The sequence below is a fragment of the Dasypus novemcinctus genome (genome assembly GCF_030445035.2).
Source record: "Dasypus novemcinctus isolate mDasNov1 chromosome 8 unlocalized genomic scaffold, mDasNov1.1.hap2 SUPER_8_unloc_2, whole genome shotgun sequence".
Classification (NCBI taxonomy): Eukaryota; Metazoa; Chordata; class Mammalia; order Cingulata; family Dasypodidae; genus Dasypus; species Dasypus novemcinctus.
The window spans coordinates 1,840,315-1,968,414 of NW_026688124.1; the positions used below are offsets into that span (position 1 = coordinate 1,840,315).

The window sequence follows — 128,100 nt, forward strand, 5'->3', positions numbered from 1 at the left end:
CCATACTGCCCCATTATCAACACAGTACATCTTTTGCATGGATACAAGAATATTTTATTATTACTACTAACCACAGTCCACAGGTCCCTCCAGCTCTATTTTTCCCATGCTTCTCCACATTCCCAACACCCTGCAGTAGTGATATACATTTGTTCTAGCTAACAAAGGACACTCTTGCATCTGTACCATCAACCACAATTCTCACCCACCTCTTGGTTTACTGTGCTATTCAGTTTCTAGATTATTCTCTAGCATTCTGTCAAATGGCATTTACATAACCAGGCTACCATTTTCAGTCACATCCCCATTTATTAACTAGCTGTTACTCACTGTGTGTTACCATCCACTCCATACATTTCCACACTTTTAACAGTAAAGCTAATTAAAACTTCTACGTGCATTGAACATCAGTAGTCCACTCATTCCTTCTCTTATCTCCTTTAAGAATCCACCACCAGGAAGTGGACTTGGCTCAGTGGTTAGGGCGTCCATCAACCACATGGGAGGTCTGCGGTTCAAACCTTGGGCCTCCTTGACCCATATGGAGCTGGCCCACGCGCAGTGCTGATGTGCGCAAGGAGTGCCGTGCCACGCAGGGGTGTCCCCGCGTAGGGGAGCCCCACGCGCAAAAGAGTGTGCCCTGTAGGGAGAGCCGCCCAGTGCGAAAGAAAGTGCAGCCTGCCCAGGAATGGCGCTGCACACACAGAGAGCTGACACAAGATTATGCTACAAAAAGAAACACAGATTCTGGTGCCGCTGACAACAACAGAAGTGGACAAAGAAGAACACGCAGCAAAATAGACACAGGGAATAAACAACTGGGGTGGAGGGGAGGGGAAAGAGAGAGAAATAAATAAATAAATTTTTTTTTTTAAAAAAAAGAATCTACCACTACCACCAGGTCTCAAAGATATTTTCCAATAATTTCTTCTAGAAGTTTTATGGTTCTTGTTTTTAGTTTTTTGATCCGTTTTGAGTTAATTTTTGGATAATGTGTGAGATAAGGGTCCTTTTTCCTTCTTTCAGCTATGGATGTCCAATTCTTTTTTTTTTTTTTTTAATATTTATTTATTATTATTATTATTTTTTAATTACATTAAAAAAATATATATGAGGTCCCATTCAACCCCACCGCCCCTGCCCCCCACTCCCCCCACAGCAACACTCTCTCCCATCATCGTGATACATCCATTGCACCTGGTAAGTTCATCTCTGAGCATCACTGCACCCCATAGTCAATGGTCCACATCATAGCCCAGACTCTCTCACGTTCCATCCAGTGGGCCCTGGGGGGATCTACAGTGTCCCGTAATTGTCCGTGAAGCACTATCCAGGACAACTCCACGTCCTGAAAACGCCTCCACATCTCATCTCTTCCTCCCGTTCCCCACACCCAGCAGCCCCCATGGCTACCGTTCCCACACCCATTCCACATTTTCTCTGTGGATGTCCAATTCTTTCAGCACCATTTGTTGAATGTATTGTCCTGCTTGAACTGTGTAGTTTGCCAGGCTAGTTAAAAATCACTTGATCATACCTGTGAAGGTCTGTTTCTGAACCATAAATTTGGTTGCATTGGTCTATTGTTTCTGTCTTTAGGCCAGTACCATGTTGTTTTTACCACTGTAGGTAGGTGTTATGATTTAAAGTCTGGGGATGAGGGTTCACTTTTCCTTTTTATGATGTTTCTGACTATTCAGGACTTCTTACCCTTCCAATAAATTTAATGATCATGTTTTCAAGTTTTTCTTTAATGCTTGTGAAGTTTTTATCAGGATTGCATTAAATCTGTATATCAATTTGAGTAGAATTGACATCTTAATGATATTTAGTCTTCCAATCCATGAGCATGGAATGTTCTTCCAGTTATTTAGGGCTTTTTAAATTTAACATTGAGTTGCAGTTTTCTGAATACAAGTGCTTTACATCATTGGTTAAGTTTATTCCTGGCTATTTGAGTTTTATCATATTTTATTTTCACCACTCTTTTGACACTTTTAGTTTTATTGATACACTCTTCATTTCTAGACTTTCTTTCAGGCCCCTCTCTCCTGCCTTTTCTTTTCAGGCTCTAGCATATCCTTTAGTATTTCCTGAAAATCTGGTCTCTTGCTTAGAAATTCTCTCAGTTTCTGTTTATCTGAGAATATCCTAATTTTGCCCTCATTTTTGAAAAACAGTCTTGCTGGATATACAATTCTTGGCTGGAAGTTTTTCTCTTGTAGTATCTTAATACATCAGACCACTGTCTTCTTTGCTCCATGGTCTCCAGTGAGAAATCAGCACTTAATCTTATTAGGTGTCCCTTATATGTTATGCATTGCTCTCAGAATTCTCTGTTTTGGCCTTTGACATTCTGATGAGTATGTGTCTTGGAGTTGGTCTATTTGGATTTTTTTTGGATGGGAGTATGTTGGCTTCTTGGACAGGGATATCTATGTCCTTCAATAGGGCTGAGAAATTTTCTACCATTATTTCTTCAAATATTCCTTCTGCCTCTTTTCCCTTTCTTCTCCTTCTGGGACACCCATGACATGTACGTTTGCATGTCTTTGCTGTCATTTAGTTCCCTGAGACCTTGTTCAATTTTTTCCATTCTTTTCTTCCTCTGTTATTTTGTATGTTCACTTTCAGAGGCCATTTCTCCAAGCTCACCAATCCTTTCTTCTGCCTCCTCAAATCTGCTATTATAGATTCCAGTGTTTTTTAAATTTCATTGATTGCACCTTTCATTCCCATAAGATCTGCTATTTTTCTATGTATGCTTTCAAATTCTTCTTTGTGCTCATCCAATGTCTTCTTAATATCCTTAATCTCTTTAGCCATCTCACTGAATTTCTTAAGGAGATTTGTTTGAGCGTGTATAATTAGTTGTCTCAACTCCTTTATGTCATCTGGAGGCTTACCTTGTTCCTTTAACTGGGCCATAGCTTCCTGATTCTTGGTATGGATTGTAATTTTTTGTTGGTGTCTTGGCATCTGGCTCCTAGAGCATTTATTCTGGGTGCAGTTTCTCTTTAGTTTAGGGCTTCCTATCCTTTCTCCCTTGGTGTTTGTGCAGTAGGAGCCAAGCATGTAGTTGGTGCTGTAAGCTGTGGAGGCTCAAGCTGCCCTCATTGAACCAAGGACCAATGAAGCTTCTTCCAACTTTCTCCTTTGCCAGTGGTAGGGACAGAGTCACAGCTATGTGAAATAACCCACGTGCAGGCCTAGACTGCAGTTGCCCAGAGAGACTGATGAAGCCTCACACCCCTTTCTCCCCTGCCTGGGGCAGGGATGGAACAGCAGGTGTGCGCAGCAATCAATGCAGTGTGGGTGTAAGATGACTGCAGTTGCCCCAGTACTCTTCTGATTTTCAGTCTATGCCAGCCAAAGTTCCCTGCAGTTACCTGTATAGGCTGGTGCAGAGCTCCTCAGCCTCCTCCCCGCCAGAGGCGGGACTGAAGCCTGGGTGGGCTGCAGGCTGATCTGTGTGAAAGAAACTGGTTCCTGCCCAAAGTGAGAGTTTCAGTCAGCCGGGCTTCCCCTCAGGCTGGGGGCAGAGTCAGGATGGTGGGAATCTGAGTGAAATACATGTTCACTCACCTCTATGCACTATCATCTTACTTTCAGTATTGACATCCAAGATTCCTTAGATGTTAATCTCCCATATAAACAGCTTTTCAAAACTAAGTGAAAGGCATGTTTCACTCACTTCTGTGCACCAATCTTGATTAAGTAATACTGTTGACATGATAGATTCTCTCAGAAAGCTGTGAATTACCAACGTGAATTTTTTTCAGAAACTGTGAAACTCATGTTTCACTAGCTTATATACACTTATTTCGACATATAACAGTGTTGACAGGCAAGTTTCTGTTAGGGAGCTGTGAATCCTCCATGTACCTTACTTTGGAAAATGTTATTAAATGTGTTTTTATTTTCCTCAGCCAACCTTTAATTTCCAAAAAGAGGCATGGATGCAGAGCATAGGAGATATGGTGGGATCTCAGTCTCTGCTCCAGAAGTGAGGGCAAGATGAGGACAAACCAGACATTTCCAATTGGCCACAATAGTCTTGGAAGACAGGGAAAAACAGGGATTTGGACATTCATTTTTGGACCTGTTTCTCTAACTCCTTGGCACTTAGTTTTACTTGTTAACAGCTTGAGAGCTGTGAATCACCTATATGTCTTTGTGTCAGAACTGAATGAAATGTATGTTTTTTTTCAGTTCGATGCACTTATCTTGATATATTAACATGGTTGAAATGAAAGTTTCTGTTAGAGAGCTCTGGATCATCCATGTGACTTAGTTTGAGAGACTGAATGGAATACATGTTCCATTTACCTCTATGCCCTTATCTTGACTTACTAACAGTATCAATATGCAAGTTTCTGTTAGAAAGCTGTGAGTCATCTATATGACTTATTTTCAGAAAATTCCAAATTGCATGGTTCACTAACATCTATGCACTTATTTGGACTTGGTAACACTGTAGTTTCATGCAACTTTCTCTTAAAAAGCTGTGAATCATGTAGCTAACTTCATTTCAGAAACTGAGTGAAACACATTTTATTTACTTCTAGGCAATTATCATACTTACTAAGATTATTGTGTGGGGATGGGTATATGGGAATCCCCTATATTTTCCATGTTATTTTTCTGTGACCTAAAGCATCTTTGAAGATAAAGCAAAAACAATAAGCTACTAGGGGAACATATGGAAGGAACTGTCACTGTACATAAAAGATAACAGATCATGATGAAAGACAATGAAATTTTTTAAATTTTTGTATTTTATTTGTTAATTAATATCATTTTATTTTCTTATCTTTCTTTGACTTTGTTTTTGGGGAGGTTTTGTATTGCAGAAAGGTCACAACTGTGGCAGGAGAGGATCACTGGTGTGGGTGTCAGTGATGGGGAATATGTGCAGAGGGTGCACCTGGGGCATGCCTCTATGGCATGTGAATATGTTCAGGTGGTCACGGGGTGTTGTCTCAGTGTGTGGGGCCCACACAATAACCAAAAGAATATTGAATTCCCATCCTGGGAAGTCCTGCTACATTCTCTAATAGAGCAGCAAGAATCCCCCAGGTATATGGTCAGTGCCTAGCAAAGGAGGGCAGGCCATTACACAGGCTCTTGATCTTGATATTTGTACTTAAGAACCTTGTTCTTGTGGAATTGAAACTTAGCTTAGTGTATTAATTTGCCAAAAGGGGTGCTGATGCAAAGTACCAGAAAACAGTTGACTCTTATAAAGGGTATTTATTTGGGGTAAAAGCTTACAGTTACAAGGTCCTAAAGAGTTCAATTCGAGATACCATAAGAGGTACTTTCTCCCAAGTCAGTTGCCATGTGTTGAAGTAAGATGGTGAGCCTGGTCTCTCCTTCTTCTTTTTAAGTTCCATGGACCCACTTCTTCCAATCTCAGCTGTAGGCTAGCATAGGGCTCATCTCTCAGGGCTTCTCAGCTGCTCTGTTCTCTTCACATGGTCAGATGTAAACCATCAAGTGAATGGCTCATCTCTCCCCAGGGCTCCAGGATAAAAACTGACAAAATTCCCTCTTCTTCTTCTAGATCTTCTTCTCTGAACTTATTTTTTGAGTCTTCTTATTCAGTGTTTATATAGCCCACAAAGTGGGTGGGAACTCAATCCTGAGCCACACCCTACTGGGGCTGAATCACAGGCCCTAACTTGATTTAATTAAGTAAACTAAAAAATCTTTGAATTTAATTCAATCAAAGGATATCACATCCAGAGGAACAGACCAGTTTACAAACATAATTTCATTTTTTTGAATTCATAAATAATATCGAACTGCTATACCTAGTATTGTATATTGCCTAAGAGCCTCCTCCTGCAAGCCTCCTTGTTGCTCAAATGTGGCCTTACTGGGAAACGGACTTTGGCCCAGTGGTTAGGGCGTCCGTCTACCATATGGGAGGTCCGCGGTTCAAACCCCGGGCCTCCTTGACCCGTGTGGAGCTGGCCATGCGCAGTGCTGATGCGCGCAAGGAGTGCCTTGCCACGCGAGGGTGTCCCCAGCGTGGGGGAGCCCCACGCGCAAGGAGTGCGCCCATGGGGAAAGCCGCCCAGCGTGAAAAGAAAGAGCAGCCTGCCCAGGAATGGTGCCGCCCACACTTCCCGTGCCGCTGATGACAACAGAAGCGGACAAAGAAACAAGACGCAGCAAATAGACACCAAGAACAGACAACCGGGGGGAGGGGGGGGGAATTAAATAAATAAATAAATCTTTTTTTAAAAAAAATGTGGCCTTACTTTAAGCCAAACTCAGCATGTAAACCCACTATCTACCCATCAGCATGGGACACAACTCCCAGGGGTGAGCCTCCCTGGCACCAAGGGGGGTTATTACCAAGTGCCAACTAGTGATGCATTTGGAAAAGGACCTCAATCAAAAACGGGAAATATTAAATACAAATGAGTTTTACATCATAGGTTCTACACAGCTTTCTAACAGTAACTTGAATGTAAATAGTAATAATAGTTATTTCCATTTTCTTGGCCTTTCCATCAAATACCATCCAATGGGCTTAAACAATGAGATTTTTTAAAGGTATGACAGTTTCAAAAATGAGTGAAACTTGTTTCACCCAATTCTGTGCATTTATCTTTACTTATTAACACTGTTGTCATACAATTTTCTCTTAGAGAGCTGTGAATCACTGATGTGATTTAGTTTCAGATATTAAGTGAAATTCATGTATCACTTGCTTCTATGCACATGTCAATAAAATGGTTGACATAAAAATTTCCCTTAAAAAGTTGTGAACAACTTTTGTGACTTTGTTTCTGAAACTGAGATAAACTCAAACTCAATTACACTAATTTACTTATCTTCTCTTACTCTGTCAGCATGCAAATTTCTTGAAGAGTTCTGAATCACCTATGTGACTTAGTGGAGAAACTGAGTGAAATGCATGTTTTATTCACTTCCATGCACTTATCTTGATTTATTAATACTGTGGACATGAACTTTCTAGGCAGCTGTGAATTACCTATGTGACATCATTCAGAAATTGAGTGAAACACGTTTCACTTGCTTAAGTGCTAACATTGTTTCAAGTTCTTACAGAGTTGTGAATCACATATGTGTCTCAGTTTTGGAACTGGAATGAAACATGTCACATTCACTTCTTTGCCCTTATTTTGACTTAGTACCATGACTGACATTCAAGTTTCTCATAGAGAGCTGTAAAATCACCTGTGTGACTTAATTTTAGAAACTAGGAAAACACAAGTTCCACTTGCCTATGTGTCCTTAACTTACTAACACTGTTGACATGAAAGTTTTTCTAGGAAGCTGTTAACCACTTAAGTGACTTAATTTTGGAAGTTGAGTGCAACACGTTTTTCACTTACTTCTAAGTCACTTATCTTGATTTACTAAGACTATTAACATTCAAATTTCTTTCAAAGGGCTGTGAATCTCCTATATGTCTTTGTTTCTGAAACTGAATGAAGCACGTTTCACTCACTTCTATGCCTTTCTCTGGACTTACTAAAACTGCTGACACACAGGTTTCACTAGTGGATACACAGTGAATCAACTGTGGGACTTAGTTTTAGAAACTCAGTGAAACACATATTTCACTTGTTTATATGCAATGATCTCAATTGACTAACAGTAGTGACAGTATGTTTCTGCTACATTGCTATGAATCACAAGTGTGTCTTAATTTCAAAAAATGTGTTTAACATATGCTTTTCTAACCCCTATGCACTAATTTTCATTTACACTATTGACATGCAAGTTTCTCATAGAGAGCTGTAACTCACTTATGCAACTTAGTATCAGAAATTCAGTGAAATTTGTTTCACTTGCTTCTCTACCATTATACTGACTTACTAACACTGTTGGCATGAAGTTTCTGAATCACCTATGTGTCTGAGTTTGAGAAACTGAGTGAAAGGCATGTGTATTACTCAGGGTTCTCTAGGAAAACAGAACCAACAGGAGATATCTGTAAATAGTATAAGATTTTATAAAATTGTCTCTTATGACCCAGGGAAATGCATAAGTCCAAATTCTGTAGGGAAGGCTGGAAACATGGGGATTCAATGAAGTCCTTGATGAGTTCCCAAGGAGATGCTGTCTGTCTGAAGTAGAGATTGAAATTCTTTCTGAATGCTGAAATCACTTCTACTTTTAAGACCTTCAACTAATTGGATGAGATGTCACTAATTGCTGATGGTAATCTCCTCAGATGATCGTAGATGTAACCAGTTGTCTATGCAATGAACTCACTGATGATTAAAGTCCATGAAATGTCCTTGTATTACAATTAACCTAATGCTTCCTTGACCAAACAATGGGGAACCAGTACCCGGCCAACCTGATACATTAGCTTAACCATCACAGCATGTTTCACTCTTTTCTATGCACTTATCTTGACTTACTAACAATGATGACATGCAATTTTCTGATAGAAGGCTTCAAAACATCTATTAACTTACTATCAGAAACTGAGAGAAACCCGTATTTTACTCACTTCTGCAGTATCTTGACTTACTAACCATGTTGATCTGCAAGTTTTTCTTAGACAGCTGTGATTGACCTATGTGAGTTAGTTTCAGAAACCCAATGAAACACATATTGCAATTACTTCTATTCCCTTATTTTAACTTTCTAACTCTACTGACATGCAAGTTAATGTTAGATAAAACTTATTCATCTATGTGACTTGGTTTTTGTGAGAGAAACCATGTTTTACTCACTTCTATGGACTTATCTTCACTAACTTGAAATCCAGGTTTCCCATTATCAATCTCTGAATCACTTATGTAACAGTTTTGTGAACTGTATGAAACACGTTTCACTCACTTCTATGTTCTTTTCTTCCTTTGCTAAACAGTGTGTATATGAAACTTACTTTTAGAAAGCTGTGAATCACCAATTATCTTAGTTTCATAATCTGAGTGAAACATAGGGTTCACTCATATTTTCACTTATCTTAGCCTACAATACAGCAGTTACATCAAACTTTTCTTAGAAACCTGTTACCTAAATTTCAGAAGGGAATGAAATTCATGTTTCATACGCTTCTATAAATTCTATGAATTTGTACTGACTTGGTAACACTGTTGATACGCAAGTTTCTCTTAGAGATCTGTGAATCATCTGTGTGACAGATTCAGAAACTGTGTGAAAGACTGGGCGGGCCAGAAGATGATGTCCTTAGAGCTAATCCATTCCTGTGGGTGTGAACCTACTGGAGGTGGGGACTTTTGATTAATTACTTCAGTTAAAGGCCTTGGACTAGATTACTTCAGTCATGCATGACCCAGGTGGGTCCTTTAGAAATGGGATGGATATGGAGAGACAGCAAAAGAGACAAGCCTGCAAGACAGAAAGGAGCCACAGAAGCTGAGAGAGAAAGCCACAGAGCCAAGCAGCTGAAATCAATGGAAGCTGGGAGAAAGGAAGCTGGAAGCTGAGAGCAGTGGAGCCCAGAGGAGAAGCAGAGCCCTGCAGACTCCGCCATGTGCCTGACTGCCCACAGCTGCAGCTGTGGGAGAAGCATCTCCTGACGATGCCTGGACTTGGACACTTTCTCAGCCTCAGAACTGCACTTCAGAAGCACTTCAGAAGTTAATCATTTCTGGTATATTGCCTTGGCAGCCTTTAGCAAACTAAAACAAAAATAAACACATTTTTTCACTCACTTCTATGCTCTTAATTTAGCAACATTGTTGATATGCATGTTTCTCTTTGAGAGATGTGAAGCACCAATTTGACTGCAGTTCAGAAACTGAATGAAACAGGTTTCACTCACGTCTAGGCATTTTTTTAGGAGGTACCAGAGATTGAACTCAGGACCTTGTGCATGGGAAGCAGGTGCTCAACCACTGAGCTACATCTGCTCCCCATCTATGTATTTATTTTGGTTTGTAACACTATTGACATACAAATTTCTTAGAGAGCTTTGGATCGCCTATATTCCATTTTTTAGAAAATGTGTTAAATATGTGTTTCATTCACACGAAGCACTTAACTTTATTTTCTGGTCATATTTTACATGAAATTTTCTCTTAGAAATGTGTGGATCACATGTTTTGGTTTTATCAGCTGAGTGAAACTCAGATTTCACTCACTTCTGCAATTATATTGGCCTGCAAACTGCTGCTTAGGTCAAACTTTCTTGGAGTACTGTGGAACACTTAGCCCTTCCGAGAAACTGAGTGAAATACCTATTTCAGTCACTTCAATGCAGTTATCCTGGCTCATTAAAGAGTCTTTACCTGAAACTTTCTCAGAGAGCTCTGTGGATACCTGTTTTAATTTGCTGAAGGCAGCTGGGAGCAATACACTAGAAATGGGTTGGCTTTTTTTTTTTTTTTTAAGTACTGGGGCCAGGGATTGAAGCCCAGACCTCATAAATGGAAATCCCACCCTTAACCACTGAGCCACATTGGCTCTCCTGAGTTGATTTTTCATTTGTTTGCTTGTTGTTTGTTTTTAAGGAGGCACCGGGACCGAACCGAAGACCTCCCATGTGGGAAGCAGGTGCTCACTACTTGAGCCACATCTGCTCCCCAGGTTAACTTTTACAGTGGGCTTACATTGAAAGCTTACATTCTGAGCCTGTGGAAATGTCCAAATCAAGGCACTGTCAGAGATGCTGTCTCACCAAAGGTCAGCCGCTGGCGGTCCTCGACGCTGTCCACGTGGCGCGGCACATGGAGGCATCTGCCTCACTTCCAGCTCTCCCTGCCTCAGCTTCTGCCTGCTCTGCCTGTGGCTTCCTCTCTCCTGGGTTCCTCTCTGAGCTCCTCGTTCCTTCTCTCCATCTCTGTGGCTTTTTCTCCGTGTCTCTGCGGCTTTCATTCCTCTACTTATAAAGGACTCCAGCAAGAGGACCAAGCCCCACCCTGGTCCCACAGTCCCATCAAAGGGTCGCACGCCCAGAGCAATGCATTCACTGCAAGAACATGATCTTTCCTAGGATCAAAAAAAAAGCTTCAAGCTGTCACAATCTACCCTCTGGATCCTAAAAATAGATGTTCCTTCCCTATGTAAAATACATTCATTCCTCCACAGGATTTCAAAAAGCCTTGAGTCATTTCAGTAACAATGCTAAGTACAAAATCTCATCAAAATCAGTTATAGGCTGAGTGTGGTGAGTCCAATAAATCAGATTGTAGGTGCTGGAGTCTGTTGAGGCTCAGGACCTGGCTATCACATTGTCAGACCAGAGATTCAAATCCCCTAAATATATCTTAAACCCCAACACTAACTGCACCTCCAGCACATTAGCATGAAAGTCTTATGAAGGGAGATCCCATCTGAGTCCAGATTCACCACACCATGGAGCCTAGAGTGATTACAACTGAAAGTGGGAGGATTGCATCCAGCATCCATGTGGAATCTGAGCCTCCTCTTGACATAGAGGTGCAATGGACACAACCAATCCAATGTCCACATAGAAGAGGTGGCATTGGATTGGGAAAAGTGGACATGGTGGCTGATGGGTATGGGGAAAGGCAGGAAGAGATGAGAGGTGGAGGCGTCTTTGGGACATGGAGCTGCCCTGGATGGTGCTTCAGGGGCAATCATCGGACATTGTAAATCCTCACAGGGCCCACTGGATGGAATGGGGGAGAGTATGGGCCATGATGTGGACCATTGACCATGAGGTTCAGAGGTGCCCAAAGATGTACTTACCAAATGCAATGTATGTGTCATGATGATGGGAACGAGTGTTGCTGGGGGGGGAGAAGTGGGTGGGGGGGTGGGGTTGAATGGGACCTCATATATATATTTTTAATGTAATATTATTACAAAGTCAATAAAAAAAAAGATTTAAAAAAATCAGTTATAGGCATGCAGTCTGTCTTGAGGCAAAAATTCCCCTCTGGCTGTAGACTGTAAAATTTAGAAAACAAGTTGTCTGCTTCCAACATGCAAAGGAGGGACCATGACAAAATAAATGTTTCCATTAACATAGGGAGCAATTAGAAGAAAAAGAGGGGCCACAGTTCCCAAATGCATCCTAAAACCTACAGGGCATACTCCAATAGATTTGAAAGTCTGAGAGCCATCTACGGAATGATGGTTTCTTCTCCCCAGGGCCCCATGGACGGGAGCCCCACCCCTACCAAAGGCTTGCCCAGTGGCCATCACCTTGGCACCACCCTCATCAAGCATCTGGGTGCTGGCCAACCTCTACGTTGGCCTCCAAGAACACTGGAGTAATGGCCACACTCGACCTGAACTCTGGGGCACAGGCTCCACCCCTTCATAACAGTGGGGTGGTAACCAAACTCTACCCAACATCCAGGGAATATGCCCCACCCTCTCAAAAGCCTGGGGTAGCAGCACTCTCCTTGAACAATGGGCAGAAGGCCCATCCTCTTCAAATGCCATGGCAAACGCACCCTTTCCGCACACATGGATGAAGTAGTTTTTTCCTTCCATCTCCCTTTTCTGCCCCTTTTAGTTTAGGCTGGTAGTGGTTCCAGTCATACAGATCTCACAAAAATTTGGTTTAGCATGCAGGAAACAGGGGTCCAAGCTGTCAGAGAGTAAGATTTTTCCACTGACTTGAACTGAGAAGATTGTCTGGTTCCATGTTCAGGTAAATCTTCAGGGGAAGTTCTGTTCTCTAGGTACTCATTTTTGGAAAGCTTGAAATTTCCAAAATCATCAATTTCTGGTTTTTTCACCCCAGGATTTCAGTTCTCAGCTTTTTCTTCTCCACTTGCATTTTGCTATAAGCTGCAAAGAGAAGCCAGGTCACACTTTGTAAATTTAGTTTGGAAATCTCCTCAGCTAAATATCTAAGCTCATCACTTTCAAAAATTTCCTTCCATGTAATATCAGGAGTCAGTTTTGCCAAGTTCTCTGCCACTTTAAAGCAAGGATTGCCTTACTTCCAACACGCACATTCATCATTTCTAAGGCCCCATCCAAAGTATATTTAGCATCCATATTTTTACCAACAGTCTCTTCAAAACAGTCAAGGTCTTTTCTATCAAGCATCACACAATTCTTCCAGGTTCTACCCCTTACCTACTTAAAAGACCATTCAAAAAATGTTGTTATTTGTGTAACAGCAGCACCTCATTCTCAGAACCAATTTCTTTTTTAGTTTGCTAAAGGCTCCTGGGAGCGATACACCAGAAATGGGTTGGCTTTTATAATGGGAATTTCTTAGGTTAAAAGCTTACATTCTGAGGCTGTGAACATGTCCAAATCAAACCATCATCATAAATGCTGTCTCATGAAAGGTTGGCTGCTGGTGATCTTGGACTCCTTACACATGACAAGGCACACAGAGGCATCCGCTTCACTTGTGGGTCTTGTTGCTTCAGTTTCTGGCTGCTCCATCCATGGTTCCTCTCTGAGCTCCTGGGCTCCTTCTCCCTGTCTCTGCGGCTTTTTCTCTCTGTCTGCTACTTTCATTCCTCTGTTTATAAAGGACTCCAGCAAGAGACCAAGACCCAGCCTGAGTCCTGCAATCCCACCAAATATGAAAGATGTGCATAAGTGTAACCTCTGGAACGACCTCCTGACTCACTCTGCTTTCTTTCAGCCATAAAAACTCTTCCTCTGCATGGACTTTATACAAATGCTTCCTGTAATGGATTATGGATATGTTTAGGTTATTGTCTATTCATTCTCAGGGTGGGTTAAGGCTTTTCCTTGCTTGGGAGCTACAATCTTAATTGTTTGGTTTTCATTTCCAACCTGAGGAATTCTTACTTATCTCTCTAGTGACGTCATACTCATTTTACTTGTACAGTTATTAAAGAAATTTGTGGAGTTTTGCCTTTTACTCAAAACTACTCTGTCCATATCATCCACAGTCATCAAGAAAAATAGAACCTTGGGAATTCTGAAGCAAATATTAACAAAGCTCTCAAAAACCCTAGAACTCTCATAGCTTAAGGTATTGCCATTAGCTTTAATCTTTATAAGATCAACCCCCTCTGGAACACAGAGGTTATCTCCTTATAAATGGATTATAGGCCACTCATACATTGGGAAATTTTACCCCCAATCTCAGATTCTGCCCTATCACAATTATATATGGTTAATTACTGCAAGGAATTTATTATACCTGCAGGTTTATCAACAGATATGAACTCCATTCCCAAAAATCCCACTAAAACAGTCTCTACATGATCTACCACCCAAAGATTTAGACTGCTGAAAAAGAAACCGGAGGGGAATGGATGTGGCTCAAGCAGTTGGGTGCCCGCCTCCCACATGGGAGGTTCCAGGTTCAGTTCCCAGTGCCTCCTCAAAAAAACAAAAACAAACAACAAGCAAACCAAATGAAAAAATCAACTTAGGGAAGCTGATGTGGTTTGGTGATTGAGTGCCAGCTTTCCACATACAGGGTCCCAGGTTCAAAAAAAAAAAAAGAAACCAGAGAGCTCTTGAGCCTGGATATGAAGGACCTAATCAGTACTGTTAACAACTAGCACAGCAGTAAAAACTCCAATGTATTAATCCTTAGATTCATGTTTCCCAATTCAAAAGACATACATCATTTCCTCCGGACCAGTGCATAGCCATTCCATCTGGAAACCTTAACATGAAGACTTTTAGGAATCCTCGAGAAGCTGCTGACTTCAGAGGTGGATAGCTTCCATCCAAGAAGTCAGGACAAGATTAATTTTCAACACCCTTTTCTGTCAAGTATTCCATTTTGCCCACAATTCCACTTTGATACCCTTTAAATCACTCATATTATCTCCCTTATCTTCATCCTATTATTTCTGAACCCCCAGGGCCATCTTCCACCACTTAAAAACAATCTCCAGCCCTTAGCTACTGCTGAATCTAAAGGATCACTGGACCAATAACTGTTTCTTTAAATACTTCAAAGAGAATTTCCCTTTTACATACTCTTTCTGGTACTTAGGTTTCCCTCACATCATGAGTTCAAACCTTTAGTCTTATAAAAATTGGGCCTTGACCTCATCCAACAAAATGCTTCAAAACAAAAACATTACAGTCCTCGTCACTTAGGAGTAGCCTGGGGCTTTCCTGATTAGGATGGTTTCTTAGTTTGTCCACCAGTATGAAAAATGCCAAACAAGGAATTGGATTAACTAATGGGAATTTATAGGCTCATGGTGTTGAGACGAGGTAGCCGAGATCAATACGTTGGCAAGGCTGCTTTCCCCTGGAGCCCATGGTGTTGTGGTCCTGGCTGCCAGCTATCCTTGGGGCTTCTCACTTGTATCCGCCTCCCATCACAGGCTGAGGGCCTCTTCTTTCATCAGTTCTTCTGGCTTCTGCAGACTTACTTCCAGCTTCTTTCAGGGTGGCCTTCTCCAACTTCCGATTTCAGGTTTCTTCTCTTTATATTCTCCAGTAATATGGATTAAGGCTGAACCTCATTCAGCTAGGCCACACCTTGACTAAAATAACATTTTCAAAGGTCCTGTTTACAAGGGTTCACATCCTCAGGAATGCAGATTAAGATTCTGTTTAAATAGTGGTATATAATTCAACCTAAGTAGACTCAAGGAATTTGTCCATCTGAAGGGAAGCAAAATTAGCTACACCTATTGTCATGAATGACATTTACACTCCCAATACTATATTGGTGCCTCATTAGGATACTACTTACATGGACATCAGGCTTATACCTGTCTACCCCACTCTTAATTTATCCTACACACTTAGAGTATTCATTAGAGATTTCCAAGTATTTATAAATACTATCTCTCCAGCCCACCATGTTTCTTTGAGAAGGACACTCAGAAGCCTTGAAAATGAGGGAAACAGAGGTGATTGATGTTTCAGTTTCCCAGCTACTAAAACAAATACCATACAATGGCTGGGCTTAACAATAGCAATTTATCGGCTTACCATTTCAGAAGCTAGATGCTTTGTTTCCTCTTGGGATCAGTATCTTCTGGCTCGTCAGCAATGTGGGGGCAGTCCTTGGCTTTTCTGTCATCTGGCACATGGAGATGTCTTCTGCTTTCTGCTCGGGGTTCCCTTGAATTCTGGCTTCTGGTTGTTCCTTATTACTTCTCTCTCTTTCTAGCTTTGACTCTGTTTGTAATGGACTATGTTAATGTAGATTAAGATCAAAACTGATCACTTCTGAGTCTTTTGGCTAAAATCAAGTGTAAAACCCAACCTGGTTAAATTGTGTCATCCTCAACTAAAGTAACATCTTGAAGAGATCTATGGGTCCACACCCACCAGAATGTAGGCCAAGATCCAAGAACAGGCCCAAACTGGGGTAAGCAAGACGATTCACCACAATTCACCATAATTCAGGAGAACTTTCAGTTTGGATAACCAATTCCCTCTTCATACATTCTCTGTGAACTGCAGTTTCCTCCATGGGAAAATCCAACTAGAAAAGGTAGTTTAAAATTTGTCTCTGACCCTGGCAGGACATCAACAATACTTCTGCTCTGAAAGCCTAAGCAGCCTAAATTCTTTAACTACAGTCATCATAGACAATCCCATGTCCTTTGATTTGCTCTTGGCCAGTCAAGGGGAACTTTGTCAAACCCATATAAATACTACAGGACAAAGAGGAAGGTCTTTGAGAAAACTAAAAGAAAAAGTCCCCTGATTCTCTAAAATATACCCAACTATACTATGGGGCCTAGATTCCAGACCTGTTATAAGGACTAGTCATCATTTTGTTTCCGATAATTGTCTCTGTTACAGTTCTTCAAAGTATCCTGGCCAGTTTTAAATGCTACTGCATAGCCATTAGCACATCAAATGGCCTACTACTCACCTACAAAAGAAGAATTAACCTTGGTTCAAAGTCAGTTGTGTTTTATTGATACTTCTCTGACCTGAATCAACAAAATCTTGGCAATGATAAAAATCTGTATATCCGGAATTAATGTGCCACAGCCCAACTTCTTTTCTTGGCCAAAAGGAAGGGCAGAGAAAGAGATTAAGCAGGCTCTGATATCCAAAACTGCTCTGATGTTTGCAGAGAGACCTGAATGTTATTTCCAGCCAGCGTGAGGCTCACAGCCAGGCCTTATTCTTCTCCAGTTGGATATAAACCATCTCATGGAACATCAGCCTCATACAAGGTGACTCTGAGAACAAGGATAAAATGAAATGAAAAGAGGATGCCTCATAATTTTGTCTAAGAACAGACAAAAACAAGGTGACCTTCAAAACACCCAGTCAGGAAACGGACTTGGCCCAGTGGTTAGGGTATCCGGTCTACCACATGGGAGGTCCTCGGTTCAAACCCCCGGCCTCCTTGACGCGTCTGGAGCTGGCCCATGCGCAGTGCTGATGCGCGCAAGGAGTGCCCTGCCACGCAGGGGTGTTCCCCGCGTGGGGGAGCCCCACGCGCAAGGAGTGCGCCCTGTAAGGAGAGCCGCCCAGTGTGAAAGAAAGAATGGCGCCGCCCACACTTCCCGTGCCGCTGACAACAACAGAAGCGGACAAAGAAATAAGAGCAGCAAATAGACACAGAGAACAGACAACGGGGGTGGGGTGGGGGGGGAGGGTTAAATAAACACCCAGTCATTGAATCCCTCTGCTCTCTGACAGCATCCAATCTGAACAAGCCTCTCTCCTTCTTAGACTCTATCCCCAAACCATCCAATCAAAGCCCAAGTCTTATAACAGGCTCTTTCTACTGCTTCTTACAGTCACCCTGTGGCTCCCTATGGTGTGTGCTCTCCTTCCTGCAATGACTAATAAACCCATGAAACCCATTATTTTATTTATCTTCCTGGTGGTGTTCAGCTGATGGGCCCTGAAAGGATTCTCACTGAAGTGATCCCTGGGCACCAAGTGTGGCCATCCTTTAAGGCCCTGCACATGGCAGGGAGCTCCTGACCTTTTTATACATATGTCTAAAAGGAAATACTGGGGAGAAATAGGATCATGAGATAAAGGCTGTAGATTTTATAATTAGTAATCTCAGATTTAATGAGGACCTGCCATCAATAAACCCCATCACTGAGCTCTCCCAAACCCCTCACTAATCCTAAAACACCTCCTAAAACACCTACTGAACACACAGTCCCCATTAGAGCCACCACAAAATTCTCACCAATCACTGCAGTGAGTTCACATCCCAGGCCTGCAAAATCCACGTAACTCACCACACCTGTGCCCCATCATGGGTCCAAACATTCCCTCACTGCTAACCTCCACAGCACCCTATGCTGACTGCCCAGACTCACCCCACAGCCAGCCCTCTCATTCCCATGACTGACCACTCAGGCTGCCCGTCTTCACACCCAGACCCCATAAGCAGCATCCACAGTCCCGTACCCTCAGACCCAAGCCCCCACCACTGTTCCCACAGCACCACACCGTCAACCCACCGCCGTAGCTGACAGCAGAGGACTCCCCAGCAGCCACCGCTGAGCTCACCCAGCCCTCCAGGCCGCCCCAGCCGCCCTTAGCTCAGCCCACACAAATGCTGGCTCCTGACTGCTGACCCATAGACCCTGGTCCCGGCCTAACGTGAGAAAGTGAGGCTTTGCCTCCTAGACTTAGTGCTGACCCGTTAGACCAGGGATTGTTAACCAGGGGTCCATGGGCTTGAACTGAAAATTCAAAAGCACATTATTCTTGTGTTGGTGTGGGTGTGACATATTTATTAGATAATACACAGCATAGTGTGGACTTAGTAAGGGGTCCGTGGTTTTTCACCTGATTGGCAGGAGGGTCCATGGAACAAAAAAGGTTAAGAACCCCTGCTTTAGACCCTCATCTGTGACACCAAAATCAGCCATGAATGATAGCCCACTCCTCGCCCCGTAGACCCCACCATCCCTGCTCCTACAGACCTCCATCTGCCTCCCCAGAGCCCTACCAGGACTCCAACTCCTCAACCCCTGGCCCCAAGGGGTTTAAATGCAGACCCCCATCCTCAAACCCATTCTCCATCCCCACAGATTCTTGACAGAAGAGTCAGGCAAAGGCTCAGTGCCTGTTCAAGGAGTGGAATCCAGGAGAGGGGCGGGGACAGTGGTCTGTCTAATGGTGGAGCTCCCAGGAGGCCCCAAGGCGTCACCTGCCTCTTGGGAGTCCAGAGTTCAGACAAGGGAACCGGGGAGGTACAGATCTCCCCACCTTCCCTCCGTGCTCACCCCGTTTTCCCTTTGCCTGCGCTGCCTGGAAGCTTGGTCTGTATTCCTAGTACAAACATCTCTCAGGGGTTGCATTTATTTATTTTTGGCTATTTCAACTATTTTTTCCCTTTATTAGAAAAGCTGTGGGTTTACAGCACAATCTTGCATAAAATACAGGATTCTGCTACACCACCCTACCGCCACCTCCTGGCATTAGCTGTTGTTTTTATTACTCGGTTTTGATGGCTCTGGATATGGGTGGAAGCCTTTCTGACACTCAGCTTTTCTGGCAGAGGTGGGTCATGTAATGTGCAGCACACAGGGATGTGGCAGGGGGCTGCTCACGTGGCAGCCGAGGGGTGTTTGTCTTGCCCTCCGGGTCACCCGAGTGCTTCCCACAGCCTAACTGGACAGTGATGAGGGGAGCAGCTCCACCGGCCTCCCTGCCCGCAGGGCCTGCTCGGAGCCCTGGACCCTTGGCCACAGCCCTGGTGGGGGCCCTGCTCTCGTTCCCGCCGTGCAGATGAGGAATGCCAGACCCCCACACCGACGCCCGCCCCGGCCCCGTCCCTGCAGGTGCATGCCTTGGCAATGATAGAAATCACAAAAATCTCTGCATGGCTGCTCCCCGCCTGAGAGTCGCCTGCCCAAGGAGGCCCGCCCCAGCTCACGCCTCTGGTACTTGTCCTCTAGACTCCGGGTACTCGTCGTTTGCTACTCGAGGACTCCGCTGGGTCCTCCCACCGCCCTCAGCCTTTGCGCCTTCCACTCCCTCCCGCACGTCCCGGGTCTCTGTCCACACAAAAGCCCCCTGCCCCGCAGGCGACTCCGATTCAGTCTCGTCGTCTTCCAGACCGGCGCTTTCTCCCAGATCTACATCGCAGAGCCCCTCGTGCCGGAATCTGGTTCCGAAACTACCCTTTCTTGCTTTTCTGCTCGTGCTGGGAGAGGGTCTCGGAGCTTCGCGGAGGGGCAGCCGCCGCCGTACGGAGGGGATGCCTCCTCAACATGGCAGCCTGCACAGCCAGCGACCGGCGGGAGCGGCCATGTTGCCCCGAGCCCCGGGCGCCCGAGGACGCCATGTCTGCGGCGGGCCGCGGCGGCCTCGGGACCCCACTGCGCGTGCGCAGCCCGGCCGGGCGGAGGCCGTGGTGCTGAGGTGATGGAGAGGAAGGGGTCCTGGGGTGCCGCGGTGATTGCGTAGGTCGCCGCGAGCTCAGAAATCTGCCGTGCGGGAAGGTGCGTGGGACACCAGGGAAGGTGGGATTCGTGGGGTCGGTAAGGTCGGCGCTGTGCGCTGAGCGTGAGTCGGTGGTCGGGCGACCCCGGTCGGCCTGGTCCGGCCGGCTCGCACCCTGAGCGCCGCGGGTGCGGGTGCGGGGCGGAACGGGGGGCTGGCCCCTCTGCGGGGCGTCTGGCCTCCCCGCGAGGCGGGCGCGGGGGCGTGCGGGCCCAGCCCCCGGGGTCGGCGCGCGTGCTCCCCGCGTGCCGGCTGCGCCGGGGGCGGGCCCTCAGGGAGGAGACCACGGGCCCTCCTGAGGTCAGGTCCGAGGAGTCTGTGGCTGTGTGAACGGGACTCGGCGGCGTCTGAGGATGCAGGACCCGTGGGCTCACTGGCGAGGGCCGCGGGGCGGGAATGGACCGCAGGCGGGCGGGTGGGGGAGGCGCGCGTCAGGCGAGCTAGTGAAGAGACGCCCGGTACCAGGGAAGACGCAGTGCTTGCTGCTTAGTGTTTGTCTCTTACTCCTTCTAAGTCAACCCCAATTTCCTTGATAAACACTGTCCCGTAATTTTTTTAGAAAGTTATTTTTAATTTACATCCAATAAAATAAACTCTTTATGGTGTCGACATTTATGCGTTGTGTGAAACTATCAACGCATTCAGAGGGCGCATGAATTTTTAAGCCCTGGCTCCGCATTTACTATCTTTGTGACCGTCAGCAAGGTACTTCGGCTCTGTGTCTCAACTGAGAAAATTAAATGATTTCATACATGGCCATGGCATAGAGTAATTGCTCACCAAACTCGAGTTATTATTTTTCTCTTGTTTTTTCCCCTGTGGATGGCAATTGTAGTGACACTGTCATAATTATCAAATACTTGTGTAGGCTGCCTCTGCATCCTTCTTACTTTGGCTAGGTCACTTTCCTCAGGACAGACCTTTGGCCTCCTTAAGGGGCAGCTTCCGGACCTGGGGCAGCAACTGCCCCCGAACCCAGACGGGCGTCCGTGGCCACCCGCTCACGACCACCCGCACACCTCACAGACAACGCACAGCTGAGCCCGTGTGACAAGCTGAGCAGCCCCGCAGCCTTTGGAACCGCACTCCTTTCACACGCGTTTGCTTTAACCACCCTTGACCGTTACCAGCCTCCAGCCCTGGACCACAATTTAGGCCCAAGCCCGCGGGTCCATCTTTTCCTACCTGTGTAATGCCCGCCCCTGGCTGAGCCCCTTGAGTGAGCCTGCCCTGCTTCCCCTCGGCCCCTCCCGGTGCCCCGCTCACCCTGGAATCTAAGTAACAAACTGTCTTTTCTTATGCATTGTGCCCTCAGATTCCCATTTGTTGTACCTGATTTCAACCAGATGCAAATTTAAAATTAAACTTAACGATTTCAAAACAAGATATTCAGTTTTTACAGAATTGTAATGTCTAATTTTATGTGAGTTAATTTACGAGAATTTGAAATAGCATGAATAAATACTGTGCAGTGTTTCATTTTACACACAAAGCTGAAGTAGCATCAATCCCATTATTTCACATGTGGCTAGCTGAATACATTATGAACTGTGTCCACCCAGGAGACTGTGGGTCAGCTTCACTTAAGCCAAGAAACAGGAATATCTGCCTTCCTTACATTCCTTCATTCACAGACTATTATAACCTTACTTGTACCAAGAACCAGTGACATGGTGATAATCTGCCTTCCTTACATTCCTTCATTCACAACATATTTATTATGCCCTTACTTGTACTGAGAACCAGGGATGGGGTAATGGTATTCCAATTATGGTGGAGATGACGGGCAACAAGTATGCATACAAAGAGAAGAAGAAGGTGATTTCAGGGAGTAAGTGCAATGAAGAAAATGGTGTAATGAGGTAGATTGTGTCTGTGGGAAGCCACTGGAGGGTTTTAAAGTGGGGGAGTAAGAGGATCTGTTCTGCTTAAAATGAAGAAAATAAAAACAAAACCCTAGGTGCTGGGGGTGGGGGTGGTAGTGGTGGTGGAGGGGGTCCCTGGGGCCTTTTTATGGGCCATGTGTAAAGTAATCTTTATTAAAGAATACCATGAGGGACACCGTAGGGGAAGCATGCAGGTGGAGCTGTGCTGGCAAGCCCTGCTGGAGGCAGGGACTGGAGTGTACACAACATTCCTAGGCAGTTTTATTACCCCACCTGTTTCTTCTGGTACTAAGTCAATATCAGTGGATTCAGGACCGCAGTGGCCTTGGGCCAGGTCATTGCTTCTTTTACAGGGGCCAAGAGCAGATGTTTGAAAGGTAAAGTCTCACGTTTCATTTACCCCCAATTTATCAGCCCCAGGGGTCATGTGTCTGCACTCACAGGTGGTGCAGGGGCAAGGTGGGCAGGCCCATCTGGGGTGGGACTGGGCTCTGTCCTCATCGGAAGAGGCCACATTCGGCTGCACGGGGCCTTGGATTGTCCACGAGTGCCGGTTCCATGGGAAGTTAGCCCGATCACCTGTGACCTGTTCAGTCCTTCAGCCAGGCTCCTAGCACATCAGCCCCCAGTGGCGAATGGCCCCTGAGGGTGCACCCTCTGCCAGCTGATATGCTGAGGGCCTCGCCAGCTCTCACAAGTCGTCTTCTCCTCCTGGCTGCAGGTCCATGTCTCCTGCATCTTCTGGCCCCTCTCAGATCCCACCTGCCTGACGTCCAGGGTTGGAGAGTGCTTTTTCTGCACAGGGACCTGCAGCCTGCCCACCTCAGCCCTTGCAGAGCCCCTGGGTCAGGCCGCAGCCTCCTTTGTTGACCCCCATTGGAGTCCCAGGGACTCAGCCTGGATGCCAGCTGCTTCCCTCATCTGCAGGGTCCCCCACGCCTACAAGAGACCGTCAGCTTGGGTAAGGACCAGGGTCTCTTCCCGGGAAGAGAGGCCAGGACCGCGGGGCCAGAAAGTCCACCATTGCGCGTGATTGCAGAGGATGACCCAGGCCCTGGTGAGTTCAGCTTGGTGTCTGCACAGTCATCACAAAGGATTTGGGGTAGTTTATGTGATTCAGTGCAATGGAAAGATAAAAAACAGTAGTCATTGTGATCTGTGAGTGAGTGGTTCAGAAAAGTAGTGTTTAGAGATCATCTATTCAGAGGGAAAGTCTCCCAGGAAATTAAGGGAAAATATTTGATGAGCCTTGATTTTGAAAAACCATTAGAAAATAATGAAATAAAGTTCATGTTTGTAAATAAAAATTAGATTGCAATTGCAACTTTATATTAATTTTAGAAAGGACAGAAAATGATGAAGCTTGGTTGGCCTTAAACTTTTTGTTATGAAAAATTTCTAACATATGCAGAAGAAGAGAAAATATTAACAGGAACCTCCATATCTTCATCATTCAGCTTCAAATACCATCATCTTGTGTGAATGTTCTTTTTTGGGTGCAGTTTTCCCTGGCAAAATTGCAGTTGCACATTCAGTGGTTTACACATAGATTTGGGTAGGAAGCAAGTGGATTTTAGAGTAGATGCTGCAAGTAGAATTAAGATGTGATGTGGGGGCATTTTCAGGACTTGGAGCTGTCCTAAATGATATTGCAGGGACAGATTCTGGACATTATATATCTTGCCGGAACCCACTAAATGGACTGGGGGAGAGTGTATACTACCAAATAAACTGTAATTCATGTGGTGCAGCAGTGCTCCAAAATGTAGTCATCAAATGCAATGAATGTGCCACAATGATGAAAGAGGTTGTTGATGTGGGAGGAGTGGGGTGAGGGGGTGTGGGGGGATATATGGGGACCTCTTATATTTTTTTAATATAACATTAAAAAAAAATAAAGAGATCATTAAAAAAAATAATTCAATAGACAAGAAGCAAAGAGGGTCCCTGCCCTCAAGAGCTTCTGATCTGGTGGTGAAGACAGAAATGTGGCAGGCAATCATCATACAGAGTGACAAATAAAATCACATCAATGTGACTAGCAAAAAAAAAAAATTACTGTGCTGAAGTGTGTTCATGATTGTAATTTTCCTTCAACAATATATGAGAAACCAATTGTGTTCAAAAGTATTTGTGTTCATATGCTTTTACATACTTGGATTACTACTTTCAAGGTGCATAAGCAACTGAGTAATAGCTTCTGATGACAGGAACCAGAGAAGAGGGCATAGACATGGGACAATCAGCTTACTCTCTTTGTTATCATTTTCCTTCCCCCCTCCCTCCTTCTCTCCCTCCCTCCTTTCCTCCCTTCTTCCTTAAAAAAGCACATTTTTATAATTCATTATTAACTATGGTTGATGAATTAATTTAGGGTTAACTTTGTATTACAGTTTCATGGGTTAAAATTTATTTTTGTTATATTACTGTATATATGACCTAATATTTCCCCTTTTATCCACATTCAGATATATATTTCAGTGCTTTGAATTATATCCCCATTATTGTGCTACCATCACCACCATCCATTACCAAAATATTCCAAATAGGGACCCCAGTACATTTTAAGTCTTTAACTTCCCATTTCTTATCCCCACCCTACCCCCTGGTAACCTATATTCTAGATTCTGACTCAATGAGGCTTCTTATTCTAATTCTTTCATATCAGTGAGATCATAAAATATTTGTCCTTTTGACCAACATGATATAGTCAAGACTCATCCATGTTATCACATGTATCAGGACTTCCTTTCTATGGCTAGGTAATATTCATTATATGTATATACCACATTTTAATTGATTTTATTAATATGTGAAACCACCCTTACATACACACCCTACATACCTGGTGTGTAATTCTTTTAATGTGCTGTTGGGTTTGATTTGCAAGTATTTTGTGGAGGATTTTTGCATTTATAAGAAAAATTGGACTGTAATTTTCTTTAATTGTAGTATCTATCTGGCTCTGGTATTGGGGTGCTGTTGGCAACGTAGAATGAGTAATGTCGTGTTGCCCTCTCTTTAATTTTTTGGAACTGTTTGAGCAGGATTGGTATTAATGCTTCTTGGAATGTTTGATAAAATTCCCCTGTGAGGCCATCTGGTCCTGGCCTTTTCTTTGTTGTGAGTTTTTGATGACTGATTCATTCTCTTCACTTGTAATTGCTCTGTTAAGGTCTTATGTTTCTTTCCAGAGTAGTCAGTGTACGTTGTTTGTATGTTTCTAGGATGTTGTCTGTTTCATCTAGGTTGTCTAGTTTGTTGGTATACAGTTGTGCATAGTGTCCTCTTACCATCCCTTTTATTTCCGTAGTAATGTTCCCCCTCTCATTTCTGATTTTATTTATTTGCAACTTCTTTTTATTTCTTTGTCAGCTTAGTGTTAAGGGTTTTTCAATTTTATTGATCTTCTCAAGGAACCAGTTATTGGTTTTGTTAGTTCTCTCTAATGTTTTCTAATTCTTAATTTCATTCATCTGTGCTAATCTTTGTTATAACTTTCCTTCTGCTTGCTTTGAGGTTAGTTTGCTGTTCTTTTTTCTAGTTATTACAGGGTACAGTTAGTTCTTTGATATTAGCTCTTTTTCCTGTATCTAGAGCTATAAATTTCCCTTTCAGCCCTGCCTTTGCAGATCTCATATATATATTGTGTCCTCATTTTTATTTATCTCAAGATATTTACTGATTTCTTTGAGGCACTGACTGTTTAAGTGTGTGTTATTTAACTTACATATATTTGTGAATTTTCCATTTCTCCATCTGTTACTGACTTCCAGCTTCATTCCATTATAGTCAGAAAAAAAATGGTTTACATAATTTCAATCATTTTGTATTTATTTGGACTTTTTTTTGGTGACCCAACATTTTGGTCTCTCCTGAAGAATGATCCATGTGAACTTGAGAAGAATATGTATCTTTGTATTTTGGGGTGAAATGTACTGTACTGTACATGTCTGTCTGGTCTAGTTCATAGTTCATTTATCATGTTATTCAAGTTCTCTGTTTCCTCATTGCTCTCCTGTCTAGATGTTCTATCTATCGATGCAAGTGGTATATTGAAGTCTCCATGTATTATTGTAGAGGTGTCCAGATCTCTCTTCAGTTTTGCCAATGTTTGCATTATGTATTTTGTGACACCAGGGCTAGGTGCATAAATACATTAAGCATCAGTACCCCCTTCTGAGCCCTCCTCTTATCTCCTAATAACCTACACTCTAGGCTTTAACTCTATGCATTTATTCTTCATATTTAGTCCATGTTAGTGAGACCATGCACTATTTGTCCTTTTGTGTCTGGTGTATTTCACTTAGCATACTGTCTTCCAGGTTTATCCATGTTATTATATGTGTCCCAATTTCATTTCTTCTTTTTGCAGTATGGTATTATTGCATACCACATTTTGTTTATCCACTTATTAGTTGATGGACACTTGGGTTGTTTCCATCTTTTGGCAATTGTCAATAATGCTGCATCGTTGTGCAAATGTCTGTTCATGTCACAGTTTTCAGTTCTTCTGGATATATTCTAGTAGAAAACTGCTGGATCATATGTCAGTTCTGTATTTAGCAGTTCTATATTTAGTTTCCTAAGGAACCACCAAACTGTCTTCCACAGAGGCTGCATCATTTTACATTCCCACCAACAATGAAGGAGTGTTCCTCTTTCTCCACATCCTCTCTAGCACTTATTGTTTTCTGTGTTTTTAGTAATTACCATTCTGTGTGGTGTGAGATAGTATCTCATTATAATTTTGATTTGCATTTCCCTAATAGCTAGTGATATTGAACATTTTTTCATGTGCTTTTTGGCCATTGGTATTTCCTCTTTGGAGAAATGTCTAAGTATTTTGCCTATTTTTTAATTGGTTTGCTTATTCTTCTTTGTTGAGTTGTGTGATTTCTTTACATAGAATGGAAATCAAACCCTTATTGGGTATGTGATTTCCAAATATTTTCTCCCATTGCGTGGCCTGCTTTTCACCTTCATGACGAAGTCCTTTGAATGACAAAACTGTTTAAGTTTGAGGAGGTCCAGTTTATCCATGTTTTCTTTGGTTGCTAGTGCTTTTGTTGTAAGTTTTAAGACTCTACCACCTACCACCAGGTCTTGAAGATCTTTTCCTACATTTTCTTCTAGGAGCTTTATGGTTCTAGCTTTCATATTTAGGTTCTTGATCCATTTTGAGTTAATTTTTGATTAAGGTGTGAGACAGGGGTCCTCTTTGTTTCTTTTAGATATGGATGTCCAGTTTTCCCAGCACCATTTGTTAAACAGACTGTTCTGGACCAGCTAGATGGGTTTGACAGGCTTGTCAAAAATTACTTGACCATACATGTGAGGGTCTGTTTTTGAACCACCAATTTGGTTCCATTGGTCTGTGTATCAGCTTTTTTGCCAGTACCATGCTGTTTTTACCACTGTAGCTAGGTAGTAGATTTTTTTCCCTTTAAAGGTAAAAGGTAGATTATTCAAATGTCACAGAAAAAATATATAGGGATTCCCACATGCCTCGCTTCCCACCCTTCCCACATTTTCCCACATTAACAACATCCTTCATTAGTAAGGTACATTCATGGCAATTGGTGACACGTTTTGTAGCAATGCCACTAAGCATGGATTAAAGTTTACATTGTAGTTACCACTTTCAAGGTGCATAAGAAACTGAGTAATAGCTTCTGACGACAGGAACCAGAGAAGAGGGCACAGACATGGGAGAATCAGCTTACTCTCTCCCACCCAATTCTTTAGGTTATGGCAAGATTTATAATTGCCTGTATCTGTTGTTGCAATGTTTTTCAGGACAATTCCCAAGTTCCGGAAATGCCCCCCTGTTGCACATGTTTTTCCCTCTCCCTGCCCTCAGAACCTCCAGTGGCCACTGCTTCATATCAATGATATAATTTCTTCCATTGCTAGAATTCCAGTAAGTCTACCTCAGTCCGTAGTTCATTCCCCAGTCCTGAGGATTCTGGGATGGTGATGTCCACACCATCTTTAATTGAGAGGGAGCTGTGATCCCATAGGGCTGATGGATGGGACTCTGTTGCTTGCAGTTTTAGACTTTCTTGGTTCCTTGATGTGATAGTTGTCCATCATTGCCTCCATGGTAGTTGTCCTGGGTGAGACCAATAAACTGGAGAATAGGTGTTGCAATTCTGTTGAGATTCAGGGCCCACCTGGCACGTGGACAACCCAAAGATTTATACACATCTGCCAACTCTAGTACTAATCATCGGTTCAGATAAAAGGACAGTAGAGTCATATGTATGGAAAACACAACTGAGTTCAACTCTGTCACTTTGGGGAGCATAAATTCCAAAGTAGGGCCCACTGGCAAGGCAGCAAACTCCTGAGCTGTCAGCCCTGCTTGTAGTGTCCAGATATCTCCAAAGCCCTCAGGAGCCCCACTGTTTGGGGTAGTATCTACTTTGACATTTAATGAGATCCTGCTGACAAGAGTATAAGCATAACCTCTGGAATGATCTCCCAACTCACTTTGAAGTCTTTTAGCCATATAAACTCATTTATCTTTACTTTTTCCCTGTTTTGGTCTAGGTCTTTTTCCAGTTGGATTGCTAGTTTTTTTAGAGAAAGCCCACATTTGAACAAAAAGGAGGGTCCCAGGAGGTTACTCTTAGGCTCCCTATAATATTAGGCTAAGTTTCAATTTCAAGAGTAAGGGTTCCTACATACAGTCATCAATATCAAGGGCCCATCAGTGAACCATCCTCCTTCACTAGTCATTGCCCCTGTACGTGGGGGATTCTTACTGATCCATCAGAGAATGTGGCAGAGCTCCCCAGGATAGGAATTTGGTATTCCTTTGGTTATTGTATGAATCTCTACTCCTTGTGAGAACATTTGAACACATCTATATGCCTTATCTTTATGCCCAGGTGACCTACCTCTCATGAATCCCCCTTCACTGACACCCCACACCCGTGATCCTCCCCTGCCACGGTTGTAACCCCTCTGCGATCCAAAACTTCTTCAAAACTGAAGCCAATAAAATAGCCAAATACAATTAAGAAAAGAAGTAGTAACGATAGTGTTAAAAATAAGAGGAAAATATAAAAGTTAAAAAAAATTTTTAAAAAATTTGGGATAATAAAAAAATAATGAAAATAATAAATTTGAGACATTTTGCCTTTCATCATTGTAAGATCTGCTGTCCTATATGTACAGTGACATTTTCTTCTGTTTATTCTCCCAGTGTCTTACTTTTTTTCATTTCATTCTCAAAGAAGTTTTAAGTTACAGAAAAGTCATGTACTGAATACCGGGGACTCTCATATACCCAACATCCTCCCTCTTTTCCCCCTTCCCCTATTAATAACTTTATATGTGGATAGTATATTTGTTACAACTGATGTACAAATATTGAAACATTGCTACCAACCATAGTAAATGGTTTACATTTTGGGCCACGCATTTTATAAACTTTGATGCGATTCAACATGGCCTGTATCCATCAGAGCAAGACCATGTAGAGCACTTCCATCTCCCACAAAATGCCCCCTGTTCTATTCTCTTCCGTTCTCCCCCTCCACTCAGTACCCACAGCAACCACCAGGCTTCACTCCTTGAAGGACAAGATTCATAGTTACTTTCAACAACGAGGGCTTGACACACTGGTCTGTCCTCCCCTATTTGACACTGCCCATGATCTCAAGAGACTCCTGCCCCTCTATTTGGGAACAGAGTGGGCCACCCCAGGATGGGAGTCCACCACCTTAATGCTCACTATGTGGTTCTCCACCTACTGATATAATAGACTATGGCAAGATGAACACTCCCTGCCCTAGGTGCTCCCTGTCCTGAATGCCCTCCACATCCAATAGCCCAAACCAGCAATCCTCGTTTGCCATATTGCCAAAAGAGCATTCCCAACATTGTAGTTTCAACCATGTACCTGTCAATCCCCAGTGTTCACCTGCTCCCTCCCCAACCCTCCTCCCAGGTCCATGGCCAGTTCAACCCACCCTTCCCACCCCACCCCCCGATAAACCTGCACCACCCATCTGGATAGTATCATTATACCACTGTGATGCCCCTCCATTGTACAACTACACACTTCTACCTTGCCTTACAAACGTCTCCCTTTCTATTTCCTGATTTAAAGTCCAGAAGTGAGAGTCCTCCAACCTGGCATTTCCTTTGTAAGATGTATCTGGCTATTCGGGGCCACTTACCCTTCCAAATAAATTTGATAATTTTGTTTTTCATTTGTTTTAGAAATGCTGGTGGAATTTGCATTGAATCTGTATATCAATTTGGGTAGAATTGACATCTTAACAATATGTAGTCTGCTAGTCCATGAGCACGTAATATTCTTCCATTTATTTAAGTCTTTTAAAATTTAGAAATGCTTTGTATTTCCTATATTTTCCTGTTTGCCTTACATCTTTATTTAAATTTATTCCTAGATATTTTATTCTTTTAGTTGCTATTATAAATTGATTTTTTTCCTTTATTTCCTCCTCAGATTCCTCATTACTGGTATATGGAAACACTTTTGATTTTTTTGTGTTGTTCTTATGCCCTGAGACTTTGCTGAATTTGTTTATTAACTCTAGTAGCTTTGTTGTCATTTTAGGGGGACTTTCTATATATAGGATCATGTCATCTGCACGTTGCGAAAATTTTACCTCTTTCTTTCCAATTGGTTGTCTTTTATTTTTGTTTCCTGCCTCACTGCTCTGGCTAGTACTTCAAGTACAATGTTGATTCACAGTGATGATGGGGGTCATTGCTATCTTGTTCCAGATTTTAGAGGGAAAACCTTCAGTCTTTCACTATTGTGTTTGATATTAGCAGTAGATTTTTCATATCTGTCCTTTATCATATTGAGAAAGTTTCCTTTTTGTTATATTTTTTTGTCTCTTAGCTTTTTTTTTTTTTAATTCTTGTTTTTTAGGAGGCATCAGAAACTGAATCTGGGACCTCCCATGTGGAAAGCAGGCACTCAACTGCTTGAACAACATCGGCTCCCTTAAATTTATTTTAGTACCAAATGTACTATTTATTTAGTACCATATTTACCCTTTTAACCACATTCAAATATGTACTTTAGTGCTGTTAATTATGATCACAATATTGTGCCACCATCCACTACCAAAACTTTAAAACCCAAATAGAAACTCTGTATAATTCAACCATTAACTCCTCATTCTTTATCTACACCCTGTCCACTGCTAACTTGTATTCTAGATTCTGATTCTATCAGTTGGCTTATTCTAATCATTTCATATAAATGAGATCGTACAATATTTGTCCTTTTCTGTCTGACTCATTTCACTCAACCTGAGGTCTTCAGAGTTCATCCATGTTGTCACTTTTATCAGAACTTCCTTCCTTTTAGTGGCTGAATAATATTTCATCGTATGTATATACCACAATCTTATAATCCACTCATCTCTTGGTGTACACTTGGATTGCTTCCACCTCCTGGCAATTATGAGTAGAGCTGGGGTAGCTATACTAATATTAGGTAAAATAGAGCTCAAGACAAAAGATGTTTATAGAGACAAAGATACTATATATTACAAGAGGGGCAATCCAGCAAGGAGAACAATCATAAATATCTAGGCACCTAATGGCATTTTACAAAATCCAGCATCCCTTCTTCAAAAAAACTCTTAGAAAAATATAACACAGCAGTGTGCAAATATCTGTTTGAGCCTCTGTTATCAATTCTAGGGGGTGCATATCTCGAAGTGGGCTTGTTGAGTCATATGGTAATTCTATACTTAACTGAGGAACTGCCAGACTTTTCCACAGCAAACTTTTGCATTCCCACCAGCAATGGATGAATGTTCTTGTTTCTCCACATCCTCACCAACAGTTGTAATTGTCCATCATTTTAACAGTAGCCATTCCAGTGCATGTGAAATAGTATCTACTTGTGGTTTTGGTTTGCATTTCCCTAATACTAATGATGTGAGCATCTTTTCAGGTACTTGTTAGCCTTTCTTTTAAGAAGTGTCTATTCAAGTCTTTTGCCCATTTTGAAATTGGGTTGTTTGTCTTTTTGTTGTTGAGTTGAAGATATATATAATATCTATATATTCTATATATTCTCAATATTAAACCCTTATCAGATTCCTACTTTCCAAATGTTTTCTCCTATTATTAGATATGTGGTTTCTGAATATCTACTCCTCTTGTGTAGGTTGTCATTTTACTTTCAAAATAAAGTCCTTTGAAGCCCAGAGGATGAAGTCCCACTTCTCTACTCTTGGTTTTTTTCGCTTATGCTTTGGGTATAAAGTTTAGGAAACCATTGCCTATCACCAGGACCTGAAGATGCTTCCCTAATTTTTTTTTTTCCTAGGAGTGTGATAGTTCTGGCTTTTATATTTAGGTCTTTGATCCATTTTGAGTCTATTTTTATACGTTGTTTCAGGTAGGGGTCCTCCTTTTTTTGCAAATCGTGATCCAATTTTCCTGTCACCATTTGTTGAAGCAACTGTTCTTTCCCAATATCCCAATTTCCCTTGACAAAAATCAGTTGGCCATAAATGTGAGGGTTGGTTTCTGAGCTGACAATTTTGTTTGCTAGTATTTTGTTGAGGATTTTTGCATCTATAATCATAAAAGATATGGGTCTACAGTTTTCTTCTCTTGTGTTATTTTTTTCCGGAGTTGGTATGAGGGTGATTTTAAACACATGGAACGAGATAGGGAGTGCTTCCTCTTCAATTTGGGGGAGAATTTGACCATAATTAGAATAATCATTCAAGTTCTATGTTTCCTTATTGATTTTCTGAGTAGATGTTCTATCCATTATTGCTGTTACAGTCTCCTACCATGAATGTAGAACCATGTATTTCTCCCTTCAAATCTGTAAATATTTGCTTCATATGTTTTAGGGCTCTGCTGTTGTTACCCTAAGGACAGCTGTTTCCAATAGACAGGCCCTTCCCATCTGGCACCACAAAGAACAATTGCATCTCTTAGTGAGAATGTGATTTATTGTAAGAGCACAAGCAAGAAACTGGGAGAATCTTCCAAAACTAGTTAAAAGTGAAAATGGGAGCTAGGGGTTTTATAGGGATAAAGAAAACAAAAGTGGTAGTTGAGAAGAAAAACAAGTAAAAAAACACAGAACAAGTGATGCTAGGGGTCTTGTGAGGAGGGTATGTACAATTTCTCAGTCTTCTATTGTCTCAAACACAACCAACTTGTCCTTGATTTCAGCAGCTAATAAACCACAGTTCAGCTATAGTGTACAGTTGCAGGGCCTTCATGGCTCCTTTCTCAGACAACTGTGCAAGGATATCAAGCTTTTTCTCTCTGAGAAAAGTTACAGATTTACACCATTCTGTCTGGTTTTGCTTGGAGATCTTATCTTATTCCTGTAAGCAAAATTGAGAAGGTCTGGTTAATATCCCTCGGGGAACTAAGTGCAAAGAGTAAAAACTTCTAAAATTAGATTAATAGATCTGCCATAACCTACAGAATTGAGTGGGAGAGAGTGTCAACTACAAATGTAAACTATAGTCCATGCTTAGTGGCAATGCTCTAAATATGTTCATCAATTGCAAGAAATGTACCACACTAATGAAAGAAGTTGTTAATGTGGGGAACGGTGGGCAGTGTGGGGAGTGGGGCATATGGGAATCCCTTATATTTTTTTGTGTAACCTTTTGTATAATCCAAGTATCTTTTTAAAAAAGTAAACTAAAAAAAACAAAAAAATAAAATTAGATTAACAGAAAACTGGCTCAATTAGTTTTAGAATTTTCAAAGTGCTGACTAAGTGAAGAAAAAGTGCAATAAGCACATTTTCCAGGTATCAGCTTCCCCCTTGTGTTTATACTCTTCTTATTCTTAGAAGAAATGTTTTATAAGTTTTTCTCATATAAGGAGAATGGGAGAAGGTCTCACCTTCTGTAGTTACATCCTGCTGATTAGGGGTGAAGGAAGTTCTCATATCATTTTGGAGGATGCTCTAGACATAAACCCACAAAGACAATATAGGCAGCAGCAAGACCAGCATATGGCAAAGCAAAATGAAGGCAGTACTCAGAAGGGCCACTCTGCATTTCATAGGTAGGTTCATTAACCACTCAGAAAATGAGTCACTTCTGCCAAGATTTTTAACATGTTCAGTATCACTTTGCATGTGATTCAGTGTGGAGGAAATGGTATCCTATTCCTTAGGTCTGTAGGTACAGCACTTTATATCAATTAACACACATGTTCCCCTTCAGCTGCAATTACTATTTTCAAAGCATTCTGTTTTGGAGGACAGTGTTTCTCATCTGGGCCACTTTCTTATTTAACAAAGTTATCCTTGCTTAGCCTATTAAGTAAACTGAGTAAGGACTTTTGCCAGGGCAGTAATCTGCATTAGAGTGTCCATGTTTCCCCTCTGGGGAAAAAAAATAGATGGAGACCATTCCCACCCTTAAAAGGCTCTTTTGGCTCTGACTGAGTTCTTGGCTTTTTTATGTCAACCTAAATGATCCTCCAAAGCTTTAATATTACTTGGGGTCTCAGGTAAATTTTTAAGTATCTGTCCAGGTAGAAAGAGATGCTCAATAGTGCATCTCTCTACCCAATTATAGGGCAAGTATGGCCAGAAGTTAGACCCACAGAGCCAACCAGTCCATCAGGAGGTAAATAAGGTGACAGCTGAGCCATCATAGTCCTTCAGTGGGACCACAGCTGGCCATTCATCTTTCCATGGAAAAATTATTCTTCACCCTTAGAATGGGGTAGCTCACCTCCCGGGCTTAGCTGAGTAGAGACAGCTCGCTGTTCTACACAGAGAGGGGCATTTCCATGTAAATTCCACTCTCTGCTACTAACCAACCTTGCCCATCCCGGGTTGAAGAATACATTTGGGGAGACCTGAAAATAATCTTCTAGTTTAGAGACCCTATGCTTTTCTTTGTGGTCATGTAATTGAACTTGTTCTACTCTAACTCCAGTACAGGAGGTCTCAATGCACAGGTATGGGTTCTGTGCATGTGTGGGTTAGGAAAGTTGCAGACCCTGGAATAGCAGGAAGGCGCCGGTGATGGCACGGTAGGACAGGCCGTCACTCTCCAGGCTGACCAGTTTCCTATAGCCAGGGGCAGAATAGCCCAGGGCAAGTCAGTGCTTCCAGCCACAAATAGCTGGAAACCCAGCAGCCATATTCCTGGTGGATGGCAGCTACTGCTGCAGTCCATCTTAAAAAGATATTACCTTGCGCAGATTGTGATAGGAGGAAAAGGAAAAGAACGCTAATTCCAAGTATTATAATGATTTGGGCAACCTACAAAAAAGCAGCTTTAGGTCAGCATTGGGAGTGTGTGAGTAGGAGGTGTCTTTTCCCACTTTTTCTTCCGGGAAGCTGGCTTAACTCGTGAGTAGTAAATTGACAGCTTGGTGCCTTGTAATTTTAGAGAAGAGTGGGTATTTATTAATACAATGTAAGTTCCTTCCCACTTAGGGGTGAACTGGTCATAGGGTGCTTATTCTTCCAAGTTTTTAATAAACCAGATCTCCTGGTTTATACTGGTATGAAGTCAGGTTTGTAGGGAAAGTTGATTCCTTGCAAATTCAGAAATCATTTTTATAGTTTTTCCTAGGGAGATGACTCCATCTTTCTGAACTTTATCATACACACTTTGCATAGACATGTTCCCGATTATATTTTTGAGGAAAGGTTTTGCCACCAAATCAGCTTTCATATTCCCTTTTGCTAAATAGCTGTCAGACCATTGGTGCCTGGGGCAGTTCATTACTGCAACTTTTATGGGTAGCAGTGCAGCTTCTAGTGGGGGCTCATATACTCTCTTCACGATTTGTGGTCAAATGCCCTCTTTCCTTCCAAACTGCGCCATGGTCATGTACTACAGAGAAAGCCTAGTGAGAGTCCATGTAAACATTTCCTTCCTAACCTTGTCCGATGACCAAGGCTCGGGTCAGGGGGTTTGGCCTCTAGCACCTCTCTTAAGGTCACTACGCTGTACTCAGCTCATTTGGTCATGATCCATAAAACCGTTCCTGTCCACGAACATCACCAAGTCAGGTTCTTTTATGTTCTCCATGTCTGGACAACTGGAAAACACCTCCTCAATTACCTGAACGCAGTCATGTAAAGCAGGTCCACTGGATTCTGGTAATAGCATAGTTAGGTTTAGAACTGTAGAACTTAAGAGTGGCACGTTTGGATTATCCAACAATATAGCCTGATATTTTCCTAGCCTACTGGCAGTCAGCCAGGAGCCCCTCTTCTGCTCAAGTAGGGAGAGCTTGCTATATGGTGTGTGCATATACCCTATGCAGCTTCCTGTAGAACATGGCAAGTAGCAGCCTCAGCCTGAAGGCAGTGTGGCCAACCCTGTATTACCGAGTCCAGTTTCTTTGAGAACTAAGCTATGGGTCATGAGCACAGTCCCCAAGTTTGCATGAAAACACAGAGCCCTAATCCTTGCATTTCATGTACTAACAGGTCAAAAGGTTTACATGTATCAGGCAGTCCCAAAGCTGAAGCACTGTTCAGCTTTTCCTTAATCTAGTGAAAGGCCTGATTGTTCTCCAGTCCACTCTAGAGCTTCTCTGTCTCAGCCCTGCAATTAATTATACCAGGGTTTGGCAGTGAGTCCAAAGTTAGGGATCCAGATGTGGCAGAAGCCTCCCATTCCCCAAAAATACTGTAATTGCCTCTTTGTTTTAGGGACAGAAATAATCACCAGGGCTTGATTTCGATCAGGCTGGAAGACCCTCTGGCCCTGGGAGTGCAAATACATGGGATTTAGTAATTTTAGCCTTCTTCTGAGATACCTTGTATCCCCTGGAGTTTAGAAAATTCAAAGTTCTAATGGCATTTGCACCTGAATCTTGTAATTTCACTGGCTGTTAGTATGTCACCTACATATTGGAGTAAGATGTAAATCATCTTTGGCTAAGACTTCCCCAGAAAGAGTCAGGGAATTCTTAAGCCTTTTGAGTATAAAACAGTCCATGTAAATTGTTAGTTTTCCTGTCTGGGTCTTCCCATTCAAAGACAAATATTTCCTGTAACTCAAAAGCTAAGGCTTTGAGGGAGCAGATGTGGCTCAAGAGATTGAGCATCTGTTTCCCACATGGGAGGTCTTGGGTTCAATCCCCTGTGCCTCCTAAAAACAACAGCAAATAACCAGCAAACAAATGAAACAGCGAACTCAGGGGAGCCGATGTGGCTCAGTGGTTGAGTGCTGGCTTCCCGCATACAAGGTTCTGGGTTCAGTCCCTGGCCCTGTTAACACACACACACACACACACCCCATAGCTAGGCAAACAACACACACACACACACACACCCCATAGGTAGGCAAACAACACACACACACACACACACACACACACACACACACCATAGGTAGGCAAACAAAGGCATCTTTCAAGTTCAGTACAGAGAACCACTTAAAATTTCCAGTTAAAGTTTAAGGATTAGGCATAACTGGGTAAACCTCTTTTATAGTCTTGTTTATAGCTCTCAAGTCCTGTTCAAACTTGTATTCATTACTAGTGCCTGGTTTTAGGATGGTAAGTGTAGGTGTATCATATAGAAACCAAAAAGAGTGAATAAGACCAGCTCCTTTTAATGTTTGATCGCTAGTTTAAAGCCTCTCCCAGCATGCAATGATAAAGGATATTGACATACCTGGGGTGGATTTGCTCCTGTTTTGAGCTCAGTCTTTAGCAGGGAGGCCATTTCAGGCTTCCCTGGGATGGCAGACAACCATACCTCAGAGGTGATTTGTTCCAAAATGTGGGCTGGTACAGGATCCTTTTCAGGTGTAAGACATTCTTGCTATTCTATCAGGGTTGGGGGAAGATGAAGCTGGCATCGTGAGTGAAGCTGGATGAAATCCCTGTATGGCTAATAAGATGCTGATTCTGGAAGAAATAAACTTAATTACAATTTTGAGAATATATGGTCCCACTAAAAGGATACTGGACCACAAAAGTAGAAAAGGCCAGGTGCCTGCCAAGACTGCATCTCCCCGACATTGGAGGGTTCCATTTTGCAGGTTTTGAATATTGTTTAGGACTATTTTGGAGTGATTTACATAGAGATGGCATTCTTCCTTAAGGAAAAGACATGTTCCTCCCTGTGCTGCAGTCATGTTTAGTGCCCTGTAATTTTGCAGTGCCACAGCAGCAAGAGCGTCCGTTAGCTGTCTTAGAGCTTCTAAGGCACTGCTAGTTTCTGTTATGCTGTTAGTTAGCTCGAGGGAGTGACTGTGATGGACATCGGGGTTTGATATAAATTGCCAATCCAAGTTTTCCATGGTGGTGGTCATGTCTAAGACAGCTAAGAGGGGGATGAGAAGAGGCAATGTACTTTTAGTTATTGTATAGGGAGAAACTACAGGAAATGAAAACAGACATGTTTCTTAAGGGCTGTCTGGCTTGTCCTCCCCCTAGCAATGGGCTAGAGTTGGAGGGACCGGCTGGCTTTGACACAGACACTACTTAGCTTTGTCTCTTGAAGAGGTATTTCAGGGCATCCAATGACTGGCACTCATGCATCCTGTCGTATGTCCTGGTGAGCTGGCACTCAGGATAAGTGCACCCAGCTGGGAATTCCTTTAACTTTAACACGTGGGAGTGATTAGAACCACAGAGTATGGTCCCTTCCATTTTGGCTCTAGTTGAGAGTGAGGCTTGTTTTCTTGCCAGGTTTTGATGAGAACCTGATTTCTACATCTTGGGTGAGGAAAGCTTACTCACAGACCATCTTGAAGGGGTCTAAGCTGAAGTGGGTCCCAGCCACCTCGTTTGCTGTTTCCCTTCTAGTGGGAAAATGCTTAGCCCTGGTAGGATAGCATGTGGGTCTGCCAGTTCTCCCCAGCGTATGAGTGGGACAGGTTCTGGAATAACGGCCAGGAGGGAGACCTGGGCTAAGCATGTTCATTAACTACTTAGAAAATGAAGTTTAGTGGGAACTTTAACATGTTCAATATCCCTCTGCATGTGATCTAGAATAGAAAAGGTATCACCGTAATCATCAGGCATATATCTAGAATAGGAGATGTAGGTACAGTACTTTATACTAATGAATGTACTAATCAATGCATAGTTCCTCTCTGAGCTGCAATTAAGTAGATCTAAGCCCCAGGTTTGCAATACCATACATGTTAACCCTCCATGGGAGCAGGCCTAATGCCAGCTGTGTTTAAGTTCTACTTATATCGCTCTGGTAATCACTGCTCCACTTGGCATGCTCTTCACACACCAGCATGCTACAGCACTGTTGATCCTAGAGAGAGACTAGGAAGATAAGGCTCCAGTGTTTCACTGGCCTGGTGCATAGCACCATTCAGCACAGTGTCAGTCTAGAGGCAATACACACTGTACATCTGGCCATTTTGAGCCATCGCTGACTGCTGCAAGAGTCTGAAACTGCAACATACTCTCCATCCACTTCAGGAGCACAACCAGAGATGTAGTAGATACCTCTATGATTTAGGGGTCAGTGACCAACCTAGCCAATAACTCAAATGGAGAGGCAACCTGCGATGTACTAACACAGAGGAGAGTTTGACAATGCTGAAGTCTCTTGATTTTTATAACACTTTCTAAACACTTTCAATGCAATGTATACCATATTACATGAACTTAACTATTTTAGTACTTTGCTTTTCTACACCTTTACCATGATGATGTTAATTAACGGGTATTTTACTTTAGCAGTATAGGAAAAACTACTTTCTCAATTATTTTATGAAAACTGAAGATTCCAAATGGAATTAAGATTATCTTTCCTTACCACCACTTGAATATGCAGATTGAATATGGCTTCTGACAGGTTTACCTGCTATGAAGTTATTTTTTGCCATTAATATCAATTCAGGATTTTAATAAATGGCTTCCTAGAATCAGCCAGTCAAATGCTTCAGTTTAGAAGATGCTTTTACAAACTCTATATAATTAACCATAACCACATAGACTGGTTACTTTACCTTACATTACAATTAGCAACCAATGGAATTTACTTTATCCTTTTAAAAGAGGACAGATCTACATTTCTTTAACTTAATTACATTAGACATGAACTTGACTTTCATCACCTTAAACAGTTAATATATATAATGCTAATTAATATACTTGGTATTTTATAAACCTAGGGACATAATACCCAAGCTAAATAAAAGTGAAACTAAAAAGCATACTGACTGCTAGGTTCTGTAATATACTTGTTTCATTTGTTTCAAAAGATCCTTCCACAGCTTTCAAGGATTTTTTTTTTACTTATTGAAATTTGGTAATAGGATTATTAACCACCCTTATTTTAAGGCTTTTTAAAAGGTTTAAACTGAGGAATTTAAAGAGGAAAAGCTATAATTTTTAATTCCTCACCCTAGAAGATAGTTTCAATCTGTCACACCTCGTCCCACCCCATTGTCACATCTCATCCCACCCCACGGCTCTTGCAAAGAGAAGGTTTTGGGGGTTGGGCAAGTTAAAGAGCTTAGGAAAAACTTTTTCATTTCCCAGTAGTTTCTCTATCCAGATTTCTATATGACCTTTCCATCTTGCTCAGCCTAATTTGGGCTCCTGGAATACTTATTCACATGTATAATTGCATATTTGATTTTACTATTTGAATAGAGCTCTTTTTAAGAATTTTTGTTTGTTAATTTGATATTACCATCCTGATGTATGAAGATATATACTCTGCAAACAGGCAGACACACATAGAGAGTTTGACACAGAAACATAGAACTCACTGTTATAATTTTCATTTACTTACCAAATAAGTTTAACTGTAAAATAACACTTAAAAGATCTCTTTGAAAGCTATTTCTAATTACTTTAATTTGCATTATGACTATGCACAAGAGTTTTGTTCTTTAATTGTTGGCTTATATCCAAAAAGTCCCCAGTGCTTTAAAATACAATTTTCCTTTGCTTCAGAACTTTGCTTATTTCCCATTTTGACTCTGGCAGACCCTGGATGAGCAAAACTAATTCTGTGTATATTCACTGAGGCTATCAAAGCCACGAGGAAACTGGAATCTCTCACGAATCACTGCTTTTAGGAACCCGGGCAGTCAGAGCAGGAGGCCTCCCTCACTTCCCAGTCCTCGAGATAACAGGACTCTGGTGGCTGCTGGACTGGAAGAGTGGACATTCAACCCCGAGGGTCGAGAATTCCATCAGGTGGCAATTTAGTCCACACTTGGAGCCACAAGAGGAAGCAGGGTTATTGGCACCAGTGGAAAGACAGGAGACAGGGGTGTGTCAAGTTTGCTTTTCCCTGAGCTAAAGTAGGCAGAAGGTGTCATGAAATAACCATAAGCAAACCCAAGGGGTGAGGCTAGACCTGAAGTAACCATAAACAAAGGCACACTCAGTCTGTAATTATCACAATAGCTAAAGTCTAAAGGCTAAGTGAAGCTAATTACAAAATAACATTGATCAAAGGTAATTTAGTTTAAAATTACACTTAAAATAGTAGATTTAGGCTAAATCTACCCAGTTATAATTTAAGTTATTATCCTTCTGCTGTTTTCTAATATAAAGGTATCTATGTAAGTATCTTTACTCTTAGTTACAGTTTCTATTAAGTGTTTAAGGCAAATTGGGTACTTTTATTAACTAAGCCACAAGAATTTTATTACTAACAACTTGGCTAAGTTTTTTTGTTTTCTAGAAGTTGGACCAATTCCACTTATGATTTATATGTCAAGTCCAATTGCAAGACAGTATTGACACTTAAAGACTCATTTTTAGGTTACCTTTCACCATTATCCAATTTGTAACAGGCAAACCCTAAATTTGATTTCCTAGGCAAAGGAGACTGACATTTAAACACAGATTTAAAGTTAAACACAAAGTTAAGCACAGATTAGAACAGAAGAGAGAACTTTATACCCTTAGCATTTTCTAGGAACTTTTTAATCTTCATTGATGGCATATGAGGTTTCTTATTTTCATGGAGGGGTTTAGTAACCAGCCTGGATCTTGATCCCCATTTATACCCCTTATAAGCACAACTGAGTTTAAAACTGAGAAGGCCGTTTAAGGAAGGGAGTTAATGGAAGTTTGAGATGCATCTCCTCTTCTCTTTAAGGAGACGTGACCATGTGGTTTCTGGCCCTCAGATCTATCTCTCCTCTCCTTTTTGTTACACTGGTTTAAATGGAACTCAGGACTCCACACAGAGGCTGCTCTCAGCTATACTGTGGCCATGTAGACCAGCTGCAGGCAAATTTTCCCGATTCCTGAGAAGAGGTTTTCTATGGGTAGTCTGCTGGGAGGCTAGAGACCATGCCCATTATTCTAGGAAGAATGAAGAAGCACTTGTTAGTCCACTGACCCAGCATCCCAGACTCCAAGCCTGACTAAAACATTTCACCACTCCCAATTATTTGGAGCTGAGGCTCTGGTTCCAGTGTCCTGAGCATTTAAACTAGAGCCCTGCCAGCAGGCATCCACATAGCTGACTTAGGTAGGAGACTTTAGGAGCAGTTACCCAAACCGGAGTGCCCAGGCTAAGTCTCAGGGGGCATTTGGCCGCTCTCTGAACCGAAGTGCACAAGGTCCTTAAGTCTCGGGGGATGTTCAGTTACTGCTCTGGTTTCTGGCATCCCTAGCAAACCTGTTACCCAAATTGAAGCACCTGAGCTAAGTCTCAGTCTCAGCTAAGTCTCACAGGACATTTGGTGCTGTGGTTCCCCCACCCTGGGAATCACAGAGCCCCTGTTGCCGGGCATTGCTGGGGCATCCTGGACTTGGGAGATGCCCAGAGTAGATTCTGGACTGAAGCTACCAAGCCATCCATTGCTTCTTTTCCTGGAAAAGGGTCTGAAAAATCCCTTCTTCTTCCACCTATTCCTACAAAGGTCTTAAAAAGCAGTCCTACTTTATGCCTCTACAGCCTGGGAGTTTCCCAGTTAAACCAGCCATCAAGGGCCACTCAGAGATTAGAGATCAAATGTGCCAGCTAACAGGCCTTGGGGCCCTAGGGCACCCTGAAGCAATAACCTCCTGCACTCTGGGCTTAATCAGAACTTCACTAGCCAAATGCATTTTCAGTTTTTAAGAACTTCCAGAAAAAATGGGTGAGGGGGTTTCCGGCAAGATGGTGGCAGCGTGAGCTTGCCTGGTAGTGTCTCTGCAGGGGGCGGCTGGGCAGCGTTGAAGGCTCTTTGGGACCGCGCTGTTTCGGGGATTTTTGCTGGTTGGAAGGTGTCTGGACGTCAATTCGGTGGGAAGGTAACAGAGAGGATACGTCTATAATATATAAACGGAGGTCCCAGCTGGGCGCGGGAAGTTCCCTCCTTGGGTGGGCGGAGCCGCGGTAGCGGGCGCTCCGGCAGCTCCGGAGCCGCAGCGGCCAGGGTTTTTGGTTTTTTTTTCCTTATTCTAGAGGCTTTGTGGTGCTGAAAAATTCGCGGATACTGGGCTGGCTGGTGAGGGATCGTTGGGACAAGACTCCTTTGCAGATTGATTTGCGGAGACAGACGGTGTTTCCCTGTGAAGCGGGGGACGTTTTAGCCTCCGGACAGGGGGGCTTCCGCCTGGAGCCCCATCCCCACAGGTTCGGCTGCCGATCTGCAACGGAATTGGATTTTGGACAATAAGGGGACACAATTGGGAGACTGTTGTAGGGTGCAGTGAGGGAGGAGGACACGTCTGGAAGCAGATTGGGGAATATTTTGCGAAGTTTGGGATTTAGGATCTTAGAGTCTGTTTTTGGCGTTTCCAGCTGAAGCCCACCCCACCCGGCGGGGCTTGGGATCTGGGTCATTGAACTGGCCGTGGTGTAGAGGCGCCCTCAAGTGGCCGTTGCGTGTGAGCACAGGGAGGGAGCTGTCCAAAGGCTGATACCCTGAGGAGTTAGGTGAATTTCAGAGATCAGACATTCAATATAGAATTCGCCGATCTGGCTTCCCCCACGGGGCTGGCACCCAGCTACGGGGATCCCTGAGGGATGTGTTGCACTGCGGGGCTCCTAAGCTTTCTGTGGACCAGATTTGAGGTTGCCAGGTCTGGGTCCCCTGGACTCTGGCGGTCCACACCCCAGACTCACACCTCTTGAGTCTTCAGTGTCTCAGACTTTCCACCCCCGAATCCATCACGCCCTGGGGTCTACCTGGGGTCCTTGAGTGCTCTGGACCTTAACGTTGGCGTTTTATCTTTATTGGTTCATATTGTTTTGTTTTTATTTTCACTTTATCTTATTTTCTACTCTTTTTGACACCCTGATTGCTAATATTGCATTATCCTCTAGTCTTTTCTCCTAGCGTGCCCCCCAAAGTCCTTTTTTTTTTTTATATATATATACAGTTATTTAGGGGTTTCTTTGCTTGTTGTTTTAGATAGTGTTGTAATTGTGACACGTGTATACCTGAATCTCTCTTCGCCCTATCTGTTCCCCACCGTGTGCCTATCCTCTTTTTCTTTCTTTCTTTCTTCTTGTCTTTCTTTTTTTTCTTTATTATAATTAGTGGTTTTTTTTTTTCCGGTTTTCTCTTTCCCTCTTGTCCCTCATTTTCCACTTATTTTATTTTAATTCAAGTACACAATAGGTGCTACAGGGAACACCTCATATTTACTGGGTTTTCCCATCCTCCACTACCTCATTTCTGTGTGAACTGATTTAGGCTACCTACACTATCCCCCTTCCCCTGCATCTTCATATCCACTATCATCTACTGTCTCTCCTATATTCCACCCCCCACCTCCCATTCTTTGACCCACAAACTGTCTAACTCTTAATTTCTAATACCTTTGTCCTGTTTTCTGTCTGTTATCCACTCTTGAAACTATTACCTTTCTTTTCTTTTTCCCTCTCTCATGAAAACAATAGCTTTGTAGTTCATACCATATTCTGCCTATATTCAGTCATCTACTTCATAAAAGGTACTCTACCTACAGCTATAACTCTATACAATCTACATGAATCTAACCTCCATCCTCCCAGATCTCATATTCTTGCTTTGTTAACATACATTACTAATACTACTTTACACTTTTCCCTTGCTGACACAATTGCCTTTCCCCAACACTAATACTTTCTTCTAAAGTGAACTTAACCAACAACAAGTAACTTGAATAAGAAGAAAAAAGTGACAAAGAGAAGATATAACACCTATGCAAAAATAACAACTAATTAACCTCCAAAAGTAGACAAAGAAGCTAAGGAACTGATTAAATTCGACAAAATAAAGAGATGACCAGAAAGCAACAAAAATCTACAAACCAAACCAATAATCAGGAAAACATGACTGAATCCAATCAACAAACCAATAATCACGAAGGGGAGCAAAACTTGGCACAAGCAATGAAAGAACTCAGAACATTTATCACCGACAAATTTGATGCAGTAATGAAAGAGGTTAACAACATGAAGACATCACTTGGAGGGGAAATTGCAGACATACGCAAAAACATAACACATATGATGGGAATGAACACCACAGTTCAAGAAATCAAAAATACACTTGCAGCAAATATCAGCAGGCTAGAAGAGACAGAGCAGAGAATTAGTGATGTGGAAGACAGTACATCAGAAATCAAACAGATAGTAGAAGGGGTCAATAAGAAGATAGAAAAAATCCAATTAGGATTTAGGGACCTGAATGACAATGCAAAACGCTCAAACATACGTATTATAGGCATTCCAGAAGGTGAAGAGAAGGGAAAGGGGTCAGAAGGAGTGTTGCAGGAAATAATGGCTGAAAACTTCCCAAATCTACTGAAAGAGACAGATGTCCATATCCAAGAAGCACAGCGCACTCCACAAGTCATAAACCCCAACAGGCCCACCCCAAGACATATACTTATCAAATTATCCAAGGCTCAAGACAAAGAGAAAATCCTAAAAGCAGCAAGAGAAAAGAAAACCATCACATACAAGGGAAGCTCAATTAGATTAAGTGCTGATTTCTCTTCTGAAACCATGGAGGCAAGAAGACAGTGGTATGATATAGTCAAGGTACTAAAGGAAAAGAACTTCCAACCAAGAATACTCTATCCAGCTAAACTAGCATTCAAACATGATGGAGAGTTCAAAATATTCACAGACAAACAGAAACTGAAAGAGTATACCAACAAGAAACCTCCCCTTCAAGAAATTCTAAAGGGAGTTCTGCAGGAAGAAAGGAAAAAACAGGAAAGGCAAAGTTGGAGGAGAGTATAAGACCAACAACAACAACAAAAAAGACAAAAAAATATATACAAACAAAATATGACAAACACAAATCCAATCAAAATATGGCTAACACAAATAATTCCTTGATAGTAATAACACTGAATGTCAACGGATTAAACTCACCTATCAAAAGATTCAGACTGGGACATTGGATAAGGAAATATGACCCATCCATATGCTGTCTACAAGAGACACATCTTAGACCCAGAGACGCATGGAGACTGAAAGTGAATGGCTGGAAAACAATCATACAAGCTAACAATAACCAAAAAAAGGCAGGAGTAGCTATATTAATATCAGACAAAATAGACTTTAAATGTGAAACAATTGTGAGAGACAAAGAAGGATACTACATTTTAGTGAAAGGGAAAATCTGTCAAGAAGATCGAACAATCATAAATATCTATGCCCCTAACAAGGGTGCCTCTAAATACGTCAGGCAAACGCTGGAAAAACTAAGTGAAAGTATAGATACATCTACAATTATAGTGGGGGATTTCAATACACCACTATCAAATCTGGACAGAACATCTCAAAAGAGAATCACCAAAGAAACAAAACATCTGAATAGTATATTAGAGGAGCTCGATCTAATAGACATATATAGATCGCTACACCCAAACACAGCAGGATATACATTTTTCTCAAGCGCACATGGATCATTCTCCAAGATAGATCATATGCTAGGCCACAAAGAAAGGCTGAACGAATTCAGAAAGATTGAAATCATACAAAACATTATCTCTGACCACAGTGGAGTCAAGCTGGAGATTTGCAAGGGACAGAAGCCCAGATTTCACACCACAATTTGGAAATTAAACAGCACACTCTTAGAAAAACACTGGGTCACAAACCGATATATGCACACCAATGTTCATAGCAGCATTGTTCACTATTGCCAAAAGTTGGAATCAACCCAAATGCCCATCAACAGATGAGTGGATCAATAAAATGTGGTATATACACACAATGGAATACTACTCGGCTGTAAGAACAAACACACTACAAACACATGTGATAACATGGATGAATCTTGAGAACCTTATGTTGAGTGAAGCAACCCAGACATTGAAGGACAAATACTACATGACCTCAATGATATGAAATAACCAAGCTGCCCTAGATAGCAAGAGACTGAACGATAGGCTTACAGGAAATCGGAGGGTGGAGGAAGGATATGAGCCGATGTCTGCAGGGGTGCAATTTAAGACGAGAGGGTGGTAAGTATGAACACAAAGAAGAGATAAAATGGGGGCAAGGGGTTACCTTTTGTTGGGGCTTTACGGGTTTGAGGGTGGCTGGGGAGGGACGGTTGGGTAACGGTGCCCAAAAGTGGGGGGAGGGAGGGGTAGCATACGAACACAGGAGAGGGACAGGAGGTGGTGGAGAGTAAAATGCCGAGAAAATCATAACAAAATATAATAAAGAGGGTTACCTGTTTAGAATGCTCGGAGGGGAGGGTCTGAAGCAGGACGGGCTCCTGGGGAATGTCTAAATGCTCATTCTGCCAGAGTGGGTGACACCATGGGGTAGAATCCCAAGTAGTGAGAGTGGGGGTGGACCCACATCCTGGGGAGGACTGATGCCACCAAATAGAGGGAACTCTATCCCTCGAGAGAAAGGGTGGCCCCCAGGGCATTGGGGCAGTTGAGCAGGTTAGGCCCTGAACACTATTCCATCTATCTCTGGAAGTGGCTCCTCAGGAAACGGAGGTTGGCTGTCACTGTGGGCACCAAGGTGGAAGGGAAAATGGACGCTAAATGTGTGGAACCAAAGTAAATGGGGGGCAAGAGAGGAGTTTCTTGAGAGTACACAAGGATGGATATAAAACATGTAATATTACACCATAACATATAGGAGATGATAGACTGATAATGTAAACTATAATGTAAAACATAGGATAACTAAAAATGTAAAGAACTGTGTATCCTAAAGTATGCACCATAATGTAAGCACAGATATTACCTTGTTAGAAAGCTAATGTCTCAGACTCTGTACATCACTTTAAGTAAATATGATGTGAATAGGGTGTAAGAGTATCGCTGTGGAAGGGAAAAGGTTTTGTAATGGATGTATGGGAGTGCTGTATATTGTATATATGCATTGCTGTGGTCTAGGACTCCTATGAAGAAATGCTGAATAATTAGGGGGGGGGAAAAAAAAAAAGGATAGGATGTGGAAATTTTTTCAAGTCAACATTCTTTATCTAAGTTCTTTATTTAACTTTATCCAAGTTCTTTATCTATCCTTTAAACCCATCGCTATATGCCATTCCCTAGTAAGGGACCATGACATTATATTGGGCCTCAAATTTCGGGGAGTTCTGGATCACAGAGTGTTTCAACAATGGCAAAGGAGGAATACTGGTATGGGATACCAATGACAGGTGATATATGGCTGACAGGGAGCTATACAGAACATATGTCCAGGGTGCATGGTAATGATTGGATATACTCATGGTGGCAACAATTGGAAACCACAGCAGGGGGGGTACTGTGTTCCTGGCCAGTGGTGCTCTGTCGTGGTCCCTAGGGGAGCAGCGACAGTCTCCCAGGTACAGCGGCGGGGACCGGGAGGGAGTGAGGGTTCAACGGTGAGCCCCTGATGCTAATGACTATGCTTGTGAGCTGATAAACCTAAAATAAGAACAAGGCCTAGAGCAACATTGTGCCTGGGAATTTCCTCCTGTCAGCCTTCATGTTACTCAAATGTGGCCAGTCTCGAAGCCAAACTCAGCATGTAAATGCAATGCCTTCCCTCCAGCGTGGGACATGACACCCGGGGATGAGCCTCCCTGGCAACGAGGGACCACTATCAAATACCAACTGATGATGCAACTGGAAAAGGACCTTATACGGAAGGTTCAATGCGGATCAGCAGAATATCCATGTCTACATAAAATACCATGACTTTAAAATGCTGTTTGACCTAAAGTAAGGGGGAAATGGAAAGGAGAAATGAGTTTATATGGCTACGAGTTTCTAAAAAAGAGTCTGGAGGCTGGCAGAAGGATTGCCCTCATGCACAACTGAGCAGAGTCAGAGAGACAGATAAAGCAGATACAACCCCCAGATAATGGTTCCTTTGAAGGCTAAAGAGACCCATGAGAGTTATGGTCATGGCCGATGGGGTTAACTATCAGGGCAGATGGCCCCTCTTTGGAAATGGTGTGTATGTGTGATGAATCTGGACTCAGATGGGATCTCCCTTCATAAGTCTTTCATGCTAATGTGCCGGAGGTGCAGTTAACGTTGGGGTTTAAGATATATTTAGGGGATTTGAATCTCTGGACCGACAATGTGATAGCCAGGTCCTGAGCCTCAACAGACTCCAGCACCTACAATCTGATTTATTGGACTTACCACACTCAGCTAAGATTGAGTTGAAGAAGGACAATCACCACACCGTGGAGCCTAGAGTGATTACAACTGAAAATGGGAGGACTGCATCCAGCATCCATGTGGAATCTGAGCCTCCTCTTGACATAGAGGTGCAATGGACACAACCAATCCAATGTCCACATAGAAGAGGTGGCATGGAATTGGGAAAAGTGGACATGGTGGACGATGGGTATGGGGAAGGGCAGGAGGAGATGAGAGATGGAGGCGTCTTTGGGACATGGAGCTGCCCTGGATGGTGTCTCAGAGGTAATCACCGGACATTGTAAATCCTCATAGGGCCCACTGGATGGAATGGAGGAGAGTGGGGGCCATGATGTGGACCATTGTCTATGAGGTGCAGAGGTGCCCAAAGATGTACTTACCAAATCCAATGGATGTGTCATGATGATGGAAACGAGTGTTGTTGGGGGGGGAGAGGTGGGGTGAGGGGGTGGGGATGAATGGGACCTCACATATATATTTTTAATGTAACATTATTACAAAGTCAATAAAAAAAAAATAATTTAAAAAAAAAAAAAAAAAAAAAAAAGAACTTCCAAAGCATTTTACAAACCCAGAATGAGTAATTTAGTAGTAGGAAGTGGGAAGATTAAATGTGGAGTCAAGGTTAATTAGCCTCTGGTCTGTGACTCCCTCACCCCAGGAAAAGGAACGCGGGCTGCCCCATGGCATCCACCTCGGCCCTGCCCACTCCTGCCACCCCCTTCCCGTGCTATCCCAGACCAGGGAGCCAGGTGCAGTTGGCAGGAAGGCAGGCCAGCAAAGGTGTAGACTGTGGACCCACGGGTGGACACAAGGCCCCGGCTCCCTGCTGAGGCCAGCAGCTGCTAAAAGTCTTGAAAAAGAGGCTTCACTCTACCTGGAGCTTGGCCGGGGATTCCCTGTCTAAGCAGGGTCCTGCTCTGAGACCCTGCCCTGCACCTATGCCCCCCTTCCTCCTGGGATTATGTCCTGTGGGGTCCCTTAGGGAAACCTGTTTAAAATGGATAACCAAAAGAGGGCATTAAACAGGCTACGGGGAAGCAGACATGGCTCAACTGATAGAACATCTGCCTACCATATGGAGGGTCCAGGGGTCAATCCCCAGGGCCTCCTGACCCATGTGGTGAGCTGACTCATGTGCAGTGCTGCCGTGCGCAAGGAGTGCTGTGCCATGCAGTGGTGCCCCATGCGCAAGGAGAGCTGCCCCACATGAAAAAAGTGCAGCCTGCCCAGGAGTGGCACTGCACACATGAAGAGCTGACACAGCAAGATGACGCAACAACAACAACAAAAGAGACACAGTTTCCCAGTGCTGCCTGATAATGCAAATGGACACAGAAGAGCACACAGCAAATGAACACAGAGAACAGACAATGGGAGGGGGAAGAGAAATAAAATAAATCTTAAATAAATAAATAAGTAAAGAGGCCATAATTCATAGTTTGACTCACAAATATCTCTCCTGGCTGGCTCACCAGAATAAGTTGCCAGATTTCCTCTAGGTTCTTGGCTAAGCTAAAAAAAATGAATTTTAAGTGCAAGCCAGTTTAGTTAGGCCAGTAATTTATTAAGGAACTGATATAAGATAAATGGGAGAAAATAACAGATTGTGGGTCCCAGGTAGAGAGGAAAGGGGCTGAAAAAGAGAATAAAAAGGGCTGATTATTTATAGACCACAAGTCCCCATGACAGATTACAGATCCCCAGGTTTACTTGCGTGCTGATCTAGGCCGCGGGAGAAAAGGCAAGAACAGGGTCAATTTGAATTTTGCGCTTGCATTTTAGACCATTAATTATTCTGCCCCTTTGGATTCGGGAGGAATGGTAGTAGTTTGCTCTTTTGATTGATTACCCTGCCCCTCAGTCCCCCAGGAGTGCCCAATGATAGGCCCCTCGAGAATGCCCAGGGCTTCTCCTTGATTCTGGAGGAAATCCTGTTCTTCCAGCAGCCATCCTGAGGGTTCACCTGGCCATGTGGACTTTTTGCCAGAGTCCAGGTGCATCTGTTGATTCCCTAATATACTAGCCTGCCTCACAACATGGGAGACGGGAATGGCAGAGGAAAGTGTTGCCAATGTCCTCGGGCCTCCCTAGTCAGAATCAGGCCATCATTGCTATTTTGCTTTTCTCCTTTTTCATTTTTACCAATTTGGGGCATTTTCCCCCCAGTATCCTTTTTCCTTACACTAAGCGCACTCTACACTCTTCTTTAGTAGGCCTACCACCTCCCTTCTTTTTTTTTTTTAGGAGTTTCTGGGGATTGAACCCAGGACCTTGTCTGTGGGAAACAGAGGATCAATCACTGAGCTCAACCACTTGAACTACTTCCGCTCCCCCACCTCACTTCTCACTCTCTCCTCTTAGTTTGTTTCCATTCAGAGTGGCAGCTAACAATGCATTCTGCTGCTCCAGCTTTGCTTCTGGCCTTGTTCCCAGTTACTGTATACTTTGAAGGCAACACTTATTAGCATTACCACAGTCATCAAAAGCCCACCTTCTATTTTCTACAATTTACAACAGATGTCTGGAGTACTTTGGCTAATGAAGCTTGTATTAATAATCCTAGAATTCTCAGGCTTCTCTCGATCTACATCAGTGTATCTATGGTATGCCTCAGAAGTGCTTTCCCAAAAGGCTGTAGGATTCTCATTTAATTCCTGATGTACTCCTTGCATTTTATTCAGAGATTTTTTGCTTTGGGGCCCCATTCTTTAAACCAGCCAAAATGCATACTTTATAATGATTCAAGCTGGTGCACTCCACAGACTCATTTGAGTCCCAGTAGGGATTTACTTCAGGAATGGCATCTCCTGGGACAGCAAAAACAGGATTCTGAGGGGCCCCAAGTGCTCACTTTATTTAACCTAATCCAAAACCATCTGTCTTTCCTCTGTGGTCAGTAAAATATTCAATAATGCCTGAATATCTGCCCAGTTAGTATGTGTGTGGTAAAGATGGATACAAACAACCTTCTCATTTCTTTAGGATCTTCTCTATAGCCAGGGTTGCTATTTTTCCAATTTATTAAATCAGAAGTTGAGAATGGGGCATGTACCAGCATGAATCCTCAAGACTGTTCTTGATCATCAGTTCCTAAAGGGACTTGGTGCACTGGGAATTGCCCTACCCCAGAAGCGGCTGCTCCCTGACTAAACCATACACCACTGCAGGTGCTGGGTGGAGAAGCCATTCCTCCAGCTCTGACCTCTCCTGGATCATGAGGAGGTGCTGGAGGGGCATTAGGAGCCACCACCAAACGTGCAGGAAGTGGCAGAGAGGGGAACAATATCACGCAAGGCAGGGGTTCTTAACCTTTTTTATTCCATGGACCTCTTTGCCAGTCAGGTGAAAACCATGGACCTCTTACTAAGTCCACACTATACTGTGTATTATTTAATAAATATATCACACCCACACCAACATGTCCCCACAAATGCAATGTTTTTTTGAATTTCAAGCTCACAGACCCCTGGTCAAGAGCCCTTGATCTAAGGGGTCCCCCTCCTCAGCTGCTGGAGGCTCTCAAGGCACTTTCTTTTGAATTTTTTAAACTAATAATCTATATTTTTCCAAGGTTTCCAGGTCATTAAACAATTATAAGAAAATTTGAACATAAGGCACTTCATCCCATTTGTGGTTTTTCTTACAGAACAAATCTAAGTGCAAAATAGTATTAAAATTTACACTCCCATTCTTAGGCCACTCTTCACCATTATCCAATTTATACTGTGGCCAGCTAGTATTACTAAAAAAAAATCAATTTCTTTTTTTAGGGTGTCCCCTCCAATTTTTGACCAGTTGTCCAAACCACAACCTAAAGGAGACACAGCTGGCACATTCTGAGAGTTTCTGATGTCTAGGCAACACCAGCAGAAATCACAAAGACAGAACATCAAGAACAGGAGCTCCTCAAGCCAGCAGGTTCACCAACCTCAAAGCAAAAATGCGATTTCAAAATCAACAGGTGAACCTCAAATCTGAGATCTCAGATAATGGGACTCGACCCACCAGGTCTGTATTCACAAGCTCAGATCAACTCAAAATGCAACAGTTCTCTTTTTCATGAGCAGACTGACAAAGCCAATCCAACAGCTCAACATGAGACTGACAAAAATTCAAGTCTTCTTGGAAGAGCAAACTGACAGAGTTAAACTAAGCACAGAATAGACATCATGAAGAAAGAAATTCATAAATATTCCTAGCACAGGGAAAAACTCAGCTTCAGAGTCACTGTAGCAGTTTGATATGGTTATGAATTCTAAAAATAGGTTTTGGATTATGTTTGAAATCTGGTCTGTACCTGGGCATGATTAAGTTATGATTAGGGCTTTGATTGGGCCACGTCATTAGGGCATTGAAAGGGGTGGGGACTCACAGATAAAAGGCATCGCAAAGGTTAGAGTTAAGGGTTTTTGATGTTGGAGTTTTGATGTTAGAGTTTGATGCTGAAGCCTTAGGCTGGAGCCCTGGGAAGTAAGCTCACAGAGGAAACAGAAGCAAGCCCCAGGAAGAAAGGAACCTTGAACCAAGAAAGTAACAAGACCCTGGAAGGGAGGATCCCAGGAAGCCTGAACCCTCACAGCCTTTGGCAGCCATCTTTCTCCAACATGTGAAAATAGACATTAGTGAGGGAAGTAACTTATGCATTATTACCTGGTATTTGTAAGCTCCTACCCCAAATAAATACCCTTTATAAACCCAACCAATTTCTGGTATTTTGCATCAGCACCCCTTTGGCTGACTAATATAGTCACCTTCACACAAAGTGCCCAGTGTCCATCCATGGCAGAAACCTCTCCAGGAACCTCCAGCCTCAACCTCCAGGGAAATCCCTGGGCAGCTGCTAGGCATGGAGCTGAGGAATCCAGGGAAGCCCCACTGTCGACAAGACACAGATTGTGGCCACTTCAGGGGGCTGCATCCCAGAACAGCAAGATTCCTGGCTGGCACCCCAAATTGTTACTGCAAGGATGGCTATTTCTAAAAGACATGTCCTTCCGATCCAGCACCACAAAGAACAAATGTGCCTCTTAGCAAGTGCATGAGCAAGGAACTAAGGGAGTCTCCCCTAAACCAGTTCAAAGTGAAAATTGGAGCTAGGGTTTAATAGGGGGAAAAACGATGAAAAGGGGTTGTTGAGAAGAAAAACAATAAAAAACAAAACAAGTGATACCAGGGGTCTTGTGAGGAGGGTACGTGTAATTTCTCAGTCATGTGTCCTTGATTTCATCCAACTTGTCCTTGATTTCAGTGGCTAATAAACCACAGTACAGATATAGTTGTGCAGGTGCAGGGCCTTCATGGCTCCTTTCTCAGACAACTGCTCAAGTGTATCAAGCTTTTTGTCTCTGAGAAAAGTTATGGATTTATACCATTCTGTCTGGTTTTGCTTTGAGACATTATCTTATTCCTGTAAGCAAAATTGAGAAGGTTTGGTTAATATATCCTTCAGGAAACTAAGTGCAAAGAGTAAACTTCTAAAATTAGATTTATAGAAACCCAGTTCAATTAGTTTTAGAGTTTTCAAATCTGCTTATTAAGAGAAGAAACTGCAATAAGCATTTTCCAGCTATCACTGTTCGATGCATATATATTTATAATTGTTAAATCTAACTGTTAAATTATCCCCTTTACCAGTATATAAGGACCATCTTTTTTTTGGTAACTGTTTTTTGACTAAAAATCTGTTGAAACCAGTATTACTGTAGCTTTTGTTCATCCGAATATCTTAAACCCCATTTTTGAAAGACAGTCTCACTGGATATAATGTTCTGGCTGATGGTCATTTTCTTTCAGCACTTTGAGTGTTTCAACCTACTGCCTTCTTGCATTTCTAATGAGAAATTAGCACTCAATCTAATCCTGACTCCCTTGTACCTAATGGGTTTTTTTTCTCTTGCAGCTTTCAGAAATCTCTCTTTGTCCTTTGCATTCCATAATGTGGATGTGGTGTGCTTTTCTTCATGTTTATCCTGTTTTGTGTTCTCTGAGCTTCTTGGATGTGCATACTCAGTTTTTTTGCTAATCTTGGAAGTCTCTGTCATTATTTCTTTAACTATTCCTTCTGCCCCTTTCTTACTTTTCCTTTTGGGGCTCCCATAATGCAAATATTGGTGTGGTTGATGGTGTCCAGAGGTGTTTTAGGCTATTTAGTTTTTAATATTTCTTTGTTCTTTCTGCTCCTCAGCCAGACTCATTTCAAGTGTCCTGTCTTTAAGTTCACTGATTTTTAATTCTGCTGGCTCCAATCTGTTCTTATATCCTCCTGAACATTTTTCATTTCAGTTATTGCAGTCCTTAACTCAAGTACTTCTCTTTGTTTCCTTTTTAAAATGTCTACTCTTTACTTATGCTCTTATATTGCTCATTCATTGTTTTCCCAATATTGCTTAGTTCTTTCTCTGTACTTCTTCTCCTTGAGAACTTTTAAGATCGCTTTTTAAAAGGCTTTGCTTGGTATGTTCAGATTTTTTGTTGTTGGTTTCTGTATTTTTATCCTTTTCCTTTGGTTGTGCCATCGTTTCTTGTTTCTTTGTTTTTATTTCATTTTTTTCCACTGTACATTTTAATATTTTAAAACATCACATTTGGAATTCATGCTCTGGGATATGTTTCTTGATTTTGTAACGAGCTGGTCATAAGAGAGAGATTTTCCTGAGCTTCAATCTTGTCATCAGGAAGGTTTGCCTAAGTGAATCCATGTGTAGTGTTTTCCCTTTTTAGGCCTCTGTTTGGTCCTGGGCTTTGGCATGTTAGTTGTTTTGGAGTTCCCCTGTTTACAGGATTTTGGTTGTCTTCTCTTTCCCAGGAGACAGACCTCTCTCTCCTGGGTGTCTTTATCCCAGATTGTCCCTTTATATTAGTTTTTTCTCATATTCTTTGGCTGTTTTTTTGCCTGGAAAGCAAATTCTGGGAAGAGGGTCATTCCAGAGAGGACTTTCCCAAATCAGTAGTTCCAAACCAGTTCAGTGCCAGAGACCCACTCATGGGACACAGATCAGCTTCAAATGGGTAGGGGTCAGGAAGGGTGCCAAATGCTTCTGCAGTCCCACAAATCTGAGCTTTTCTGGCCTGCCTAGAAAATGCAGCCATTCATCCACCTGTTCCCCATGGCCCTGAGGAAACACTGTGCCTTTAAATCTCACTGCCTCTGCCCCTGTCCAGGGAGTGTTGAGAGAATGGCTGCCACTACTTTTTACTGGCACAGGGTTGAAACAGTGGTTTCCACTGCCTGTGTCCAGAGCAGGTTGAAATAGCTGCCCTCAGAGCTGGACCATCAGCTATTTGAAACTGCTTATCAAAAGCCATGATCAGTGACAGGCTGTGCCCACCTCTGTTCTTTAGGAAGAAGACTTACCTGTCTCTTTCTGTCACCATCAAGCTAACCAGAGACTGAACCCCAAGGTGCCTGCTGCCAGATGGTGTCAGGTGCCACCACCCAGAGAGAGTAATTTACCGTTCTTCACTGTTGTTTATCAGCCTCATCCTCCCGCACCTATCTGAATGCTTTACAGTGTTCTTCTGGCTTCTAGAGCTTCAAAATAGTTTCTTTAGATAGTTTCCTGACTTTTTAATTGTTTTTCTTGAAGGACCATGTCCTGAGCTCCCCACTCCTCTAACTTGACCAGATTTATCTGCCATCATTTTTAAAACTGTGGATGGATATATGCACACACACATATACATACATATACATATACATGTATACATACATATATACAACTTTAAAATATTTCTTCCTATTCCTTCCTCTCATTTTTCTTCCCTCCTGTCCTTCCATCTTTCTTTCATTTCTATTTATGCTTGTTTTTTAGTATTTTGACCAAGATATATTCTTTTTTGGTATATATTTTACCTGGTAGTTTGAGCTTCATAAACATCAAACTTATTTTTAAAAAGGTTACTTCTTGCATTTTGAACACAGTAACTTGGCTCTACTTTCTTAGGAGGATAGAGTGTGTGGACAAAAAAAGAACTTCAAAGAATATTAAATTTCACATTGCAGTTGTACTATTTATGACTGGTCATATAATCTTTAAATTATATTTCTATTTAATATGTTTATAAGATGATTTCTAGAAAGCTGAGTCACTTGATTAAGGGATACATAAGATTTACATTTTTAAAAATCAATTTTATTGAAATGTATTCATAAGTCATACAGTCCATCTAAAGTTTACAATCAATGGCTTTTGGTATGATGATAGTTTTGCATTCATGCATTCATCACTGCAATGAATATAAGAGCATTTTTATTACTCCAAAAAGAAAACCTACCCCTTAAATGTCACTTCTCAATCCCTCTGTCCTTCCTCTGCCATACTTAACTGCTAATTAGTTTGCATCTCTATAAATTTATTTGTGTTTCCATTTTGTATAGATGGAGTCAAACAATATGTAGCACTTTGTATCTGGTTTCTTTCACTTGGCCTAATTCCTTTTTCTTAGCTTACCATTGATGAAAGAATAATAATATATTACTATTCCCTACAGTCCATAGATTGCTTTAGTTGTATTTTTGCCCTTATTTCACTCTATTATTAACATCTTATACCATTGATGTAAATTTGTTCTGTTTTAAAGAAAAACATACTTATATATGCACTATCACAACCATACTCATTGTCCACAAGAGGGTTCACAGTGCTGTACAGTCCCATGTTTCATCTTTTATCTTTCCTTCTAGTGATATACATGACCACTGTCATACCCATACATTAGTGCTGCTAATTACAATCACTATAATGTGCTTTCATCACCTCTATCCATTTCCAAACATTTACAGTCTTTTTACAAACTCTGCACAAATTAAGCATCAGCTTTCCATTCTCTATCTTCTGCTAACCTTTATTCTGTCTCTTAACTCCATGAGTCTACTCATTTTATTTACTTCGTATTAGTGAAATCATACAATATTTGACCTTTTGTGTCTGGTTTGCTTCACTCAACATAATGTCCTCAATGTTCATCCATGTTGTCATATTCCTCATGACTTCATTTCTTCTTACAGCTGAATATTCCATTATATTTATATGCAGTAATTTGTTTTTCCTTTCATTGGTTGATGGACACCTGGGTTGTTTCCATCTTTTGGCAGTTGTGACTAACACCTCTGTGGACATTGGTGTGCAGATGTCTGTTTGTCACTGCTCTCAGTTCTTCTGGGTATATACCTAGTAATTGTATTGCCAAAGAACATGGTGGATCTATGTTTAACTTCCTTGAGAACTGCCAAACAGTCTTCCATAGTGCTGTACCATTTTACATTCCTACCTACAGTGAATAAGTGTTCCTTTTTCTTCATATCCTCTCCTACACCTGTGGTTTTCTGGGTTTTTGTTTTGTTTTGTTTTTTTAAATAGTGGCCTTTATAGTAGGTATAAAATCTGTCATCGTAGTTTTTATTTGCATTTCCCTAATAACTAATAATGTTGAACATCTTTTCATGTTTTTGTTTTGTTTTTTTTATTTTCCATTTGTATTTCCTGTTTGGAAAAATGTTTATTCGTCTTTTACCCATTCTTTCATTTGGTTTGTTGAATTTTTATCTTTGAGTTGTAGGATCTTTTTATATACCATGGCTATTAAACTCTTATTTGATATGTGATTTCCAAATATTTTCTCACATTGAGTAGGCTTCCTTTTTTTAATTAGAGAAGTTGTGAGTTTACAAACCAATCATGTATAACATACAGGATTCCCATGTATCACCCTGCTGCCAATATGTTACATTGTTGTGACATATTTGTTACAAATGGGGAAAGAACATACTGGTTATCGATAGTCCAAAGCTTATATTTGGTGTATTTCTCCCACAAACCATCCTATTATTAATACCATGTGTTAGTATTTTATATTTACTATAGTTTCTTAAGAGAACATTCTCATGTTTGTATTGTTAACCACAGTCTATCACCCACCATGGGGTTCACTGTATCATACAGTCTATCTTGTACAATCCATCCAAAGTGTACTCTTTGCGGCTCTCAGTTTCCTCAGCGTTGTTCTTTCACCACTTGATTCCATTTTAGAATGTTTTCATTATTCCAAAAGGAAGAGTCCCGTACATCCTTTTATCCCTCATTTTTTATTTAACATTGATATAGTACATTTTTTTGCCTTCGTTGCAAAAATATTACAATATTATTGTTCACAATAGTCTATAAGTTACATTAGTTGTATTTTTCCAAGGTATCACCATATTCTTAACACCATTTAATAGAGGAACATTCTTGTATGTACTATTAAAAACAATCCTTCCCATTGCCAAAATGACTTTTATTTTTATTTTTTTCAAAATGACACTTATACAGTCCCTAGATTATCCTCTAGCTTTCTTTCAATTGACATTAACCTCCATAGACTACCCCTTTCAGTCACAATCACCTTTATAAATCAGCAGTGCTACTTATACTCATTGTAATGTGTTACTATCAATTCTGTCCATTTCCACACATTTGCAATCATCCTTCTTAAACATTCTACATACAGTTAGTATCACCTGTCCCTTTTCAATCCATGTTCTGTCTCCTAGTAATCTGTACTCTATAGTTTAACTCCTTGGGTTTATGTATTTAGTTCACATCAGTGAGCCCATACAAAATTTTTCCTTTTTTGTCTGGCTCATTTCATTCAACAACGTTTTAAAGGTTCATCTATGTGTCATATGCATTACAAGTTCATTTCTTCTTAGAGCAGATAGTATTCCATTGTATGAATATATCACATTTTGTTTTTCCATTCCTCAGTCGATGGACACTTTTACCAATTGTGAATAATACCACTATGAATATAAGTGTGCAAATGTTGTTTGCATCCTTGTTATCAGTTCTTCTATATTCCTAGTAATTGCCAAGTTATATGTCAGTTATATTTTTAGCTTTCTGGGGAACTGCCAAACTGTCTTCTACAGAGGCTGTACCATTTTAAACTACCACCAAAAGTGAAAGAGTGTTCCTGTTTTTCTGCATCCTCACCAGCACTTGTTTTCTGGATGTTTTTTAATAATGGTCACTCTGTAAGGCATAAAATGATATATCATTGTAATTTTGTTCTGCATTTTCCTAAAAGCTAGTGATATTGAGCATCTTTTCATGTGCATTTTGGCCATTTATATTTCCTCTTTTGAAAAATGTTCAAGTCTTTTGCTCATTTTTCAGTTGGGTTGCTTGTCTTTTTTTTTTAAGAGTTATTTTTTATTTATTTCTCTCCCCTTCCCTGCGCCGCACCCCCCAGTTGTCTGCTCTCTCTGTCCATTCACTGTGTGTTCTTCTGTGTCTGCTTGTATTCTTGTCAGTGGCAACCAGAATCTGTGTCTCATTTTGTTGTGTCATCTTGCTGCATTAGCTCTCCGTGTGTGTGGCACCATTCCTGGGCAGGCTGCACTTTTTTCATGCTTGGTGGCTCTCCTTATGGGGCGCATTCCTTGTGCGTGGGAGTCCCCTATGCGGGGGACACCCCTGCATGGCACGGCACTCCTTGACCGTATCAGCCCTGCACATGGGCCAGCTCATCACACAGTTAGGAGGCCCTGGGTTTGAACCTTGGACCTCCCATGTGGTAGGCAGATGCCCTATCCATTGGGCCAAATCTGCTTCCCCTTGCTTGTTTTTTTGTCATTGAATTGTGTGATCTCTTTATATAACATGGAAATCAAACCCTTATTGAATATGTGGTTTCCGAAAATTTTCTCCCATTGAGTACACTGCCTTTTCACTTTTCTTGGCAATGTCATTTGAAGCACAAGTGATTAATTTTGAGGAAGTCCCATTTATCTATTTTTTCCCCATTACTTGTGCTTTGGGTGTAAGGTTTAAGAATTTGCCATCTAACATGAGATCTTGAAAATGTTTCCCTACAATTTCTTCTAGGAATTTTATGTTTCTAGCTTTCATATTTAGGTTCTTGATTCATTTTGAGTTCTTTGTATAAGGTGTGAGGCAGGGGTCATCTTTCTGTCTTTGATACGGATATCCAGTTCTCCTAGCACTATTTGTTGAATAGACTGTTCTGACCCAGCTGGGTGGGTGTGACACAGAACTTGTGAAAATCACTTGACCATAGATGTGAGGACCTATTTCTAAACTTTCAAATTGATTCCATTCTGTCTACCTTTATGCTAGTACCCTGCTCTTTTTACCACTGTAGCTAAGTATTATGCTTTAAAGTCAAGAAGTAAGTGTCCCGAGCATAGGGAAAAGCTCTGTGAAATGACAGTACCCTGCTTCACTGAGAATCAATGTGTCAGACCAAGGAAAGGCTCAGACAAGCCCAGCTTGGTGAGTAATGAGCACTCATTTAGGGGGCTTACCTGGTGTTCTCACCCTTGGCGGTGGGAGTAGAGACAGCATTTTCCAAGCTCAATTGTCCGTGCTTGCCACAGAAGGATAAGGGTCTTTTATAATGTATGTCTTATGCAGATGGATAAGGCCTTTGAGGGGGTAGCAGGACTTTTACTAATGAGCTCTTCTTAAAACCTCTTTCTGTTCTGGGATAAGCTAGTTATTTCACCTTAGGACTGATATATATTCTCTTCTTTAACTTAATTTCATTAAACACAAATTTAAAATTTTCATCCTTTTAAAAATCTAATAAATATAAGACTATTTTATTAGTATCTTCATAAACCTAGGGAGATTTCACCCAAGTGTAATAAAATTTAAACTATCATGTTTTATGAAAAAATGTTTTTCTCTTCCTCCATTGGATGCTATATGGAATAATATTCCATAATCTAAAATTGTGAACAACCTCAAAAGTATACTGACTGTCAGGCTCTGGAGACTATAATTGCTTAATTGGATTTGATTATAATTTAGAAAAACCTTTCCATAGCTTTCAAGGGCTTTTTCTTTTCTTTTTTTTTTTTTTCCCAAGGGCTTTTTCTTTAAGTACTGAAATTTGTAGATTGGATTATTAATTATTCTCATCCCAAGGGAATTACACGACAAACTGCAAAACAGGTGTGACATTCCCTCTGTCCCTGTCATTCTTAATTTTTGGGCCCAGTAGACAGAGTTCTAAGCTAAAATCACTTTCTGATCTTACCACCTAGCCCTTCCCCCATAGCTCCCTCAACTGGGTTTAATGAGAGCCTTGAATTCAGTCAAGGTTAGGAGGAGGCCCCGGCAGACAGCAATCAAGGAGCCTGCGAAAATCTTTTTTCTTCTTCCAGTAGTTTCTCTATTTAGATTTTTATATGACCTTTTCATCCTGCTTGACTTTTCTACTTTGGGGTTCCAGGAGTACTCATTTACCTATATTTGTATATAATCACATTTAATTTTTTAGAAATTTAAATAGTACTCTCAAGAATTTTCATTGTTAATTTGATATTACCATTCAGAGGTATGAAAATATACATTGAACAGACACACAAATAGAGAGTTAAACACATAAACAATAATATAAAACTCACAAATTTGACCCATAATTCTCACTCTTTTGGTATGGTTTGTTTTTGGGTTTTCCATCATTCCATGCCTCCAGCGTTACCTGCAATATTCAACTTTGTTCTTGGAAACACTTTTATATAAAAAATTGGAGAAAAAAGTTACATGGGCATCATTTGTTTAACAGGTCTTTTAGCAAGGGCTCTACATTCAGGAGGCTTTAAATATTTTGGTTTTAATTCAGTAGTAAGGCTCCCCTCTCCCTGGGCCCTTTCATTCTGGTTTCTTTCGGTTACCACCAGCTGTACTTTGGGGCTTTCTAATTTAAGAATGTCTTCCATCCCTTAAGGGGTGGGCAAAGGGGTCTTTGTTCTAACCTTGCTCTAATTGACCTTAGTCAATTAGGCCTAATAGACCTTTGCTTTTTGTGAAGCACAGGTTTTTCTCAACTTGGTCTTTTCCTCAGTTCCTGTGCTACTTCTCTTGTTCCCTGTAAATTGCCATTCCAGTTGGAGCAATTAAGCCTTTCATCTTCTTTGGGACTCCTCTATAGAGTGGAGTATATCTTCCCAGTTATATATAATGATATGGGGAATGGGATAAGGATGCACACAAAGTCTTTATTCCTAGAGACATTTCCTAGAGTAGAAATTTTGCTGGCTCAGCTGCTGATTTTAGAGAGCTGTCCTAGCCAAACTGAGATACAGGATTTTTCTCTCCAGAACCATACCCCAGCCATTTTCCTACTTCAGTCTGTGGATTTGTCTTTCTCACACAGTCTGCTGTAGCTAATAGTACCACCCATAGCAGCAGCGCTGTTGATGAAGCCAGCTAGAAAGATAGGAAATCAATAGACGGATCTGGAACCTGGCAGAAAGTCCACGTGGACATCAAGAACCCCAAGATGGCTGCTGGAAGACTCCCACCCCCAAGATTCTGCCATTCAGAACAAGATTTTCTCCAGAAGCCAGGAGAAGCCCCGGATATTCCCCTAGGACTTTATAATTGGGCCCTCCTGGGGGATTGATGGGAGGGGTAATCAATCAAAATAGCAAACAGCTGGAACTCCTCCCCTGCCATTAGCAAAGTGGTGGAATAATTAATGGTTTAAAAGGCAGGCACAAAGATGTCTTCCTGTCTTGCCTTCGCCCTGTCCGGCTGCTGGTCCTGCCCTATTCTTGCCCTGTTTCCTGCCTTCTGTGCCCTGCTTTCACCGTGTCCCCCTGCATGGATCAACATGCAAGTAAACCTGGGCATTTATAATCTATAATGGGAAATTGTCTGTAAATCAGCCTGTTTTATCACTTTTCAGCCCCTTCTTCACCTGGGACCCATGATCTTTTATTTTCTCCCATTTCTCTTCCCTCCCTGCTTTAATAAATAACTGGTCTAACTCACCTGATGTGCTCTTGAAATTCATTTCTGCAGTATAGTCAAGAACCTCGATAAAATCCGGTTACATTACTATCTTTGTTAAACTTAATCTTTTGTTCTCAGTATACACACTCTATTCCTTCTGGCATTTGGGGGCCATCCCCATACTCAGAGGTCTGCAACAATCAAGCAGTCAGATAACCTATCTCCACACAGAGGTAGAAGGCCGTCCTGCAGATTCCCCACCTGGGCTCCTGTTTTGGCCTAGTGTACTCTGCTGACAGTGTCAGTTGTCCTGAGTATGGCAGGCTGCTGGGTAAAACGGCAGTTTCCTGCTGAGCTGTTAGGGATCTGTCAGATCAAGGAAAGACTAGGAAAAGTTCAGCTTGGCAAGTAATGAACGTTTATTAAGAGGATTTACTTGGAATCTTCATCCGCAGCAGCGGGAGAAGACACAGCATTTTCTGAGCTCAATTGTCCTGCTCACTGCTACATGAGAGGGCGCTTCTATAATGCATGCTTGCATGCAGGCGGGGAAGGCACCGGAGGGAGAGCAGGACTTCTAAAGAGCGCAGTGTAACAAGATTTACCGATCATTCACGAGTTAGCAAATGGTCATTTCCCGAGGTTTGCCTTTTAACAATTTAGAAATGGAATGTTGCTGCAACTGGAGAGGAAAAGAACTAGAAGGGTGGGGGAAGAAAATGCAAAGTCACATACGCCACAGTCCTCCAACTTGTTCTTTTTTTAAGGTATTTTTGGCTATTTGGGGCCCTTTACCGTTACAGATAAGTGTAATAATTTTTTCCATTCCTGCAAAAATGGTGTAGGGATATTTGTCGGAGCTGTGATGAATCTTTAAATAAGTTTGAGTGGAATTAGCATCTTAATGATAGTCTTCCAATCCATGAACACAGTTTGTTCTTCCATTTATTTAGGTTTCCTTTGGTTTCTTTTAGCAACGTTTTGTTATTTTCTAAATACAGGTTCTTTATGTCCTTGGTTAAGTTTATTCCTAAATGTTTATTTTAGTTGATACTTTAAATGAAATTTTTTCCTTCTCAGGTTTCATGTTAATAGTGTATAGGAACACTACTGATTTTTGCATATTAATCTTGTATCTTACCATTTTTCTGACCTCATTTATTAGCTCTAATAGTTTTGTTGTGGATTTTTCAGGATTTTCCAGGTAAAGGATCATGCTATCAGCAAATAGTAAATGCTTTACTTCTTCTGCTGTAGCTAGAATTTCTAGCACAATATTGAATAACAGTGGAGTTAGTAGACATTCTTTTCTTGTTCTTGATTTCAGCAGGAAAGCTTTCAGTCTTTCACCATTAAGTACAATGTTAGCTTTGTGTTTTTCATAGATACACTTTATCATGGTGAGAAAGTTTTGTTCTATTCCTATCATTCAGAGTGTTTTGTCATGAAAAGATGCTGTATTTTATCAAATGTCTTTACTACATCAATTCAGATGATCATGTGAGTTTTCTTCAGTTTATTAATGTGGTGTATTACACTGATGGATTTTCTAGTATTGAACCACCCTTGCATACCTGGGATAAAACCCACTTGATTGTAATGTGTAATTCTTTTAATGTGCTTTTGGATTTTGGTTAGCAAGTATATTGATTATTTTTGTATTTACATTTTTAGAGAAGTTGGTCTTTTTTTTTCTTAATTTGGCTTTGGTATTAGTGTGATGTTGACTTCATAGAATGTTCTGTAGCATTCTTTTCTCATCAGTTTTTAAGAAGAGTTTGAGCAAGATTGGTGATTGCTAGAACACACCTGTGTAGCTGTGTGGTCCTGGACTTTTCATATTTGGGTGGTTTTTTATGACTGTTTCAATTTCTTTACTTATTTGCTTGTTGAATTCTTCTGTTTCTTCTAGGATCAGTGTAGGTTGTTCGTGTATATAGCAGTTTGGAATTATTGATGAATTCCAAAAAGAAATACTGGATTATGTTTGTAAACTGGTCTTTTCCTCTGGGCATATTAGATTATATTGGATTCAGAGGTTAATCAAGTAAATCTCTTGTGCCAGTAGGGCATTGAGTCCATGTCCCTTGGTGGGTGAGGACTCACAGATAAAAGCCATGGCAAAGGACGGGGTTGGAGTATTTTTGATGTTGCAAAGTTTGATGTGGAGTTGATGCTGGAGTCTTAAGCTGCAGCCCCAGGAAGTAAGCACACAGAGGAGCATGGTTGTGAGAAGAGAAGCAAACCTTGGGATGAGAGGAACCCTGGGCCTGGAGAGAAGCAAACCCTGGGAAGAGAGGAACCCTGAGCCTGGAGAGAAGCAAGACTCAGGAAGAGAAGAACTCAGGAAGCCTGAACCCTGGCAGATGTCAGCCGCCATCTTGCTCCAACACGTGGAAATAGACTTTGGTGGGGAACTTATGCTTTATGGCCTGGTATCTTTAAGCTCCTACCCCAAATAAATGCCCTTTATAAAAGCCAACAGACTTCTGGTATTTTGCATCAGCACCCCTTTGGCTGACTAATACAGTGTTTTTCTAGGAATTTGTTCATTTCATCTATATTGTCTAGCTTATTGGCCTACAGTTATTCATAGTGTCCTCTTGAGATCTCTTTTATTTCTGCGGGGCCAGTGGTAATGTCCCTTCTCTCATTTTTTACTTTATTTACATCTTCTCTCCTTTTATCTTTGTTAGTCAAGCTAAGAGTTTATTATTTTGTTGGTCTTCTCGAAGACCCAACTTTCAGTTTTGTTGACTTTATGGTTTGTTTTTTTTTTGTTCTAAATTTCATTTATTTCTGCTCTAATTGTTATTTCTTTCCTTCTGCTTGCTTTAGGATTAGTTGCTGTTCCTTCTCTGGTTTCTCTAGGTGTGTATTTAGGTCTTTGATTTTAGCTCTTTCTTCTTTTTAATGTAAGCACTAAGGGCTATAAACTTCCCTCTCATCATTGCCTTCACTGTGTTCTGTAGATTTTGGTATTTTGTGTTCTCGTTTTCATTCATATTGAAATATTTAGTTATTTCTTTTGTAATTTTTCTTTGACCCACTAAGAATGTGTTGTTTAATCTCCATATATATTTTTTATCCCCCCCCCGCTTTGTGGCTTTTTGTATGCTGTCTGCTCTTTGTGTCCATTTGCTGTGCATTCTTCTGTGTCTGTATTTATTTATTTTTATTTCCCCTCCCCCCTTGCGCTTGCTTGCTGTCTGCTCTCCGTGTCCATTTGCTGCGCGCTGTTCTGTGTTTTTGCTTGTCTCCTTTTTGTTGTTGTGTCACTGTGCTGAGTCAGCTCTCCACAGTGCTTGTGGGCCAGGAGGCACTCCTTGGTGCTAGCGGGCTGGGCAGCACTCCACAGTGCTTGTGGGCCGGGCAGCTATCCGCAGCATGCGGGCGAGCCTGCCTTCACAAGGAGGCCCCAGGATGCGAACCCAGGGCCTCCCATATGGTAGATGGGAGCCCAACAGATTGAGCCACAGCCGCTTCCCTAATCTCCATATATTTTTAAATTTTCTCTTTTTCTACATTTTATTGATTTCCAGTTTGATTTCATTATGATCAGGAAAGTACTTTGAATAATCTCAATCTTTTTTTAAAAAAGCTTTTAAAAATTGAAGTTTATCATTTGTACATGAACATCCATAAACAATAAGTGCATAGTATAAATTGTGAACTTAAAAAACAAGCATACATATCATCATACAGGACTCCCATAAATTACCCCACCACTAACACCTTGCATTGCTGTGAAATAATTGTTAGAAACTATGAAAGAGCATCGTCAAAACACTACTATTAGCTATAGCCAATATCTTACATTTGGTTTATTTTTTCCCCAACCCACCCAGTTAATGACACCCTGTATTATTATTGTATACTTGTTATAGTTTATGAGAGAATGTTCTCATATTCGGTTAACCATAGTCCATCTTCCTCCACAGGACTCATTGTGTTATACAGTCCCATGCTTTATACAGTCCATTCAAAGTGTACACTCAGAGGCTCTCATATTCATCACAGAGTTGTGCTGTCATCACCTCAGTTAATTTTAGAATGCTCTCATTACTCAAAAAAGGAAAAATCCCTTACCTCTTTATACCCCTCCTATATAGTTCCTTAGAATTGATATAAAATTATCTTTGCCATTGTCACAAAAGTATTATTATTGTTAACTCTAATCCATAAGTTGCATTAAGTTTAGTTTTCCCATGCATTACCATATACTTAACACTTAGTAGAGGAGAGCATGTTTATACTATTAACCAGTCTTCATCTACTACCAATATCCTTATGTTATATAGTCCATACATTATGCTGTAGTTTCTTATCATTTGAAATATATCCATAGACTACCCCTTTCAGCCACAATCACATTTATAAATCAGCAGTGTTAGTTATACTTAATATAATACATTACCATCAGATCTATTCATTTCCACACATTTAAAATAAAGCTTATTAAAAATTCTATATATAGCTCCCATTTTCAACCCACATTCAATTTCCTCATAACCTCTACTCTAGAGTTTACTGCCATGAGTTTACGCATTGTTTTAGTTTATATTAGTGAGACCATACAATATTTGTCCTTTTATTGTCTGACTTATTTCATAATGTCATCAAGAATCATCCATGTTGTCATATGCATCCCAAATTTCATTTCTTTTTACGGCTGAATAGTAGGATTGTATGTATATACCAAATTTTGTTTATCCACACATTGGTTGATGGACACTTGTGTTTTTTCCATATTTTAGCAATTGGGAATAATGCTACTATGAACATTGGTGTGCAAATGTCATTTCACGTCCTTGCTTTCAGTTCCTCTGAATATATTCCTAGTAGTGGGATTGCTGGATCATGGGGAAGTTCTATATTTTGCTTCCTGAGGAACTGCCAAACTGTCTTCCACAGATGCTGGGCCATTTTACAATCCCACCAAGAGTGAAGCCATGTTCCTATTTCTTCACATTCTACCCAGCACTTATAGTTTTCTGTTTTTGTAATAACGGCCATTCTCTGAGGTGTGAAATGATTTTATATGATCTAATTTATATAACATGGATATCAAATTCTTATCAGATATGTGGTTTCCAAATGTTTTTTCCCATTGAGTAGGCTGCCTTTTAACTTTCTTGGCAAAGTCCTTGGAAGCCCAAGTGTTCAGGTTTGAGGAGGTTCAGTTTATCTATTTTATCTTCCATTGCTTGTGCTTTGGGTGTAAAATTTAACAAACCACTGACTACCACAAGATCCTAAAGATGGTTCCCTACTTCTTTTCTAGGCATTTTATGGTTTTAGCTTTTATATTAAGGTCTTTGACCCATTTTGAATTAATTTTTGTATAAGGTGTGTGATATATGTCCTTCTTCTTTCTTTTGGAAATGGATATCCAGTTCTCTCAGCACCATTTGTTGAACAGACTATTCTGGCCCAGCTGGGTGGGGATGACAGTCTTGTCAAAAATCACTTTGCAGGGGAGTGGATGTGGCTTAAGCAGTTGGGTGCCTGCCTCCCACATTGGAGGTCCTGGGTTTGGTTCCTGATTCCTCCTAAAGAAGACGAACAGATGCTGCTACAAGCAGATGCCACAATCACAGGCTCTGCAACCAGCAGATGCTGCAGACACTGCAACCAGTAGTCACCACAACAAGCAGTCGCCACAACTGCTGCAACCAGCAGACGCTGCAGTGAGCAGACACTGCAGCCACAGCAGCCAGCAGTCACCACAACCAGCAGATGCTACAACCAGCAGGGAGCGGAAGTGTCTCCAGCAGTTGGGCACTTGCCTTCTAGGTGGGAGATCTGGGGGTTCAGATTTGAGTGTCTCCTAAAGAAGATGAGCAGACGACAAGCAGATAGACAAGGGAGACTTCTTGGGGGAAGGAAGGAATAAGAATAAAAATTTAAAAAATTTTTTAAAAATCACTTTGCCATAAATTTGAGGATCTATTTCTGAACGCTCACATCTCTCTTTATGCCAGTACCATGCCCTTTTTAGCACTGTAGCTTTAAAGTCAGGAAGAGTACTCCAACTTTGTTCTTTTTTTTAAGGTATTTTTGTCTATTTTGGACCCCTTACCCTTCCAAATAAATTTGATAATTGGCCTTTCTAATTCTGTAAAAAACAAAACAAAACAAAATATGCTGTTGGAAGTTTTATTGGGGTTACATTGAATCTATAGATAAGTTTGGGTAGAATTGACAGCTTATGATATTTACTCTTCCAGTCGAGCATGGCGTGTCATTCCATGAATTTAGGTCTTATTTAGTTTCTTTTAGTAATGGTTTTAGTTTTCCAAATGCAAGTCCTTTATGTCCTTGGTTAAGTTTATTCTTAAATATTTTATTCTTTCAGCCTCTAATGTAAATGAGATTTTTTTCCTGACTTCCTGCTCAGATTGCTCATTAGTAGTATATAGAAATGCTACTGATTTTTATATATTTGTCATGTATCTTGCCATTTTGCTGAAATTGTCTTATTTCTAGTAGCTTTGTTCTTGATTTTTGGAATTTTCTAGATATAGGATCATGTCATCATCAAATAAAGTCTTACATCTTCCATTACAATTTGGATGCATTTTATTTTCTTTCTTGCCTAATTGTCCTAGCTAGAACTTCTAGTACAATATTGAAAAACAGTGGTGATAGTGGGCATCTATGTATTGTTTCTGATCAGGGGGAATGCTTTCAGTTTTTCTCCATTGGGTATGATGTTAGCTGTGGGTTTTTCATATATGTACTTTATCTTGTTAAGAAAGTTTCCTTCTATTTCTATCTTTTGAAGAATTTTCAACAAAAAAGGATACGGGATTGTGTCAAATGCCTTTCCTGTATCAATTGACAGGATCATGTGATTTTTCTTCCTCAGTTTAGTAACATGATGTATAGATTTTCTTGTGTTGAACAACCCTTGCACACCTGGATGCTGCTGGATTCAATTAGGAAGTATTTTGATGACGATTTTTACATCTTTATTGACTAAAGAAATTGGTCTTTAATTTTCGTTTTTCATGCCATCTTTATCAGATTTGGTATTAAGATGATGCTGGCTTCATAGACTGGTTTGGTAGCATTCCCTTCTATTCCATTTTTTGGAAGAGTTTAAGAAAGATTAGTATTAATTATTCTTTGAATGATTGGTAGAATTCTCCTGTGAAGCCATGTGGGCCTGGGCTTTTCATCTTTGGGAGGTTCTTATGACTCTTTCAATCTCCTTATTTGTGATTGGTTTGTTGAGATCTTCTATTATTTCTATGGGCAGTGTAGGTTGTACATGTGTTTCTAAGAAGATGACCATTTTGCCTACATTGTCTAGTTTGTTGGTGTACAGTTGTTCATAGTACCCTCTTATGATCTTTTTTATTTCTGTGGGCTCAGTAGTAATGTCCCTCCCTCATTTCTGATTTTACTTATTTACATCTTCTCTCTTTCTTTGTTGGTCTAGCTAATGTTTTGTCAATTTTGTTGATTTTTTTCAAAGAACCAGGTTCGGGTTTTTAAAATTTTCTCTTTTTTTTTGTTTTAAATTTCATTTATTTCTGCTCTAATTTTTCTTTCTTTCTTTCTGCTTATGCTGGGTTTAGTTTCCTTTTCTCTTTCTAGTTTCTGCAGGTTTTCAAATAGGCCTTTGATTTTAGGTCTTTCTTCTTTTCTAATATTTTAGGGCTATAAATTTCCCCCTCAGCACTGCCTTTGCTGCATCCCATAGGTTTTTATATATTGTGTTCTTGTTTTCATTTGTCTCAAGATATTTACTGGTTTCTCTTGTGATTTCTTCTTTGACCCACTAATTGTTTGAGTGTGTTGTGTAACCCCCATATACTTCCTTTCTCCACCTATCACTGATTACTAGCTTCATTCCATCTATTCAATATCTCTTTCCCCCTGCCCTTAGGGCCCACAGTGACAGTCAATCTTCAATGCTTGAAGGGCCATGTTCAGAGATACTTGCAACAGTGTTGAGGGCTTGACATGCTTAATTGCCCTAATGCATTGGGAGCCACCATTTCTCTCAAGACATACAATTCCCTCTATTTGAGAACATCAGTCCTCCCCAGGATATGGGAATACCTTCACTCTCATTATATGGGTCTCTGTCCAATGATATAACTCACTATGGCAAAATGAGCACTCACACACTCCCTAGAAAACTGTCCTGTGTCAGATTATCCCTTTTAAGTGTCTTAAACCGGTAACCTTCCTTATTATATTTTTGAAAAAGTTTTCTTAGCATTATACTCTCAACCAAATATCCGACAATCTCTTATGTTCATACGTCTCCCCACCCTCCCCCCAATTTCTTGGGCATTATTAGCCATCCTCCCATCCCTAGCCCCCCTCAAGCCCACAAAGCCCCAAAGGTAACCCTATGCCCCTGTTTTATCCCCTCCTTGTACAAATACTTACCTCCAGCTTATCATAGATTTCACCCATGTAGGTGTCAGCTTACATCCCTCCTCTACCCCCCAATTTCTTTGAAGCTCATCATCCAGTCTCTAGCTCTCTGAGGCAGCTTGGTTTACTTATTTCATATCATTGAGGTCATGTAGTATTTGCCCTTTAATGCCTGGGTTGCTTCACTCAACATAAGGTTCTCAAGATTCATCCATGTTATCACATGTGTTTGTAGTGTATTCGTTCTTAAACTTAAGGAGTATTCCATTGTATGTATATACCACATTTTATTTATCCATTCATCTGTTGATGGGCATTTGGGTTGATTCCAACTTTTGGCAATAGTGAACAATGCTGCTATGAACATTGGTGTGCATATATCGGTTTGTGTCCTTGTTTTCAGTTCTACTGGGTGTATACCCAGCAGTGGATTTGTTGGGTCATATGGCAAATCTATAGCTAGTTTTTTGAGAAACCACCAAACTGTTCTCCAGAATGGATAGATCCTTCTGCATTCCCATCAGCAGTGGATGAGTGTTCCCATTCCTCCACATCCTCTGAAGCACTCATAGTCTTCTGTTATTCTCATAGCTGCCAATCTTATGAGAGTAAGATGGTATCTCATTGTAGTTTTGATTTGCATTTCCCTAATAGCTAGAGATTTGGAGCATTTTTTTCATGTGCTTTTTGGCCATTTCTTTTTTGGAGAAGTGTCTGTTTAAATCTTTTTCCCATTTTTTAAATGGGTTGTTTGTCTTTTTATTTTCAAGATATAGGAGTTCTTTGTATATGCAGGTTATAAGTCTCCTATCCAATATATGGTTACCAAATATTTTCTCCCATTGTGTAGGCTCTCTTTTCACTTTCTTAACAAACTCCTTTGAGGTGCAGAAGGCTTTAATTTTGAGGAAGTACCATTTATCTATTTGTTCTTTTGCTGCTCGTGCTTTTGGTGTGAAGTTCATGAAGCCATTTCCTATTCAAAGGTCCTGTAGATGCTTCCTTACACTGCTTTCCAAAGTCTTTATGGTCTTGGCTGTTATAATTAGGTCTTTGATCCATCTTGAGTTGATTTTTATATAAGGTGTGCGTTGGTAATCCTCTTTCATTCTTTTACATATAGATATCCAGTTCTCCATGCACCATTTGTTGAAGAGGCCATTCTCTACCAGTTGAGAGGGTTTGGTAGCTTTATCAAATATTATATGACTATATATATGAGGATCTATATCAGAACTCTCAGTTTGGTTCCATTGGTTTGTGTCTCTCCTTGTGCCAATACCATGCTGTTTTCACTACTGTAGCTTTGTAGTATGTTTTGAAGTCAAGTAGTGTGATTCCTCCAATTTTGTTTTTCTTTTTCAATATGTCTTTGGTGATTCGAGGCCTCTTTCCTTTTGAAATAAATTTCATAGCTAGTTTTTCTAGTTCCTTAAAGAATGCTGTGTTGATTTTTATGGGGATTTCATTGAATGTGTAGATCAGTTTTGGTAGGATAGACATCTTAATAATATTTAGTCTTCCTATCCATGAACAGGGACTATTCTTCCATTTATTTAGGTCTTCTTTGATTTCCTTGAACAGTGTTGTGTAGTTCTCTGTGTATAAGTTTTTTACATCTTTAGTTAAATTTATTCCTAGGTATTTGATTTTTTTATTTACTATTGTAAATGGTATTTGTTTCTTGATTTCCTCCTGATCTTGCTCATTATTGGTATACAGAAATGCTACTGATATTTGTGCATTGATCTTATAACCTGTGACTTCACTAAACTCATTTTTGAGTTCCAGAAGCTTTGTTGTAGACCTCTCAGGGTTTTCTATGTATAGGATCATGTCATCTGCAAATAATGAAATTTTGACTTCTTCCTTTCCAATTTGAATGCCTTTTATATCTGGTTCTTGCCTCAGTGCTTGAGCAAGTACTTCTAAGACAATGTTAAATAAAAGAGGTGATAATGGGCATCCTTGTCTTATTCCTGATCTTAGAGGGAAAGATTTTAGGATTTCACTATTGTAAACGATGTTGGCTGTGGGTTTTTCATATATACTCTTTATCACGTTCAGAAAATTTCCTTGTATTCCGATCTTTTACAGTGTTTTTATCAAGAAAGGGTGCTGTATTTTGTCAAATGCTTTTTCTGCATCTATAGATATAATTATGTGATTTTTTTCCCTTCAATCTGTTTATATGGTCTATTACATTGATTGATTTTCTTATGTTGAAACATCCTTGCATACCCGGAATGAATCCCACTTGGTCATGATGTATAATTCGTTTAATGTGTTGTTGAATACTTTTAGCAAGTATTTTGTTGAGGATTTTGCGTCTAGGTTCATTAGAGAATTTGGTCTGTAATTTTCCTTTCTTGTGGTGTCTTTGTTTGGCTTTGGTACTAGGGTGATGTTGGCATCATAGAATGAGTTAGGTAATGTTACTTCTGTTTCAATTTTTTGGAAGAGTTTCCTCAAGATTGGTGTTAGTTCTTTCCAGAATGTTTTGTGGAATTCACCTGTGACACCATCTGGCCTGGGGCTCTTCTTAGTTGGGAGGTTTTTTATGACTGATTCAATCTCTTTACTTGTGTTGGTTTGTTGAGATTGTCAATTTCTTCTTTCATCAATATACGCTGCTTTTGTGTTTCTAGGAATTTGTCCGTTTCCTCTGAATTGTCATTTTTGTTGGAATATAGTTTTTCAAAGTATCCTCTTATGATAGTCATTATTTCTGTGGGGTAAGCAGTGATATCTCCTTTCTCATTTCTTATTTTGTGTATTTGCATCTTCTTTTTTTCTTTGTTAGTCTAGCTAAGGGTTTGTCAATTTTATTGATCTTCTCAAAGAACTATCTCTCAGTTTTGTTTATCTTTTCAAGTGCTTTCTTATTTTCTATTTCATTTAGTTCTGCTCTTATCTTTGTTATTTCTTTCTTCCTTCTTCCTGTGCGGTTACTTTGTTGTTTTTTTACTAATTCCTCCAAATGTGCCATTAGTTCTTCAATTTTTGCTCTTTCTTCTTTTTGATGTATGAATTTATGGCTATAAATTTCCCTCTCAGTACTGCTTTTGCTGCATCCCCTAAGTTTTGGTATGTTATGTTATCACTTTCATTAGTTTCAAGGTAGTTATCAATTTCTTTTGAGATTTCCTCTTTGACCCACTGTTTTTCTAAGAGTGTGCTGTTTAATTTCCATATCTTGGTGTGAAATCTGGGCCTTTGGCCCTTGCAGATTTCCAGCTTCACTCCACTGTGGTCAGAGATATTATTTTGTATGATTTTGATTTTTCTGAATTCATTGAGCCTTTCTATGTGGCCTAGCACATGTTCTATCTTGGAGAATGATCCTTGTGCACTTGAGAAAAATGTATATTCTGCTGTATTCGGGTGTAATGATCTGTACATGTCGGTTAGGTCCAGCTCCTCTAATATACCATTCAAAGTCTTTGTTTCTTTAGTGATTCTCTTTTGAGATGTTGTGTCCAAAGTTGATAATGGTGTATTAAAGTCCCCCACTTATAATTGTAGAGGCATCTATTTTTTCACTTAGTTTTTCCAGTGTTTGCCTCACATATTTGGAGGTGCTCTTGTTAGGAGCATAAATATTTATGATTGTTCATTCTTCTTGGATTATCCATTTCACTAATATGTAGTATCCATCTTTGTCTATCACAATTGTTTCACATTTAAAGTCTATTTTGTCTGATATTAATATAGCTACTCCTGCCTTTTTTTGGTTATTGTTTGCTTGTAAGATTGTTTTCCAGCCATTCACTTTCAACCTCCTTGAATCCCTGGGTCTAAGATGTGTTTCTTGTAGACAGCATATAGATGGGTCATATTTCCTTATCCAATCTTCCAGTCTGAATCTTTTGACAGGTGAGTTCAATCCATTGACATTCAGTGTTATTACTTTCAAGGAATTATTTATGCTAGCCATATTTTGTTTGGACTTGCATTTGTCATATTTTGTTTGTTTTTTTCTTTCTCTTTTTGTCTTTTTTGTTGCTCTTACACTCTCCTCCATCTCTGCCTCTCCTGTTTTTTTCTTTCTTCCTGCAGAACTTCCTTCAGTATTTCTTGAAGGGCATGGTTCTTGTTGGCATACTCTTTTAATTTCTGTTTATCTGTGAATATTCTGAACTCTCCATCATTCTTGAATGCTAGCTTAGCTGGGTAGAGTATTCTTGTTTGGAAATTTTTTTCTTTTATAACCTTGACTATATCATACCACTGCCTTCTTGCCTCCATGGTTTCAGATGAGAAATCAGCACTTAATCTTATGGAGCCTCCTTTGTATGTGATGGTTCTCTTTTCTCTTGCTGCTTTTAGAATTTTCTCTTTGTCTTGAGCATTGGATAATTTGACAAGTATATGTCTTGGGTTCGGCCTGTTGGGATTTATGGTGTTTGTGGTGCGTTGGGCTTCCTGGACATGTACATCCATCTCCCTCAGTAGATTTGGGAAGTTTTCAGTCATTATTTCCTCCAACACCCCTTCTGTCCCCTTCCCCTTCTCTTCTCCTTCTGGGATGCCTATAATACGTATGTTTGTGCATTTTGCATTGTCATTCAGGTCCATAAGTCCCAGCTGGATTTTTTCTGTCTTTTTATCGATCAGTTCTACTATCTGTTTGATTTTAGATGTACTGTCTTCCATGTCGCTAATCCTCTCCTTTGCCTCTTCTAATCTGCTGCTATTTGCTGAGAGTGTATTTCTGATTTCTTGAACTGTGGTGTTCATCACCATCATATCTGTTATCTTTTTGAGTATGTCTGCAGTTTCTTTTGTATTCTCTCCAAGTGTTTTCTTCATATTACTAATTTCTTCCTTTACTTCATTAAGTTGGTCTCTAATATATGTTTTGAGATCTTTAATTACTTGTCCGATGTTCTGCTCCTCTTCCTGGTTTTTTGTTTGTTCATTGGATTTGGCCATGTCTTCCTGATTATTGGTTTGTAGTTTTTTGTTGCTGTCTGGTCATCATTTTATCTTGATGGGTTTAATCAGTTCCTTAGCTTATTTGTCTAGTCTTGGGGATTAATTACTTGTTCCTGCATAAGTGTTATGTCTTCTCTTTGTCACTTTGTTCTTCTTACTCTATTTTCTTGTTGCTGGCTAAGTTCCCTTTGACGGAGAATATTAGGGCCAGGGAAAGCAAAATGAGTAAGAAAAGAAAATGTATTAAGTGGTATTGGTAATAAGTGTTAACAGAGCAACAATGTGAGATCTAGGAGAATGGATATTAGACTCATGTAAGTTGTGTTGAGTTATAGCAGTAAGTAGAGTACCTATAATGAGCCAGTCAACTGAATATGGGGAGGAATATAGTATGAGTTAAAAGGCCAGTGTTTTCATGAGAGAGGGAAAGAGAAAAGAACGACAATAATATCAAGAGTAGATAAAAGACAAAACAGAACAAAGGTATTAGAAATAAAAAGTCAGACAATTTGGGGGCCAAAGAAAGGGAGGTGGAATGTAAGAGAAATAGTAGATGATGGAGGATAGAAAGATGTAGGAGAAAGGGGATAGTGTAGGTGGCCAAAATCAATACACACAGGAAAGAGGAAATGAAGGATGAGGAAATATAGTAATGTGAAGCGTTCCCTGCAGCACCCAAAGAAAAGAACCAATGTTTCAAGCTAGGAATCCTCTTTTGCAGCTAAATAAAACGCTTAGGGATCTGACTTTCCCCCTTTCTCCCTTCCTCACTTCTCTCTTTCCCAGGGCAGCAGGAAAGCTGCCTGAGAGGTCCAGTAGGAGATTCAGGTGGGTACTTATTGAACCAACTCAACACAGAAGACTATGACTCTTTATTTCCAGCATGAGAGCACTTACACCTCACTGGAAACCCCAAATATGCTATTTGAAGCTTGGATAGCACCTCCTACAGTCCCTCCCCCTTAGGTGTGTTAGGGGAGGTCTAATTGATTTTCTGACTCCACCTTTTCCCAGACCAAATTTCCTATTCCTGGATGTTCAGGTAAATTGGGCTTCCTCAGCAGAACCACCTCTCCTTTCTTCCCAGACTTTCCCCAGGTCAGCTGGTATACTTCTCCAAGCTCAAGGAGAAAAAAAAAAAACCAACAACACAAAATGCAGAGGGCTAGGGTAATCAAGGACTTCAGGGCACGGTGGATTCGGGAATGGGAAGTCCGTGATATTGCAGACTCAGGGTGTGTGAGTCTCTGGAGTGTGGGCTACCACGGTTAGGGGATACAGACCTGGGAACCACTTATCCGGTTAACACTGGTTTTGGGAACACTGCAGCACAACAGAGTTTTCAGGGATTGCCACAGCAGGGCTGCCTGCACTAGGGGGAGGAGTCCCGCTTATAACTTCTGACTTCCATGTCAGAAACCAAAAGTTTCACCTCTTGCAAGAATCTGTTCTGTCACTGTCTCACCAAATCGATGTCCAGACACCTCCTGCCCTGCTAGCCCCTGAAACAGCAGGACTCTGACCCTACTCAGCCACTTCTTTGCAGGAGATATTATGTGGTGCACTCACTCAGACACCCCGTTTTGTTTTTCTTTTCCATAAGCTCTGTTACTTTTCTTTGCAGGCTTTTAAATAGTTTTCTTTATGCTCACTCATGTTTTCTTTTTTCTTTTTTTATTATTTTTTTAAAGATACTTAGATTATACAAAATGTTACACACAAAAATATAATGGATTCCCATATGCCCCACTCCCCACACCTCCTACCCTTCCACACATTAACAGCTTCTTTCATTAGTGTGGTACATTATTGCAATTCATGAGCACATTTGGAGCATTGCCACTAAGTATGGATTATAGTTTGCATTGTAGTTTACACTCTCTTCCACTCCATTCTGTATGTTATGGCAGGATATATAATGGGCTGTATCTGTTTTTGCAGTGTCATTCAGGACAATTCCAAGTCCTCTAAATGCCCCCATGTTACACCTCTTTTTTCTCTCCCTGACTTCAGCAGCTCCAGAAACCACTGTCTCCACATCAATGATAAAATTTCTTCCATTGCTAGAATCACAATAAGTATATAATAGAATATGAATAAGTCCATTCTAGTCCATATTTTATTTCCCATTCCTGAGGATTCCGGGATGGTGATGCCCACTCCACCTCCAATTGATAGGGGCCTCAATCCCATATGACTGATGGATGGGACTCTCTTGCCTGCAACTACAGACTGTCTCAGTTCCTTGGTATGGTGGCTGTCCATCCTCACCTCCTTATTAGTTGTCCTGGGTGAGTCCAATGAACTGGAGAGCAGGTGTTGCTACTCCACTGAGGCTCAGGACCCAGCTGACACATGGACAGCCCGGATTCAACTATCTTGGATGTACACCTACCAACTCCAGCACCAACTATAGGTTTAAACAGAAGGAAAAGAGGCACATTTAGAGAAGTCACAACTGAGTCCTACACTGTCACACTGTGAAGTGTACAAGCTCCAAAGTAGGGCCCACTGGCAAGACACCAGACTCCAGAGCTATCTACCATGACTGTCGGACCTTGGTGTCTCCAGAGCCCTCAGGATCCCCACTATTTGGGGCAGTATCTACTTTGGCAGTATATGCAAGAGCTTGCTGAGATGTGCATAAGTATTATCTTTATCTGTGTCCTTGCTTTCAATTCTTCCAGCACAATTGCTGGATCATACGGCAGATCTATAGTTAATTTTTTGAGGAACTGCCAAACTGTCCTTCACAACATTCTACATTCCCACCAGCAGTGGATGAGGGTTCCCATTCCACCTCATCCACTGCAACACTTGTAGTTCTGTCTTTTTAATAGCTGCCAGTCTAATGGGTGTAAGATGGTATCTCAATGTAGTTGTGATTTGCATTTCCCTAATTACTAGTGATGTTGAGCATCTTTTCATGTGCTTTTTAACCATTTGTTTTTCTTCTTTGGAGAAGCATCTGTTCAAATCTCTTGCCCATTTTTTAAATGGATTGTTTTCTTTTTCTTTTAGAGATATAGGATTTCTTTATATATGCTGGATATTAGGCTTCTATAAGATATATGGTTACTAAATATTTTCTCCAAGTAGGATAGGCTGTCTTTTCACTTTCTTGACTAACATCTTTGAGGTGTTAAAAGTTTTTAATTTTGAGGAGGACCCATTTATTTTTTCTTTTGCTGCTCATGCTTTGGGTGTGAAGTTCATGAAACCATTTCCTATTACAAGGTCCTGTAGATGCTTCCCTACATTATCTTCCAAGGTTTTTATGGTCTTGGCTCTTATATTTAGATCTTTGATCCATCTTGAGTTGATTTATGTATAAGGTTTGAGATGGTGTTCCTCTCTTATTCTTTTGGATATGGATATCCATTTCTCCAAGCACCATTTGTTGAAGAGGCCATTCTCTCCCAGTTGAGTGGGCCTCATGCCCTTGTCAAATATCAGATGACTGTATATGTGATGATCTATATCAGAACTCTCAATTAGGTTCCATTGGTCGGTATGTCTGTCCTTGTGCCAACCTCATGCTGTTTGACCAGAATATATGGTAGAATTCACCTGTGAAGCCATCTGGTACTGGGCTCTTCTCAGTTGGGTGGTTTTTGATGACTAATTCAATTTTGTTACTTGTGATTGGTCTGTTGAATTCACCATTTCTTATTTTGCCAATGTAGGCTGCTTGTGTGTTTCTAGGAATGTGTCCATTTCCTCTAAATTATCCTTTTTGTTGACATATAATTTTTCAAAGTATCCTCTTATGATATTCTTTATTTCTGTGGAGTCAGTGGTGATATCCCCTTCCTTATTTCTTATTTTTTGTATTTGCACCTTATCTCTTACTTTCTTTGTTAGTCTAGCTAAGGGTTTGTCTATTTTATTGATCTTCTTGAAGAACCTGCTTTTGGTTTTATTTTTTCTAGTGCTCGCTTATTTTCTATTTCATTTAGTTTTGCTCAATCTTTGCTATTTCCTCCTTTTTATTTCCTTTGGGGTTAGTTTGTTGTTCTTTTTCTCCAGGTGTGCAGTTAGGTCTTTGATTTTTGCTCTTCTTTTTTCATATATGTATTTATGGCTATGAATTTCCCTCTCAGTACACCTTTTGCTACATCCTATAGGGTTTGATATGTTGTGTTGTCATTTTCTTTAGTTTCAGGGTAATTACTGATTTCTTTTGTAATTTCCTCCTTGACCCACTGTCTATGGGGGTGTTGTTTAACTTCCATATCTCTGTGCCTAATCTGGTTCTTTCACCCTTACTTCCTTCCAGCTTCATTCCATTGTGGTCAGAGAAATTACTTTGTATAATTTCAGTCTTTCTGAATTCATTGAGAGTTGTTCTGTGGCCTAGCATGTAGTCTATCTTGGAGAATGATCCACTCAAGAAGAAAGTATATCCCACTGTATTTGGGTGTAGTGTTCTGTATATGTATGTCTAATAGGTCCAGATCTTCTAATGTATTATTCAAAGTCTTCATTTCTTTGATCCCCTTATCTATGTAATGGTGATAATGGTGTATTAAAGTTTCCCACTATAATTGAAGAGGCATCTATTTCTCCACTTAGTTTTTCCAGTGTTTGCCTCATGTGCACTCAAGAAGAAAGTATATCCTGCTGTATTTGGGTGTAGTGTTCTGTATATGTATCTCTGTTAGGTCCAGATCCTCTAATGTATTATTTAAAGTCTTCATATCTTTGATCCCATTATCTATCTAATGGTGATAATGGTGTATTAAAGTTCCCACTATAATTGAAGAGGCATCTATTTCTCCACTTAGTTTTTCTAGTGTTTGCCTCATGTATTTTGAGGTGCCCTGGTTAGGTATATAAATGTATATGATTATTCTTTCCTCTTGAAAGATTACCCCTTTTACCAATATATAGTGTCTGTCTTTGTCACAAAATAGTTTTACATTTAAAGTCTATTTTGTTCAATACTAGTTCAATACTACTCCTGCCCTTTTTTTCATTCTTGTTTGCTTGTAAAATTATTTTCCAGCCATTTACTTTCAGCCTCCTTGAATTGCTGGGTCTAAGGCGGGTTTCTTGTATATACATGGGTCATATTTCTTTATCCATTCTGCCAATCTATGTCTTTTGACTGGTGAGTTTAATTATTGTTATTCCTCTCAAGGAATTACTTACATTAGCCATATTTTCTTTGGGTTTATATGTCATATGTTGTTTATATTTTATTTTTTAAAATATTTTTCTTTCACTCTTCTACAACTCTCTCTCTCCTGTTTTTTTCTTTTAACCTGCAGCACTACCTTTAGTATTTCTTGATGGGCAGGTTTCTTATTGGCATACTCTCTTAATTTATGTTTATCTGTGAATATTTTGAATTCTCCATCATTTTTGAATACCATCTTTGCTGGATAGAAAATTCTTGGCTGGAAGTTTTTTTTCTTTTAGCAGCTTAACTGTGACATACCAAGGCCTTCTTTCCTCCATGGTTTCAGTTTAGACATCAGCACTTAATCTTATTTAGCTTCCTTTATGTGTGATGGTTCTCATTTCTCTTGCTGCTTTAGTATTCTCTCTTTGTCATGAACATTGGACAATTTGAAAAGTATATGTCTTGGAGTAGACCTGTTGGGATTTATACTGTTTGGGGCACACTGTGCTTCCTGGACATGTACATTCATCTCCCTCAATAGGGTTGGGAAGTTTTTAGCCATTATTTCCTCCAATACTCCTTCAGTCCCCTTCCCCTTGTCTCCTCCTTTGGGGATGCCTATGATTTGTATGTTTGAGCATTTTGTGTTATTGTTCAGATCCCTGAGTCTCTGCTGGATTTTTTTAATCTGTCTGTTCTCTCTGTTTGATTTCACATGTACTGCCTTCTACATCACTAATTCTTTCCTTTGCCTATTCAAATCTGTTAAGTGCTTCCAGTGTATTTTTGATTCCTTGGATTGTACCATTCATCATCATTGTATCTGTTATCTTTTTATGTATGTTTACAATTTCTTCATATGTTTTCCCAGTGTCTTCTTAATATCCTTAATCTCTCCTTCACTTCATTAAGTTGGTTCACTGTATTTGTTTGGACAGCTCTGAATAGTTTTTCCATGTTCTGCATCTCTTCCTGGTTTTTAGTTTGTTCATTGGACTGGGCCATGTCTTCCTGTTTCTTAATATGGTTTATAATTTTTTGTTGATGTTTAGGCATCTCTTTATCTTGATGAATTTATTCAGTTGATTAGTTTCTCTCTACTATAGGATTTTATTTAGTTGCTGTTTTTCTGCATGTGGTAAGTTTTCTCTTAGACACTTTGTTACTCTTATTCTATTTATTTTCTGTTGTCTATGTTCCCTTGACAGGGAAGAATAGGTCCTGAGAAAGAAAAGGAGGTAAGAAGAGAAAAAGGATAATAGTAGTAATAATAATAATAATAAAAGGTAGTAGAGGAATGGTGTAAGACCTGGGAAAATGAATAATTAATTCATTTAAGAAATGCACTGGAATAAGAATAAAAAGTGAGGTACAAACAATGAAATGAAAAATTGAATATAGAAAAATACCTAGAATGAATTAAAAGGCCAGAATGATAAGAAGAGAAGGAAAGAGAAAAGGCAATAAAAAAAGTTTAAAAAGGAAAGAAAACAGAGACTAGAGGAGATAAAAACAAGAAAAATTTTAGACTAAACAAAGTGAGATGGAATGCAAGAGCAAAAACAGAAAGCAGAAGATAGGAAGATGAAGGAAGGAAAAGAAATAGCATAGGTAGACAAAATTGGTATACCAAAAAGCGGGGGGAAGCAAAGGAAGGGGGAGACACAGTAAATGAGAAATAAGACAGCAGCATCTAATTTAAAAATTAAAATTAAAAAATGGGGGGTAGAAAGAGGGGGAAAAAAGAACAGAAAAACACTCAAGCAATCAAACAAAAACTTAGGAAAAAACAGCCTTCCCTCTTAGGCTGCTGAGGAACTTCTCAAGCTGCTGGTGTTCATCAGTCAGTTACCCAGCAGGCTGCCCTCTGCAGGGTTTGAATTGGATTTTAGTGAGTAAACTAAGTTAAATTTTTAAAAAGGAACCTTTTTTTTTAAGAAAAATAAGAGTCCCAAAAGAAGCTAATACAAAAATAATGTCTATATGTTTCCTGTCCTAAAGTATCAGCTGGGTGTTTGATAACCCCATGGATCACTGCTCTAAGGAGAGCCAGGGACTTCATATATTCACAGTGGAGACTCCTCCACTGAGCTAAATTTTCTCATTGGATCTGGTAGCTAGAGAGCTATCCAGTCACTTTCCCTAGGGTAGGTTTGACTCTGCAGTTGGTTAGATTCCTGCTGATTAGGAGCCTGTCTGCCCCTGCCCCCTTCTATTCTTATTGCTTTCTCTCCCAGGAAGCAGGATATGATAACCTGTGTGATCAGATCCCCCCTCACCTCTCATGGTCAGGTTGAGTTCCCTCTGAAATTCAAATGGGACTCTGGTATGCAAACTCAACACAGAGAAATGACTCTCAACCCTCTTCCAGACCTCCCCCTGCTCCCAGGGGACTGTAACTAGGCCCTTGGAAGGTTATTAAGTGCTTCCTACTGCCCGCCATCTTAGGGAAGTTGGAATTTTGATCCCTTTCAACACTGGACCAGTCAATTGCTTGACTCCCTGCTCTCCCAGCCCAAGTTCCTCTCTCCCAGGTCAGCTTGATATATCAGGCTGCTTGAGCAGATTTGCTTCTCTCCTCTTCCTGGGGCCAGTTCTTGCTAGCTGGTATGCTCCCTAAAGTTCAAAAGGGGTCCAGGTAACCAAATCCACAGGAAGAAAACCCCTCTCTATCCCTCACCAGAACCCTCTTACTCCGAGAGTATCCTCTTCCACTCAGTGACTAGTGGGAATCAGAGGGTTTGCAGCAGCTTTTTGCCTTGAGGGTGGGCCTTAGCCCCTTGCTGTTTCCAGCGACCAGGGTGAGAAACTCATGGTTTTCCCTTGAGCTTTTTATGTCTTTGTCCTGTTACCTCCAGATCGATGCCCTGAAGCCTTCTGCTCTGTGGGTTCCCAAAACAGCTCACTCAAGCAGGATCTTGCCCCTTCTCAGCAATTTTTTTGCAAGAGAGGTGGTGAGTGTCCACTTAAACCAATGCCATCTTGCCTCTAACACTCATCATGTCTTAATATCCTTTATTTCTTTAGTCATATTTTCCTTCAACTTCTTGAGTTGATATAGGAGATTTATGTGAACATTATTGATTAGTTACCTTAAATCCTGTGTTTCATCAGGATACTTGGTTTGCTCCTTTGTCTAGGCCATAGCTTCCTGTTCCTTAGTATTGATTGTAAGTTTTTGCTGATTTTTATGCATTTGATGATGGTGATTTTATTGTACGTCAATTCCTCTTGTCTCGTGGTTTTGTTTCATAATTCTTTGATTTTTGGTTTACTTTTTCTAAAACTTCAAGATTTCTCTGTTATTAAGTTATCAAACTAGTGGTAGGGACCCATTAACGGGGCACTGACCAGATCCATGGTGGGCTGGTGCGACGGTTTGCTCGGTCGGTAGAGGTGGGGTCTGGCTGCAGACGAGGGGTCGGTCCAGCTCTGGACGAGGGGTCGGTCCCACTTGGGACGAGGGGTCGGTCCGGCAGCAGACGAGGGATCGGTCTCACAAGGGGTTGCGCGGTTCGGCTGACGGGGTCTCCCGGCGAAGCCAGCGACGAAGGGGTCGCCCGGAGAAGCCGGCGACGAAGGGGTCGCCCGGAGAAGCCGGCGACGAACTGGGGACAAGGGAGGCCAGGCCCTTGTCGGGGGCTCTCAGGACTGGAGGGCGCACGGCAGAAGAACTACCGCGGAGACAAGGTAAACACGCAAGTCCACTTTACTGAGGGAGAGGCAACAGTTTTATAGGGGCTGGGGAAGGCTGATTGGTCGAAGCCACGCCCTGTTCTGATTGGTTGCCGGCGAAAGGTCAGTGGGCGGCACTGGACGGGGGAGGGGTGGTGGTTAGGGATTGGCTGTCGCTGTTGCTGGGGGAAGGGGCAGGGTCCAGGGATTGGTGGCTGCTGTTGCTGGGGTGGAGGGCAGACTCGAGTTTCCCACCCACGCCTGGCTGCCGCCGCTGTCGGGGGAAGGGAAAAGGGCGGGCTGGATTTTTCCGCCCACACCTGGCTATTGCTGCTGTCGGGGGAGGGGAAAAGGGCGGGCTGGATTCTTCCGCCCACACCTGGCTGTTGCTGCTGTCGGGGGAGGGGAAAAGGGCAGACTGGAATTTTCCGCCCTGCGCAGGGAGAAAGAAGAAGGGTGCCGCCCCACAGGCATCGTGTGGCGCCATCCGGGAGGAGGGGCGGCCGTGGAAGCATGGCTGCCGAGAAGGGGAGACCCAAGGGCACTCTGTGCCCATGCCGAGCCTCCTTCAGGGGTGGCGGTGAGTCCGACCAGCCACCCTATTATGGGGGCAGCGGCTTGGCCTGCTGCGGCTGCTCCCCCGCCAGGCCAGCAAACCACACTTCAGCCTGAGGTGTGACCGCAGGCTGGGACTTGGATTGAGAGACAAGCCTTGTCTTCCTTCACTTTCCTGACTGGCCAGCAGATGGTGTTCTTTAGCAAACCTTTCTATGGAAGTGAGTCTTTCAAATTCCAGTGGCTGGATTTTTGGAGCCTGCAATTTAAAGTTGGGCCCTGCTTTTCAGCTCACTGAAAAGAAACCACACTCAACTCTCCACCATCCCCTCTCTTTCCAGGGAGGAATATACCCCTTTCTCTCACTGCTGTACTCAAGCACTGGTTTAATTGAGGCTGTTTGCCTTGAGGGTGGGGGATGGGCTCTGTTCCCAGCCACAGGGGTGAGAAACTCAGTTTTCCTTTTGGGCTCTTTGTCACTCTGTCCCCATTCCCTCCTGGCTGATGCACACAGCATTTTCCTGGTCTGCAGATCCCCAAAGCATCACCCTCACATAACTTCTGCCCTTTCTCTTCGCCTTTGCAGAAGTCCCACTCCCTGGCTGACTATCCTCTCAGAACTCTGAGTAAGCTGCCTTTTGATCTTCTTGACAAAGTCATTTAAAGTGCATTAGTGTTTAAATTTGAGGTGGTTCCCATTTACCTATTTTTCTTTCCTGTTGTGCTTTGGGTGTGAGGTCTAAGAATCAACCTCCAACCACCAAAACTTGAAGATGCTTCCCTACATTATATTCAGGGAATTTTATGGTCCTGGCTTTTATCTTTAGGTCTTTGACCCATTTTAAGTTGATTTTTATATAAGGAGTGATAATCGGGGTCCTCCTTCATTCTTTTGGTTATAGGTTTACAGTTCTCCCAGCACCATTTGTTTCAAAAACTATTCTTTCCCAGAAAGTGGACTTGGTAGGCTTGTCAAAAACCGGTTGTTCATAGAAGTGATATATTTCTGATCTTTCAGTATGACTCCACTGATACCTATGTCTGTCTATATGCTATTACCATGCTCATTTGATCACTGTAGCTTTGTAAAATGCTTTAAGATCAGAGAGCATGAATCCTCCATCTTTGTTCATTTTAGCCAATGTGATTTTTAATATCAGAGAAAAGGGATAGATATAAAATTTTAAATACTAAGGAAAAAACCCTGTTAAATTTGAATTAGAACTACTAATATTTGTAAAATTTTAATTCCTAACTCTGCTCACTAAAAGATCCTAGAACCCATGAAACCCCAGTGGCAGTGTGCATACTTTGGTTTGTGTCACAAAGTGAAATGAAAACCAAGTAGCCACCTGAAATGTATTCCTATGTAATAAATTATAGTGAAAATGAATGGAAACACTTCTAGTACAGAACTGCAGACCATCTCAGATTAAAGAAGAGTTATCTGTTACAGGGATCAGTGTCTTTCCAGGATGTGACTGTGTGCTTCAGCTGGGAGGAGTGGCAGCAGCTGACCCCAGCTCAGAGGATGCTGTACAGGGATGTGATGCTGGAAAAGTGTAGCTGCCTGACGTCTGTGGGTAAGCACCTTGGTCGTGTGCAAGCTGACTTGGCCCCTTTTCTTTCTCTGTTGCTGAAAGCTGTGTGGGGGCCAGGGTTGTGGGGGCTCTGGTCTTATGAACGGTGTATTCAGTTTATCCTTAAGTTCTCAAAATTTCATGGTTTGCCTCCAGAGACTGCATCTGTATTTCTGCCTTACCAGTAAATGTCCTGTTAAAGTACAATGGGAACTTTGTCATATGGCCCTTAGCTCCCATTTCTCATCAACAGGATCTCCAGTTCCTAAGCTACATATGACCTTCACGTTGGAGCAAGGAGATGATCCAGGGATGTTTGCAGGAAAATTCATAGTGATCCCTGCTCAGGTGAGAGGGTGTGGGTCTGACACATGGAGACAGAGGAAGGAAAACTCCAGTGAGAAAGGAAGAGGCTGCCTCATGCGTGTTATTTCGAGAGGACATGAAGGCTCTGAACTGGAGTCTCACAGAAATCCAGTGAGCCTTAGACACATCTCTTTCTCCATAGCCATGGCCGTGTCCTGGCTTTAGTAGTATGTTGGCCCTCTTAGCTACAATCTAGAGCTCATCTTGGTCCTTATTTAGCACCTTGCTTTCTTGGTTTGTCCCTCTCTTTCCCTCTGCCTCCTTATTCTGTATTTCCTCTTCCTCATACTATGATTATAGACTCATCCCTTTGTGTGTTGAGACATTTATGGATCTGCCTTCTTTCCAGATTACTTTGTGTGACACTCTTAATATCCTTCTAGTCCCCTTTTGTCATCTCTTACTTGTGCCACCATAAAATGTCTACTATTTTTCATCATTTTAGGCTTCCTCTACCTGCTGTCTATATGCACTGGTGTGAGTGAGCTCCACACTCTCCCCTACTTCTCTTTATCCGTATGAATCTATTCTGATTGTACATTTAAGAGCTCACTGCTTCCTTCAGAGTTAATTTTGGCTATGTTTATTGGTCTTAAAAACCCTTGCTGAAATATCCTCTGACTTGGCTTCCTGGTATGTCCTTGATTAATTGATTCATCACCTATTTGAATGAAGTGCCTCAACAGCCTTATCTTTTCTTCTCAGGTTTCTTCTTCACAATGGGTTTCTTTATCCTGAAATTTTAAGATGGTTTTATACCTGTTTTGATGACTACATATTGATGTCTTCAGAGCCTTCATCTCACTGTAATCCAGGCACGTGTGTAGTTTCCAGAACAGTTCCCATGGAATGTCTCTCTTTATTTTGCTAATTGTGATACATCTTAAAAATAATCATTCTGTCAGAAAACTTTCTCACCTTCATTTTCATCAAATTCTACTCTCTTTCTTAATTTCTTTTATTAATCTCTTTTTTTTAGCAATTTCTCTATAGTTTTTTACTTTTATGTATATTTTGGTCTCCTTTTATCTGTCAGTTCTGATTAGTGTCATACAAAATATAATTTCTATTTTTTACTTGGATTTAAAAATTTTTTTTCTTTTCTCCATTTTTTATTGGATTATTCTTAGATGCTACTGTCAGATTGCATCCCTGAGTATACTGTTTTATACTGTCTTTTCTAACAAAAGAAGGACTCCCTAATACCTGAGATACTACATGTAAAACTCTTTCTTTAAAGATTCTTCACATATCATTGCAGCTTGCTCATTCAGAATTTTCTGTTACTAGTTTCCAAACTTCATATTTCCTTTGTATTTTTACAACTGTCCTATGACTGTCCACATACATAATAATTTTCCAAACATGTGGGTCCTTATTTATGTAATGTGCAGTTTATCAGTTTAAGCTCAGTTTTTACCTTCTCCCTAAAATATTCTCTCCTCCTCCTCTCTGTACACTCTTAGATATTCCATCCCATTTAATGACTATAAATACTAGACATAAAGCATAGCATTTTAGTATTTATTTGGTCTGTGTTATGTCTGAGCATTTTATTAGTTTTTTAAAGTTTATTTTTTTATAAAATAACCAAATCTTTGCTTTTCTTTTTCCAACATTGAGAACTTAAGGCCTTTAGTAAGTTATTTATTGGCTGCTTCTTTGTGTAGCTAAGCATGGGAAGGATCTTACCCATTCAGAAAGTATTTCTAAAGGATCAAATTGAAGATCAAATAGAGGGCATCTGTCAAAAGGCAGAGCAGATGGACAGAGATAGGAAATAGGACATAAGTAAGAAAACTAGATCAGTCCAGGAGGCCTACCATCTGAATTACAGCAGTTCCAGAAAGGAGAGGGAAAATGGAGGCTGAAAACTCTCACAGAAATAATTTTAGAAAATTAATTTCCTTATTGAAAGAGCCCATTAAATGATGACTAGCAGAGTGAATGAAAGTCAACTGACATTAACCCAAATTATTGTGCAATTTTAAAATGCTAATTCCAAATATCCTATTTGGATATTTCCCAAGAGAAAGAAAAATATGGGACTCAAACACAGGATCTGGTATCAAATTGGCTTTCTGCTTCAACATTAATACTGGAAGCTAAAAGATACAACAATAATATCTTTTAAAAATTAAGAGAAAATTAGAATTCTATACTCTGCAAAACTTTTAATTATGCATCGGCATAGAATACTGACATTTTCAGTAATGCATGGATTCATGGAACTCATCGCCTATACATACTTTTGTAAGCAAGTTACTTGTAAATGGAAGACATGGGATTAATCTAGGAGGACTCAGCAAAACATGTAAGGGAAGGAATCCCCAGGATGAAGTAGGAGGTAATCCCACGATGGCAGCTCTACAGCAATTCTAGAAGGTAGTGCAGATCAGAGACCCCCAGAAAAAAATCAAGAATATGAAGCTTACAAAAATCATTGCTATAGAATATATCTGCTTTAGATTTCCATGAAAGAAAAGAGCTTTTAAGGCAGTTTGAAGAATTAGAAGAAAGTATCATTTCAGAATACGGTACAATAATTTCTCCCAGATATCCATGCTCACAACCCATTTGAATAAGTAGGTAGGAAGAAGAAAATTATGCTAAGTGGTGCAGAGAGGCATGTGCATATGCACAAATTTGCAACAAACCTGGATTTGTACAGGGTAATTACTTCTCTTTTCTACTGGAACAATATATATTTGTTGCTTTCTAATGAGATTGTGTAGATAATTGACTCTCATGGCCTAGGAGTGTTACAGATACGCTTCCCGCTCCCCAGGACTGTTTACTTTTTTTTTTTTAACAAATCAATTTTATTGATACATATTAATAAAGCATCATCCAAAGTGTATAATCAGTGGTATTTGATATAATCACAGTTGTGTACTCATCACTTCATTCATTACTAGAGCATTTTCATTATTCAATAATAATAAACAAAAAACAGATAAACAAGAAAATTTCTCACTTCTCAGTCGCTCTGTTTCCCCTGCTGTATGTAGCTGCTATTCTTGCACAATTATTTGTTTACTAAGCAGTTTTATTAAGATACATTCACAGACCATATGATCTATCCGAAGTGTATAATCAATGGCTTTTAGTATAACCACATGTTGTATATTCATCAACTCAAAAATTTTAGAACAATTTCATTACTCCAAAAAGAAAGACTCCCCAACACCTAGTATTGCTACCACAGCCCTATCTAACCACTAATCTAATTTCATCTTTATTCATTGATTTATTTTTATATTTTATATAAATGGAATCATACAATATGTAGTACTCTGTGTCTGGTCTCCTTCACTTAGTATAATTTTTTTGTCTGATATTAACACTTCATAGTATTAACTTACATTTATTCAAAGAAATGTATTAACTTTCATTTATTCAAAGAAAAATGGTCTTATATATGCAATTTTATCCATATTCATATTTATATATTTATATTTCACACAGTATATTTAGTTCATAATAGTGTAATCATGCAGTATTTGTCCTTTTGTGTCTGGCTTGCTTCAGTCAATGTAATGTCCTTCAGGTTCATCAATACTGTCATATATTTCATAACTTCATTTCTTCTTATCATTGCGTATTACATTGTGTATATACGCCACAATTTATTTTTCCATTCATCAGTTGTTGGACACCTGGGTTGTTTCCAAGTTTTGACTATCATGAATAGTGCCACTGTGAGCACTGGTGTGCAGATGTCTATTTGTGTCATTGCTCTCAGTTCTTCTGGGTATATACCAAGCAATAGTATTGCCGGGTCCCATGGCAAGTCTATATTCAATTTCCCTAAGAAGTGCCAGTCTTCCATAGTGGCTTTACCAATTGTGCATTCCCACCAATAGTGAATAAGAATTCTTCTCCACTCCACTCCAATATCTACAGTTTTCTGACTTTAATAGTGGCCAGTCTAATAGGTGTGAAATGACACCTCACTGTATTTCTGATGTGCAGTACCCTAATTGCTAGTCATGTTGAACATTTTTTCTTGTGTTTCTTTGCATTTGGGCAGGCGTTTTTTCAAGTCTTTTGCCTATTTTTTAATCAGATAGTTTGTCTTTTTATTGTTGAGTTGTATAATCTCCTATATATCATGGATATTAAACCTTTATCAGATATGTGATTGCCAAATATTTTCTCCCACTGACTCAGCTGCCTTTTTTTTTTAAAGATTCATTTATTTATTTAATCCCCCCCCCCCCGCCCCCGCCTGTTCTCTGTGTCTATTTGCTGCGTCTTGTTTCTTTGTCCGCTTCTGTTGTCGTCAGCGGCCTGGGAAGTGTGGGCGGCGCCATTCCTGGGCAGGCTGCACTTTCTTTCACGCTGGGCGGCTCTCCTTACGGACGCACTCCTTGCGCGTGGGGCTCCCCTACGCTGGGGACACCCTTGCATGGCATGGCACTCCTTGCGCGCATCAGTACTTTGGCTGCCTTTTCATCCTTTTGGCAAAGTCCTTTGAGGTACAAAAGTGTTGAATTTAGAGGAAGTCCCATTTATCTCTTTTTTCTCTTGTTGCTTGTGCATTGGGTGCAAGGTTTAAGAAACTACTGCCTACCACAAGATTTTGAAATTGTTTTCCCACATTTTCTTCTAGGAGTTTTGTGCTTGTGCTTTTTATATTTAGGTCCTTAATCCATTTTGAGTTAATGTTTGTATGAGGTGTGAAAGGGGCCTTTATTCTTTCTTTTGGATATGGATATCCAATTCTCCCAGCACCATTTCTTGAATAGACTGTTCTGGCCCAGCCGGGTGGGCTTAATGGCCTTGTCAAAAATCACTTGACTGTAGATATGAGGGTCTATTTCTGAGATTGAAAATTTGTCCTTATGCCAGTACCATGCTGTTTTTACTGCTGTGGCTAGTAATATGCTTTAAAGTCAGGAAGGGACTTAAAAAAAATCCTCCAACTTTGTTCTTTTTAAATATATTTTTGGCTACTTGGAACCCCTTGCCCTTTAAAATAAATTTATTGGCTTTTCAATTTCTGCAAAAAAGGTTTTAGGTATTTTTATTGGAATTGCATTGAATTTGTAAATCAGTTTGGGTAGAAATGACATCTTAATGATATTTGGTCTTCTAATTCATGAACATGGAATGTCCTCCCATTTATTTAAGTCTGGTTTCTTTCAGCAGTGTTCTGTAGTTTTCTGAATACAGGTACTTTATGTTCTTGGTTAAGTTTATTCCTAAATATTTTTTTTAAAGATTTTTCCCCACCCCACCCCCTCATTGTTTGCACTTGCTGTGACTGTTTGTCTTCCTTGTTTCTTTAGGAGGCACCAGAAACTGAACCCGGGACTTCCAATGTGGGAGAGAGGTGCTTAATCACTTAAGCCAACTCCATTCCCTGCTTTGTTGGGTCTCTCATTATCATGTTTCTTGTTGCGTTAACTTGCCATGCCATCATGCCAGCTTACTGTCTTTTCTAGGAGGAATTGGGAACCGAATCAGGGACCTCCCATGTAATAGGCAGGAGCTCAATCACTTAAGCCACATCTACTTCTCATTCCTAAATATTTGATGCCTCTTAGTCACTATTATAAATGGAATTTCTCCCCGCGTAGGCCCTCCCCCCCTGCAAAGAGTGCACCCCATAAGGAGAGCCGCCCAGCGCGAAAGAAAGTGCAGCCTGCCCAGGAATGGTGCTGCACACGTGGAGAGCTGACACAAGATGACGCAACAAAAAGAAACACAGATTCCTGTGCTGCTTACAACAACAGAAGCGGACAAAGAAACAAGATGCAGCAAATAGACACAGAGAACAGACAACTGGGGTGGGGGGGGGGAGGGGAGAGAAATAAATAAATAAATCTTAAAAAAAAATAAATGGAATTTCTTTTCTGATTTCCTCCTCAGAGTGCACATCAGTAGTGTATAGAAATGCTGCTCATCTTTGTATGTTAATCTTGTATCCTGCCACTTTGCTGAACTCATCTATTCTAGTAGCTTTGTTGTGGATTTTTCAGGATTTTCTAGATACAGGTTTATGTTATCAGCGAAGAGTGAAAGTTTTACTTCTTCCTTTCCTTTGTGGGTACCTTTTATTTCTTTGTCTAGCCTAACTACTTTAACTAGAATTTCTAGCACAATATTGAGTAATAATGGGTACAGTGGTCATACTTGTCCTGTTCCTGATCTCAGCAGGAAAGCTTTCAATCTCACTCTTTAGTATAATGCTAGCTGTAGGTTTTTCATATATGCACTTTACTGTATTGAGAAAGCTTCCTTCTATTCCTATCTTTTGAAGTGTTTTTATCAAGAAAGAGTGCTATATTTTGTCAAATGCCTTTTTTGCATTAACAGAGAGGATTATATGATTTTCTTGTTCACTTTACCAATGTGGTTTATTACACTAATTGATTTTCTTTTGTTGAACCACCCTTATATACCTGGGATAAAACCCACTTGATAGTGGTGTATACTTCTTCTAATGTGCTTTTAGATTCCGTTTGCAAGTATTTTGTTGAGGATTTTTGGATCTACATTCATTAAAGATATTAGTCTATAATTTCTTTATTTGCACTATCTTTATCTGGTTTCTTGGGTAGCATTCTTTCCTGTTCAATTTTTTGGAAGAGCTTGAGGAAGACCAGTATTTGGTTATTTTGAATGATTGGTAGAATTCACCAGTGAAGCCATCTGGTCCCAGGATTTTCACCTTTGGGAGGTTTTTGATGACTGTTTCAATCTCTTCACTTGTGATTTGTGTGAAGAGATCTTCTGTTTCTTCAAGGGTCATTGTAGGTGGTTTGTGTGTTTCTGGAATTTGTCCATCTTTTCTACATTTTCTAGGTTTTTTTTTTTTTGGCATACAATTGTTTATAGTATCCTCTTATGATTGTCTTATTTCCACGGGGTCAGTGGTAATTTCCCCCCTCTCATTTCTGATTTTATTTATTCATGTCTTCTCTTTTTTTCTGTCAGTCTAGCTAAGGGTTTGTTGATTTTCTTGATCTTATCAAAGAACCAATTTTTGGTTTGGTTGATTCTTTCTGTTTTTTTTTGTTGTTGTTGTTACCAATTTCATTTATTTCTACTTTGGTCTTTACCATTTCTTTTGGCTTGGTTTGGGATGAGTTTGCTGTTCTTTTAATTCCTCTAGGTGTGCATCTAGGTCTTCAAGTGTAGCTCTTTCTTCTTTTTTAATGTAAGCATAGCGGGCTATAAATTTCTGAGTACTGCCTTCACAGTGTCTGATAGGTTTTGGTAAGTTGTGTTCTCATTTTCATTCATCTCAAGATATTTGCTGAATTCTCTTGCAATTTTTTCTTTGACCCACTAATTATTTAAGAGTGAGATGTTTAATCTCCATATATTTATTGGAATTCCCCTTTTTCCATCCATTATTGGTTTCTAGCTTTATTACATTATGATCAGAGAAGATGTTTTGTATAATTTCAATCTTTATAAATTTATTGAGACCTGTTTTGTGACACAACATATGGTCTATCCTGGATAAGGATTCATGAGCACTTGAAAAGAATATTTATTCTGCTGGGGGTGCAATGTTTTATAGATGTATGTTAGGTCTAGATCATTTGTCATTTTATTCAAGCTCTGTTTCCTTATTTATCCTCTGTCCAGATGTTCTATCTAATTATGAAAGTGGTGTATTGAAGTCTCCAACTATTACTGTAGAGACACCTGTTTCTTCCTTCAGCTTTGCCAGTGTCCACTCCATGTCTAAATTGAGAGAGGGCTTAGATCCCACATGGCTGATGGATTGAATTCTCCTGCTTGCAGTTGTAGACTCCTTTGGTTCCCTGGTGTGGTGGTTCACCATGCTCACCTCCCTGTTAGCTGACCTGGGTAAGTCCAATGAACTAGAGAGTAGGTGATGCAACTCTGCTGAGGTTTAGGGCCCAGCTAGCACATGGACAGTACAGAGATTCAAGTCTCCTGAGTATACATCAATCCCAGCACCAACCACAGGTTCAGTAAAAGTGACAGAAGAGGCATGTGTAGAGAGGCCACATCTGAGTCCAACTCCATCACACTCAGGAGCACAAATTCCAAAGTAGGGCCCACTGGAAAGGCACTGAACTACAGTGCCATCTGTCATGACTATAGGACCTGGATATCTCCATAGCCCTCAGGAGCACCAGTACCTGGGGTTGTGTCTACTTTGGCTGTCTCTGGGACCCTGCTGAGACGTGCGTAAGCATGACCTCTCTGATGACCTCCCAACTCATTTTGAAGTCTCTTAGCCATAGAAACTCTTGTCTTTACCATTTCCCCTTTTATTCAAGCTCTTTTTCTTGTGATTGGTAGTAATCTCTCAGTGCCAGGGAGGCTCATCCCCAGGAGTTATGTCCCACGCTGGGGGGAAGGTAATGCATTTACATGCTGAGTTTGGCTTAGAGAGTGGCCACATTTGAGCAACATGGAGGCTCTCATGAGGTAACTCTTAGGCACCCTGAGGCTCTACGCTGGTTGAAATTTCAAGCACACAGGCTCATAAGCATAGTTGGGCCATCCTTCTTCACTGGTCTTTGCCCTTGCACTTGGGGGATTGTTGCTGCTCCATTGGGGAGTATAACAGAGTTCCTCAGAATGGGAATTTAGCACTCCCTCATTTGTCATGTGAAATTCTACCTACTTTGTCAATACTCAATGAACATCTGAACATATCTATATACCCTATATGTGTTCCCTGGAGAACTCCCTCCCACCCATGCATCCCCCATCAATGACACTCCACATCAGTGCTCCTCCCCTGCCATAGTTGAACCTGTGATCCAAAACTTCTTCAAAATTGAAGTCTAATATGTTGCCAAGTTCTGTTAATAGGAAAAAGAAATAGTAATAACAGGTTTAAAGATTAGAAATAGAATATGTAATAATTTAGAAAAACTAAAATAAAGTAAAAAATAAATTGGGGTTTTAAAAAAATGAAAAATATAAAAAATTTTTTTTATGTTTTTGCCTTTCATCACTGTAATAGGTGTTGTCCTATATGTAGAGTGGCAAGGCAGTCTCTTCCATTTCTTCCTCAGTGTAAACATCTCTTTTTTATTATTTTTATTGTGTCTTCAAAAAAGTTTTAGGTCACAGTAAAGTCACATATATAATATAGGAAACTCCCATATACCCAATATCAAATCCTTTTTTCCCTTCCCCAGCAATGATCTTTTTACAGGTCGATGTTACATTTGCTGTAACTGATGTACAGATATTGAAACATAGCTATGAACCATGGTTCCATTATGGTTTACATTATAGTTTACATTTTAGACTACAGTTTTCTCATGCTGCTTTCTGAATCTTCTCTTTATCCCTGATGTATGTCATTCTGAATATTATGTGCCTTGGGGTTGGTCTATTTGGATTTATTTTCTTTGGGGTGCATTGTCCTTCTTGGATATTTATATTGATGTCTTTCATAAGGATAAGGAAGTTTTTGGTCATCATTTCCTCAAATATTCTTTCTGCCCCTTTCCCATTTTCTAATCATTCTGGGACACTGACAGTGCATATATTTTTGCATTTCACGTGTTATTCAATTTCTGAGACCCTTTTCCATTTTTTCCATTCTCTTCTCTTTCTGTTCTCCTTTCTTGTCCAGTTAAGATGTTCTGTCTTTGAAATCACTAGGTTCTGATGTATTTTTTTCAAAGCGTGAAATCAGTGGTATTTGGTACAATCACTTAGTTGTGCATTCATCACTTCAATCATTATTAGAGCATTTTCATTATTTCAATAATAATAACTAATAATAATCATAAAAAGACAAAGAATAAGCTCTTCACCTTTCAATCTTTCTGTTTCCCCTGCTGTGAATACCTGCTATTTATGTCTATTTTAGCACAGTTATTTATTTACATATTAAGTAGTTTTACTGAGATATATTCACATTCCATATGATCTATCTAAAGGATATTATCAATAGCTTTTACTATAATCACATTTTTTTGCATTCATCACAAAATAATTTTAGAATGATTTCATTATTACAAAAAGAGTCCACACCTTAATGCATTTTTAAAAGTGTTTTTATACTTCACTGCTTCTTCTATCTATCTATCTATCTGTCTATCTATCTATCCCCCCTTCCTTCATCATCTGTTCTCTGTGTCCTTTTGCTGTGTGTTCTTAGGTGTCTGCTTGTATTCTCATTAGGCAGCTCCAGAGACAAATCCTGGAACCTTTTGGAGTGGGAGAGAGGCAGTCATTCTCTTGCACCACCTCAGCTTCCTGATCTGCTGCATCTCTTATTCTCTTTCCTCTGTATCTTTTTTTGTGGTGTCATCTTGCTGTGCCAGCTTTCTGTGTGGGCCAGCACTCCTGCATGGGGCAATACTCTGTGCAGGCCAGCACTCCATGGGGACCAGCTCTCCACATGGGCCAGTGTGCCTTCACCAGGAAGCCCTGGGTATCAAACCCTGGACCTCCTATATGGTAGACAGGAACCCAATTGCTTGACCTACATCTGCTTCCCTCTAATGCATTTTTAATTTCATGCATTGTGTCTTTCATTCCAATAAGGTCTGTTACTTTTCTTTGTAGACTTGCAGATTGTTCTTTATGCTCACTCATTGTCTTCTTAATATCCTTTATCTCTTTAGTCATATTTTCTTTCAATTCTTTAAATTGATTTAGGAGAGTTGTATGAGTATCATTTATTAAGTATCCTGTATCGCTTCAGGATATTTAGTTTGTTCCTTTGGCTGGGCCATTTCTTTCTCTTTCCTAATATGGCTTGTAATTTTTTGGTGATGTCTAGGCATCTGAATATGTTGTGAATTTATTCTAAATGCCATTTCCTTTCTCTTGCCTAATGTTGTTATTTTTTGACAGCTCTTCTTTGATATTTGGGTCCCCTTAACCTCAGTCTTTAAAATTTCCCACTTAAATTATCAAAATTATACCAGGAACTCACTAATAGGCATAAATTTTCTCCCAGATGTTGCAGAACAGAGAGTCACAATTTTAGTTTTTGTCCATGCAATTTCCATAAAGGTCAGCAGATGGCGCTCATTCACAAACCTTTCCACAGAGGTATCTCTTTCTCCATATACCTTTTTTTGTCCTGGCCGGAGCTGAGTTTCAAATCAGGCTCTGCTTGCTGAATTCACTGAAGAAAAGCCTCCCAACTCTTCCTCCCTTTTTCTTGTAACAGCTGACAGGGAGGAAGATGTCTGCTCCCCTCTCAGTCTGCTGCAATGAGCCAGGGGTTTTACCCCCACTTAATATCTTGGTGGTGGGGGAGGGGAACCCTTCCTGGCAGCTGGGAAGTTTAATAACTCACAGTTTGTTTTTTCTTCCTCTTTCTGTCCCTCACCCTCATTGGAGTTGTGAAGCACTGTCCTGGTCTTCTGACCCCTAAAGCAGGTCCCTTGGGCACCTTTTGGCTCTTTCTCCGTTGTTTTTGTGAGAGAGCTGAGCCCTGCCTGCCTAATCTGATGCCATCTTCCCACAAGCGTCCACATAGGCTTTTGAACACAGGAAATGCATAAATACTTTGAGCATTATGGCAACATCATGTAGCAAATTTTTTGACTGGTTTTTTTGCTCTAAAGAAATGAGAATAAAATTTGAGAAAGGGCTAAGTTTATATATATCCACATTCAATGGAAGCCATAAGTGTCATGATTTAACATTTGAGTTAAGGGAATATGTGGTTTTATAGGCAAAACAAGAAATGTAGAGAGCTAAGGAAATAAGTGAAGGAAATAGGAAATAATTGTCAATAAAATGAACAGGAGTCTGATAGGATATTTATTTTTTCATAGTTATTTATTAAATGCCAACTACATGCCAAGCCCTGGATCAGCAATCAGAAGAGCAGTACATGTAATTGTGGGGATTAATCGCTTTTTTTTCTTTCTGATTTTTATACTTCTTGTTAAGTTGATCTTCATTCTTCCTCCTTACAGATGAAGAATATAGACTTAAAACCACAAAAATGGGAATTTCTGAAGAATATTTATTCCCATTTGAGATCATGGATTGGTTCAGAAGAGATGCTTCATTTTGCTTCATTTTACAAGACTGGCAAGTTGTGGGAAGCCATGGTAAACTTTTGAGTCATCTTAAAGGTGGAAGATCAGGACTTAATGTGCATCAGAAAAATCATACTCAAGTAGAATCTTATGAATGTTCCAAATGTCTGACAACCTTTCAGAAAATACAGCTTGTAAAGCATCAATTAATTCATACTGGTGAAAAACCCTGTGACTGTAATGAATGTGGAAAAGCCATCAGAAATAAGTCAGAACTCATTAGACATCAGAAAAGTCATATTGGGAATACACCATATGAATGTGCAGAATGTAGAAAAGGCTTTTCTCATAAGGCAGATCTTGAGACACATCAGGAAATTCATACTGTAGAGAAACCCTGTGAATGTGGTAAATACAGAGAAGCCTTCTCATGTGAGTCAAGATATCTGGAAGCACCAGACAATTCATACGAGAGGGAAACCTTATGAATGTACTGAATGTGGCAAAACCTTCTCCCTAAAAGCACCTGTAAGTAAGCATCAGATAATCCATACTGGTGGGAAACCCCATGAATGTAACAAATGTGGGAAAACTTTCAACTTCAAGTCAGAATCATCAGACATCAGAGGATTCATTCTGAGGAGAAACTCTATGAATGTACTGCCTGTTGGAAAGCCTTCTCCCAGAAAGGATATCTCATCAAACATCAGTTAATTCATACTGGTGAGAAACCACGTTTGTAAGGAATGTGGGGGAGCCTTCAAAAGTACAGTGCAACTCATTAAACATCAGAGAATCCATACAGGGGAAAGACCCCATAAATGTGCAGAATGTGGAAAGGCCTTTTCTTGTAAGGCAAGTCTCAAGACACATCAGAAAATTCATACTGGAGAAAAACGCTATGAATGTGCTGAGTGTGGAAAATCCTATTCATGGGAATCAGATCTCAGGAAGCATCAGAGAATTCATACAGGGGAGAAAGCCTATGAATGTGCTGAATGTGGAAAAGCATTCTCATGTAAGTCAGTTCTCAAAGAGCATCAGAAAATCCATACTGGAGAGAAGCCCTATGAATGTGCTGCATGTTGGAAAGCCTTCAGCAGGAAATCAAAACTCATCAGACATCAGAGGATTCATTCTGGAGAGAAACCCTATGAATGTACTCAATGTTGGAAAGCCTTCTCTCAGAAGTCACATCTCATTAAGCATCAATTAACACATACTAGTGAGAAACACCATGAATATAAGTGTGGAATGCCTTCATAATGAAGCCAAAAACTCACCAGCAGAATACTCATGGCAGGGAAAAGCCCTCTGATTATGTGGGTGTTGGAAAGCCTTCTCCAATAAAGCAAGTATACATAAGAGGATACAGTGTGGGGGAAAAAAAATAACCAAAAACTTGTGAAGTGATTAATATGGGATGCCCTTTATCTGGAAATGAAAACTAATTATCTGTTATAGAAGTCATACAAAAATGTACTGAATGTGGATGTTTTAGTTTGACAGAGCTTTATCATATCTACCACACAATGGGTTTGCCTAAACAGTGGGAATTTGTTTGCTTGTTCATGGTTTGGACACTAGGAGAAGACGAAAATCTAGGGATCAGTCAACTTTTCTTTCTCCCTAAAGACCATAGCCTTGTGGTGCTGGCAGCAGGCAATCCCTGGGGATATAATACCTGGGGATAATCCTTGGCTTTTCCGTTACATAGAAGATCCTTCTGTTTCTCTTCCTGCCAACTTCCTTCTTCTCCCTATGGCCTTCTTATAAAACCTCCAGTAATCTAATTTAAGATATAACCCAGTTCACTTTGGCACACTTTAACTAAAAATAGCATCTTCAAAAGATTCTAGGTGTAATCCATAGGAGTATGGATTAAGATTAAGAACATGTCTATACTGGGGTTCATAATTCAGCCTACCACAGTGGAACAGTGAATAATACAGTTCCAACATTCTTAACCTAGAAACTTTAAACAAGGAAGAAACTGTCATGTTATATTTCAAAAAGTACTCGAACTGTAAGGGATTTAATTCCAAACTTCTTATGGAAAATTTAAAACAATTCTAAATTATAATTTTATTCACTGTGGAGTATAAAGCTAGTCAAAGTAAAAGCGAATGGAACCATGCAGTAAATAATTTGATATATGTATGGTTATGAATAATGAATTTATATTGCTAAATTATATAAAAATTTTCTCATGTAAATTTTACATAATTATAAAAATATTCCTCTCATTGAATACATGCAATCACTTCTGTCAAGTGTTTGTATTAAAAATTATAAATAAAATATACTGGTGTTAACGTGTCTTTTGTTTTAAACTTTAAAAAACATAAAATAAGTATGAGATTTCCAATTAAATATATTAAATAGCCCACAGGGGAACTGCTCCTGAGAACACTCTAGAATGATTGTAAGGAATTAAACAAAAGTATAACTTAGCAGTAGTGATGAGAAAAGAAAAGAGGTCCCAACTGGGATATTTAACGAATATAGGGAATATGGGAAGGAGTAGTGGTAACAATGGAACCACAGCCTTAAGTGTGCACACCATGATCAGGAGTGTAAGATGAATCTGCCTAGGAGAATTTCACCAAACAAATTTTCACCAAAACATCATAAAGTGAATTATGCTTACATAGAACTTCCAATAAAAGAACATTTGAGGAACTTCTAATGGGATGGGGAACAAGTAAAGAGAAGAAGCTGACATATCCACATAGAGATAATCCGGCTAATGGAGGGTTGCTCTGACATTCTTAATATCCTCATAGATGTTTGATAATTTATGTCATAGAATAAGCAAAAATATGATACTATTAAAACAATGTGATTGGTACATGAAAGCTTTTGGGAACTAAAATAGTATGGATATCAAGAGAATTCATTTGGGAAAGAATAGTCTTTTCAACAAGATTATTCTTTCCTGAATAGATACATGCTGCATATCCACATAGAAAAGAATGAAGTTTTACCCCTACCTCACATTATGTACAAAATTAATGCAATTTGATCAAAGATTTAAATGTAAGAGCTAAAGCTATGAAACTTAGAAGATGACATTGGTGTGGAAATCTTCATAATCCTGGATTAAGTACAAACAACTAAAGAGTCTGGGATCTGATCATGCCCATAGTGTTTAAAAATTCCAGTTTCATGAGAGCAGTTCCCACAGTAATAGCTGGACTACAGAGAAGAACAACCAAAGAGCTCTTTAGGAAAGATGGAATTAGTCTCAAAAATTTATTCCTTGGGAAGCGGACTTGGCCCAGTGGTTAGGGTGTCCGTCTACCACATGGGAGGTCCGTGGTTCAAACCCCCGGCCTCCTTGACCTGTGTGGAGCTGACCCACGTGCAGTGCTGATGTGCGCAAGGAGTGCCGTGCCACGCAGGGGTGTTCCCACATAGGGGAGCCCCACACGCAAGGTGTGCACCCCGTAAGGAGAGCCACCCAGTGCAAAAGAAAGTGCAGCCTGCCCGGGAATGGCACTGCACACACGGAGAGCTGACGCAACAAAAAGAAACACAGATTCCTGTGCCGCTGACAACAGAAGCAGACAAAGAATAGGCAGCAAATAGATACAGAGAACAGACAACTGGGCGGGGTAGGGGGGAAGGGGAGAGAAAGAAAGAAATCTTTAAAAAAAAATTTATTCCTCACAGTCCTGGTGAAAGGGGTGTCCTCTGGACATTCCTGGGGTTGGTGGGCAAGTCTTAAATGGTAAATCCATTCTAGCATTCCAATCTAAGTTATTGGATCTCCTTATCTACAGTATACCAGGGTAAATTGGATCTCTCAACCTCAGACAGACAGTCTAGGCCATCTTTGGGTCCATGTATCAGCCAGTCCCCTGAACAAACTGTTAGAGCCTTTCTAACCCCTTGAGCATTGAATCCAGAATCTCTGCTTAGTGGGCCAATACAAAAATTTAGCCTGATCCAATGTTATAGTTCATCATTTTTGCATACCCTTAAAATCCATTTTCACACATTTCCCCAGGATTTCTGTCTATATTAATTGGAAAACTCATGCAGTTATTTGAAAGTACAGCTTACTTCCTCATGGGTCACACTTTTCACTTCACCTTTGGGCATTTGTTGTGATTTTAGTCTAGTTATATGTCTGGAAGAGATGAGGGATGATAAGGGTGGATAAGGAGAATTAAATCTGTCTTGCAAGTTGAACTCAGGGCATTCCTTTGCATTTTTATCTGGTGAGACAGGATTAATTTCTTCAGGGGAGTTGGATGGGAACTCCTCAGGGCAGGATAGAGGTTGAGAGATGGTTACCTGTGGCTGGGGTCTGTTTAACCCCGACGCTGACGGGGGGTCTGGAGGGGTCAGGCTAGACCGCAGCGGCGTCTGAGGCTGCGGCAGACAGCCTGAGAGGGGCTCTCAGGTGTGGAGGACGCACGGCAAGGGGAGGAAGAAAGCCGCGGAGACCAGGTCTGTGCGCAAGTCTGGTTTATTGCGGAAGGGGACACAGCTTTATAGGGTTAGGGACTGTGTGGAGGGATTTGATGGGTGCGGGCGGGTACTGCTTCCTGATAGGTGGTTGTAAGCGGTTGCTAGGCAGAGGGCTGGCTGAGAGGTTTGGAATAGGGGAGGGGAAAGGGGGAGTGAGAGCTGGCCGGATGTTGGGCTAGGCGGGAGATAAAAAGGGGGAGGGCAGCGCCGGCCAGCCGCTAGCAGCAAAGGCCTAGTCAGGCATGGTCACCTTATCTAGGCCCAGTGGGCAGAGGCGGTATCACTTCTTGCTGCACCGTTTGCTACTGTGGCAAGCCGGGCTCCCTTCCTCCCACAGTTACCTCAGGGCAGGGAGGAGGCCTGGACTCCTTGCAGCAGGCTGGAAACTGGAATGGAAGCTTCACATTGGGTAGGCACCACAGGACAGACTTACAGATTTACCTGCCAGTGTCTCAGTGGAATTTAGGGTTTTAAAGACTCCACCAATATCATCAATCCAGATGTCTTCATCTCAATCCTCAGGGTTCTACTCCTTTACAATCAACACCCTCTCTTTAATAGCAGACATCTTGCAAGTTTGAGATTTTAGTTTCTGTTGTAACTCTGCTACTTTTACAATAAGACTCCGAGTCTTATTTTTAGAGACCTCTAGTCTACAGCTACACAAAACAATATTTTCTTTAAGAGCACACACAGGAACACTCACATCATTCATGTGGCACTTAAGTTGCAAATTTTAAGCCTTCAGCTCATTCCTTTCTTTTGAAACTGCATCTTGGGTGTTTAGGAATGGCCAACCAATATCATTGTAGCTTTTAACTCCACAAAACTCTGTTAGGGTGTTAAAGTCCTTAAGTGCTCTTGTATTGCAATTAGCCCAGTGCTTGCTTGACCAAACAGGTGTGCACCATTACCTGGCCAACTTGACACATTTGCCTAGTTATGGAATTTTTCCTTTTGTAGTAATGAAAATGTTTTATTATTGACTGATGTCATGACAGCACAAGTCTGTGATGAAAATGAGAGCCACTGAGAGTTCACTTTGAATGGACTGTACAAGGCATGGGACTGTATAAAACAGTGATTCCTGCAGTGAATGATAGGTTCTGGTTAACTGAACAAACATGAGAATGTTCTCATATAAACTATAAAAAATACATAATAACTAATATAGGGTATTAATAATAGGGTGCTGTATTAGTTAGCCAAAGGGGTGCCGATACAAAATACCAGAAGCCTGTTGGCTTTCATAAAGGGTATTTATTTGGGGTAGGAGCTTAGAGATACCAGGCCATAAAGCATAGGTTACTTCCCTCACCAAAGTCTATTTCCATGTGTTGGAGCAAGATGGCTGCCAACATCTGCCAGGGTTCAGGCTTCCTGGGTTCCTCTCTTCCCAGGGCTTGTTTCTCTTTCCTCTGTGTGCTTACTTCCTGACACTCTAGCTTAAGACTTCAGCATCGAAGTCCAGCATCAAAAACTCCAACATTAAAAACCCTCCAACTCTGTCCTTTGCCATGTCTTTTATCTGTGTGTCACCACCCACCAAAGGGATTTACTTAATCAAGTAAATCCAATATAAATCAGTATAATCTAATATGCCCAGAGGAAAATACCAGTTTACAAACATAATCTGATATTTCATTTTGGAATTCATCAATAATATCAAACTACTACAGGTGGGTTTGGGGAAAACTACACCAAATGTAAGATATGGGCTATAGTTAGTAGTAATATTTTGACAATGCTCTTTCATCATCTGTAACATATGTCCCAAAACAATACAAGGTATTAGCAATGGGGTGTTGTATGGCAGTCCTGTATGTTATTCATGTTTGTTTTATAAGTTCACAATTTTAACTATACACTTATTGTTTATGTATGTTCATGTATGTATGATATACTGCAATAAAATTTTTTAAATGAAAAAAAAAACTTAAAGAAAAGCTGACCAGCATAATAAGCCTATAAAGATAAACAGATGCTTAAACATCAGCAAAAAATTACAAGCCATTTTAAGAAACAGGAAGATATGACCCAGTCAAACAAACAAACTAAAACCTGGAGGCAACTCAGAATTTGGAACAACTAATCAAAGATGTCCCAACAAATATCTTTAATTCAATAAGATGAGAGAAGAGATAAAGGATATTAAGAAGACCCTGGGTGAACATACAGAAGAAATTGTAAACATACATAAAAGATAACATTTTATGGTAATGAAAGGCACAATAGAATAAAAAATATACTAGAATCACCCAATAGCAGATTTTGACAGGTAGAGGAATGAATTAGTGAAGTGGAAAATAGAACGTCTTAAATTCTATACACAAAAAATGGAAAAAATACACAGAAAAATGGAAAAAATTCAGCAGGGCCTTAGGCAATTGACAGACAGCACAAAAACACACAAACATACACAATATGGGTGTCCCAGAGAGGAAAGAGAAGCAAAAAGGGGTAGAAGGAGTGTTTAAGGAAATGATGGCCAAATATTTCCCAACTTTTATGAGGAACATAGATGTGCATGTCCACGAGTTGCAGTGTACACCAAACAGAATGAACCTAGCAGAACTACTCTGAGATACATACTAAACAGAGTGTCAAATGCCAAAGATAAAGAGAGAATCCTGAAAGCATTAAGGGAAAAGAGATCCATCACATATAAAGGTAGCTCTATAAGATTTGTGCTGATTTCTCATTAGAAACCATGAAGGCGAGAAGGCAGTGGTATGCTATAATTAAGGTGCTGAAAGAAAAAAAAAACTGCTAGCCAAGAATCCAGCAAAACTGTCCTTCAAAAATGTGGGAGAGCTAAAAATATTCACAAATAAAGAGAAATTAAGAGACACTGTCACCAAGAGTCCTGCCTTTCAAGAAATACTAAAAGGAGTTCTGCAGATTAAAAGGAAAAGACAGGAGAGAGGTTTGGAGGAGAGTATAGAAAAGAAAGATATTAGTAAAGGGAAGAGAGAAACAGAAATAAAACGTGACATATATAAGTCTTCAGAAAAAAAAAGACTGTATGTAGTAAGTACTGCCTTTACAGTAATAACATTGAATGTTAACAGATTAAACACCCCAAGACACAGATTGGCAGAATGGATAAAAGAAATATAACCCATCCATAATGGTGTCTATAAGAGACTCATCTTAGACCCAAGGACACAAATAGATTGCAAGTGGAAGGTTGGAAAAAGATTTGCACATAAACAATGTAGCTAAACTAATATCAGAAAAAATAGGCTTTAAATAAAGAGACATAGAAGTACATTATATATTAAGAAAAGGGGCAATCTACCAAAAAGAAAACAATGATAAATATTTATGCACCTAACCAGGGTGCACCAAAATGCATGAGGCAAACATTGGCAAAACTAAGAGGAGAAATAGACGCCTCTACATTCATAGTGGGGGACTTCAACATACCCCTCTCAAAAATAGAAAGAACACCTCAACAGAGGATCAATAAAGAAAAGGAGATATTGAATAATATGTTAGAAGAACTAAACCTAATGGCCTGATGATGCCTTGATCTGGACATTTTCATGGCCTCAGAACTATAAGTTTGTAAACTAATAAATTCACATTGTTAAAAGCCAGCCCATTTCTGGTATATTACATTTTGGCAACCTGGCAAACTAAAACAATAACTTATCAGGGAACAGGGTGAGGATAGAGAATAGGGAGTTAAGGCTTAAAATGTACAAATTCTTTTTGGAATTAGGGAAATGTTTTGGTAATGGATGGTAGCATGACATTGTGAACATAACCATGAAACACTGAAATGTATATATGAATGTGATTAAAAGGGAAAATATTAGGTTGTATGTATGATATGAGAATAAAAATTTTTTTAAAAATCCATGGAACTGCACAGCACAAACAGTGAACCATAAATTAAACCATGGACTAGTGAATAGTACAGGTATAAAAATGTGCTTTCATTAACTAACAAATCCATCACACCAATAGAGGATACTAATAATAGAGTGGTATATGGAAATCCTGTATTTTATGGGTGACTTATATAAACTCACAACTTCTCTATTAAAAATGCATTTAACTTCTGAACAATTCATCTTATTTCTAACATCTGGCTAATAGTCCCTCCCCTCTGAAACACACATGAAATTATTCATATATAATGCTATTCATTGTAAACACCTTAAGCATCTTTCCTAAGAAGCTAAAAAATCAATGGTACTTTCACACAATGGAGTACTATGCAGCTTCAAAAAATAATGAGGAATTTCACTGAATTCTGATATGGAAAAGTATCCAGAATATATTGTTATGTGAACAAACAAGGTGTGGAATAGAAGTATATAATTCACAAATTTTTGGCCAGGAATATGGAAAAAATTAGAATCAAATATGCACATTGCTTGTGTTTTCACAACTAAACAATGCAAGGAGATAGAAAATATTTACGATGAAAGTAACCAATAGGAAGCAGAGGACATTGGATAGGTGAGGAGAGGCATTTCTTAATGCATATTTCTGCAGTAAAGGATTAACTTGGCCACAGGAAAGGCCTTTGTCTAGCTCCTGGGACGTAACCTCTAAGTTCTTGGAATGTCCTGCCTAATAAGGGTGTCTTGACTTTCAGCCATGATGAATGTCTAGGCAAAAATTGTGATCCATGATGGGAGGCTTGGGTGACATGGTATCGGCTTTATGTTTAGAGGAGCTGAAGACCAACGTCAGCCTTGTGGGCAGTTAGCTGTGCCTATGTGACCAAGCCCTGGTAAACCCTGGACACCGAGGGCCAGGTGAGCCTCCTGGACTGGCATTCTCCTGGGGTGTTACACTGTTAGAGGACATCTGGGGTCCATGCCTGGACTCTCTTGGGTTCTGTCCTCTGCTGATTGTACCTTGTATCCTTTTGCTCTAATAAACCATCCCAGCTTCCTGAGTTGTGTGAGTCCTAGTGCATCACTGAACTGCTAGTGTTCTCTCAAACTGCAATACCTATTTAGATTTTATAGTTGTATGAATAATCACTTAGTCAAAGTTTTTAAAAAATTGACTGCTGCGTACCCAGCAGTAGGGGGCACCAAAATCGGTGAGTACACGTTTTCTGTACTCTTGGGAATTGGAGAACACTGCCAGCAGACCCTACAGAAACTCTTGGTTTCAAATTGGGCCAATGACAATATTTTGTTCTTTTTTATTCAGCAGCCTCTACATTAAGATAAAATTTCAAGACTGATGAAATAGAAATTACTAATAGGGAGACTAATGACTTTAATGTAATAAAACCAATGATAAACCATGACAATTTATTTAATAAAGTGGTTCAGTAATCAAAACCTTCACACAAAATCCCTCACAAGGCTTATATTTATGTGATTTTCATAAAATCTACAAATAAGTAATTTTCTTATATTAAATTATTAGAAAGAAGAAAGGAAGGAATAGAGAGGTAAAGTATATCAATTATGAGACTATAAACATGTTACCATAATAGGACAGGAACGTAAGAATGGAAAATTGTTTGCAGAATTAACCCGGGATTCAGAAATAAACATGAGAAAAATAGCATTAGCCAGAAGAGCCTAGTAACATAGATAAAAAGCAACTTACCATATGCTCAATAGCAAATAGGGTCTATGCAGGAATTCAAGAATACTTAGAAAATCTATTACACTATCCTCAATATTTATAGATTAAAGAAAGCAAGTTGTATGTTTATTCTAACAGATACAATTAAAGTACTCAATATAACTCAATGCACATCCAAGACTAAAGTGAAATCTGAGCTAACTGGTAACTGGAAGGAGGCTACTCACCCTGACAAAGGTTATCTTCCAAAAGTCGACAGCAAGTAGCAGAGCAGAAAGGAAAATTAAACTGCATATTTCCCCTCAAGATGGATGTGACCTATTTCTATTTTTCAATTTAATGCATGGACCTTTACAAACCTCCTAAACTCATTACAATAAAAAGTGGAGAATAAATAAAGAGCTCACCTGGGATGTGTTCATTTTCTGATTAGTTAACAATAAATGTTCTTATGCTTGATTAACAGAAACAACTCAGAAAACATTATTAAAATTAAAGTGCACCAAAGCATACGGATAAGGCAATAAGCTATACCCTTATTCCAACAGATGAGAAAAATAATTCAGTATCACTGAGTGCATATGCATGACTAAAATCAAATCTAAGCAAACTAGCAACTGGAAGGAAACTGCTTACACTTTCGTTAAAAATTTACATAATAGAAAACATGGTCAGGCTGCATTATTGATCATTTTTCCTAGAACTGTTTATCCCCAGAGTTAAAACACACACAGAAGGCCCACTAAAAAAGAATGGGGAGCTTTAAGGCAAGTTTTAAAATAATTGTTTTAACTGGAGTTGCAGTTTCTCGAAAGGCCATTTTGATGTTTTTGGTGACTTACCTGTGAGAAGGTGAAAGGCACTGGATTCCCCCATCCCGGCTCTCACGAACTGCATGACCCTGGGCAAGCCGTGCGCTTTTCAAGCCCAATTTCGTTAAAGCCTTCGAATGCCTCAGAAGTAGCTAACCTGGGAAGCCCTTGGGGAACCATGGCTCTGGGATTCTGCGCGGTCCGGGGAAGGTCGCCGCCGTCACCTGCGGTCGCGGGGTGAGAGCAGCGCGCAGCGAGTGGGAAAGGCGCAGGCCCTTGCGGAGCGGCGGCGGCGGCGCAGCTCCTCGCCTCGGGCCGTCCTCGCTCACCAGGTCCCGGGAATGGCCTTCCCGGGTGGCCGGCCTGGGCGGCCCGGCCCTGGCCTCCTCGCTCGCCCCGCTGGCCTCAGCGCCGGCCCAACCTTCCAGTGCCACCTCATCTGCGGTGGCCTCTGGATTTGGTGACACCAAGCCTGCTGCACTCCGGGCGGCGGAGTCCAGCACTGCCCCCAGGACGGCTCCTTCCCCCGCCTCGACGCTCCAGAGGGAGGCCTCGGGTCAGAGGGGCGCTGTCCCCAGCCAGGCTCCGGTTGCAGAAGCCCGCGCTCCAGCCCCCAGCGGAGGCAGAGGCTCGTCAGAGCCACGCTCCTCCAGGGCCCAGCCCGGGCTCTGGGAATATGGGACACAGAGCAGCCCCACACGCCTCCTACTGAGGGGACCCGGGGCCCGGACACCTGCACGCGGTGGGCTGCAGCCGCACTCACTCGACTTCCCCCCGGGCGCCGAGGGCCCCTCGGCCCGCGGCGGCCGCGCGCAGGCCCGAGCCTGGCGGGGCGCCCCCTGCGCCCGGCGGCCCTGAAGCCGGGCATCCCTCGTGTCCACGAAGGCAGGAGCCTCTGCCGAGCTCGCCGGAGGGCCGCGAGGCTGACCAGGCACGCGACCGAGGGAAGCAGGCGCCTTCCCGCAGCTGTCGCCTCTTAGCTGACGCCAGCCCACGCCGAGCACCAGCCAGCCTCCAACACCCTGGTCTTCAGCCAGGACGCCTGACGCTTCTCCAGCGACAACCTGTGTTCCCCGGGCCCCTCTGGCTCCCGAGCTCGGGTTCGGGGCGGACTCACCGCCCACGTTTTCCCGCCAGGCCCCGCAGCCGTCACCAGCCCTCTCCCCTCGCCGCGGGCGCGCTGCCCCGGCGCGCACGGCCTTCCCGCCGCGGGGCCCGCACCGGCTGGGGAGAGGGGCTCGGCCTGGGAGCCCCGGGCCCGCCTGGCCCCCACGCCAGGGTTGCGCCCCCCACTCCCGCGTGGCGACGAAACCCTTCCCTTCAGCCCCAAACCGGGGGCAGCGCTCAGGCCCTTGCGCGGCGCGGCGAGCCCGGGCGCGGTTCCCGTGGAGCCCCGCCCAGGCCTGGGTGCCCAGCAGCTCTCCCGCCTTTCACCGGGTCGGAAAAATTACAGGGAACCTTGCATGGTGAGAGCATTCGGAAGAGTAAGGACAATTACTCTTTTTAATTATGAAAAGTGATATTGGAATTATGTCGGAAATACTTTTTAAAAGGGAGCCCTACTATTTAGGATTGAAATGAAGTAGCTGTAATTTTGTTAAAATTCAGTCAAAACAATTAGGAAAATAAAATTGGGCAAAGCGGTAAGATTCTTTAAACCGAGGCAGTAGGCGTAATGGGGCTTACTTCGCGGCCTTCTCACTTTCTCCATCTGAGGTGCGCCGCTAAACCCAGAGAAGTCGAGGTACGCAGAACCAGGCCTGGAGCAGGCCTGAGACACGATAAAACCGCAGAAAAGGGAGCGCCGCGGCCCCCAAAGAGGGTCTGTGGCCGGCACGTTTACCTCAGCAAAGGGGAAAAGAGCAAGACAGCGTTTGAAAGACACGTGAAAGCACAAGCACGAAAGTAAGAATCGACATCACGCATCCCACACTTGCACCTTTGCGGAGAGCCCCTTAACCGCGCACGCGCAGTAGCCTGGGAACTTTTCACTATGTTATGCACACTGGGCATGGTTTTGGTCGGGGTTTCTTAGACCATCAATTATTTTTTCCATCCCGATGCTAAATAGAAGCCTCTATTTATTTTTTAACTTATGAAGATAATTTGCATTGGGGGGAGAAGCTACAGCAACTAAGCCAACGCGAGCGTCCAGCTCCACGCCTCCGCGCCTTTCCCGGGAGAGGCCCCGCCCCCGGCCCCGCCCCCGTCCCCCGGCCCCGGCCCCGGCCCCGCCCGCGGAGCTGCAGGGGGCGCGCGGGTCGCCGGGCACGCGCTCGGCCTGCGGCCCGGCGTTGCCCGCGCAGTGCGGGGCAGGGGCTGGAGGCTCCCGACCCGCGGCTGCCCCCGCTCGCGCCCCGCTCGCGCGCCTGGGCGCGGCCCCGCGCGAGGGAAGCTCGGCGTCCGCGCCCCGCGGCGGGGCTCGAGTTTCCTGGCCGCGCACCTGGCGTCTCTGTCGGTCAGTGCCCGTCGTTGACCTCCTCATCGCACTGAGTGTTCCGTCTTTCCAGAAATGGACTACTCCGTTTCAAGGGAGCATCATTTGGGAAAGCCAAAAAAAGCCTCACGTTTTTCAAGAACACGTTAACAGGTTTTAAAATATTCAGTTATCCTTTTTGATGGAATGCACTTTCTCCCTAGAAACGCTTGTTCTTTAAATGTAGAATAAATTACAAGTTAACCGAGAATAAACTGTCAATCTAATCACATTTACTCGTTTTATGCCAACAGGACGTTCTTCATTACACAGTGTTCGAAAATCATGAGTAAGTTTTTAAAAAAATTTTTTATCCCTTTTACGGTCTTTACCAAACAAGGCTGTTAAACTTTGCTATCACTTTAATATTTCATGGTTTTATTTAAATCTTAGTATATTAAATTGATTTTGGAGTAAGAATTGCAAGAGTGATGCTGTTATTTTCTTCCCAAATTAATGTGTTGATCTCTAGGGTTTGCTGATATATTTTTAATAACCCATTATTGTTTCTTTGTTAAATTGAAACCCCACTTTTATTAAGTAATAAAGTCTAGTCTATACTTGTATCTATTTTTGGATTCTACAGTTTGTTCCCTTGATCTGTCTGTTGGCGCATGATATACCACACTGTGTTAATTATTGTAGCCTCATTGTAGGTTTTAATACTAGGCCACGATGAAGTCTCTTTATTTTCCAGCTTTTCACTGGCTATTCTCACATGCTACCTATCCAGATAAACTTTAGAATAAGTTTTTAGGGTCCAACTTCTAAAATAATCATGTTGAGGTTTTGATTAGCATCATATTAAATTGAAATAATTAATGAGAAATTGTGAATTAATCAGTGATAAATGGCATCTTTACAAAAGTAATGACTTCCTGAGAATAATACAGTCCCCTGCGAAATTCTATTTTTAATTTAAATATCTCAAAAAGAGTTATTTTTCTACAAATAGATGCACATACAAATACTTTTTATTAGGTTTATTCTCCAATTTGATTCTTATTTTTGTAAATAGAAGTTTTCTATTTTCTAACAAGTTCTTATTTGTGTATAGGTGAATTGTTTTTTTATACATTGTTTCTTGCTGATTCTCTTATTGTTTGTACTAATGTTTGTGTATTATGAATTATCTTAGATATTAATGTCCATAAAGAAAAATCTACCAGTTAAAAAAATATATATTGCAAATAATAAACTCATAAAAATCTGATGAGACTATATTAAATCAGTCTTAATACAGCAAAATATATTATTAAAATTAATTTCAAAAATTGGAGAGACTTCTGCCTATGGAGCTGTGAAGAAGTTGGCAAGTTCCCTCCCCAAACACAAGTGTAAAGTTGAACAAAATTATCAAAAACAATCATTTTGGGACCCTAGAATATGGTCAAAATCAAACAGCACAATGAGAAGCATTTATCCATGAAAAACTGCTAGCAGATCAGTTAAGAAAAGTGGGGTCCCAGATCTTCTTGTTCCCCATTGTCCTAGTGCCCCTTCCAGCGCGGTTAGTAAGAACTGTAGTTTTTCCAGGTGGGTGTGTTGGGTTGGTTCTGATCAGGAGAAAAAACCCACACAATCATTTCAACAGGGAAAGTTTAATACAAAGAATTATTCACTCTAATAGGGGGTTTGAGTGACAAGGTGACAGTTTGCCCCAGGGCTGCCGATGCAAAGTACCAGAAATATGTTGACTTTTATCATGGGAAATTTATTTGGGGTAAAAGCTTACAGTTCTGAGGTTGTGAAATGTTCAAATCGAGGCACCATCAGAGATGCTTTCTCACCAAAGTAGCTACTGGTCATTCTGCAGCCTTGCCAGGTGGCCATCAGGCAAGATGGCGGGCCTGCCAGTCTCTTGCTCTAGTTTCTTCTTGAGCTCAGCTGTAGTTGATCAGTCGTCTCTCCCTGGGCCTCAGCGCCTTGTGCTTCTGGGACTTCTTTCCTTGAGCCCAGCTGTGGGTGAACCTGGAGTCCTTCCTCACATGGGCGAATCAAATATGGCAGCTTCTTTTCTCTGTCTCTCTCTCTCTCTGACTCTGTTTATATCAGCTCTAGTAAGAGGGCAGAGACCCAAACTGAGTCATTCCTCACTGATGTAGTCCAGTTAAAAGGGTCTCACACCCACAGGAAAAGATTTGCTCAAAAACATAATCCTTCTCTTTTTATTATTCATAAAAGAACTCCGAACTGTCACACAAGGGACTGGCTAATAAAAAATAGAGAGTGGCATCACAAAACGTGCCTAGCTGGGAAATCTGAGAGTCCATCTTTCCCCAGAAACACTGGAAAACTGGCAAGAACTATCAGAATGAAACTTATTGGAACTCTGGGAGTGTTACCAGATTTTACTTAGGTTCTTGGCTATGCTGCAGAAATGAATTTCAAGAGCACACCGGGTGAGTTACGCCAGTAATTTATTCAGGTAGGGAGGGAAGAGAAATGGGAGAAAATAACAGGTTATGGGGCCCAGGTAGAGAGGGAGGGGGTGAAAAGTGATAAAGAGGAGCTGATTTACAGGCTACAATTCCCCATTATAGGTTATAAATCCCCAGGTTTTACTTGTGTGGTGATCTAAGCAGGGGAGAAGGCAGCTGGAGTCTGGATCCAGAGGCAAGAGAGCATGAGAGAGCAAGAGTGCTCATTCAGGCTTTGCGCCTGGTTTTTGAACTGTTAACTATCCAACGCCTTTGCTAATGGCAGGGGAGTTCCAGCTGTTCACAGCTTTGATGGCTTATTTCTCCCATCAGTCTCTGAGGAGGGCCCAATGATCAAGTCCTTGGGGGAATATCAGGGCTTCTCCTGGCTTCCAGAGGAAGTCTTCTTCTGAGTGGTAGAATCTTGGGGAAGGTCTCCCAGCAGCCATCTTGGGGTTGCTGATGTCCACGTGGACTTCTTGCCAGGTTCCAGATCCGTCTATTGATTCCCTGTCTTACTAGCCTGCTTCAGAAATTTGTCAGAGATTTACAGCCATAAAGCAAATACTTAACCAAGGGAAAGGCCACTGAAAAATGGCAAGAGAACTTTGTGCCACTTTGATTTAGCCTTGCCCCACATGGAAGCAGAATGGACCTTGTTCCCCACGGAATTGGATTTGTCTGTTTTGACCTTTCTGGAGTTTCTATTAAATGTAGACACAAGGGGCATCCCTTTGTTTCATTTAACTTGGAACTCTATCAGGGAGGTGCAGCTTTGCAGAGGACAAAGCTCAAAAACATTGCAAGGTAAATGAACCTTGAACAAAACACTGAAAGGGAAAAAAGAGTTGGGGCAAACAACAGACACACAGATGGTCTGGGAGGAAAAACTGGGAGGCGAATTTTTTTTGGGGGTGGGGAGGGATATGAGATTTGAAAGCTTCAGTGTATACCAATGAGACTCTAAAACAAATAAGGACAAAACTAGGGCTTGAGTCATTGTTTTGTTGATTGGCTTAAAAAAGTGTTGGAGAAATGCTAATAATACAATTAAACTTAGAAACGTGTTACATAGTCTTTACATTGTTAATAGCACAAAAACTGAAATATTTTCCAGTATTTGAAAACTTTTATCTGAGTCAACAAATAAGTCACTGATATCATTGACAGAGAGTAAAGTTCCAGCATATGAATTCATTGTTTCATTGTTGTCTGACTCATTAAAAGAAACGAAAAAACATTCATGTCAAAACTACACACGGAGAACCTGTTAAACAGCCACTGGCATACCACTGGGTTAAAAACTCAATCTCATTTTTTCATGGATCTAGAGGTAGGTGAAATAAACCTCTTGAAATCCAAATTATCTTCTTATGCTCAAAGAAGATTTTATTTTGTACTGCAGAGGTTTTAATTCCTTAAACATCCATGGAAGGAAACTCCACAACCTCTTTACCAGTTCTGGAATTTGTGGTTGCTGCTTGATAAAATTCTGGTTTTGTATTTAGATTTATTATTTATATATAAAATTCCTACTTTTCATATTTTTTCAATTCCTCAGAGTTATTTAGTTTAGTTTATCTCAATCCTCGTCTTTATGACATGAGATTTAAAATTTAAAATCACTGTTGTGTAAAATATCCTTTCTTCCAGTAGCAGTAGTCTACATCTATTTCTGAGGTTTATGTCTTCATATTTTTCAGTGAGGAATTTTAATTTTAAAAACATCTATACATACACAATTTGTATGGGAAACTAATACTTCCATCTTAGAAATACATTACTTTAATAAGGCTCAAAAGATTTTAAGAGACTTAAATATAGTCCGTCTTACAAATGATAAGTGCATGTAGTTTCAGTCTCCTGCTCTCTGGTATGCTCCTAGCCTAACATTTCTTTCTGGTCTAACTTCTGCCCTAACCTTGTCTCCAGCTGGCCTGTTCCAACATCTTTATGACGTCTAGATTGGGTCATGCCTGTGCTCATAGCCCTACAGAACCTCCTGTGGTTACACTTGATCGCGGGCATTTAATTTAGATTCTGCCTTGGGCTTGAGCATGGACCCGGTTCAAGGATGTAAATCCAAAGAGGCAGCCAAGAAAATAACAAACCATTCATTTCTTACCAGATTCACATTTATTCAGCAATTAAGCAATCCAGCAATTAAATGATGGACTTAATTAAGCAATTAAGGAAGCCTGGCACTCCCTTATCTCTGGATTTGGTCCCCTAGGGAAGTCTCCTGGTGCTTTCAGCCCTGCCTGCTCCCGGCCTGTGTGTTTCTGCTGATTGCTGATTGCCTTCATAAACCCCAGTGTGCCAAGAGGCTGGCATTGTCTGCGGTCAGCGCGCAGCAGTCCACTGCAGCTCAGTGCCTCTGGAAGTTGAGGATGGTCAGAGAAGCAGGAGATGCAGTGGTGGTTTTTTATGCCAACCAAAAGCAAGGCATTTAAAAAAGAAATTGGAGTAAAAGGAACATACGTTTTACCATTTTAACCATTTTTAAAAAAGATTTATTTATTTCTCTCCCCCACCCACCCCGGTTGTCTGTTCTCTGTGTCTATTTGCTGCGTCTTCTTTGTCCTCTTCTGTTGTTGTCAGCAGCATGGGAATCTTTGTTTATTTTTGCTGCGTCATCTTGTTGTGTCAGCTCTCTGTGTGTGCGGCGCCATTCCTGGGCAGGCTGCACTTTCTTTCACGCTGGGTGGCTCTCCTTACGGGGAGCACTCCTTGCGCGTGGGCTCCCCTACGCAGGGAACACCCCTGCGTGGCAGGGCACTCCTTGTGTGCATCAGCACTGCGCATGGCCAGCTCCACATGGGTCAAGGAGGCCCGGGGTTTGAACCGCGGACCTCCCATGTGGTAGACGGACGCCCTAACCACTGGGCCAATGTGGTAGACGGATGCCCTAACCACTGGGCCAAGTCCGCTTCCCCATCTTAACCATTTTGAAGTGTACAATTCAGGGGCTTTTAGTGCACTCGCTCTCTTGGGCAACAATGATTTGACAGGATTTCCTTACACGGGGGGAACAACACAACAGAAGTTCTCCAGTCACTGCAGAGGGCCTCTTCATGCCTGTGGGCATGTCTCAGCACGTGGCCAGGCGTTTTGCAATGCCCCCCCCAGTCTTCACTTCCTGCTTGGGAAGAGCCTGAAGGTCAGACAGAGGTGGTGACAGCGTAGAGCCTTGGATTCTTTCTGAGCACGTGCCCGACGCTGGACATGCACGTGTGGCTGTCTAGATTCCCAGGAACGTGTGGGAACTTTTCAAAGCCCTTATTACCCAGAGCTTCTTATTCCACAGCCTTTTCTTCCAAGGCTTTTGACCCATCTGCTGTTTCCCCCAACTGTTAGCCCCTTTTCACACCAAAGCAGCAACCAATACATCTGCCTTCCAGTGTTTTTGCAAATGCCTCCCTCCTCCCCCACTTCTCTGATAGCTGCCTCCGTTCTGAGAGATTTTAGATAGGCAAAATAATGGTAAAACCTGTGAACTGGTCATTTAAGGAGCCATCAAACCCATCAATACAAACAACCCTTATTCTTTCCAAATAAGGTCCATTGAGTTTGCTCCTGTACCAGGGAATGTGGAAAGCTGTCTTCCCGGCTGCCTCTGAGCTGCAGAACAAGGGATTGGTGCTAGAGTAGGTTAAAATGCCACAAAGCTCTGTTACTGAGATTCAGCTGTTTTTTCTTGATTAAGCATTCACCTGGATGTATAAGTTTTCAGTTTCCAGAGTTCCAAAAAAATGAATTCTGACAGTCTTTGCCAGTATTCTCACTGTTTGGGGGAAGAAATGGAATTTTAGTGGTCCCTACTCAACCATTTTGCTGTCTTCACTTTAGGCAACAATTATTTCTGACTGATGAGATTATTAAGGAGACATTTAATCTGGGCCAAATTTCCTTAGTCCAGAGGCCAGAGAAGCAATTAAGGCCATGACTGAAGGGCAAAAATATCTGAACTTAAGGAGTTTACTTCAAATGGAACATATTTTTGTTTAAAATATGTAAACCACACAAAAGTGTAAATTATCATTCCCCAACCTGCACCTCGCAGTACAACTCTGACTTCTTTCATTTTACACACACACACACACACACACACACACACACACTATACCTGTTTATAATTATATGTAGTTTTTGTTGTTACAAAAATGGATCCTGTTATAGCTTGCCTTCTATGTCACTGTATCTAAATAGGAGAATCTATAAGCCATATTCTGGTATGGCTAGACCTCCATGGAAATCATCCTTTCATACAGAATGATGAAAGTATATTTAATGGATGATTTTATGGTTCTATAGGGTTTATGTGCATAGGCACATATTCTGCTCATGTGAAAAGAAACCACCCATGGTTTCTACCAAGGACATAAAAAGGTAGTGTCAGGCTTACCCCAAGAAAACTCTTCCTTTGCCTCTTTTCATTCCAAGATTTAAAAAAATTTATCTCTTAGGCTTATATTAGTTTTCATGAGCACCCCAGTCAGATGTCAGGAAGCCTGAAAAAAGAGAACTGTGGCTTTTATTAGAACAAACAGAAAAAAAACTAACACCAACCTAACAGGATCAGCAAGCTCTACCAACACTATGTAATGAGGTGGTATAATTTAAATACTGATGAGACAAATGATTTCATCTATCATTTTCATAACTTGTTGATTTTTACCTCATTTGCTATGGTAGAATGAACAAATTCTTTAAGACATTAGTTTCCTTTGGGAGGAAAGATTACTTACTGAAAATGGTTTTATTTTCTTTTCCTCCAAATCAAACTCCTGTGTTGTATTCTAGTGACACCTACTGGCCTCTAGGATATTGGAAAAAGAGCAAAATTTTGCATGTAAAACCTAATAGCTCTACTCAAAGTGTTATGTAATTATAGACAATTCTTGCATATAGTAAGAATTCTCCAAATTTCTACCCTCTTCTTATTAGGTTAAATTATATAGAACTGCCAATATTCAAATAATCTTTTTGATCAGAAAAAAAATGGCAATATTTTATGGCACAAGGTAATATATCTATAAAAGAAAAAGCTTTAAAAATTAAGGCCATTTAATAGGCACTTCTATTCTTACACATTCCAGTTAAGGATATATGTTTAAAATAGAACTTTATAGAAAAAACAAAGAAATAAAGCCTGAAACCTAAGTCTTGATGTTCACATACACTTTTATAGTCAGTGTTACCGTAAGATGGCTGTTTCCAATAGACAGGCCTTCTTGATCCTGCCCTAAAAAGGACAAACACGTTTCTCAGTGAGAAGGTGATTTATTGTGAGTGCACAAGCAAGGAACCAGGGCAATCTTTCCAAAACCAGTTCAAAGCGAGAATGGGAACTAGTTTTATAGGCAAAGGAGAAAGAGAGAGGAGAAGAAAGCAAGTGATGCCAGGGGTCCTGTGAGGAGAGCACGTGCCAGGTCTCAGTCCTGTGCTGCTCAAGCACGTTCAACTTGCCCTGGATTTCAGTGGCTAATAACTCACAGTTCAGGTATATTGTGCAGATGCAAGGCCTGCCAGGCTCCTTTCTCAGGCAATCACTCAAGGATATCAAACTTCTTGTCTCTGAGAAAAATTACATATTTACACCACTCTGGTTTTGCTTCAAGATGTTATCTTATTCCTGTAAGCAAAACTGAGAAGGTCTGGTTAATATCCTTCAGGGAACTGCAAAGAGTGAACATCTAAAAGTAGATTAATAGAAAACCAGTTCAATTAGTTTTAGAACTTTCAACATGGCTTAAGTGAAGAAATTTTAATAAGCACATTTTGAAACTATCAAAAGCAGCAAATTTTGCACATAGGAGTTCACTTGGAAGTACCCAGAGTGTTAGCACATAAGAGAAAATATCTGGATGTGACAGTATCGAGTGTACTTTCATTAGCGGTGTAAGAAACTTAAATAATTTTTCCTAAGATATATAAGTATTTACCTGTAATAAACAGGTAAGATTGAGTAACTGGTATCATTCCTACTGTAAACAGGCTGGTAATTTCTAGTATTTGAGTTATCAAACATCATTATTTATATTTGAAAGCAATCGGCAGATTATCAAGATCAAAATTTTACTAAGTTAAAGGAAGTTTGTGACCAGTCAGCTATAATAAATGAGAATGGGTCTCCATTAGCGAGCCAGAGTCAAAGATAAGATATTCATCAACCCTGAAAGCTGACTACCCTTGAAATGAGTGGTGAGATGGGCGCAGTGTGAGGATTTACACCACCGGAACAGGCCAAGCGCAAACCCGGAGCTCGGGAGCGTCTAGCCACACGGCTTGGAGGCGGTTCTGCTTGGGAATGCCGTGAGCACTGCGCCCCGGGCGCCCCAGGCCCTGTGTCCAGCCCTTGCTTCTGCATGTGTCCCACGAGGCTGTCCTATGACAAGACCCCCGACCCTGAAACTTGGCACTCCTGGGGATTCTGGCACACTGTGGGACACAGAGAACGAGGTGCTTCCCCAGAGACCCCGGCTCCGCGTGGACCTACTGCCTGCAGGCTCAGCGCAGACGGCACTCGGGCTGGCACTGACCAGGGGCCGCGCCCCAGCAAGGTCGCCAGGGGCCTCTCGCCCTCCACCGCCCCTTCCGCTGGGGGGCCTGGCTGGAGCTCGGGGCCCACCCTGCCCGCAGGACCGCGCACGTACCCGGCCTCCAGCGGGGGAGGAGGGTTCTGCTCCCCCCGACACCTGAGGTCGCTCCGCGCCCAGCTCTCGGCGCCGCGTTCACGCCCCTGTGCCGGGTGGGGGGCTGGGGACGTCGGGGGTCCCGGAGGTTAGGGGTGGAATTATCAGCTGCGGGGCTTTTCCGACTCGGCCCAGGTAGCAGGGACACGCTCTAGGACCACAGAGGTAGGTCCGTTCCGAACACTGACTCGCCCCTGGACTTTTTCACCTTTGCGTTGGGCCTAAATTTCTGCTTAGAGATTCATTTGTTGAGCCAAAACCCTTGGCCTGAAGCCAGCGGCCGCTTGCACCGAACGCCTCGCCAAGGTGGGGCTGCAGCTCTGTGGTGGCGGAAGCGAGCACACAGGATAGAGAACTCAGGGCACCTAAGGGGGGAAGTGGGGGGGGGGCTCTAAGGAGTGGAGGGGGCCAGGGCTCGTTGTTCTGACAGCAGATGCTGTGCCAGCGTGAAAGAAAAAGAAGGAAAAGGGCCTTCGAGGCCCTCACAAAAATCCACTTGATTTTAGCTCTGTAGAGTGCGTAGCTCTAGCAGAATAGCCAGTGAGCACGCGAGGGTCTGCGGCCACAATCAAGCTAGACGCTGGGGGCAGTCCTTTCCAGAGCGGATGCTGACGGCGCCCTCGCTCGGGTCACGCCTGCCATCTGCAGCTCAGCCGCCAGGTGGCAGCAGAGCGCCGCGCTCGCCGCCAATCAGCGCTCCGGAGCCAAGGGTCGAAGGTCAAAGGAAGGACGCCGCCAGGCCTCGTTGAGGGAGTTTCCTGATACCGGGTCAGTCCCCAGAGCCCCCTTCAGGGCCTCCTCGAGGCCGGCCTTCGCGGGGACAGCGCCGGCGCTTCCGCAGGGTCGCCTCCGTCCCCGCGCCCCCTCAGCCTGCGGGTCGGCGGGGCCCAGCGCCCGCCTTCCCCGCCTTCCCCCCTTCCCCGCCTTCCCCGCCTTCCCCCCTTCCCCGCCTTCCCCCCCTTCCCCGCCTTCCCCGCCTCCCGCCTTCCCCCCTTCCCCGCCTTCCCCGCCTTCCCCGCCTTCCCCGCCTTCCCCCCTTCCCCCCTTCCCCCCTTCCCCCCTTCCCGCCTTCCCCGCCTTCCCCCCTTCCCCGCCTTCCCGCCTTCCCCGCCTTCCCCGCCTTCCCCGCCTTCCCCCCTTCCCCCCTTCCCCCCTTCCCGCCTTCCCGCCTTCCCCCCTTCCCCCCTTCCCCCCTTCCCGCCTTCCCCGCCTTCCCCCCTTCCCGCCTTCCCCCCTTCCCCCCTTCCCCGCCTTCCCCCCTTCCCCCCTTCCCCCCTTCCCGCCTTCCCCCCTTCCCCCCTTCCCCCCTTCCCCCCTTCCCCCCTTCCCCCCTTCCCCGCCTTCCCGCCTTCCCCCCTTCCCCCCTTCCCCCCTTCCCCCCTTCCCCCCTTCCCCGCCCTCCCCGCCTTCCCCCCTTCCCCGCCTTCCCGCCTTCCCCGCCTTCCCGCCTTCCCGCCTTCCCCGCCTTCCCGCCTTCCCCGCCTTCCCCGCTTTGCCCGCCTTCCCCCCTTCCCCGCCTTCCCCGCCTTCCCCCCTTCCCCGCCTTCCCGCCTTCCCCGCCTTCCCCCCTTCCCCGCCTTCCCTCCCCGCTTTGCCCGCCTTCCCCGCCTTCCCGCCTTCCCGCCTTCCCCGCCTTCCCGCCTTCCCGCCTTCCCCGCCTTCCCGCCTTCCCCGCCTTCCCCGCCTTCCCGCCTTCCCCCCTTCCCCGCTTTGCCCGCCTTCCCCGCCTTCCCGCCTTCCCCCCTTCCCCCCTTCCCCGCTTTGCCCGCCTTCCCCGCCTTCCCCGCCTTCCCCGCCTTCCCGCCTTCCCCGCCTTCCCCGCCTTCCCGCCTTCCCCCCTTCCCCCCTTCCCCCCTTCCCCGCTTTGCCCGCCTTCCCCGCTTTCCCCGCCTTCCCCGCCTTCCCTCCCCGCCTTCCCCGCCTTCCCCGCCTTCCCGCCTTCCCCGCCTTCCCGCCTTCCCCCCTTCCCCCCTTCCCCGCCTTCCCCCCTTCCCGCCTTCCCCCCTTCCCCGCCTTCCCCGCTTTCCCCGCCTTCCCCGCCTTCCCGCCTTCCCCCCTTCCCGCCTTCCCCGCTTTCCCCGCCTTCCCCGCCTTCCCGCCTTCCCCGCCTTCCCCGCCCTCCCGCCTTCCCCGCCTTCCCCGCCTTCCCCGCCTTCCCGCCTTCCCCGCCTTCCCCCCCTTCCCCGCCTTCCCCGCCTTCCCCGCCCTCCCGCCTTCCCCGCCTTCCCCGCCCTCCCGCCTTCCCCGCCTTCCCCGCCTTCCCGCCTTCCCCGCCTTCCCCGCCTTCCCCGCCTTCCCGCCTTCCCCGCCTTCCCCGCCTTCCCTCCCCCGCCTTCCCGCCTTCCCGCCTTCCCCGCCTTCCCCGCCTTCCCGCCTTCCCCGCCTTCCCCGCCTTCCCCGCCTTCCCCGCCTTCCCTCCCCGCCTTCCCCGCCTTCCCGCCTTCCCCGCCCTCCCGCCTTCCCCCGCCCTCCCCCGCCCTCCCGCCTTCCCCGCCCTCCCCCCTTCCCCGCCTTCCCCGCCTTCCCGCCTTCCCGCCTTCCCGCCTCCCCGCCTTCCCCGCCTTCCCTCCCCGCCTTCCCCGCCTTCCCCGCCCTCCCCCCTTCCCCGCCTTCCCCGCCTTCCCGCCTTCCCCGCCCTCCCCCCTTCCCCGCCCTCCCCCCTTCCCCGCCCTCCCGCCTTCCCCGCCTTCCCGCCTTCCCCGCCTTCCCCGCTTTGCCCGCCTTCCCCCCTTCCCCGCCTTCCCCGCCTTCCCCGCCTTCCCCGCCTTCCCCGCCTTCCCCCCGCCTTCCCCGCCCTCCCCCCTTCCCCGCCTTCCCCGCCCTCCCCCCTTCCCCGCCTTCCTCGCCTTCCCCGCCTTCCCCGCCCTCCCCCCTTCCCCGCCTTCCCCGCCTTCCCCGCCCTCCCCCCTTCCCCGCCTTCCCCGCCTTCCCCGCCTTCCCCGCTTTGCCCGCCTTCCCCCCTTCCCCGCCTTCCCCCCTTCCCCCCTTCCCCGCCTTCCCGCCTTCCCGCCTTCCCCGCCTTCCCGCCTTCCCCGCCTTCCCGCCTTCCCCGCCTTCCCCGCCTTCCCTGCCTTCCCTCCCCGCCTTCCCCGCCTTCCCCGCCTTCCCCGCCCTCCCCCCTTCCCCGCCTTCCCCGCCTTCCCGCCTTCCCCGCCCTCCCCCCCTTCCCCGCCCTCCCCCCTTCCCCGCCCCTCCCCCCTTCCCCGCCTTCCCGCCTTCCCGCCTTCCCCCCTTCCCCGCCTTCCCCCCCTTCCCGCCTTCCCCCGCCTTCCCGCCTTCCCCCCTTCCCGCCTTCCCCGCCTTCCCCGCCTTCCCCGCCCCTCCCCCCTTCCCCGCCTTCCCCGCCTTCCCGCCTTCCCCGCCCTCCCCCCTTCCCCGCCCTCCCCCCTTCCCCGCCCTCCCCCCTTCCCCGCCTTCCCGCCTTCCCGCCTTCCCCCCTTCCCCGCCTTCCCCCCCTTCCCGCCTTCCCCGCCTTCCCGCCTTCCCGCCTTCCCGCCTTCCCCGCCTTCCCCGCCTTCCCGCCTTCCCCCCTTCCCGCCTTCCCCTCCCCTTCCCGCCTTCCCCCCTTCCCGCCTTCCCCGCCTTTCCCGCCTTCCCGCCTTCCCCGCCTTCCCCCCCTTCCCGCCTTCCCCGCCTTCCCCGCCTTCCCCGCCTTCCCGCCTTCCCCCCTTCCCCCCTTCCCGCTTTGCCCGCCTTCCCGCCTTCCCGCCTTCCCCGCCTTCCCGCCTTCCCGCCTTCCCCGCCTTCCCGCCTTCCCCGCCTTCCCCGCCTTCCCTCCCCGCCTTCCCGCCTTCCCGCCTTCCCCCGCCTTCCCGCCTTCCCCCCCTTCCCGCCCTCCCGCCTTCCCCGCCTTCCCCGCCTTCCCGCCTTCCCCCGCCTTCCCGCCTTCCCCCCCTTCCCCGCCTTCCCGCCTTCCCCGCCTTCCCGCCTTCCCGCCCTCCCCGCCTTCCCCGCCTTCCCGCCTTCCCCCCTTCCCCGCCTTCCCGCCTTCCCCCCTTCCCCGCCTTCCCGCCTTCCCCGCCTCCCCCGCCTCCCCGCCTCGCCCGCCTTCCCCGCCTTCCCCGCCTTCCCGCCTTCCCGCTTTCCCGCCCTTCCCGCCTTCCCCCCTTCCCGCCTTCCCCCCTTCCCCGCCCTCCCGCCTTCCCCGCCTCCCCCGCCTCCCCCGCCTCGCCCGCCTTCCCCCCTTCCCCGCCTTCCCCGCCTTCCCGCCTTCCCGCCCTCCCGCCTTCCCCCGCCTTCCCCGCCTTCCCCCCTTCCCCGCCTTCCCGCCTTCCCCCCTTCCCCGCCTTCCCCGCCTTCCCCGCCTCCCCGCCTCCCCCGCCTCGCCCGCCTTCCCCGCCTTCCCCGCCTTCCCGCCTTCCCCCCTTCCCCGCCTTCCCCCGCCTTCCCCGCCTTCCTCCCCGCCTTCCCCGCCTTCCCGCCTTCCCCGCCCTCCCGCCTTCCCCGCCCTCCCCCGCCCTCCCGCCTTCCCCGCCCTCCCCCCTTCCCCGCCTTCCCCGCCTTCCCGCCTTCCCGCCTTCCCGCCTCCCCGCCTTCCCCGCCTTCCCTCCCCGCCTTCCCCGCCTTCCCCGCCCTCCCCCCTTCCC

The 128,100-nt window shown here is 42.2% G+C and overlaps 1 protein-coding gene across 7 annotated transcripts; it reads left to right on the forward strand.

Annotated features, from left to right (window-relative positions):
- The first annotated feature begins 20,144 nt into the window (after nucleotides 1–20,144).
- LOC101424665 (zinc finger protein 37A-like) lies at nucleotides 20,145–103,365 on the forward strand. Of its 7 annotated transcripts, none has more exons than XM_071213552.1 (6): nucleotides 20,145–20,294; nucleotides 23,109–23,238; nucleotides 87,742–87,781; nucleotides 88,612–88,738; nucleotides 88,989–89,083; nucleotides 100,999–103,365. In XM_071213552.1, the coding sequence occupies exons 4-6, from the start codon at nucleotides 88,687–88,689 to the stop codon at nucleotides 101,146–101,148; spliced, it is 297 nt and encodes a 98-aa protein (XP_071069653.1). In that variant the 5' UTR covers nucleotides 20,145–20,294; nucleotides 23,109–23,238; nucleotides 87,742–87,781; nucleotides 88,612–88,686; the 3' UTR covers nucleotides 101,149–103,365. The 7 variants fall into 7 exon arrangements, with proteins under 7 accessions (XP_071069653.1, XP_071069654.1, XP_012376402.1 ...); XM_071213553.1 differs by having other exon boundaries at nucleotides 88,630–88,738; XM_012520948.4 differs by lacking the exon at nucleotides 87,742–87,781 and having other exon boundaries at nucleotides 22,903–23,238.
- The last annotated feature ends 24,735 nt before the right edge of the window (nucleotides 103,366–128,100 follow it).

Bases quoted from the DNA above. Each gene is read 5' to 3' on its own strand.
- LOC101424665 (XM_012520948.4), top strand. The intron at 88,739-88,988 runs GTAAGCACCTTG...TCTCATCAACAG, and splicing joins TAGCTGCCTGACGTCTGTGG to GATCTCCAGTTCCTAAGCTA. The intron at 89,084-100,998 runs GTGAGAGGGTGT...TCCTCCTTACAG, and splicing joins TCATAGTGATCCCTGCTCAG to ATGAAGAATATAGACTTAAA.